The 102,500-nt window shown below is 40.6% G+C and overlaps 2 protein-coding genes across 5 annotated transcripts in view; one reads left to right on the top strand and one right to left on the bottom strand.

Annotated features, from left to right (window-relative positions):
* Nucleotides 1-23,177, top strand: part of LOC143274584 (uncharacterized) — a 23,952-nt gene extending 775 nt beyond the window's left edge. The window contains exons 2-15 of the mRNA XM_076578442.1: nt 1,338-1,495; nt 2,505-5,343; nt 6,414-6,469; nt 6,953-7,061; nt 7,812-7,890; nt 8,796-8,970; nt 10,073-10,135; nt 11,277-11,455; nt 12,404-12,447; nt 12,871-12,938; nt 13,602-13,694; nt 15,208-15,314; nt 19,660-19,768; nt 20,277-23,177. Coding sequence (XP_076434557.1) covers nt 1,355-1,495; nt 2,505-5,343; nt 6,414-6,469; nt 6,953-7,061; nt 7,812-7,890; nt 8,796-8,970; nt 10,073-10,135; nt 11,277-11,455; nt 12,404-12,447; nt 12,871-12,938; nt 13,602-13,694; nt 15,208-15,314; nt 19,660-19,768; nt 20,277-20,348 — 4,134 coding nt within the window. The 5' untranslated portion in view covers nt 1,338-1,354 and the 3' untranslated portion in view covers nt 20,349-23,177. The remainder of the gene's footprint in view (nt 1-1,337; nt 1,496-2,504; nt 5,344-6,413; nt 6,470-6,952; nt 7,062-7,811; nt 7,891-8,795; nt 8,971-10,072; nt 10,136-11,276; nt 11,456-12,403; nt 12,448-12,870; nt 12,939-13,601; nt 13,695-15,207; nt 15,315-19,659; nt 19,769-20,276) is intronic.
* An 11,081-nt stretch (nt 23,178-34,258) lies between these two features.
* On the bottom strand, nt 34,259-79,186 carry LOC143302358 (uncharacterized). Of its 4 annotated transcripts, none has more exons than XM_076617003.1 (17): nt 79,019-79,186; nt 65,632-65,914; nt 62,045-64,835; nt 60,716-60,973; nt 59,995-60,348; nt 58,818-59,493; nt 57,517-57,668; nt 57,138-57,275; nt 56,477-56,606; nt 55,642-55,785; nt 54,705-54,967; nt 54,114-54,261; nt 48,817-51,756; nt 47,618-47,730; nt 46,750-46,825; nt 38,398-38,507; nt 34,259-37,161 (listed from the first exon to the last, which is right to left on the bottom strand). In XM_076617003.1, exons 2-17 carry the CDS (start codon nt 65,859-65,861, stop codon nt 36,991-36,993), a joined length of 8,694 nt encoding a protein of 2,897 aa, XP_076473118.1. In that variant the 5' UTR covers nt 65,862-65,914; nt 79,019-79,186; the 3' UTR covers nt 34,259-36,990. The 4 variants fall into 4 exon arrangements, with proteins under 4 accessions (XP_076473118.1, XP_076473126.1, XP_076434536.1 ...); XM_076617011.1 differs by lacking the exon at nt 79,019-79,186 and adding an exon at nt 76,439-76,541; XM_076578421.1 differs by lacking the exon at nt 79,019-79,186 and adding an exon at nt 73,360-73,461.
* Nucleotides 79,187-102,500: the final 23,314 nt, after the last annotated feature.

Raw genomic sequence — 102,500 nt, 5'->3', positions numbered from 1 at the left:
TGAGGTAAGGACTCCATATGATAGAGCCATACTCGAGGGTTGGTCTGATGAGGGATAGATATGCATTCCTCTTGCATTGGAGGGGCCAGAAACACAGGTTTCTCCTTAGGAAGCCAAGGGTGTTGTGTGCTTTCTTGCAGGTGTAGGCAATGTGCTCCATTTCAGGTCATCGGAGAGTTGAATACCTAGTGTTTGTGTTGCATACTGATAGAGAGTAGATGTGGTTGGTTGACTGCTGCATACTGAAGATGTTTTTACAATGATGTGTTGGTGTGTATTCTTGACTAGTAGACATTTTGACATGACAGAGTTATGTTGAAGTTTGCAGTTCCTGTTTTTTTCTTCTTTCTCTCTCTTTTTTCTGTTCGATGTGTGGGATTGTTGACTCGTATGCGATAGGTGTGATACTGATACTGATAGGCTCACACAACAGATGAAGGAAGGAGGAGAAGGGATTTTGACTTTTGTTTTTTAATTAAAGCAAGTAGTTTGCATAATATGTACACCTTGGATAACAGTGCATTCTCAATTTGCCTTATTGCATATGAGTATGACAGTATGATTACTTAGTATTTACTATTAATATCAATTAATATTTTGTTATATTATTTATAGCAACAAAACTATTCAGTGCTTGTATGTGTGTATATATGTGTGTGAGAGAGAGGGAGAGAGAGAGAATTTCTATTATTTCTTGCTTATTACATACTCAGCAACTTAAAGCTTGTGCAGCATGAGACCACAATGGTGGAGGGGAGTGTGAGGAATGTGTATGAGACAGTCATAGACTGGTACTATAAAGACTGATAGACAGAAAGTGGGCAAAGAAACAGATGTTTGTCATTTTGTGTGTGGGAAGGTGACAGACCGATCAAGACAGAAAGAAAGGTCAGAGTTGGCTGAGTGCCATAGTATAAATCATACAGTTTTCAAACAGATAAGCTGATAGTCCCAAAGAAATGCAATGATAACTGATTTGTTGCAGGCAGTGTTACTTTATCATTGTTCATTCACACTAGAAATAGTAGAGTGAAATAATCAAATGGAGGGAGAAAAGTTACAGATGTGAAATTAGGGAAACCAGGTACTGTGGTAGTGGTGCTCTGATACTTGGAAGTTGATAGTGAGTTCTGTTTTATTCTTACCGAATCTTAGGGAAGAGCGAGGACATATATGGAGGAAAAAAAACCCAATCTACATAAAATTTGTGATTCTTCTGTGTTTGTGGGCTGCTCATATAGTTTGCTTTTACATGTGGACTCGGTAAAAAAAAAATTCAGCATTATTTTTTAAAATTTGTGTCACTCAGTTTTGCACAGTACCTCTGAATGTTTCAGGTTGGTGAAGGTCATATATGATGTCGACTGTTGGTGATGAGAACTCAGTGCCTGGCATGTCTCTTAAGGGAGCAGCCAGTGCGGAGGGTGGCCCATCGACTGCACTCAAGCAGTCCAACAAGGCCAATATCATGTCCCCACCACTGAGTCCCAGAAAGGTGACTTTCAAGTTTCATTTATATTGTCAGCTGGCTAACTCTCCCACTTGTTGAATTGTGTTCTGTGATACTTTGAATTTGATAGCTAAGATACTTTCAAATTTAAATCACTATTCACACTGTATGAAACTGCTTTAAAAACATAAGGAAAGGTGTGATACTTGATAGTGATCACCTCGCATCCATCCAGCATCTGTTTGTGGCTGAGTAAAACAATTGAATGCTCAAGTCAAATGCTGCACCAAAGATGTTAAAAAGTAAGCTTCAGCCGATGTCCAATGTGAAAAAAATTGATTGTTACTGTAGTTTTAAAGATATTAAGGAAGAGGTGCAGAATTTTGTTAGATTGTTGAGATGCATAAATTGAACTTTATTTTAATGAGGCACAACAGCACCATGGTTTATTTTCTTTGATTCGGTCACTATTTTCGCATGACATTTGAAAATCTTATTTTTCAACATAGTTTAATCAAACATTTGAAGTGAGTGACCACCACTGAAAACCAGCACTGAAGAATGACACAACTGGAACTTCATAAGAAACAATGAACAGATGCTCTAGATGAATATAAATGAATAAATATATGTGTGTGTGTGTGTGTATACACACACACACACACACACACACACACACACACATATATATATATATATATATATATATATATATATATATATATATATATATATATATATTCACATACATGTGCAGAACTGAAGCTGTAAACTAAGAAAGCCATTAACATTGTGTGTAAATGAGTTATTTGTTTGCACCATGGCTTGAGGGTTTGTTGTTGAAGTCAAAGCCAGGTTTTGGTAAAAAATATGTGCTGTTGTAGTTTTGAGATCACACACAAAAAAACAGCTTTTTTGCCATGGCAGTTTGATAATTTCTTTTGTATAGCTAGAATGTTTGAAATTTGCCTTTTTATTTGTTTCTCTTCTTTCTTTTTTAAGAATCATCTTCTTAAGGATAGATGCTCAAGCAGAAACTTGTAAATCTGTGCAGAAACTTGACAGAGGGGATGGTCTGGCTTCTACTGATGGCACACTGATAAAAGAGAATTTGGATCAGACTCTAGCTGTGGACTCTTCTGCCATTGATGATGATGACATCATCTCATTTAAGCCTCCACAGACCATGAAAGCTGACAATGAACTTGAAGCTGACCCATTCAAACCAGAAACACAACTGGCTAACTCTCCTGTCTTTAACAGCAGGCAGACTGTGACAGAACCAATGCCTTCTGCAAGCTCAACTCTGGAGTCTGGGGTATGTCTAAATGTACAGGACAGTCATGTTAAAGATAGTGGCCCCTCCTGCTCAGATAGTTACAAGGGCGAAACCCTGAACAATGTGAATGAATCTGGAATTTGTGCCTTGGACCCACTGGCAGCAAGCAATCCTTTGCAGCCTCAGTCTCAGATGATTAACTCACCAGTGAAGACTTCAGAAGGGATCACAATCAGTCATGGAAAAGGTGATATCTCCAAGAATGTGGATGACCTTACAAAGCCATCAGAAGACAAAGGAGAGTCTGTGCTGTCAAATGACAAACTTGACTCCAACTTTCAGGAGACAAAAACCTGTGGGAACACCCATGTTGAGTCTGACTCTAACCCATTGAAAGCATCCAGTCAGCTGCCCAAATCCCCAACCAAAGAGTCAGTTGATGTTGACCCTTTTAGACCCAGACAGGAGCTAGTCAGCTCTCCCACAGCAGACACTCTGGATCCCTTTAAGTCTGGCAAACAGCTTCCAAATTCACCTGGATACTATAAAATGGCTGCTGAACCCTCTCTCCATCCACAACCACCCACCAGCTGCATTCAGCAGGGTGAAGCAGACCATTTGGTTGCTGAAAGCAAGGAAAGCTCCACTGGTGAAACCAGCATACAAGCTTCAACTCAGCAGTCTGCTGGCTTGACTGATAAAACCACAGAAGTCCTGGATCTTCTTAAACCACAGCAGCAGCTTGATAACTCCCATAAGAAGCCATTCTCTGAGACAGATATTGACCTGGATCCCTTTAAACCCAAGACACAGTTGACCAACTCTCCAGCTGGAGCGGGGAGTAAGGAGGATGTGGATCCATTCTGTCCCAAAATACAGCTACCCAATTCACCCAGCAGAGCAGTTAGTTCTGATCCTCAGAACAGTTCATCTGTGCAGAGTGCCAGCGTTGTGCCTATTTCACAGCCTGGTGGTGATCCTGTTCACCTGGAACCAAATGCCTCAGAACAGATTGGTAGTTCTGAGGAAAACCAGGATGCATCAGAAGGGAAGCAATCATTATCAGAGAAGAAAGAGGATATCACTTCTGGAATGGATGCATTTAAACCAAGAATACAGCTGGTCAATTCCCCTTCAAAAACTGAAGAGATTGGTGAAGAGACTGATCCTTTCAAACCTAAAGCACAGCTAGCTGATTTTGCAAAAACTGAAGAGATTGATCCTTTCAAACCAAAAGCACAGCTAGCCAATTCTCCTGCAAAAACCGAAGATGTTGGTGGAGAGATTGATCCTTTCAAATCCAAAGCACAGCTGGCAAATTCTTCTGCAAAATCCAAAGAGATGGATCCTTTCAAACCCAAAGCACAGCTGGTAAATTCTCCAACAAAAACTGAAGAGACTGATCCTTTCAAACCCAAAGCACAGCTGGTAAATTCTCCAGCAAAAACTGAAGAGACTGATCCTTTCAAACCAAAAGCACAGCTGGCCAATTCTCCTGGAAAAACCGAAGAGGTTGGTGGAGAGACAGATCCTTTCAAACCCAAAGCACAGCTGGCCAATTCTCCTACAAAAACCGAAGAGATTGGTAGAAAGATTGATCCTTTCAAACCAAAAGCACAGTTGGCCAATTCTCCTGGAAAAACTGAAGAGATTGGTGGAGAGATTGATCCTTTCAAACCCAAAGCACAGCTGGCCAATTCTCCTGCAAAATCTGGAGAGACTGTTGGAGAGACAGATCCTTTCAAACCCAAAGCACAGCTGGCCAATTCTCCTGCAAAAAATGAGACCATTGAAACAAAAACTGACTCTTTTGTGCATAATGCAAAGAGTGTAAATTCAGAAACAGGGGATACTAATACAGATGCTGACCCTATCAAGCCCCAGACCCAGGGTATTCATGTAGAAATGGATCCTCTCAAATCAAAATCACAGCCTGAGAAATCTGTGCCCTGTGTTGATGAAGGTGATGACCCTTTCAAACCAACAGTGCAGCTGGTAGATTCTCCTGCAAAGAAAGAAAATGTTTGCACAGATGCTGATCCCTTCAGACCCAAAACACAACTGGCAAACTCCCCAACAAAAGCAGATGACATTTTTGCAGAAGTCAACCCTTTTCAACCAAAAGCACAGTTGGCAAATTCACCAATGAAAATGGATGAATCCGAACTTGATCCTTTCAAACCCAAAACATATCTTGCCAATTCTCCTGCAAAACCAGAGGGGATTGAGGCAGAAATGGACCCTTTCAAACCCAAAACACAACTGGGAAATTCTCCTGCAAAAGATGTTTGTGTTGAAGCTGACCCTTTCAAGCCTAAAACACAACTGGCAAACTCCCCTGAAAAACTTCACAACACTGCAGAACCTGACCCGTTCAAAGCCAAGACACAACTGGCAAATTCTCCTGACAAAAAGATTGCAGAGAAGGAGAAAACAGGAACATTGCAGGACAGCAGTCAATCTGGGGAGAAAGTGAAGAGCAGTGCAGTGGTGCTGGATGGTCTGGATGCCTTGGAAAGCATGATGCCTGGGGCGGTTGCCAGCAACCCAGTCCTGCTGGCCAGTGGACAGGACCTGGGCTTTGATGAAAACATGTTCATTTCTGGCACACAGGGTGAGTAAGGCCTATGTATGTCTACGTAGTTCAGTGTGTGACTAGTGTTTTTATCAGGGCTTCAACAACAGATTTCTGTTTCTACCCCCATGTTCCTAGTTTCAAAGGGTAAGCCTATCTCACTGCACACCCAGGTTTGTGCAATTGCAGAACTGGTTTTATAAACTGATAGAAATTATATAACTTTTTTCTTGCCAGTTGGTGTCTGTTACAGTGGTATATTGCTAGTAAAACACACTGATTGAATTTCATTCATCTTTCAGCATATCAGTATGAATTATATTGTTCAGATGGCTCAAATGTAGTGAAAATTTAGCTATTTGATAATCACTGTTGGTCTCCATGGGTTTAATAGCAAATTATATAATTTGTTTTCAAGCTAATCAAGTAAGTGTTACTGTCTCAGTGCCTGCTATGAATAACACTGTTCAGTTCTTCAGTTAACTTAATCAGAAGATTTATTCTTATTTATTTATTTCAGTAATATTTGTTCCACTTATGATATATACTTGCTTTTTTGTCATAAAACTTGACACATTTCACTTTCCTTTTCTAAGTGACTTGACTTGCTCAGTAACATAATTGATAATGCTCCACTTGCTCAGTCATATGATAGAGGATATTGTGGACTGGTCTTCTATGTTCATGGGCTGGAACTCACATGTGAGAATGAGAGGGCTTTTATGTGCATGACTGTTTTTACCCTGCTATCCAGGCAGCCATTCCCCTGTTTGGGGATGGGGGGTGGGGTGGTGGGGTATATTCTTGTTTACAAAACCACCAAACGCTGATAGTATGGATGAAGGGATCTTTAATGTGCGCATTTGATGTGCATGATTATAAACTTGAAAGGGGTTCAGACATTACCAGTTCTGTACATCACATATAACGTCAATCTTGAAGGTCAGAAGAATCTCCACCCTGCTGTGACAAGGATTCAAACCAAGGCTCTTGACATTGAAAGTCCAACGCTTTGACCACTCATTTATTGTGCATGTCTTGTGGACTTGTGAGATGAACTGTGTGTATGTGCGTGTGTTGTATTGTGTTGTGTGTGTATTTGTGTGCAGCTTTCAGTGACCCAGCAGCCTTGGACCTGCTAGAGCAGTTTGGAGGTACTGGAGAGGTGAGAACTGCATGTCTGCTGCCCTTCCTCTGCATGACATGGTTTTTCCATCATCCTTTATTTTATTTCTGAACTTCGTTGAGTGCCAGTTTTACCTCCTCTGATTCTTTCCCTCATCTTCACCTTATATTAGTTCAGAAATGATGCAGAATGTAGTGTCGCATTAAAAAAAACACCTCTGGCATGATGGTATTCTTCAGACACGAGTCTGAAATCAGATTTGAGAATATGAAGAACGTGAAAACTACTTTATGTTTTACTCTTATGGAAATGTGATAGTGAAGTAGTGAATTCAGACTGAAAAGGGTTACTCCAGTCTCTCCCCTGAAACAGTTTGACTGTTACCTGAATGACTATCTCACACTCTGTTGGTGACTGTTACCTGAATGACTATCTCACACTCTGTTGGTCTCTTTGTTTGTCTCTTTGCTCTTCCTCTTACTTTCTTTTCAACCTTTTAAAAAATGTTTCCATTGGTTTCAGACAAAAGAAACAGACCTGCGGAAGTGTTCATTATATGTGAAATTTGATCCTTTGGTCAAACCCACCTTGCCAAAGACACCGGAAAAAATGCCAGCCCCCATGCATGCAGGTAATATTCTTGGAAATGTAATATAAAAAGTTTGAAGTAGTTTGGGTGTTCCCAGCATTAGTTTAGTTAGAACTGCATTGTTTGCTGGCTGTTTAGTAATAGTATACATTAATGTGATTCATATGGTCCATTTAGTTTTGAGACAATGTGAGATAATGTACATCAATGTGTGTCTCGGCATCAACAAGGTCTTATAGATCCACCTATTGGGGTTGGTAGAGAGGGAGTTTGAGCTTTCTCGCTGTTTGGTTAATATTCTAGAACCTGATGGGTGTAAGTTGTGACCAGTCTTTGACAACTTTGTGGAGTAATATTCAACATAGGCTTTATTCATTCTTAAGTCTTTGCATCAGTTAGAATATTTACATGATATCGTTCTGTAATCTGGTTTGGTTCAGGACATCTTGGGTCATTGACTGGTTCACAACAAAATTAATATGTCATTTTCAAAATGAATGGGCCAGGACGACCCCCTCCCCCTTTTTTTTCCCACCCCTGGTGTCCTCATCATGTCATCTCTCACCCCAAAATTTTTAACTGAATTTGTTTTTTGTGGATCACACTTGTTGGTATTTTGATTCCATAGCATTACCAATTTTACAAAAAATGAATTAGTGAATGACTGGCTGCCACATCGATTGGTCCTTTCAAAATTTTATGCGTCAGTGACCGATGACCAACATGAAACCTAAACCCTGCCAAGTGTGATACAAAGATTAAGTGAGTCAGACACAAAATATTTGTCCACAGCACCACGACGTGCTGGAGCCAGGCAGCATGATCTGCTCAACTTTTCACAGCTGAATACCTCACAAGTGAACACATCTGTGTAAGTAACAATAAGCATCATTTTGACTAATGTTAATTCTCAGAGCCTTACTCTTTCTAATCATGTAATGCATAGGCTGAAAAGTTGACATAGAAATGTATGGTATAGACCAGTCTGATGAATGTACTTTGATTTTAGGTCGCCATGTTTTATTTGCTCATTGGACATAGCTTTGCTTGTTAGGTTTTTGAGAGCTAATCAAACAGGTCAGTGTTACTTTCCAACCAGTGCATCTGAAGTTGAAGACATAATTATGGTAATTAATCTATCAATAATCTGCTTCAGCTGAGTTGTTGTGCTGGCATTTGATAATGTAATTCATTCTGATTGTTCACATGTTCAAAAAGTGTCACATAGAGAGTGAGAGAGAGAGTGTGTGTGTGTGAGTGAGTGAGTGAGTTTCCTTATTCATTTGAGGTACAGAGTGAGATGGATAAATTCCTGATTGAGTTGATCAGTTTTTGAACAGAATGGAGAAGGGTAAACAAATGTATCATTGATTTTGTAAAGAAAATGGAGTCGCTGTGTATGTATCAAGGGCACTTTCAGACTAACATAGTAGATTCAGGGTTAACACATCAGTTTTGTATTGATGACATAGTGCTTGGAATAATTAATATGTATGGTACCTGGTAGTTTGTTGCATAGCACATTTGTTATCAATGCTCTTACCCTAAATATACCAACTCCTGTGAATATGATATTGCTTTCAGTGCTCCCACCTTTCCCCCCCAATATACAAAGTGTATGAGTACTGTCAGTTGTGGGTGGGTTACAATGTTCCGACTGGTTAATTTTGTGCTGTGAGCGCGAGTACCCTTTCTTGCATCAGCTTAAAGCACACTTGTTCACCGACCAAACAGTTAAGAGAGTCCCACCAAAATGACCAATGGTGTTATGAACAGAGGGGAGGAGAGCATCTGTCTGCTGGGCACCCCACCCAAAATCAATCGACGACGCTCAGTGCTGAGTCAGCGCCGCATGAACACATCCTCGGTTTCACAGACCATCACAGAGGAGGAGTCTGCCAAGCCTGTAGACTTGCTGTTCTCCCTGGATGGGGACACCTCTGAAGACAGGGTTAGTTGAAGGGGGATTTCCTGGAGGGTGTGGGGGTGGAAGACAGGGTCAGTCTTTAAAGCCCTTTCAGGCCCATGCAAAATGGCCATCGTGAGTGTGTCTGCGCTGGTAAACTGGCACCTTTTTGTTCAACAGTGTTCACCCTTGTCACATGATGTGCCTGCAATATATTTTCTTATCAAAAAGTCAGTGAAGCTGGAGTGATGTGTAGGTAAGATATTCAGGTGGATTGCTTTAGCAGTGGAACTTATTGCATTTTTGTGAATTTTGTGACCAAATATTTGCTCTTTGGGCACTGAAAGGATACGACTCATAAAGTCAGACAGCATTGTGCCAGCACTGAATTGAGTGCTGAATTGAAATGTTGTAAAATCAGAAATTCTGGAGACAAAAATTCTGAAATGTGCGAAGTCACTGGTGATGATGCTGAGATTGCATTGATTCTCTTAGAGCTGAAGACTGTCTTGTTTGATGTTGAACAACATTTTGATGGATAAAACTGGAGCAGTGAACTGAAGACAAGATCAGTTGTAAGTTTTAGACTTGTGACACTGGTGGCTCATTGCTTGGAAAACATTGGGCTCTTCATTGGGGAGAAATATTAGGCTAAGCCTTTTATCAGAAGATGGTGAAAGAGAGAGAGGTGCCCGGGGGAGGGGGGGGGGAGTATTTAGAGAGTAAAATTTTCTTACATTATTGGATATCTCTATTAATACTGCAAAGTCATATTCAAGTCAAAATGATTTTGAAGCCTACAATGCTTGAGACATATGTCTGTGTTACACATTGCTTGCAATAACAAATGTGTGATATCTTTTTTTTTTTCTATAGATGGCAAGAATGATTCTTCAGATCATACTTTTAATCTGAAATCAGAGTGAGGGAAGATTTAGAAAATGGGAAATTTACATTTTTGTGCCTGATTGAAGTGGTAATGCTGTGATTTCAGACTGAATCAGAAACCTGAGTCTTGTGAAGTTTTTTACTTAATTTATTTTATTTTTTAAGTGTACGCTGGTTTCTTGTGCATATAACTGTTCATGCATTGTTGTGAAGTTTGAGATTACTTGATTTTTTTGTTTGTTTTGTTTATCTGAAACAGTTTTTAAATGATCCATCAAAGAAATCAGAGACAACTTCATCCGCCCTCGTTGAAGTGGAAGAGGTAAGCTGGTCATGTTTCGTCTGAAATAAATAATTGTACTTCTGTCCTGTTTGTGTGTATAATGTGAGCTGGCACTTGGTTGTATACATATACATGCATGTTTGTGTCCTTGTGTGTGCATTCAAAATCATTGAATAATGAATGAGTGAAGAGATCATTAAAAACTGGACTATATCCTGTTTTTTTCTTCTTAGTGATTTATAGTGTTATATGCTATATATGGACATGTGAGAATAGAGTTGTGTGGGAACATTCAAATTTCCTTAAAATATCCATGACTTTTTGTATGTTTGCATACAGTGTGTCTAATTGAATGTCATGTGTGTAAATGTTTTCAGTCAAATACAAGAAAAAGCTGTATCAACAATGGAATATTGATTCATAATGAATGCTTTACACAATATAAGCTCATATGATACACAATACACTCAATTTGCAGTGACCTAGATGGTATAACTGTCACTTTACACACTATTTGCAGTGACCTAGGTGGTATACATGCCTATTAAAAGTGAAAGGAAAGAGAAGAAAAGAATAGAACTAAAAGAAAGTATTGCGGAGTAAACAAATTATATATGAAATAACAAAAATGTGATGTGTACTCACCAGTAAGATACTTGATTTCATAATTACATGTAGTCAAGACATGCACTGATATACAGTTATCAAGGTGTATGTTTATGTGTGCGCACACATGTGAGTATGTGTGTGTGTGGCTGCAGGGGGGAATATGTACGTGATTGTGTGTGTGAAAGTGGCAGAATGGTTAAGATGCTCAGCTGCCAATGCAGAAGGTCTGTGAGGGTACTGGTTTGAATCCTGCTCTCGTCCTTTCTCCAAAGTTTGACTGGAAAGTGAATCTCAGGGTCTAGTCTATCGGATGAGATGATAGCCCGAGGTCACTTGGCACACTGAAAAAGAACCCATGGCAACGAGAGTGTTGTCCTCTGGCAAAATTATGTAAAACGAAATCCACTCTGATAGGTACACAAATATATATGTACGCACTCAAGGCCTGACAAGCGCATTGGCCTATGCTGCTGTCAGGCATCTGCCTAGCAGATGTGGTGTAGCATATATGGATTTGTTGGAATGCAGTGACACCTTGAGAAACTGAAACTGAAACTCTGTGTGACTGCAGGGCGCCAGGTACACAGAGTCCCAGTGGCAGGAGCTTCAGCAGCAACTGGCCATGCAGTATGAGGGCCAGATGCTCGCCAGGGAGCGCAAGCTGACTGCCCAGCTGGACAAGCAGCAGCAGCAGCTGGACACAGTCACTGCTGAGAAGCTGAAGCTGAGTGAAAAGATCGGCGCCATGGCGTGAGTAGCTGACCACCTGGTTTCTACATCTTCAGTTTTCTGTGACTCGGCCTCCCCGTCTCTGACCCACGGTCTGCTTGTGTTTCTATAACCCTGCTTGCATGACTGTTCCAGTATGGGGATGAACATGAACTATTCTGATTTCTCTTTCCGTCTATCTTTTCTTTCTTTGCATGTGTGCACCTCACTCTGTCTCATTTGCTGTGCCTGTCTCTTTAAGTGCTGATCTGTTCCGTTTTTTTCTTCAGTGTTTTGTATTTTGCAAGGAAAGATGTACAGGGCTTCATTTTTCTGCCAGCAGATTTTGTGAGTGGAGAAATCTAGACTTATTATCAGCATTCTTGGAGAGATGCTCTCAAGCATCATTGTGCGCACATGAACTGGTTCTTAAGCCGTATCCTCTTCCACAAACATAAACACAAACACATGCACATCTCTGTACACATATCCTCACACACACATCTTCCCATTCACATTCTCACATACATGCATGTGAATGGGGTATCAATGCCTGGTACTTGTACATAAATGCTTTCATACACTGCCAGTGGTCCTATGGCAGTAACTTATACATACTTCATGGGTTCTAAATCAGTCATTGGAAGCATTTCATTTCCAACCAAGCTGATGAAATAGTTCTGTGTGAAATGGATGTAGATGGGTATGGTGGTCTCCTGGTTTTAGAATGCAAATGAAGAGAAAGTTGAACTGAGAAAAAAACAAAGAAACAAATCAGTCATTCCAGCCTTACCAGTCATATCAAATGGAGCATTAATACTGGGGTGTCCATCTAACGAACCGGAAGAGGAAATGGAGCATTAAACCTACACAAGCCATACAAAAACACACATATGTGCCATAAACATCCAGAGTGTGTTTTTAATTTTCTTGTTTTTTTGTTTATTTTGTACAACTTAAGTGTTTCAAATGCTTGTGTATGTGTTTCAGATCCTGCGTGGAGGAATATGAGAAAACACTGAACATGTTGATAAGTAAGTATTGTATTGTCATATATATGTGTGTTGACTGATATGTATTGCATCATCACAAAGGGCTGTTTGAATGAAATTATTACATTGTCACAAACATGTGTTTAAAACAAAATTATGTAATCACAAAGGGGACCTGTCCTTCATTTTCCCTGAATCTTCGGTACTTCTTAGTTCTTGACACAAGTTTTCAACAACACACTTGATGGATGAAATTGAAGATGACAGTGACTGTTATTTATTGAAAAGCTATGTGCTCAAATGTCGACAGGAATAAAGAAATTTTTTTTTTTCATATTAAAAATACATTTAGGTATTCATGGTCTTGGAAAAGACATGCATGTAGATGTGCATCTGTTCATGCAGGTGCATATAAACATGAACATTGAAAAGCTTTATTGCACTTTGATAATTGTGTTGTTTCAGTGACAAAAGAGAAGTCCTCAGTTGAATCCAAGTCTCAGGTGGAGGAGCTGAAAAAAGAGAGAGATCAGGTAAATATTGGTCTTCATTTGCTTTTGGACCAAAGTTAATCTGAGAGAAGAATGATAGTCAAAGACTTTGTTTGAAGACAGGCAGATAAAGGATAATGAAGATGCAGTGTTGAGAATTCTGTCAGAATGTTCTGCCATCAAGTAGCAGAGTCCAGCAGAGAAGCAATCATTCAAAACCAAGATAGTGAATAGGGGAGTACTGGAAATAATGTTTTCTGTGCTCTTCTGTGCAGTTTTTGCCACTGTACAGCATTAAAGAAAATAAAAACATTTAGTGTGTAGATATGCCCAAACAATTACATTTGTGCCTGTCTATCATGTCTATCATGATCTCTGGAATTCATTTCAGATGGAGATGTCTGCACATGTCTGTGTCCATACACACATAGCACACACACGTGTGTGTGTGTGTGCATCCGAGCCCATGTGTTTCAACTTGGTTAAGAGTTATGAAGATGGTGATAATATAATTTGAACTTCACTCCTCCCCTATATCACTCTTTCTCACTATTAGGTGTACATATCCATAAACTAAATGGTCTAGTCTTTGGTGATCCTGGTAGATACTGAGTGTATAAAACTGTTATGCAAACTTGTGATTATTGTGTTTTCATCCCTGTGGTTTCTCAGCAGTGACTGAATTGTGTGCTTCTTCGTTCTCAGGCCCTGGAAGATGTGCAGGCTTTGGAAAACTCCTTTTCTGAATTTCATCGGCGTTATGAGAAGTTGAAACAAACTCTGGATGGGTTTAGAAAAGTGAGTGAACCTGCAACATAATTCAATGTGCATCGCTAGATTTCTGATATTAGATGTGATATACACAGTTTTAAAGATTTTTTTCTCTCTCTATCTCTCTTTCTTTTTATTTCAATTTTATTAAAGCTGCCTATCTTCAGAGCAGTTTGCATGACCCTTATGTCCCTAGCCTGGAGTCTCTGATACACATCTACACTCAGGCTTGTTCTTTTGCAGTCTCAGAGACAACAGTTTTGTAATGCTATTGCTTTTGTTTCCACAGCCAAAAGAGAACCATATTTATTTGTTTGATGCATACAGAGAAAAAAACAAAGCAGTGTTAATAATATGCAATAAATCAATCAAGTTGTTGTGTATGTACTTTAAAAACAGTTCCGTATGCTGATTTACCTAGGTTTACATTTGTGGGAGTAATGAGTGTACAAAACAACAGAAACTACAAGATAAAACTGAATATAGTTTGAATGTAACTAAAATAACTATTACTTCTTATTTTGTTATTCAGTATGTGTGTGTCTCGTTTTTTGTTTTTGTAACTTGCGCAAAGAAGTAGTCCAAAGATACTTATGATAAAAAGATTATGTGCTTCTATAGCAGCATCCTAAATGTCGTTTCATTCATTGAAAATCCACATAGTTGTTGTACATGATGCTTTTGTAGTCTGAAATTAGTTAACCATTCGGTCAGATGAGTTCAACTCACCAACAGTCTGAGATGACATGCATGAAAATATTTGAACTATTGAAGGAATATTGAACTAATGGCAAACTAAATTCAAACCATTTCCTGTAGAACTAACGTCAAATTGGATTCATCATAGAAGTGGCCATATGGTTGTTGGATGCAAAATCTAAAGTCTTGCTGAGTGCAAGCAATAAAACATACACACAGTTGGACAATTCTCTGCCTGACAAATTATACTCTGGCTTCACCAACAGGCTGTCTGGAGTGGTAGGAACTGGCGCAGTGGCTATTTGTGGATGAAAAGCACTGGAATGGACTCTGGTTTAGAGATGCTGTTTACACATAGAGAATAGCAGTGTGCTGGCACCAAATTCAAACTAGACCAATACAATGGTATTTTCAGAAACTCACTGAACTGCTTGTCCTTATGGTGACTTTTTGTTCAGATGTAAGAGCAATAGAAAATATGTACCTGTGCAAAATGAAAATTGAAAGCTATGTTTGCAGTCTGTTGGCCTGCTAACTAATTTTCTGTGGTAAGGAATCCATGTGGAGCTGCCATTTTCCCTAAAAGAATATGAAAAGAAAATGCCCAAGGTGCACACATTTCTATGTAGGGCATTTAGCAGGATAATTGTGTCATAGATTAAAAAGCATCCAGGTGGTCATTTTTTTTTTAATAATGAAAAAAATTAATGTCCTAGCAGAAATACAGTGACCCTGTTATCTCTATTATGTTTGGTCAGTTCATACATAAATGATTGAGACTGAATAGTGCTACAGTGTTGCAGAATTGATGACATGCATTGTGTTTGTGTGCCTGTAACAGAATGAAACAACTCTGAAGGAAACAGTCAAGATGTGGCAGGAGAAAGTGAAGGCTTCAGAGGAGAACATGGCCAAAGTGAAAGCCAAAGCAGAGGAGAAGATTAAAGAGTGAGTATGAAAGTCAGGATGTTTCTGCTCAGAACTTGCTGTACAAAGTCAGTGACTGCCAGATATAGACTAATAGAGGGCATGATTAAAGAGCTAATAGGTTGGAGTGAGGTTGTTGTTTTTTTGTTTTTTTTGTTTTCCCTGTATGTTTTGAAAAAAGGTATCCATTCAAAACAGATTCACAGTTTCTGTCAGTGACATTCATCATTGGTGTGAGTGCCAGACAGTGAAAGTCAGTCAACAGGAATTGTACACTTTTTTAAATATATAAAGTAAAAACATTGTTAAAACAAATCTTTGAAAACAATGAGAACCAAAACTGAAGTAATGTGATCTGTTTTCTTGTCCATGGTAAGGTTTAATGTTGCATTTCCAAGTGACAGTTTTGAATCATGGGTGGATAGTGGGAATTTTTGTGTGTGGTTTGTGATGTGAAATAGTGGGTACTGCCATGTGAAAGGGGAGCTGGTAGTTGATATTGAGTATGAATCAGCAAGGGGGCTGATGAGGTACTGTCAGGTGAATGGGGTCTCATTGTTGATGTCAAAAGGGTACTCTTCCATGGATTTGGGGCCTGATAGTTGATGTTGAATTGGTAGTCATGTGGAATGGAGACTGATAGTTGATGTGCAACAGGTACTATGATGTGGAATGGGTGTTGATGAGCAGTGCACTGTCATGTGGAAAGATGGCTGATAGCTGATGTGCAATGGGGGCTGCCGTATGGAATGGCAGCTGATGGTTGATCAGAGATGCCAACTGCTCCAATTTGATAGGAGCAGCTCCTCCTCCTTTGTCTTCAGCATTCCCAGGCCATGTTCAGACGGTCAGTCCAGAGTAAATTACGATGTCTGCTATCCACTGGAGCTCAGTTGCCGTTCCCCACAACAGATCTGGAGCCTCAGCTCTTTGTGTAGAGGGCAGTCTTGCGGACATGGGCTGGAGTTTGAGGAGTGATGTCACACGGTCATTGGTCTGTGTTGGAAATTTTCAGTTTGTAGAGATGGGAGAGGAGCTGGCAGTGGCCTGTGCAGTCTGAGAATGATAACTTGCTGAGCTCGACCCAGTTGATGGATGCTATCCTCCTCTGGTCCCAGATGAAGCCGTTGTCGCCAACTGTTCCTGAAGTGGCTACGCAGAATGGTCTTTACCTCCCCAAAGCTAAGGGGATGGGCAGATTGGGTGAGCCTGCTTCCTGCTTTGGAGAGCTTGTCTTCCTCTTCATTTCTTGCAGTGCTGCAGTGAGAGGGGATCCACTTTAGGACTGATGTGGTTCTGGTACTGAGGGCTTGCATTTCTGACCGGATGTCTTGCAAGGTTTTGTCCCTTACTCTGGTCTGGAGGCTTTGTAGGTCAGCTCAGCAGTCAGTGAGGAAGTCAGTGTGGTCTGGCTGTCTCTCTGGTTGAGGAGTTGGGCTGCAGCTAGTAGTGCAGATGCTTCGGCTTTGAAGTTTGGAGCAACTCAGATTTGGACATTGCTCCGATGTCTGATTTTTTATCAAGATGCTCTGATATTCGATCTTCATTAAAAAATGAAAAAAACATCGCTGGGGGCCGATACGAAGTAGCATGGCTCGCCAGCCAAGATAACTAAGCGGAATACGTAGCAAAACAAAGGCCTGATGAGGATTGGATGATTTCAGACCTGCCTTGAACTATGATTTGTCCATAATTTGCTATGTTTCAAGCCCCCAGGCAATGGCATTGCTGCCTAGTTTAAACAGAAAGAAAACAAAGAGCTTGTTGACCACAAAACCAACCACACACGCAAGTGCACATACACGTACACACACACACACACATACACTGTCGTGCACACTGTGTGACATAGCAAAGGCCAAGAAACGCCGCACTTGTTCATCAATGAACATAAACTTTTCGTAGCATTTGACGTTGAGGTTTTTTTTTAATGTTGCTGAGTTTACATCAGTTGATAATGCAGCAATACACTTCATGGCTGCCATTAGTATATATTAATTAGATCAGGAATCTATGCTGAAGTACAAAAGATTCACCTGCTTTACATGCTTGTAGTAATATGTTTTGTTCAGATGCGTTTGGGGCCTTTGACTCTCATTTAGACATTGTACATTTCACTGTTGCTGTTGTTTTTGATCAGACACACACTGGCACGCAGGCATGCATGCACAAAAGCGCGTGTGTGCGCATGCAAACACACACACACCACCCAACCACATACATGTGCACACACACGCATGCACACACAGTTATATATATATATATATATATATATATATATATATATATATATATATATATATATATATATAGATATATATATATATATATATTTAGATCTGGGATCTAAAGATCATCTCCATTACATGCATGAAATACGTTTTGTTCAAATGCGCATGCAGTCTCTGCCTCTAATTCAGCTGTCGGTTTCACTTTCGCCGATGTCTTCATGAAGTTGAATTGAAAACAGATACACATGTGTGCACGCGCAGACACATAGAGACTCACTCTCTGTTTTACACACGCACGCACAGAGCTGTATTGAAAGCAATACATATGCATGCACATACATACATACATTCTTTCTTCCCACCATCCTGTCACCACACACACAGGGTTGAACTGAAAATACAGGCACTGACATACGCACTCGTGCGCACGCACACACACCGACATACACATACTTGCATTGAAAAAACCCCACACACATCCCCCTCTCTGTTTATGGATTAACATATATAACCAATGCAGTGATTCACCTTGCATACTGTTGAATACTTTTTAAGATGAAAATTTCTGTATTAGATTGCAAGAGAGCCTTCCAGATGTCTTTCAAACCATATTTTTGATTCGGTTTCAGGGAAGTATTCCCCCCCCCCCTCCCCCACCGCTCCTCTCCACACCCTTCCAGTGGTGCCCTACCCCTGTCCCTTGTCATTTAGGCATACTTTTGACTGCTGGTCTTTTTTAACTCGCTTAGTACTGCCAGTTTGCTCCCCTGATTTTTCCCAACAGACTGCCGATTTGTATGGGTTAGTAAAAACAATCAACAAAAAGCAACCACAAATGTTAGATGTTGTGAACTAAAACTATCCAGACTGATCAGTAACACATTGAGTTAGTTTGGGACAAAATGTACAGCTTCCTCAATTCTTATGCTGTCTTCCAGTGAGAACTGAGATGATGAAAATATCCATAATTTTTGTTTGAAATTTGCACACACTGATAAATTATAAATGAATCCTGGAAAGCATAGTGGATTTGAAACAGTTTGAATTCAGAATGCCATGAAGTCCCCTGATCAGGCTCCTTCGTCTGAAACCGTTATCAGCTTTGTGAATGGGAAGGAACTGGGTCAGATGCACTGTTGACACGCACTGTTCATGTGAACCAGTCACCTTGAAAACAACTCTCCTGCTCACAAGCACAGCATCAAACTCAGCATTTATTGGAGAGTGGAAAGGTCAGTTAAGATATTTTTAGCTTATAACATCATTATGCAAATTACTTGATTAGGTGCTACTCCAAATATTCAAAACGTTATAAAGCCCCGATCGGGCTCCTTCGTCTGAACATTTGTAAACAGTAGGGCCTCGATTGGGACCATTGTCTGGAGTGAGTTAAAAGTCTTCAGTTTATGAAGGCTTTGCTCTTACCTACATCAAGTAAATCTAATGCAGTCCCCAAGATCCGCCCTGCCTGTTTCTGTAAATTTCACAAGTTTAGAATCGCATCTCTGCTCACAGACAGACACAAAGACTGAAGAGTAAGAAAAAGCTATATCATGAATGAAACAGATAATATTATCAGTTCTGTGTTGGTGAGATTATCATGTGTAGGTGCTCCTCATTTTTGTCTTTGGAGGTTGGCATCTCTGGTTGATGTAGAATGGGCACTGCCATGTGGAATGGGGGCTGATGGTTGATGTGGAATGGGTACTGCCTTGTGGAATGGGGGCTGATGGTTGATGTGGAATGGGTACTGCCATGTGGAATGGGAGCTGATGGTTGATGTGGAATGGGTACTGCCATGTGGAATGGGAGCTGATGGTTGATGTGGAATGGGTACTGCCATGTGGAATGGGGGCTGATGGTTGATGTGGAATGGGTACTGCCATGTGGAATGGGAGCTGATGGTTGATGTGGAATGGGTACTGCCATGTGGAATGGGAGCTGATGGTTGATGTGGAATGGGTACTATCATATGCAATGGGGGCTGATAGTTGTGGAATGGATACTCAATGGAATGGGGGTTCATTGAAGTGGAATGGGTACTGTCATGTGTAATGGGGGCTGATAGTGTCATGTGGAAAGAGAGCTGATAGTTAAAGTGTGCCAGTTGAAGAGAAAGGGTTACTGCTGTTCAGAATGCTGAGCGCCAAGGAGAAGAAAGAGGCGGACATGGCCCGTGTGGAGGCGGAGCTGAAGAGAACCAAGCTGCAGGTGCAAAGTCTGGAGAGCACCCTGGAGCAGAAGGTTAGTGCTTTGTGGGCAGTGGTCATGCTACTCTGCACTGTGTCTGTCCACTGTGTGGGTTTTTTATATATATATATATATATATTTTTTATTTTTTTTATTTTTTTTATCAAGGTCAGGTATTCCAGGACCCAAGACAGGTCTATAGCTCATTTTATGAGGAAAGCAAGTTCAGAGAATGTGCCTTTTGACAGTCTGTATGATGTGAATTACTACTTCTAGTTTATCCTCTCACGAACCAGTTTAAAGCTGTATACTGAAAAGGCACTGAAAAAGACAGGAGCATTGTTTGTGTGATGTACCTGTCCCCTAACAGAGTGTATGTGCTGTGTGATGTACAGATCGTAACAGTGTGTGGTGTGTCATGTACCTGTCTTCAAATAATGATGTGTGATATACCTGTCTTCAAACAATATGTAGTTGTGTGTGATGTACCTGTCTTCAAGAAATATGAATGTGATGTACTTGTCCCCTAAACTTGGCTAAAGTGTGTGTGCAATGTGTGCAGAGGCAAGAGAACAAAGATCTGACAGAGCTATGCGACACACTCATCGCCCAGGTTGGGGGCAGTGGAAAATGAGCCATCACCAACACTACCACACCACCATGGCTGAATGAACTGTGACTCTTTCACCAGCAAACTCTTTTAGTTTTAATTTGTGTATTTGCTGTCAGCTATGCACTTGAGATTTCTCTTTCCAGCATTATGATTTTTTTTATCATCTGCCTGTCTCTCTCTTTTTAGATTCTACATTCACATGTACTCAGAGGTAACTACTGCAGCTTTACCACATTTCTTTTCACCTCAGTGCCATCTGTGAATAGCAAGGTACCTTTCCAATGTTATTTCTAGTTTGTATATAACTTTGTTTTTGAGCAGGAATACAGACTGGCCACACAGTCCAGTATGCATGAAATACAGCCTGGTACAGCAACATAATTTATGAAGAAATACTTCTAGAATTTAAAAAAACAAACAAACAAACAAAAAACCCCACTGAATTTGTATCTGATCAGGGTTTGCAGTGATGCCAAATTGATCCTGTTGTAACCTATCAGAAACATGCATACTGACACTACATCACTCTGTCTGGGTAGATGTGTGTGTGGGTGAGTAGATGTAGTTTGGCATGTGTGTGTGTGTGTGTATTTGTGTGTGTGGGTTCAAACTGTAAGGAATTGTTGAAACCAGATATGATATATTGCAGGATTCATGTCCATTTTCAAAAGAAACAAAGATATTTTGCTTGGTTGGGAGATGTTACAGTGATTTTTGTGTTTCAGTGTTTTGCTCACTCTTCATTTAATTTGTCTGTACTCATAATTGTTTTGTAAAGGGCACTGGCCACATGGGTGAATGAAGTTGACATCATATTGTCTGCAATATCTGTCTCAGTGCAAAACTACCCACCTGTGGTCTCTCTGGCAAGCTTGATTTGGAATAGGACATATTTCATTCAGTCATTATAATAAAACTAACTGGGGATTTAAGTTTCCAGTGAGCCCAAGATGCCAACAAATTATACACTTTACAGTGACAGAACACAAAAACAATACAGTGCATACATTTGCACACAAGTATATGCATGCAGACAAACATAGAAAACACACATTTAAAAACATACCTGCAATAAAAAGAAATGCATGCAGACAAATGCATGTGCATGCATGCACAGAGGAAGGAAGAATCATTTGTCTGAAGTGGACCATAAGAAACGTGGAAAAACATGAAGCTTGAAAGATTAATGACACTTCTGGCCTTCATGATGAGATGGGTTGCCGGTTATATTATTTCTCACTTATGCAATGTTTTGCATATATTATGTGACTCGGGGTGGGACTGATAGTGCTGTGCTCTAAGACAGGGTATGGAATGGTACTCTGTCACATCATCATGGCACATTCACATACATACCATGTGATGGTTTGTAATAGTTCATGCTCATTTCACACAGCTCCCTTCCTTCCCACCCTTTTGCTACACCCCAATTTTTTTTATCTGTCCTGTCATGTACATATTCAATGACACTGTTAGAGGTTCTGCCACAGTACACATGACCACTCCACAGTAATTGTTGGGCTCCTTTAGCTCAGCTGGTAGCCCAGTGGCAACCTGATCTTGAAAACTCTGTGAATGGCTGGTGAAATGTGTGACTTGAGTGTAGAGCCAACAAGCAGGCATAGAAGATATGTAAACAAGTTGCTTCCCCTGCCAACTCCCCCTGCCCCCCCCCCCCCCCCCAACAAAGTACAGATCTAATTCTACATTTATATGGCACTGTTCATGAGACTGCTTAAGAATCCAGATGATCAGTATTTTAGAATGCTATGTATACTGCAGGCTAGCGGCAAATTGTTAACAGAGCTGTAGTAATCTTATTTGTATTTTCTATGTCATATTCAGGCTCTGAGTGTGTGTGCAGTGCTGTATATTTGTTTGTCTTGTCTTCAGTGTTCGTCAATTCAAAAAGGTTTTTAATTTATTATATCTGAAACTGCATAGTATTGATTTTCTGTCTTTGGAAGTTGCACATAACATCACTCACTGTATAATTGTTGTGATTGTAACTTCAAACTGCACAAGAAAAGTGAAAGGATCTGAACTCTGAGACAACACAATACATGCTGCTTGGCACTGCCAGAGGAACATGAAGGTTTTTCCTTTATGTCTAGGGTCTGTTCATTTGTAAAAGACTTCAGATATGAGAAACTAAAAGTGGATGCAGAACTTCTAATGCAGACTTATTGAGTGAGAGTTTCAAGGAAATGCAGAACCTTTCAGTGTGCCCTGGTTTACCAAGATATTATAAATATATGCTGCTTGGCACTGCCAGAGGAACATAAAGGTTTCTCCTTTATGTCTAGGGTCTGTTCATTTGTGAAAGACTTCAGATACGAGAATCTAAAAGAGGATCTTCTAATGCAGACTTATTGAGTCAGAGTTGCAGAACTTCTAATGCAGACTTATTGAGTGAGAGTTTCAAGGAAATGCAGAACCTTTCAGTGTGCCCTGGTTTACCAAGATATAAATTAAGTGGAAAATGATTCTTAAAGATGTAATTTTTGACATGGTTTGCCAGGCATATATATTCTGTCTTGTCAATGCCTGATGTTTTGTGTCCCTCACTTTACACATGCGAGTATTGATCATTTCACCAAGTTTAGCAAGCTTAAGAAGTGAATGGGTTTCTGTCATTTCTTTAAGGAGTGTCGCAGTTCTTCACGTGTCCGGGATGATACTGGGATTCAGTTTGCATTTGTTGATGACTGTTTGTTGATATTCATGTTTTGAGTTTGTATCTTTCTTTTCTGCCTGTCTTTGTCCTCTTAATCTCTTTCCAGCTTTTACTACTGTTATGTTGAAAAGAAAGAAAAAAGTATCATGAATCCATTTGTAATTAAAAAAAACAAATCCAACAAAAGATGAAATCTTGGTGTTTCCTTTCCATTCTGTTGTCATGGTAAAATGTAGCATGAGTGAGAGTGTGTTCAAATCATTCTTGTTGAAGGTTTTGTCAGTGTAGCCAAGTGCTCAGGTGACTTCAGATACTGCTTCACACGCAAACTGTATAGCAGATGCCTTTTTCGCAACTAGCCTGCCAGTCTTCAACGGCTCACACAGAATGTGGCACCATTCGAACTGTAATTGCAAAGCCCCTTTTAAACAACTGCTCCTAGACATCTATTAAATTAAGTCTCTGTATCGTTCGCTTCAATATTATATTTGTTGTGCTTACACACATACTTTAATAGCATATTTGATTTCATCAGTTTAATCATTCATCAGTGTAAAGACTTCATTTTGTCTTCTTGTCACATATAATACTACAGTTTACAATTCTATATGTGACTGCTGTTGGAAACTAAAACCACACCATTATAGTGTTTGGATGAGAGTAGATCAGGCATTTAGAAGATACAAAGCCGATCTTCATTGTCAACACTTAACGACATTCACTGTACACCTAGCATTGCTTGATGGCTGTGACTGAGGTGAAAACTGTGTTTCTGACACACCGTATTTAATGAAATGTCTCTTTTGTCGGATCAGTAAACTACAAGTATTGTCTACTGGCAGAATCGTCGTAATTCCATCTTTAAATCTATACCATTTGTGTTTGCCTATATTAAACTGATTTAACGCAGTTTGTAATTTTCAGCAACAAGCTCGCTAAAACTGACCCTTTTCGGGTGACTTAGATTAAGATTATGAATTTATCTTAAATAATCAACACTTCATTTTATACTCATTAGAACCCCCGAAAGCGGAGTATGGCTGCCTACATGGTGGGGTAAAAACGGTCAGACTCATAAAAGCCAACTCGTGTACATACGAGTGAACGTGGGAGTTGCAGCCCACGATCGCAAAAGAAGAAGTAGAAGAAGATACTCATTAGAAAGTAGGTGTTGAGCTGTTTCTTGAGCAACCAATCCAACGTAAATCGGTCCAGGAATAATTTAGAAATCTATCACAGAACACAGATTATTCAAATATTTAGCGCCATTCGATTAAATTGCTTAAATAGCCACAGCAGGTAATGACTGGTCACTTTCCACCTGGCCAGTCACTGGCTAGAGCCTGCTCTCTCTCTCTTGCTGTGCCGGACACAGAGTGTGTGTTGCTGCAACAGCCAGCGTCATCACCATATTGCTGCATTCTCTTATCTCTTCTTCTTATCTTCTTGTAACTATTGTAAATATAACTATAGAAAAACCCTTTTGTGACTGGCCATCTGTATGTCCTTAGGCCATCTTTTCTATCCTTTAATTCAGTAAATCATCAGTAATTCTTTTGTACAGTCCCCTTTATATGATAAACCACTCGGGACCACGGCTACATCAGTATGTTGTGTGTCTTTTTGTGTGTGTGTTTTTTTTTTTTACTTGCATTTGTAAACCAAATCATTCCATGTGTTCACCAGTTTCAGTTGCCTGTGCGACATTCTGTGGTAAACTGTAACACTTGCATGTTCTCAGTTTTTCTCTAATAAGAATCAAAGATGGTTGTATGAGAGTTATGCGCAAGATGTTACATATCATCCCCTTTATGACAAGCTGAGAGGTAAAAGTTATGGACTTTAAAACACAAAATGCCTGTAGGTCCCAATATCCATGCCATTTTTGTGCATATTCTTTTTTTTCTTTTTCTTTTCTTTCTTTTTTTTTTACATGCATGCTCACACATGCATGTGCATACACATGCACACAAAGAGTATGCACATCTACAGCAAAGGAAAATACTTGAATAAGTCGATGCATTCTGTCGCTCAAAATGCTATGTATTGATTTAATAATGAATAATCACTTTGTGATTGAAAAGACTAGAAGGTTAACTCAGCAAGAATGTACCCAGGGTTGCCTGCAAAAATAGTAAACTGTTCACTGGCCAAATTTTCAATTTTTGATGCAAAGGAAAATACATGAATAAGAAGAGAGGCTAAGTATTCTGTCACTCAAGCATAATGTTTATAAATTTGATTATGGATTAATCATTTTGTGATTGAAAATTCCATAAAGGGTTACACGGGTAAGAATGTACCCAGGGTTGCTTGCAAAAACTGTCCATTGGCCAAATTTTCAATTTTTCATTTATGTAGTTTCTAGAAGTTATAAACTTTTAATACACTGATTACTTGTGAATTTGGTTGATTTTCAAAGATAAAACATTGATTTGTAATGGTCTATCAGATAATGTACTCAGTCCATTCCTACAAGATCCATTCAGTGCAGGATATTTACTGATTCACGATACCAAACCATTTCTTGTTTCCTTGTTCCACTAAAATTGCCAAGTAGGGAACAGTATGGTTTTGCATTCATAGCTTTGATGCTTGCTTGCTTTTGTGGAATGTTGTCAGGATGGTCAGGATTGACACTTCCATCTTCTAATCAGAGTGGTACTTTTTTGAAATTCCAGATCTGATCAGCTGACACTTGTGTAAAAACAAAAACAAAACAAGGGCAATTAGATGAAAAAGAAACAACTTAGAATATTTGAAATAGATATATTTGCTTAGCAGCTTTCATAACACTGAGCTAAATAGTCTGAATGTTAAAGTAAACAAAAATTCAGATGTGTTTTTCTCAAAACAAGCTGAGAACATAGAGCTGCAAAACGGACGAGGAAGAAAAATCAAGAAACTTGCAGAAATTGGAAGAAAATACTTGGAAAACAAGTAACACGTCCACTTCTCGGGTTCCCCACCTGAATCCTGTGTTGCTCCTGTTCACAAATGACATTTAATGATGTATGAGAAAAAGAGTCATATTTGAAAATAAAAATTCTGAAACGTCAAACTCAAAAGCAAAGGCCTTCATGAAAAAATGTTCACATGCCAGTGAAAGTAAGAAAAATATCTGCAGAATTATTGTTTTCCACATATCTTTGGTGCATCAGATAAGGAAAATTTACAACTGGGGGTGGGGAGGGGACTACAAGACTTGTTCGCGGGGGAGATCCTCAAAGTACATGGTTAGAACTTGAGCATTCGAAGATCTTGGAGTTGCCCTGTGGAGAAACGTTAAAATAAGAAAGCATAGCCTCTCATGAGAGGAAATTTGTGTTTGAACTCTGTGAGACAGATAACATTTTAAGGGTCTTGCCTAGAATTAGTAGAAAGAAATACACCATCACATGTTACAAAATAAAGAAACAAATACGGCTGCTGCAGGACACTGACCCATTTGTACAATAAGTTACCAGCAGAGACTGAACAATATCAACATCATAACTTTCTGAAGACAAAGCCTTTTCTGGGTGATTTACCCAAAACCATAATACAGAATGAAAAGTGTTTGTTTTTTTTGTAAAATGTGAAAATTCCTAAACTTCTCGCAGAAGCATTTGCACAATTAAAGCATACTTGAAGCAGCTTAGTAATATCCTTGTCAAAGAAGTTGTGTACTCCACTGAACAGAAACAGTGCATGTATGGAGAAAGGCATCTAAAGACTTCTTCTTCTTCTGCGTTCACTTGTATGCACACGAGTGGGCTTTTACGTGTATGACCATTTTTACCCCGCCATGTAGGCAGCCATACTCCGTTTTCGGGGGTGTGCATGCTGGGTATGTCCTTGTTTCCATAACCCACCGAACGCTGACATGGATTACAGGATCTTTAACGTGTGTATTTGATTTTCTGCTTGCATATACACACGAAGGGGTTCAGGCATTAGCAGGTCTGCACATATGTTGACCTGGGAGATCGTAAAAATCTCCACCCTTTACCCACCAGGCGCCGTCACCGCGATTCGAACCCGGGACCCTCAGATTGACAGTCCAATGCTTTAACCACTCGGCTATTGCGCCCGTCAACATCTAAAGACAAAATTCTGCCTGTGAAAATAATGGACCTACCATTTCTAGTGTTATGGAGCCAGTAGATGACAGTAAAAGTAAAGAGAACTAAAACAAATGTCAAAGAAATGGAAATGGTACTTGCTGTCAAACGGAAAAGATATGGAACTGCTGGTGTTGTGGACAAGCTGAATGATTTGCAGACAGGCACAACTACAACACTGGCAATCAATATGAATACGAAACAACCCTGTAGTCATTTGCTTCATAATGCAGGTTATTATGTCAGCAAGATGCACAGAGATTCGGTTTGTACATTCTGGGGCTTCTCATGTTCTACTGACAGTATACTGGATATGACACAGTTGGTGGGGACAAACCAACCATATTTTGTGGTTTGATTTCCCCAGTCATTCCCCAGCAGAAGTGTGGGCATTTCTCAGGCCTACACTAAATGAGATAAAGAACAATCGACAGTCCCACCACCACGCAATATAGACAGAAGGCAAATTTACCTCTTATCAACTGAAATATTTGAAAAGCGTTTCAGTACAGCTACTTTGAATTTCCATGAATCAGGTCCTGGGAAGACTGGTTTCTTTCTGACATCGCGTGCATGTTTGTATTACATATTTAACAATTATAAAAATTAAAGTGAACAACTGAAATTCATGATCTGCTGCCACAATCTGTCACTCTTTACGATAATGTTGTACGCCCATCTGGTAACAAAGCTACGTAGATCTGATTCTGAGTTATAGCTGTCTAAAAGAAATCGATAGCCTATGTTGTAATGGCTTTCACTGTGGTTCTGCCACCGCTTTGATGGTTCAAGCTCGTCATGAGTCGAACCCAGAGGCATTCGTGGGTTGAAATAGCGAACTAAGCGCTTTGTAGCTCACTTTAGATCTACTTGAGATCTTTTACCAAATTTTGTTCGTCAGAATGAAAAAAACATGTAAGCCCTGGATTGCATGTCAGTAGCACAGCCGCTGATATTCTTGTTGATGAAGGCGCAATGATCGTATTAACACCAAGATCTTTTGTCAGTTCATCACCCACGTGGTCTGCTTGGTGCTGTTAACCCGAGATGGTTTGACCGTGCTGTTTGTTGTTTACTGTGGGAAACTTTTTCTGTTCCTGGAAATAGTGAGGATGTGGAACTTTAATTGTTACTATTAAAATCAGATTTCCATGTTAGTTAATTCAGTTTATCGAGGTCTTGTAACTGCATGGAAGGAGTGGTGTGCACCATGTGTGTGCTTGGAAAGGGTAGTGGATGTCCTTGCTCCTGTCGTTGCCGTGTGCCAGGTAGAGATTTTTGACCCTGCACAAAGCCATGTAGTATCCTACAGATGACTTGTCCCAAACCGGTATGTCATAATCGTGTTACGTCCTGTTCATTTTTGGATAGTGTGAGTGTGATAAAGTCAATAATACGAAACATCAGACGCAAGTGCACCAACACGCGAGACACTCTTCGTTGACCAATCAGCTTTGCTCTTTTTGAAAATGTTTATGACGTCAGCTACATTTGTCCCCATGCCTGTCACGTCTGCAGCTAAGTGAACTGAACATTGGCCCATTGGCCTATTTTTCAAATGAAATATGTTGTGTTTTCAGTTAAAAAAAAAAAGTGCAATTTCTTCAGTCTGACGCATTTCGGACTCGGAAGATGTTCTCAGGCAAGACCTCTAGAGCGCATCCCCCAGTTGTGGATTGTTGCCCTGTATGGAGGATAATATTTATAGACAAGACGACACATGGGTTTTGACGCGGCTTCTGCTTGTAACCAATTACGGAAACTTCACAAAGATTACTGAAAATGGTGGAAAAGATCGGTAAGTCCAACAGAGTTAAGCTGGAAATGATATAAATTAATAACTGTAGATACAGTTCGAGAGTTTTCAGTGCGCCTGGCTGTTTTTATCAAGCCGGTCAGATACTGAGATAGTGTTAGATTTGTGCCCTGCCAACCCACATTAATGTGCACATGCATTGGCATCTTTAGTACTTGCAAATCGTCTTGTTGATATACCAATCATAATAAGTAATATCCTATTTTGTGTTGATTCTCAGTCTGTCTTAAAAGGTTTGCTCCTTTTTGAGAATAATCAAAGAGAAGATTTATTTTTTGAAATTAGGTATTTATTGCACTCCCTATTTGTGAAGGGTACAAATGTTGATTTTTGTTGGATACCATCCCACACTGGATTCCGTTATAACGACCAAGCAGATAGGGCAGCAAAAAGGGGAGCAAAAAATCATATAGATAGTATAAAAGTATATTGCCCATTGTCATACAAGGAAATAAGCAATATACTAGAAAGAGACTTTTATAGGTGCTTGAATTCAAGTCTAAAACCTCGTCAGTTGACTCTCTCAGACTTTGGTCCGATTCGCAGACCAATTCTGAGCTTAGCTCTCAGACTATTATCAAATTCATTACGGACCAAGTATTGTTCTAATGTCAAGTGTATATGCTTTAATAACCTGACAATTGAGCATATAATTTTTCACTGTAGCTTGATGAAGCCTTTTGTACACGAAAGTGTGTCTTCACAAGTGACTGAGAACGTTGATGTTTTTGACTTTTTGCATTCATTATCAGTTGTTTCGCTTGTCAGTTTAACGACTTCTCTTTTACGAAGTCCTTTAAGTAATTTCCTGTAACTGTATTTAGAGGGTTTTTTGTTTGTTTGTTTGTTTGTTTTGTTTTTCTTTCAAATTTCACCCACATTTTTACCCTCATTTGCCCAGTTTCCCCAAACCCTCCATTCATCCACATCTCCCACCCCTTCTAACCGATAATACTCAGATGTATTCATAAATACTTTTACAAAATGCCTTCAATCACCGATATGTGTGACGGGACATTAAACAAAAAATTCCTTCCTTCCTTCCTAGTACTTGCTGGCATTTGGCGTTTTGTTTCAATCGTTCGTCGTCTTCCGTTTTAGATCTAGGTCTTCAAAAATGTCTTAGATCTAGGCCTGCTATGCAACTCGACTAAACGTTCTCCATTGCCCCTCTTCCCCTTTCCCCTCCCCTTGCCGAGTGATTAAAGTGCTAGACTTTCGATTTGAGGATCTCGGGTTCGAATCCCGGTCACGGTGCATGGTGGTTAAAGGGTGGAAATTTTTCCGATCTCCCACGGTCCGAGGTCCCAGATGTGCGGACTTGCCAGTGCCTGAACCCATTTCGTGTGTATAGGCATACAGAAGATCAAATACACAAGTTAACTTAAAGATGGCATAATCCATGTCAGCATTCCCTGGGTTATGGAAACAAGAACATACCCGGCATGTACACCCCAAATAATGGAAAATGAGTCATGAGTGCCTACAGTACACAGCAGGGATAGAAACCGCCTTACATGTAAAAGCCTACTCATGTATACAAGTGATCAAAGAAGGATGATTTAGGATGGTCATAAAGATATTGTGAGGATGCTTAAGTTTAAACGATATCTGAAACAGTAAACCAATGGATGCAATTCATCTGGACCTACAGAAAGCCTTCAATAAAGTTCCTCGTAATAGGTTAATTGTTAAATTGCAAGGGTATGGTATTTGTGGTAAACTGATGGAATGGATAAAAGACTTCTTGTATGAAAGAACACAGTATGTGACAGTACAAAGATCTATGAGGAAGTAGATTCTGATGTTGGTAGATTGAAGTTACAAGTTATTGATAAGTTAATTATACTGGACTGATAAATGGCAAATATATTTAATAGCAATAAATGTAAAGTTTTACATGTTGGAAAGAATAATCCACATTTCAAGTGTTATATGGAAGGTAATGAGCTGCAGGAGACTTCATTGAGAATGAGATCTTGGGGTCATTCTTGACTCTGAGTCTGATCTCTCTTTTGATGTTCATATTAATGAAACCATAAAAAGGCCAATAGATTGACTGGAATCTCAGTTGGGAATATACAGTGTTAAAGTAAGAACATTATGATGCCATTATTTAAGTCATTAGTCAGGCCGGTCTTGGAATATGGAAATGTTGTTTGGAATATGGGTTTAGTGAAACATATAGACAGTATTGAAAATATTCAGTGAAGATTTACTACAAGAATTATTGGCTTTGCTGATATGGACTCAGAAAATAGATTGCAAACACTTCGGTTACCTAGTTTAGAGTATAGAAGATTGCATGGTGATTTAATAGAGATGTATAAAATGACTCGTGGATTATATGACAGTAGAACTATACATTCTTTGTTTGCATTGAATATGAACACTGTTACAGGAGGCCATTCCTACAACTGTTAAAAGTTTCAGTTAAAACTGTCAGATTTACACATTAAAAAAACAACTGAGTAACAAATGTTTGGAATAATTTGCCACAAGGTGTTGTTTCCGCACGAACAGTGAATACTTTTGAAAATTATCTTGACAGTCACTTCCAGAATTTTAAATACAAAACTCAAGGTATTTTGTGATTTATGAACTGACAAGCTATGGCGCACTCACTGTTAGAAAATGATTATATGTGGGGATTCTCCTTTTCTTCCCTACTTCAAGCGGGCAAAAGGCAGTATCAGGCCAACACCCCTTGATATTGATATGATAAGGGTTTCAGTGTTTTTTTGTTTTTTTTGAGGAGTGATGGGGTCGTAATTCCATAAGAGCACAAAAAATGAAAAATAGAGAAACAATGCTTTTATCATAATCAAGTATTTTTCACAGCATTTGAATGTTTAATATGGTTTTATTTATCATTGGTGTATGTGGTTTGTGATATTTTGACATGTAATAAATCATAAGGTCTTTAATGATTATGTCTTTAATGTTGTTTTCTTACTATTATATCAGTATACAGTGTTGATTCTTTAATGATAATGTCTTTAATGATTATGCGTTTAATGTTGTCTTCTTACTATTCATAGCAGTATCCAGTGTTGACTAATTTGTACCTTTGCACACATTTTTGTTTTGAAAAAAAAACCCACATTGTTTTGGCCGTGACATTGCTTTTTCCTGTTTAAAAAAGAAAATGAATGGATTTGATTATTTTCAGCTCTTCTAGAAATGCAGTTTTAATAGTCAAAAGCCAATAGATCAGTTCTTATTTGACCAGGCCAGTGGATATATCTTCACATCTGATTTATCGTGACAGTGGTAACAGTGCTGATTGATGCTATATACTGACATTGTTGACCAAACTGCTTACATTGGCCACTTATGCATTTGCATGCAGGCATGCACACATACAGGCACACATGCATGCACTCATACACATGCATACACACAATCACTGAATCAGACACACACACACACGTACATGTGCACAGAACACATGATTGAAAAATCCTGAATGGTCTCTCCTTTATACTAGTCTACATCTGAAAACGGAGTATATGGTTGCCCACATGGTGGGGTAAAAACGGCCATACATGTAAAAGCCCACTCGTGTACATACGAATGAACATGGGAGTTGCTGCCCACGAACAAAGTAGAAGAAGAATACTAGTCAAACATTGAACATTCTTAAATTTGATATATTGAATACTTGTAAAAGTATAAGTTGTTGCATGCTTGCTGAATTTTTTGATTTATCATGTGTACACTTTGGGCATTTCCAGGTTACAAGACCTTGAAGACGTGCAGAAGACACATAAGGATATACAACCTAAGTGAGATCATCATGGTTTGTGAAGAAATGCTTTCCTGTAAAAGAATTATTGAAGTTCAGATACTTTGGTAGATAGGTGTGCCTTCTCCAATGACACATTTACAGTCATTAATGTGCTATTGAATAAATGAAATCCTCTCATGCGTCTTGCTCAGTTATCCTGTAAAGTTCTAGGCAGACAACTGCTTTTCAAAGTGCTTTAGCTACAGATAGAAGTGCAGACATACCCAGTATTGAGGTTTGCAAGTGCATGCAGTGTAGGGATTTGGTGAAACTTGGAAAAGCTGGTAAACTGGATGAGCAGAGTTTGAAGGTGCAAGTGAAGAAGAAAGTGATGATGACCCAATCACCAGTTTCACTTTTGAGTCTCTTGAACAAGTCTATGGATACTGATATACCCAGTTCTCTTATGCCATGTGTGGATTTGCCTGAGGATAACTCTTTCAGGTAGGACTGCAATTTTTTCCATTCTATACATTAAGATTTAAACATAGTTCTATTTTATCTTGCTCAGAAAATTAACCAGATTTGAAAGACAGATATGTGTGTTTTTAATTGTATTATTTGTTGTCAAAACAGATGTCTGTGTCATGTGTGAAATATTCTGTTTTTTCCACGGAAAGCATAACTGGCTAATGTGGATTCAGGTTGATGTGTGACAGATAAGGTACAGGTTTATATTTTGATGTTGGTGGTCTGTAGGGAATGATTGAGGAGGTGTGAGATGGTTGATATGGAATTAAGATGGTGAGTGATATTTGATATGGAATAGGGGAGATGTGTGATAGTTGATGTGGAATGGGCATGGAGTATGATAGCTGATATGGAAAAGGTGGTGTTTCAAATTGAATCTTATTTTAATACCTTTTCTGTTAACAATCAGTGTGCTTTTGTGTACATCTATTTTCAATCCTGGGTATCAGCAGACGCATGGAAACTCGTCTTCCCAACATATCAGAAAGCCCTTTTTGACTCACTTGTGTAAACAAAGTGAGTCTATGTTTTAACCCGGTGTTTGGTTGTCTTTGTGTGTGTGTGTGTGTGTGTGTGTCTGTGTGTCCGTGGTAAACTTTAACATTGACATTTTCTCTGCAACTACTTTGTCAGTTGACACCAAATTTGGCATAAAAATAGGAAAAATTCAGTTCTTTCCAGTCATCTTGTTTAAAACAATATTGCGCCTCTGGGATGGGCATAAAAAAATAAAGAATGAAGCCTAATTATATGCAAACTGCATTTACTGTTATATTTTTATTTTTTGTATTCTCTAAACTTGGCACTTTGATCTGATATTCTGACCCAACAGCTAGAGCAGTCATTATTATCATTTTTTGTTCAAACAGGAACTTCTTTTGCTAAGCATGGAAGTTTTATTTATTTGCAAACGTTTTGGTGCAGGTAGTAAAGAAGGGAAATTACTCTGTAATGCTAGGGGAGTTAATTTGCTTTAAACTGATCTTTCTCATCTTAAACATTACATTTTGAAATGATACTTAATACATAAAAAGCTTGGATTTTTTTTAAAGTGTATCACAAGTGAGTCTTGAAGGCCTTGCCTCTCTTGTTTTTTAATAATCTGAGACTTTATTCATTCCAGAGAAAAACAGAATATAGGTTTTCGTTCCACATTAAATTGGCGATGAATGCAAATAGAATCTGAAAGAAAGCTGTAACTGACAAACCAATCCAAACAGCAAAAGACAAAATGGCAAACAGAACTTAACCAATACATATAACAACTGAGCAATGATCAAAAGAATTTAGTTCATTGCTCTGAAATGTGAAGCAAAATGATTACTCCCACTGTCTGAGTCCATTGTTACCACTGTTCGTTTACATTCATTGTTCTCTGGTCAAGATACATCATACAAGAATACTTTATCAAGAGCCATGATCCCAACTTCCAGATAGAAACAGCACATGTGTCCTCTTAGTCTAAGCAGTTTCCTCCAGAACATACAGTGACTGTCCTGTAGCTCCTTCCCACACTGCTAGTCAACGAAAACTGAAATCTTGAATCTGACAGACAGGAAGCAACACCAGCCAGTCTCTGTGAGACACTTGTTAGAACTCTTTTTTTTCTCTTTGAAGCGAACTGATACCAGCTGTGATCAATTCTTTCGAACACCATCACACAGCCCTGTCCAAACGTAAGTTATTCATGTGATGTTTTGTCACCTAAAGGATCAAAAAGTGAAAAAAAAGAAAAAAAAGTATGCACACTACATACCACCACCAAAAACATGTGACAAAATGAGGTGTAAGCACCCCATTAACCATGAAAAGGTATAGACTCTGTATACATGTACCACCACCACCAAAAAAAATCACTATAATAATACCAGTTTCAAGTAAATTGTAGTTAATCATGATTATAAATCATACTACTAAAAATACAGGTAAATTAAGAAAAACAAAACAATAGAAAAACAAAAAACAAAAAAACAAGCAAAAACCAACCAACAGCTCAGCAACATCAAGCTGCAAATGGAACAGAGACTGCAATCTCTTAAAAACTTAAAATGAATATATATGATTATCATTTATACAAGAATTATCAGGAGATGAACAGTAAATCAATTCTAATATGGACTTGTTTAAAAGAACTATACATCATTAGTATAAATATTTATGCCGAAACAGTAAATCAATTCTAATATGGACTTGTTTAAAAGAACTATACATCATTAGTATAAATATTTATGCCGAAAGACATACCATGAAAATAGATTCTTGATTATGAATATGTCATGTTATCTGAAGCAACAAGAAGAACAGACGATGACAGTTACCAACATGATGTCTATTAAAACAATCAAATAACTGATTAACACAATCTTATCATTCAATCGGAAATATGCTCTGTATATACTTTAGATTTCTGTACACGTTCAACACAGAAGTACACCCTTGGAGATATACTCCAATAGATGATGCAGTAAACATGCTGATATTCAGAAGTACACACTTTAGACATGTACTCCTATCCATATAGTAAATGTGCTGACATTCAACTACACATTTCAGATATGTACTCCTATCTATGTTGTAAACCTGCTGATATTTGGAAGTACACACTTACTATCCATGTACATGATACAGTAAACTTGCTGACATTTGGAAGTACACACTTAAGACATGTACTCCTACATATACTTATAAATCCATATCGTAAACATGCTGCCATCCAGAAGTACACAAACAGGCATGTACTCCACATATAAGGCATGTAATATTATATATATAGTAAACTGACATTTAGAAGTACACATTTAAATGTACTCCAATGTTTACCACATAAATATGTTGACATTTGCTCTATACATATTTAATAGTATATTTTTCTGTTGACACCCTAAAGAAGTATAGATTTAGTATCCTCCAGTATCCAAATCCTAAACACAATGACATTCCATTATTAAAAAATACACATAGGAAAGTTTTCCAATATTCAGCAGTTAAGCAAGCTGACATTCTAAAGAAGTACACACTTAATCAGTTGATGTTAATTTGTTGATATTCAAAGGTAACACAGTAATACATTCACCTTGAAATATACTCTGATTTAATTGCTAAGCATATTGATGTTCTAAGTATACATCAGATATATGCCAATAACCAAAAATATAAAATTGTTGATATTAAAAGAAGTACACCCTGAAGATGTGCTTCAGCTTTCAACTGACAAACATGCTGACAATTCAAAGATGTACTTGATGTATTTTGATATCAGAAATGTAAAACTGATATTCAAAAGGAAGTACATACTTCAAGCTGAACTCCATACTCAACCAGAAAACATGCTGTAATTAAAAAGAAATACTTACTTGAAGACAAGACACATCCAAAGACAAGACACATCTCTTGAAAAACACATTCATCTAATCAGCAACAAAATTTTCCAAACACAGAAAATCAATTAATGGATTCATAACCAGCATTGTGAAGTACACATGTAAGCATACTCCAAATGCATCGAAAATATAAACTCATATAATTCAGGTAAAAAAAACACCAAAAAAACACACACTCATGTTCATCAGTTTGCAAAACACTGTACTTATGAAAGTATATCTTTAAAAGCAAAAATTGTTCTCTCTGAATATGCACCAAACATTGCGAATCAAAATGACCAAGTCACTGACAACAGAATTGTCTCTTTAAAAAACAACAAAAAACAACCAACCAACCAAACAACAACAACAACAAAAATCCCACAAAAGAATGGTGGGTCTGAAATGACTCCTTTCTGAAGATAGAGAAAATGATGATGAATAATGTTAATACACCAGATGGTAGTCGCACCAACAAATGCTGAAAATGTCGTCCTGGTCATCTGGCACCTCAGTAACCTTGACCCGTGTGATGGCCGAGCTGTAAGGATCGAAGTATTTGACAGGCATTCCATCCTGCTGGACCAGCATGAAATGATTGTACCCTGCCTTTCGGATCTGTAACAAACCACCATATAGTAAATGGTAATGCTCACCATAATAAAACATCTTCCTACTTTCTTTATATTGTTGTTGTTGAAATTATTTTAAAACTGAAAGAAAAAAATTCAAAACATACTGGGTCCATAACATTAAAAAGCTTTAGAAGTACTAAAATGAGAGAAATGATGTTTATTGAATCCTAACACTAGTCCTGAAAGATATGCAATAACTTCCCCTCTACTAGGAGCTTCAGGCCAACATGCCCACTGCTGATTTCAACAAGAACAGCAACAACAAAATGCAAAACAAACAATAAAAACAATTAACAAAAGAGTGAAGGAAAGTAAAGAGCCTTCTTGTATAATGGAGAAAAAAGTGTCAGGTACTCTGGCAAACAAAACTTAAAAACCCAAATCATACCATTGCTAAACGAGACAAATGAAATAAGCAACACAAGAACTTGTTCACGTAACACATGGTACACTTACCCACCTTGTGTCTGATATTCCATGCCACAATGAAAAGTGATATCTCAGTATGGCTCTGTGTATGCACATCTACTTGCATATTGTCTCTCCATTTCACAACACATATAGACACAGACACAGACACTGTATTACATTAAAATGCATTCCCAAACTTAACAAAAATTAAATATGCAAAAAGAACTGTGCAGAAGAAACACTTGGAGACACAAAGCAATTCAAAACAAGCACACAAACATCATGGAAAATTGAGCTGTTCACCCCTCCTGGGATATAGGTCGTAAACAAGAGATTTTGACTGTCACCCAATTTTATGTCTTCATCTCTATCTGATTCCAGGTAAGACTCATCTTCGTGGTGTCTGCCTGGAGGTCTCTTCAACAGGAGTTTTTTGGTTGGCCTTTTGCTTCCACTGGGGGTTGCATGTCAGGGCCTGTCTGGTGATGTTTGACTGCTGTGCCTGAACCATTCCCAAGTGCTCCAAATTTCACCTTTAGCTGGCAGTGGATGCATCTTCTGCTATAGACTGATGATGCTGATCTTGTCTGGCCAGTGCATGTGGAGGATTCTTCACAGACAGCTGCTGCTGATGAAAATCTGCACTTTGTTGAAGGTAGTCTTTGTCGTCCTCCATATCTCAGCTCAATACAGAGGTACACTTTACTTTGGAATTCAAAAGCTGGATTTTGGTTGAAAAAAACCCCCACAAAAACAAAACAAAACAACACGTCACCAAAAGCTAGATGTGGGACACTGGTTCACTTACCCCGATGCGAAATGTAATGGCGAGCTCCTTCCATGTCCTGTTCTTGTTCCTCACACGCATGTCGAACAGGAACTGTCCCTCTGCGTTTTCAAACACCAGCCGTTGGCCACCTGCACACATGAGAATGGTTTTGTCATTTCCAAAACTGCAAAGATTTTATTTTATTTTTTTATTTGTGTTGATCATAACCTAGCTCACTGCAGAGGGCTGAAAAATACCATCAAAATCTATGCTGTAGAACCTGTAAAGACATAAATCTGCAACTTAACACATGCCTTAGTTGTTGATTATTCCATCTTTTTTTCCCCAGAGAATTAAAACAAACAAAATTAATTTGAACACAAACTGATACAACACACATATATCACACAAAACTATACTTTAAAAAGGGCACAAAAAACAAAAAAAAGTGCAAGTGGGCAATAAAGACGTCCAAGCAAAGAAAAAAAAAATCCCAATAAATGAATAATTAAGTATTAAAAAAAAAAAGCCAAAAAATATTCAAGACTTTCTGGAGAATATACAGGTGAATGGACCAGCAAGGCAGAAAAAAATAAGAAGGAAGAGAAGACAGAAAGGAAAACGCTAAACAGAAAGAGAATGATACTTTTAACAGGAATCTGAGTCTGCACTTGTGGGTCACGGTTAAGTATGTGTGATTAATGATACTTTTAAATAACATTATTTCTAGCACAAAATTTCCAGATAGGAATACAGTTTATAAATGAAAGAGCTGCTCTGGTTCAGCAAACATTTTATGCCATATAAAATGCATGTATATACAGATGCACACTCGGCCACACCCACATAGACTATATTGTTCTCTTCAGTAGATGATTCTTCAAAAAATAATGTTTAAATGCATGTCAATCATGACAGTTCCATTTACAAAATAAGTGATTAGGGGCAAGCAAGTGAAGGAACTCTAGCTGCCCTTCACCTTCTGCCCCTATAAGCATCTCCCAACACTTGCTCCTCCTAAAAAGGCACACAAAAAGGTTTTGCAACTTAACAATATAATGGAAAAAATATCAGTTTATTTAGAAACAAGAGATGCAAACTCCAAAATCCATCATTGGTCTTCTTTACAATGAGTCATTATATGCCAAAATGCAGTTAACCTGTTGAGTGCCAGGGAATTTTGTAAAAAGAAAAAAAAAGGAGAAGGAAAAAAAATAATAAAAAGAAAAAAGAAAAGTGCTCTCCCCTTACCAGGGAATTTAAAAGATTCAAGGGTAATTGATAACTCTCCTTCATTCATGGGCTGCAACTCCCACGTTCACTCGTATGTACATGAGCGGGCTTTTGAACACAAACTGGCCATTTTTCCCCCCTGTCAGAAAGGCAGCCATACTCCGTTTTCAGGGGTGTGCATGCTGGGTATGTTCTTTTTCCCATAAACCACAACACTGACATGGATTACAGGATCTTTAATGTGTGTATTTGATCTTCTGCTTGTGTATACACACGAAGGGGGTTCAGGCACAAGCAGGTCTGCACATATGTTGACATGGAAGATTGGAAAAATCTCCACCCTTTACCCTCCAGGCGCCGTTACCGAGATTTGAATCCAGGATCCTAAGATTGAAAGTCCAACGCTTTAACCACTCGGCTATTGCACTTGTCAGGTAATGGATTGGATTAAAAAAAAACAAAAAAACACACCAAAAAACAAGAAAGCAACAACAACTTGATTTGTAAATAGTATTACAAAAACTGAAGGAGATACAAAAAAAAAAACAACAAAAAAAAACACACACTTTTTTGAAGGAAAATAAATATGGAATCTGGATCTAGTTGTTTTTTTTTTCACAATAATTTGGAATGCAGATAACCATTCATAAATTTCAAAGTAATGATAATTTTTGTGCATCAAAAGAGTGTTTCCACCTCAGAATGACATCCAAAAAGAAAACAAACAACATGCTGCTGGAAACAGCATGCTATTTTCAGATGATAACTGTCGAAGAAAATAAAACAGGGTTATAACTTATACCTTTATGATAACAATCACATATAGAAAACTAAACAGGGTTATACCTTTATGATAAAAATCACAACTCTCGTTCACATGTAAATGAATAACTCCCAACAATGACAATTGTGGGTTCTGTCAAGATAAAAAGTCCGTCATGTTCTCAGAAACTGAGCAGTCATGCTTTAAAAAATTTTTTTTTTTAACCACCTAAGCGTATCCCCTCGTTTAGTGGGGGAAGCTCTTTGATGATACTCAGTCCCTCCTGGTTGCTATAGATATTGTGTCTGCTATGACTCAAGTTTGTCTCCTCTACAAAGAAGTCGGCCATCTGATTGGTGACAAAAAGCATGAAGAAATAAAATCATGTGATTCTTAAACATTGTCTGTCAACCCTGGATACAATGGGAATCGTGGAGTATTGGCTGTTGCCCATTTCCGCCAACAGAACACTGAAAAGACAGTTCACTGATGTTCATGGCCATGCCCACTTCCACGCTCTCTGTCTGGTCTTTGACCTGTCATCCAGCACCACTCCTCTCCCTCTCTCTTCACCCTCTTCTCAGACTAAGCGAACATACTGCGTGCTCACTGTTAGTCATTGCCAACAGCTAAATAATAATCTCTGGATAGATGGACTGAACAAAGTGTAGAATATTGTTGTCAGTTTCCTCACTGTCATTGTCATCACTTTCGAGTTCAATTGAATCAATAGAGAAGATAGATCCATTTCTCATCGTTACACATAATCATCTGCACAGCCAGCAAAGTTGTGTATATCCACTGACTGGAACCACTGTCTTTGCTGGACAGTTTTCGACGCCTCTTTTGCAAATGAGGCAAACCCGTTTTTTACGCATGCTCAACGTAGTTAAGAGAGCAAAATATTATCAAGAAGAAAAGTTCTGCACCTGGAGTATAATCATTTAAATAGTAAATTTTCTATCTAAAATTATGTTTGAATAACATACTTACCGTGACCCAACTAGTGCAGACTCAGGCAGGGGTCTGACATCTGACATTCCTGTCCTGTGCAAACTACTATCCGTCTATGCGGAGAAAACGAAAGCAACTACGGCCGATAACCTCCCGGAGGTAGGTAACCTCCCCTTTGCCCCGCTGGCTAGAGCCCTCTTTTGACAGCAATATGCCATCACCAGCGCAGCGAGCAGGTAGAACAGGAAGTGGGGAGGACGGGAGGGTCTTAAATTTGGGTCACGGTAAGTATGTTATTCAAACATAATTTTAGAAAATTTCCTTTTAATTACACATACTTAACTGTGACCCAACTAGTGCAGAATAGTGCGACAAGGTGGAGGGCTCGCCTGTTCTACTGTCTGTGTGCTGCGATGGCCGACTCAAAGGTGATTTTTGGCAAGAAATTCAGGGAGAAATCTAAGTGAGATAGATCCGTCCGGCTCAAAGGCTATATCTTGTGTGATGCCACTGAGGGCATGAACCTCACTACACCGCCTGCCTGAGGCAAGTGAGACGAGAAAGAGTGTCTTCATGGAGAGTAGCTTGAAAGGAGCTGTAGCAAGGGGTTCGAAGGGGGCCTTGTGGAGGTATTGTAGGACCACAAACAGGTCCCAAGAAGGGGTCCGAGGGATTTACGTGACCGAGGGAAGCCCCTTGAACCAGTGCCCTGAGCAGGTGGTCATCTGAGAAAGAGGGCCCGCCCAGTTGCCGAAGAGTGGAGCTGATTGCAGTGCGATGGACGTGAAATGCAGAGGCAGAGAGGCCTTTGGAGGAGGAGAGGAAGGCAAGAAAGTTGGCAAGATCCATACTGGATGGGTGTGTGGGATTGACTGAGTGGGTTGAGCACCAGGAGAGCCAGTGGTTCCAGTGTGTAGAGTAAACACCTTGAGTGCCTTTGTGATGTGACCTGCACACAAGGTCAGCTGTGTCATCGGAGGCGCCTAGTGCTGACAGAGATTCCCGCTCAGTAGCCAGGCGTGTAGGTTGAGAACCTCTGGGTTTCCGTGGGGAATGCCCGAGCGGGGCTGGACTGGGGAGTGTCTGCCGATGTGAAGGCGGAGTGGGGGAACGTGAGTGAGGTGGAGAAGGTCGGGGAACCACGGCTGTGCTGGCCAGTGTGGTGCGATGAGAATCAAGGTGGCACTCTCCAGCCTTGCCTTTCTGAGGACTTTTCCCATGATGGGAAGTGGGGGGAAGGCGTACCCCGAAAGGTTGGACCAGCTGATCGATAGGGCGTCTATGGCCCAGGCCTGCGGGTCTGGGACTGGGGAGACGTATGTTGGAATGCGAAGAGATCCACCTGTGGTTTGTGCCAATGGTCCCAGATCGGCTGAAGAGTTGAGTATGACAGGGTCCACTCCGTTTGGAGCATGGTGTGGGATCTGCTGAGGTAATCTACTAGAGTGTTGAGCTTGCCTGGGACATGTTGTGCTGTCAGGTGGATGCTGTGCTCTTGACACCAGAGGAGGACTGTCTCCGCATGCAGGGACAGCTGGTGTGAGTGAGCTCCCCCCGGTTTGTTCAGATAACATGCTACCGTCGTGTTGTCCTGGCATTACATGATCGACCTGTGCGAAACTTGGGGGAGGAAATGCTGGAGGGCGAGGAAGACAGCCTCCAGCTCCAGTTTGTTGATGTGCCACAACTGCTGTTGTGGGTTCCAAGTCCCCGACGCTGTGTGGTTGTCCATGTGGGCACCCCAGCCCATGCTGGAGGCATCTGTGCACAATTCTGCATCCGGTGTTGGGTTCGAGATTGGAACCCTGGCCTTGAGCCATTGCATGTCCATCCAGCGTTGGGTCGACTGTGAGAACCATGTGCCCAGAGGTATACGGGTGTCCCATGCCTGTGAAGACTGGGATCACCTGTCTTGGAAGTGACGCTGAAATGGGCGTTTGTGTAGTCTCCCTAGTGGAACTAGTGCAGCGAGGGACTCCATGAAGCCTAGCAGAGGCAAGTTCCCTGGCAAACGCGGAGGTTGCCTGTGATAGCTGAGACAGGAGACTTTGTAGCCTGTGGAGGCGAGGCATGGCCGGACATATGGTCACTGATACTGAATCGATCGCTATACCCAGGAATTCGAACTGCTGAGAGGGCTCCAGTTCCAATTATTCTGCATTCATGAGAAAGCCCAGCGACTGGCACTGGTTCCTGACAAGGTTCAGGTAGTGCTGGCAGAGGGCCCTGCTCTCCGCAAGTATCAACCAGTCGTCTAGATAGACCCTCAGCCGTATGCCCTTGCTCCTGAGGGCTAGGCATAGTTCCCTGACCACCCTGGTGAAGACCCAGGGGGCTGGCGCAAGGCCAAATGGAAGGGCTCTGAACTGGAAGGACTTGCTGTCCCATGAGAAGCGGAGCCACTTGCGGTCCCTGGAGTGAATCAGGATATGGAAGTATGCGTCTGTGAGGTCTATGGAGACTGCCCAGTCGCCTTGCCTGATGGAGTCCCTGATTGACGCGGGTGTTTCCATGCTGAATGGTTTGTACTGGAGGTACTTGTTCAGAGGGGAAAGGTCTAGGACTGGCCGCCATCCGCCGGAGGCTTTGGAGACGATGAAGATGCGGCCGAAGAAGCCTGGTGACAGAGGAGGAGCTTCCTCTATGGCCTCTTTGTGGAGAAGAGAAAGGATTTCATCCCGCAGGGCTGAGCGGGCTGCGTCGCCCTGTGGGGGTGGGGGGGTGGAAGGGAGGAGGAGGGAGGGTGAGAGGTGCTTTGGAGGAGAGCCAAGGTAGGCGAAACCCCGACCCTATCACCCTATCATCTGGAGGACCCACTCACATGCTGGAAGGGACAGCCACGCTGGCATGTGCCTGGATAGGCTGCCTGTCGGCTGCTGGTGTGAAAGCGGCGGGTGAAAGACTGGGGTGAGTCATTGGGGGTGGGCCGGTCTGGAGTTGGCTGCTGGCCTGTGTGGAGGCTGAACTGCATACTGCTGATGCCTGTACGCCCTGGTTGCCCCCTGGGTTGCACTTTAGCGTTAGAGGGGGAAGGCTGATGTGAACGTGGCCTGAAGGTGGCAACATTGCTGCGCCTGAAGGAATATGGCTGATGCCGCGGAGCGTGCCGCAAGTGTGCTGAAGTGCGGAGAGGGCCGGCGCCAAGAGCAAGGTCCCTACGCAAGTCTACGTGCTGTTTTATGGCCGCCGTGGGAAAGCCCTGACCGAAGAGGGAACCGTCAGTGGGGGTAAGTGCTCTGAGGGAAGCGTGTTCTGGCGGAGAGCGCACGCATGTGGACTGGTCAAGCACAGCATCCCTCCTGGCCAAAATTATATTCATATAGGCCTGTGCTTGTATGCCTGCAGAACACACGAGAAGCTGGCTGATCTGCTGGACGAAAGGTGAGAAAACTGTTAACGTCAAGGCTTGCTGGTTGTTCAGTGGGGGCTTCCATGAGGGCCCCGGCAAGACCCGCAAAGAAGCTTTCCATGGCAGCAGTCGATTCTAAAGAAGATCTGAGAGCTTCCTCCAGATCCATGAAGAATTTGTCATGTACTGTTACTCTGCGATTGTCACGCAAGTTTTGTGGGAGGAGTAGGAGGTCCTCATGAGAAAGAGGAAGTGGTTTTTGAGGAATAGGGCCTGGAGCTAAAAGTGGAGGTTTTGAAGTGGATCGGGGCAGAGATTTCAGGAATTTCCTTGGCCCATTGCAGCTGGAAAATTTGGAACAGAGTCAGAGGGGACACTGCTGATGGGTTGGCCCCTGATGCGTGCCAATGTGTTCTGCAGGGCCTCGACTACCATGGTCAATTGAGTAAGAGCATAGTGAGGAGCATGGGAGGATCTCTGGATGCCCATAATCTCCATACCACCACATGTTAGAGGCGAGCCCGTTGCGTGAATGGTCTGCACTCTATCTAGGAAGCTAGGAGGGCTAGTGCTTCTTGAAAGGAAACCAGCTGATGATCTTCCCCAGGTGGTTCCTCTGTATCAGTGTCCCCCTCAGAAAATGTCTCTCCTATGGCATAGGATGATGGGTCAGGCTGTGTGCTGGACACGTGACCAGACTGCTGGGAGGTGGTCGTGGAGGGTGGAAGCGGATTTGCTGCAGCAGAAGAATGAGCAGTGGTAGAAGGTGTGGCACCAGGAAGCAGAGTGGTGCATAATTGATGCAGTAAGTTGACAATGAGTTGCTGGTTGTTTAGTTGAGCAGCTTGCTGATCAGCCTTTAGTGAGTGGGAAACAGGAGCAACTGGCTGTATGGCAGATGGTGTAATCACTGCATAGCTTGTAGGGGCCGAGCACACACCCGCACTGAAGGCGAAGGGCGATGTCGGTGCAAGGAAAGTAACTGCGGCGGTGACCTGAATGGGCGCCGAAGCAGGAGTTGCCTCCCTTGGATCGGCTGCTCGAGACGAGGGGGAGGACGCACGTGTATGGGCGAGCATGTCCCCTAGTGGTGCACCTTCCTCCCTACACATGGGGAGGGCATCCCTAAGCGCCTCGGTCGCTATAGGATGGCACATTCCATTGTTGATATTGTGGGAGTTGGCAAAGAGATAGAGGAGATTGACTCGGGCACTGCCGACTGGCAGGACCGAGAAAACAGAGCGCGTCGAGTCCGTTCGCGGATGAAAAAGAATATTGTCAATGGCACCACTGACCTGAGTATGGGGTAACAAACCCCTAGAAGTCGGCGGAGGAGACGTCGGAGGCAGTGGGGGCCTGGAGTCCACCGGAGGAAGTGGAGGTGGCGGGTTGGTGTTGTTTAGAGAGCCCAAAGTAGAGGGCCCAGAGTGCCCGCGAATCGATTGCGATCGTGCCTTAATTTTAGCCCGATCGCCCAAACGAGCCACATAATTATGCGACCTGGTTGAAGACATAATTAGACAAACGACAAGGACGCCAAAGAATCGATAGACAGACAGAAAATACGAAAAAACTTAGCTGTATGCAGTGCACAGGAACAGGTGTCGAGATGGCTGCTGGAAAAAGAGGGCGCTAGCCAGCGGGACAAAGGGGAGGTTACCTACTTCTGGGAGGTTATCGGCCGTAGTTGCTTTTGTTTTCTCCGCATAGGCGGATAGTAGTTTGCACAGGACAAGAATGTCAGATGTCAGACTCCTGCCGGAGTCTGCACTAGTTGGGTCATGGTTAAGTATGTGTAATTAAAAGTATGTTTATAATCCAGACACCTTGAACCCCTTCAGAATCTGTTTATGTTCACTGAACCAGACTCCAGTGAAGGAAAAAATAGAACAGATGCAGGATGTCAGTGGGCATCTCATAGGCATTATGGCAACACTTTGTGTATGACATCAACTGGCCTCTTCTAGGCACTGGACAAGTTAAGTAAAATCATTTGAAATTTTCACTGCTGTTTTTCATTCATTTCACTTCATCCTACAGTGTGTCGTACTGGTTGATACCTGTGAAGAAATGACAGGTGAGATAAACTCACCCAAATCGTCGATCTCTTCCTGCAGGAAGGACAGCATGTCATTCTCTTCTTGGTCTGACTTGTTGCCATCCCCTGGCTGCAACACATAGACACATAAAGCAACTTTTATAAAATTGCACAACACAGAAAAAGAATAGTCCAGAAATGGGTTAATAAAATAGATGGAATAATGCTTTGTTGTCAATGACTTTTTAGAGAAGCAGATTTCATGTCCTTCATTCAAATGATGAAGAACTATAATTAGTGTCTGCCTGTGGCTCATGCATTTTTGCTTTTAGGAGCTTGTTCAAACTTGCACACTGAAAGTCATGCAAATAAATTTTCAACATATCAACTGCACATCCCCTGGTCTGATTTTAAAGACAGGTTCAGGTTTTGCAAGTTTCTTCCATTAACCAAACTGTACCACACACTCACACTTCTGTGATTTCAAAGCTTGAACACAGCCATGTGTCAATTTAAAGAAAAATGTGAAGTTCAGTGAGTGGTGGATGTAGGCAGGATAAAGGCTTGAAAAGCCACTTTGCTGTCTGCATTAAATCCTGTACAGAAGCAGGCTGTGAAGGAAAATTGTAGCGCTCATTAAGATTTCAAGTAACTGACATAGTGGAGTAATAAAGATAGATTCCAAGGACACATTTTCAGATTGAATGATAGTTATTGATTATTGTCCAGTTTTCTTTGCAGACAAAAAGTAAAGACTCCAAACCTTACTATATGCTTTCAGGTTTCTAAATTACAAAGTTTCTCAAATGTCAAACATTGTATGTAAAAAGTCTGTCAGAGTTTTTTTTTTTCTCTGAAAATACAGCAGTCTCCAATAATTGTGACAGCTGAATCAACAAACCTGACAAAAATGGTCACTCACAGATTCGTAGAGCAGTGACAGGTGGTGGTTTGATGACAGTTCAGAACCAGAATTGATCATGGGGTCCTCCAGGAGAGCATCCTCAAGGCCTGGTGTCTGCTGCTGCAGCGTGTCTGGTACATGCAACAGAAACACAATAGATTCTTATTGTACAAGTTTATAAAATAATTTTCTCACAAACTGGATGATTCTGTCACATATACGCATTCTTGTTAGTAATACTCTGCAATTTTTTTTTGCATTTGAGTGACTGGTGGCTGCTCATGCAGACTGAATATCTGAAGTAATGAAGTATATTGGTGCTTTCTTCTTCAAATTTGTGTACTCTCACTGATATGTAGGTGTCCTGCATTGACCCAACAGGTGCCGCATTGATATGCAACAACTGCACTGACTTGTTCACTGACCTACGCATGCATGCTGACATTTGAGTCAAGTCATGTTAGTAGGACAAGCTCATCCACTGGTATACATACAACTTTTTTCTGTTACAAGGCTTGAATAATTCTAGAGAAGAGGGTTTGTATCAGAAGAGTGTGTGAGTTCCATTTTAACATCTGTTCACAAAATGTGATATAAACAACAACCAAACTATACATCATTCACTGACTGACCAGTGGAACTAATGGCTCAAATCTGAAAACATTATTAATAGTAAGCATCTTTGGGATTTTTCATTATCAAAAAAAAAAAAAGAAAAAAAAAAAGGCTTCCACTGGATTTATTTATTTATTTATTTTTTTTAGTAAAGACATTAATTTGCATATACATTAACAAATTGGTTGATTGTGACACCACTGGATTTGATAGTATAACAGAATGTGGCATTTCAGCATGTGTCAGGTTAAAATGTCAACTGTAATGTGATTGCTGCATATCCATGTAACATTTCCACCATATTATGATATTGTTTTTAAAACAGTTAAAAATCTATTTGTACTGAATAAACAGAGTCTGATTTGTACAGAAAACTTTTTTTTCAATAATGGAGTAATAAATGGTTTTTTTTGTGTGATAAAAAAAAATTGTATGCATAATCTGAACAAGCATTTTAACTTTTTCTTTTCCATGTGTGTTTTATGTTTGTGTGAGAGGAAGATTTTCAAACTCAGAACAGAGATTACACTGGTATGTAATCCTACACTCATCAAGTCAGTATGGCTCCATTTTCATACCAAGAAAAGCACAGAAACACTCACTCCACTCCTGCTCCTGTCGGTCATAAGTGCTGCTTTTCGGTGTGGATGCCGATGACCCTGACTCATTGCGTGACCTTGGTCTGACATCGTGGTGTCTGGGAGTGGAGGAGGAGGGGGTGTTGGAGAAGGAAGGGGAGGCTGTCAAGGGAGAGACCCCAGGATGAAGTAGAAAGGCATCATCACCATGGTGACTAGCACTGGAGCTGGGCTCTGTCATCCCAGGGGTCTGGGATGTGCTTGAAACATCTTGACTTTGAGCGTTACCCGGTACTCTGGGCATGAAAGAAGCAGGCTTGGTCATGTTGAGACGCAGATGGGGGCGCTGTTTCTTTGACATACTCTTAGACATGGTGGCTGCTGAAGGTATCAGCTGAGCTGGGGGTTGCTTGCTCACAGACATCCCTTCGGGATACATATGGTTCTGTCTGTATTGGTAAGCTTCTTGGAAGGCACAGTTTCCATGGGGCCCTGGGCCGAATATGTCTCCGCTGGTGATTGGTTCTTCATCAGAGTAACCTGTTACTGTGGGTGACAGAACATTTTCCTTCTTTTCTTGACCACCTGCCTGTATGCTGTCAGACATGTTCTGGCACCCGGTCTTAGTATAAGCATTGTCTGGTTCATCTCGTGGATCAGATGCACTGATAATGGTCTGCTGTGAACTGCTAATCTCTGCAGACCTCTGACCTTGGGACAATGACTGTGACAGCCCTGAGAGCTCTTCTGATGAAGTGGTGATCCTGGTGGACCTGAGGGTACTGGAGTCTGATAAAGAAGACTGCAACAGCTCAAACCTGGGTAGCATCATCAGAGGCTGCTGCCTACGGGCCTCCTCTCTCACATCTTCCTCTGTGGCCAAGGATGAAGGGGTGTACAGCTCCAGTCTGGGGCGGTTCTCTGACTGCTGATGGAGTGAGTGGAGGAGCTGGTCATTAGTGTCTGCAGGCATGGTAATCTGGTCCTGGATGTAGTTCCACATGGTGCCTTCACTTGAATCTCCAGAACTGCCCCCTTGAGCAGAGGGTGAAATGGACTCCTGTTCCACTGCTTCTGGAATCATGGACAGTGCACTGGTTAGGTATGTGATACCACGGCAACCTCTCAGCACCTGGAAATCTTCAGGCGACAAGATTGGTAACACCGGATACTGATCAGGGATATCTGAATCATGAGCTGCCTTTCCTAAGGTTCCTTGCTGGTTGTCTGATGCTGCCTGAAGAACAGATGGTGCAGCATTCACCTGGCTTGAGGTTAAGGACATGCCCAGGGCTGTGGTGGTTACAGCCATACTACTGCCACAGGCATGCAGATTGTTTGGCAAAGCTTGCTGACTTTCCTGGTGGGGAATGGTGTTCAGATGCAGAAGGGTCCCTGCATTCTTGTTTGGACTCACCCTGGTCATTTGGGCAGACTGGATGTCAGACTGCTGCAATGCAACCCTTGATCCCTGACTTCCTACAAGATCACCTGCAGCTGTGGCAGGGGCAGGGAGTCCTGATGGCTGACTGGTGGTACCCAGCTCTAGACTTTCCAAAGCTGTGCCATAAGAAGACAGCTGGGTCTGTTCTGTCCGCAGTTCTACATCTCTGGCAGCAGGAAGGTTGCTGCCTTCAGACTGGTTGCCATGCATAGGACCAGGCACGCTCAGCATGGACCTCACATTGACTGGTGCCGCTTCTGGTGTCCTTGGGAAGAAGACTGAAGCCCTTAAGCCCACTTGGTGACCATGGTCATGTGTGGGGAAAGTCATGGGGGCTGAGGTCATGGGTAGGCTGGGTGGAGAGGTATGGGAAGGCAGGTGGAAGATGGGAGAGGGCAGGTCTGGCCATGGAGTGGGCTGAAAAGGCAGCCAGTTCTCTCTAGCATCATGAACTGTACCTCTGCCTTGCATCTTCTGCTGTGGCAACTGTACCTCACAGCTGTCATGGTGGCTTCCTGTCCCTTTCTCCAGTGTCAGTCCTGTGGTCTGCTGACATGTCTGTTGAAACATCTCCTGGGTTGTTTCCTGACCTCTGCCGACTTTTCCCACCCTATGAGCTTCCTCCACTGCTACTGTTGACCTGTCCAGTACCACCTGACCCATTTTTCTTTGAGGACCAAAAGCAGGCCCAGGATTTCTACCATCCTGTCCAGTGATCTCCTCCGTAGAGAATGGAGCAGAAGCGTCAGGCAGGTGACCCTTGGGGTGGCACTGGGGTTGGTTTGGATCCTGCGAGAGCCTGGATTTTGCAGACAGAGAGACTGGCAAAGACTGAGGACCACAGTGGTCCCCATTCTGACACTGAGCTGAAAGACTGGGAGCAGCCAGTCGAGGGATTTCCACCACATGCACCACTGAAGGCTGTGGGGTAACTGGAGATACCCTAGCAATAGGGTTGGGCTTTGATGGCCTGGTGGAATGTTGACTTTGGGTGCCATGGATTCCCATGTCTGAACCTGCTTCTCCCTGCAGATTAAGATCGGATGCTCTTCCCTGATGATACACTTCTTGTTCTGATCTGTCAGACTGATGGAAAGCTTGATCTGGCTGATAAGGCGCCTGTCCGAACAGGTCTAATGAGTTCTGACCATGTGCCAAAGTGGCCTGTGGAGCATCTTGTGACTGCTCGGATGCCTGAGGTGATCCTGGCACAACCCTCTTGGTCAGAGAATCTGCCTGCACTGTCTGTGGGACCACCTGCAAGGATGTGGGTGCCTGGGGTGCAATCTGAAGGCATGAAGGGGCTTCTTGCACAGACTGCAGGGCTGCTGGAAAAGGCTGGGATGGTGCCTGAACAGGCTGGGATGCCTGAACAGGCTGGGATGGTGCCTGAACAGGCTGGGATGGTGCCTGGGGTGGTGCCTGAAGGGCCTGGCTGACAGAGGATGCTGCAAGTTGGGGGGCAGTGCTGGTGGCGACAGTGGCATGCTGAGCGATGGAGAAGAGGGAACTGGCCTGATCTGAAAATACCAACACACAGTCTGCATTCTGGCCACAACATACTTCTAGTTCTAAATAAAAAAAAACAAACAAAAAAACCCAAAAAAAACCCAACTCTGTGTTTGAATATTTTGGAATCGTTGGTGATGATATTGTTTTGATTTCTATTATCATTTATTGTTTATTACTGTTAAAAAAAAAAAAAAAATCCAGCTGCTGTGGGAAAGTTGTTACATTACAGATTGATGGTAGGGAGATCATGGGAGACTGATGATTGGGAGATCATGGGCCCCCATCAGAGGCATATGCCTGTGGGCTTCAGCCTGTGGCCAGCCCTCACTTAGAGTTGAGTGTGCTATAGACTCAAATGGAAGACCGGAGCCTGAAGATGTGCAGCCCCCCCCCCCCCCCCAAAAAAAAAAACAAAGACAAAAAACAACAATGAAAAAAACAACACAAAAACAAATTGTTTATAAGCTTTGGAATATATTGAAACTTTCAGCAGTTTACTTTTCACACAAACAAGGACAAACTACAGTTGTGTGGATTATAAGCGTGAAATACTTTCATAGGAAACTTATTTAATCCTTGTTACAGCTGAGAGCCCGCAAAAAATCAACATTCTCTTACAGCTGAGTGCCTCCACTAAACATATGCTTGCCATTGTTGTTTACATAAATGAGATTCCACATGTTAGGTTGGGCTTTTTTATTTTAAAAAATTAGAATCTCCCCACCATCAAGGAAAAATACAGCATCCTTCAAAATGAAAAGAACATAAAAATCAGCATTTTCATTGTGGCCACTCAAGTTGAGGAAGAAAAAGAAAAAGATGTGTTAGAAGACACTGCAGACCAGAAAAAAAACTTATTTTGAAACACCTTACTGTAATCTTTAAAAAATTTTTGAAGTTGACCCAAATTTCATTATTTTATTTTTGTGTGTGTGTGTGGTTACAAAGCAACACGAGCCAGAGACAAACGTCCTTTTGCAACTTTGTTACATGTAGAATGCAGGAAAAATGACTCAATTTCACAAAAGACAATAATTGTATTTTTGATCAATCAATTTTTATAATTACCTGCAATTGAAAATTGGAAGAGTAAGTTTCTCAGCTGGAAGGAAACTTGTTTAAAACTCACTTGGTACAGCAAGTTTTCTCCCATTCTTTCCCCACAGATGCCCCATTTGTAAGGGTTAGGGAAAAAACACAAAAAATACAAAATACAGAGTTAGAAAATGAAACTTTAAGAACTGGTTACAAAAACGTTGGGCTATTACATAAAAAAAATCTCACCTTATATTTACAGTTTTGCCATGATCATGATGTAGAAAATAGTGCTTATTTTCACCGCAAATTGCCATACCCTCACACTGTTTGACCATGTCCATGGGAACAAAGTTATTGGAACAAATGTCTGCAGATGCACAACATAGCTTCTGATAAGTATTTATACACTTTGGAAAGCTAAAATGTTGCCATTGCTGTTTGTTTGTTCCACAATATTTCGAGACAAACTTGCCTCAGACACCATTTTGCTCACACACTAGCTCACGAAGCAGATGACAGGTCAGTCACTTTGTCAACGTGTGCATGAAACGGACTACACATGGCAGGCTGGCCAGGCATGCCATTCGGCTGCGGTGTGGCTGACAATAGCACTGGACCATGACAAATGGCGCGCTGCTGTGCAGAAAGGTGCCAAGTTGTGCGAGGCCGACAGGACTGCTGCAGCTGTTCAGAAGAGGCAGGCCAGAAAGTCATGGGCAAACAAGCTCCCTGACAATGATATGCCTGTTTTTGTCTGCCCCAACTGTCAGCGAACATTTTGTATGCAGATTGGACTATTCAGCCATCTGCGCATTCACAGATAGACTCATGAGCATCCCCCCCCACCCAACTGCCCCCCCCCCTCCCCTCACCACCACCCTCCCCCCATCCCCCAGCTGGATGACAATGATGGTCATCATTGATCTTGATGGACACATACCACCACCGAGAATAGCATACTCTGCTTGAATAATCACCAAATCAAATGAACAGCATGTGATGGATTTTTAATTTTGGAAAATGCTATTCCTTTCTGTCATCCGAATCTGAGAATGTGTCATGTGGGAATGCTCATCCATTTCAACGTTCGCAAAGAATTTGTGGAGACAGACTCTGTGAACCTGCTTCTCTTCAAGGTTCACACAGAAACAGCAGTTGTACAGAAAACCACAGTATCAGCTCTCTTTTTTTAACAATAGCAGAAAGACAAATGAGATAGGAAGAACAACCTTTTTGTACCCTTTACCCTCTCCCTCATTTTCTCTTTCACACAAAGTGGAACATACGGAATGAGGGAGAGGGATAAACATAACGGCTAAATGCTCACCAAGCAGCTTGAAGCCAGGGTGTGAGAGGATTATTTCTGCCTTGGGTCGGATGGCTTTGTCCTTCACCAGGCAACAAGAGAGGAGGTCACGCACAACTTCTTTCGCATCAGCTGGCAAGTCGTCCAAAGGAGGTGGTTTAGACCAGATCTGAAAGGAGATATATGAAATGGAAAACTACATACAGAGCTACAAAGCATTTTCAGTGATACAGGAGGGAACAAAATAATTTGTCATGGGCATGCTCCAAGGGTCAATCATTGAAGGTTTGATGCAGATGTTTAGTGAAAGCATCATGTTTTAGTTACAGAGTACAACTGGCCACACATAAAATGTCTGGCATTTGGAGTGAGAGAAAATATAATGGAGTATAAGAAAATCATGATCTGAACTGAATGAGAACTCTCTTCAACAGGGCTATTCAGATGTAGAAAAAAAAAGCCCCATGCCCACGTGCATCAGGACACACTTCCGCACACACAGACACACACGTCACAAAGTGTAACATCTTAGACAACATGCACACACTGCATGCACACACAAACATCACTACAATTGAAGCCTACTTGCACAAACAAAACATACAGACTCACAATATAATTCAGAATAGCAGCATCAGGATATCGAGAGATCCAAGGTGGACTCCCACTCAGCATATGAATCAGCACGCAGGCAGATGCCCACAAATCTGAACTGAAGCCATGACCCTCACTGGCTGCTTTCTCTGGGCTCCAATGAGCTGGGGAGCCAGTGGGGAAGCGGTGAGGGGGGGTATGGTCATGTGGAATCTGCTGGGCTGCCCCAAAATCAGCCAACACGATTTCAGTGGTGCTGTCCCTCAGGAGGAGATTGTCCGCTGGAATCAAATAGTTAATATTAATGGGCAGAATTTTTTAGATGTTTTTAAAATTCATTATTCTTGCACATTATGCTAATAAGCAAGAAAGGATAAGAAAGATTGTGTAAGTCTGTACTTGCACTTCTATTAACTATTCAATTCAATTCATGTTGTTTAGAGCCCAGCCTGAATTGAATTGAATAGTTAATAGAAGTGCAAGTACAGACTTACACAATCTTTCTATGGTGGAGCAATAGCTTTCTGGTAGAGTGCAGGTGTGTATGTGTTCAAATATATATTTGGGATGAATAGCAGATATTATGTGATTTACAGGTCACTGATGAATACATGTGTCCATATTTGTGCGTATCACTATTAGTGAACAAAATGCATTTTTCAAGTTTGGTTGCTCTCAGCTTGAAGACTTCTTTTCACAAAACATAATCAGATAATGGTAATATTCCACTGATCATGCTGAAATGAAACTACTGGGGCTCTTTTGGGGTTAAAACAGTTATCAAAAAAGGTAAGTTTTGTGGTTGTTTTTTTGTTTTTTGTAAGGGTAGCAGAAACTTTCAGTCATCATCAGTCTACAGGGCATCAGAAACCTGCATCTGTGAGCATTACATTATATTTATCTGGAACAAGAGTGTATGGGCTGACAATAAGGACAAATGCATTTTCTCTCTTACCTTTTATGTCTTCATGCAGCACACCCATAGACTGAAGGTAGGTTAACACTTGCAACAGCTGACGGAAGTAGTTGAGCGATGTCCAGTGACTAAGTCGCCTTCCCACTAGCCATTGGTCTTTGATCATTGCCGCCAGACTGCCACCTGTTAAAACGAAGCAGTGACACCAGTGGCATTTCTTGTGGTTATTGGTTAAAACATTTCTTTGTGTGTGTCTTAGATGGTTTAAACAGTTTTTTGCTGGTTTTGTTCAATTCTTTGTGTGCTGTTTGGTTTTGTTCAGTTCTCCTTCCCCTTCATTTGTTTTCTTTTTTTGCATTGTCTGCTTTTTGGTTTGATTTTCTTTTTGCTCATGCTTTTTATTTTGACAGAATTATAGTATAAATCTTAACACAAACTGCATAAAACACATAATTTTATATCAATGAAGTTTAGTGCTGCAAAAGATTTTTGGACAAAGTTGTCTCTCTGGAACAATCAAAACTGAACAAGTTTTAAGTAAATTATGTCCAGGACAATATAATATATTAAAAATTTTGCTTTTAAAATGTTGAATTCTCACAATAAACTCTTTGCATTGTTTAGTGTGAGAAAGGCAGACCTTGACTGTGACATTCTAATGAGTAAAAAAAAAAAAAAAAAAAAAAAAAAGGAACAAATACAGTCAGTTAAACTTTCAAAGACCAAAACCAACCAAACAAACAAAATCCAGTCAACAAGCAGCTTCACTGGTCAATCTAAAATAATGGATGGAAAACTGCAACAGTATACATTCAAGTACTTGCCACACACACAGACGCCACAATACAAAAACAGCAGAATGACCCCAGCTCACCATCAATGAATTCGGCAAACATGTAGATTTTCTCTCCATGGCGGATAGCACCATAGAAGCGGACAATGTTGGGGTGTTCCAGTTCACTCCAAATGTCCAGCTCCTGATCCTCATAGTGCAGAATGTGCACCTGACAACACAGCACATGTCAGCTGTCACTACACAACACTGCTGATAATGTATGTATATAAAACTTTTTCTCTTTTGTGAAGTTAGAGAGGGTCACTGCAAGCCAACATGCTTTTGCCAAAAATCTTACTACCATAAACAAATGTGGGGAAAAACAACAAGTGATATGTCTGCCAGATTTGCATACTCAAATGTCAGGCTTCAGCCAGATAGCATTGTGTGTACTCAGGAAACGTTGTGTTCCAGAAAATAAGAGGAAATGCAAATACCAAGAAGAATTTTTCTGTTACATGTGAATGCAAGAATGATTTTTGTTTTGTTTCCATAACACAGCCTTCTGGTTTCTGCTCTTTATGCTCCTAAAAAAAAAAAAAAAAAAAAAAAGTATCCCATTCCTTACATGTGAGTAAATGAAATGTTATCACAAGCAAATAGACAAGAAAATTAATGAATAATCAAATATCGTCAATAAAAATGTTAATCAAAAGTAACTAAACAGAAAGCAAACGGGCAAAAATGTGCAAAAAGCCACCTTCTTGCAGCAGAACTTGAAGTTGGAAGTGCGGTCAATACACAGGTGGCATTTGCCTGTCACACCATTGCCAAGGTGAACCAAGCGTTCCCACTGCTGGTGCTTCTGGTAGCGTGTGTGCAGGATCTTGAGCTGTTTCTGCAAGCCCAGGAAGAAAGATGACACTTATTAACTGGTGAATATTTTACATCTGTTGTGCCATAGACTATTAAAAACTCAAGTCAATGATGTTCACCTGTCTTAAAACAGCAACAAATTAAGTCTCTATAACTCCTAGTCTTGGGCATGGTTTACATCACCCTCAAAGTTGCAACAGAGGCTGAAGGCTCTTGATCAGCAAGCCAGAACAATGGCAGAAAATCTGGCACCATGTACTGACCTTGAAAGCATGAAGAATGACACCCTCCTCTCGATGCTGGTACTGGCATATGCCTTTCGCTTTGCACTCATCCCGTTCTTGGCGCCAATTTCGGGCCACTAGCCGCAGCTGATGACGTGTGCCGTACACCACTTCCCCTATGCCTGGCGTTCCTGCAGTAACACATTTACTTGTTTTTAAGTCTACTTGTCTATTTCAATATTTCATCTATTTATAATTTAATATGTATAAACTGTGTTTGTCTTTTATTCTTTCTTTTACTGTTCTAAGAACTTTTTAAAATTTTAACATGAGTGACTGCTTTTTAATTCAAAAGTGAATAGTAAATTGTCAAAAGTACTGATGTATTCCAAAGCTTAATAATTAAAAAAAAATTGCAACTGGATTAATCTTTACAGTGAAATGCCCCTTATTATCATCATTATCTAGCACAACAGGCTCTTTTCTCTCATTTGTCAGAAAAGCTGACTTTTGGCAAGGCTACTTCTGCATTCTTGGCATTGCAAATGTGTAGGATGATGTCCACAGTTCACCTTTGTTAGTCTGCCAAACCCCACAGTTCAATTTGAGATCACAGATATATGGCTGTGAGTATAACAGTATAAGTAATTTAAAAAAAAAAAAAAAAAAAAGAAACAAAAAGGGATAGATTTCCTTTGAGATCCACATATCTGGGCCATGTTTGGTGCCTCATGATATTGAAGGTGGTATAAGACAGCAGAACATTCTGCACCACTTCTTGTGACCACACTCTACTGATCCATTGTCAACACACACATAAAACAAAAAAACAAAACATGCCCTGCTCTAGGTGTAACCATTAGGAACAGATGATATAAAAATCAGGTGGAAACTGAAAATATTCAAGAATTTTCAGGAACTCACTTAGGAGATGCTTTTATGCTCTTATTGTAATTCATTGTGTTCTTTCCTTAAGGTATGACAGCAGATCTTTTGTTATTTAAACAAGGCCAGGTTTGCTCTCCATCTGCGTCATCAGTCTCACACTTGTGACAGCTTCCCATCTTCCCACAGTGCATGCTTTCTTTTAACTTTGGCTCTTCTGTTACCAGTAAGGAATTTTTGTGCAAGCCCACATTGTTTGAGAAGCAACTTCTGATCCACTGTATGGTTTGTCAACCCATGAAAAAGGTCATCAGTTTTTTATGTGTTTCCATTCTTATAACAAATATGGCTATAACATATAAGTAATAGATTACAAATTGGTGGGCATGTTTGACACTCTCAACACAAACATACACAAATGGAAGTAGAGCCCATTTCCTACTCCCTCTCCTTACCAACTGGATGCATCTCCACAGAGAGATTCTGCTCTCTTCTGATGAGGCAGTCCCGAGTTTCTGGCATGCTGATGGTGCCTCCCATGCCATATGTTTTCTGTGTAGCATAGGGATCATCGTTGATGCCTCTGGAAGCTGGCCCCTGTTGCTGACTTTGCTGTCGGGCAAAGCTATGAATGTAAGTCATGATATCATCTTCATCTTCTGGCGTCTCTGCCCGTCTGGGGAACACGCTTGGCAAAGTGACAGCTGCAGCAGCTTGCTCTTGCCCCTCGCCCTGGGCAGGTGAAGCAGGAGGAGTTGGGGAAGGGTAGGGGGAGGTAGGTTCTTCAGGAATGGTTTTCTGGGGCACCACCTTGTGGCTGGGACGGCGACACAGCTTGCTGCTGGCAGGGGCCTTGGCCATCTTTGCTGCATGACCTACAGCGTGCTCAGCTGAAGTCTGGTGGTCTGGTATCTGTGGTGGCACATCTGGGGAACCTGCAACCTCTCTGGCATAGGGTATCCTGCCTGTGTCAAGGTCACCACTTGGTGGATCCTCTCCAGGGGTTAAGGCGTGTGGCACTTCTTGGGTGTTGTCACCGATGCTCATGGTGGCCTCACTTTCAATCCCCATATCCAGCAGCAGAACTGGGCCCAGGACACCACTCAGGTACTTCCTCACTTTCATCCACATCTGAAAAAGTCATCAGCTGTGTCAGTGGGAAAGCTCACAGACATATCAGCTGAGAAGATGACAATGAACTAAGAATTATACATTCAATTTCACTTAAACTAACATACACATAGAATCCTACTGGACATAATATATATGCACACACTTGCATGTGCAACCCCTCCCCACCAAGTCTTTACACTTTTTCATGTCTGCTTACATGCATACAAAACAACCACATACAACAATCTAATCTTGAATCCTCTCCACCCTAATCTTCTACTCATACACACCTTGGACCTTGTTTCTTCTTCCTAGATTTTTTCTTTCAATTATCTGTAGCAGAAAGAAGTAAAACTGAAGATGAATGAACAAATGTACACAATCAGTATGCACAAGCATACGACATTCACCAAGCAAGCAAATTTATTAACATCCAAAAACATTTCAGGACACACATACACATATGCGCACAACATCCTTTTTCTCCTGATGAATTCCCACCCAACTCCTGTCACTCACCTTCCCCACAGTGGCTGATGCTGCGCTGATGGCAAACACACGTGCCTGCCGCATTTTGCGGCACACATTGCGAGAGGACTCTTCCCTATCATCATCATCGTTGGCCCAGCCACCTTGGCAGTCCAGGATGTGGAAATGCACCAGGTTGAAAAGCTGCAGGCAGACAGAGCAGGCCTCACCGTGAGCTGCTGTGGAAAAATGGGAGAGGAGGGAGTGGAGGATGGCGCAAGTGCAGCAGGCCAGGTCATCAGCTGTTGGGGAGGTCACACTCTGTGTGTCGTGCAGACACAGCCTCATGCACCGATTCAGTTCCCCAGCTCCACTGGACTGCCGCAAGACATCGATGCCTTTCCCCTGTGAAGAACATTCAGTCCATGGAGTTTTAGTCCTCTGCTGTTTATGGCATTATTTTCTGCCATTCAACATGTCAAGAAGCAGGAAAAATAATTGCATATCCTCAAAACATAAATGCATGTACCCTTCGTTTTCAGTAACATACAATTTTGACTGTGACAACTGCACCTGCCTCTTCAGACATTCCTAAAGTAGAAATATTCCTTCTATTGTTGTAACATTCACCAAAGCATTCAGGCCAAACTCATGAAACAGCACTTTCTATTCTTTGTTCTGACCAGCACTCTAAAAAGAAGACAACAGACTTATGCACTTTAAAACAATAAAAATCTACTGATATCATCAAAAGCTTATCCCAGAGCCTCACCGCTTGCCCCAGGCAGTGACACAGCTGTTCATTGGAGATGTTTCCATGCTGTTTCTTGCGATGACGCTTGTAGTTTCGCTGTGGTACCACCTTCTGCCCATTGGGGTCAGTTGTGAAGGGCAGAGAATCTGGGACATTTCTCTTGGGAGGTCTTTTGTCATCTCCGTCTCCATCACTCCCACCACCACCACCTCTGTTGCCATTCCTGTTGGTCTTGGGTCGTGCTCCCCCCCACCCCTGTGTCCCACTACCTCCTCCCTGGAAAGCATCAAGCATCAATGATAGTTCCTAAATCAACTTGTGCCACTTTGTGGTCAAGAAAGAAAGCATGAATAAAAAAAACAAACAAACAAAAAAACAAACAAACCAACAACAAAAAACCCCAACAAAACAGCAACAACATGTCAATATGTACTGTAAACAAGCAAGTATAAAAACATGCAGTTTAGAAATAATGAAGTAGACTTTTAAAAAAGAAAAAAAAGATTTAACACGTGACTGGACAGATATAATGAAATATTTCTTAAGTATGGCTGTGATTACTTTGGGAATAATTTCAACTCAGATTTTCTTCATCTTGAGTAGATGTGAAGAGTATGTGTACTTGCATCTGAAAAAAAGGAAATGTCATTACAAAAACTGCTGACATAGAGTAAATCCTTCACAAAGACATCTGTTGTTAGTTTCCCAGGTATTATCTTTTTCATCTGTGCTGTTATCTCATTCTACCCCTACAAAAACAACAACAAAAGAAAAAAAAAAAGAAAGAAAAATAACAAAAAAACTTGTTCTACCACACAGCTACATGCCTGCTACAAGTCCCCTTGACAAGCATGACAAGCAGTAAAAAAAACAACAACCCAGGGTGGTTCACTAAAACCACAAAATCAATGGAGAATTGTTGATTTATTTGGACAAACAAACCTGCTTTTCATGCTTCTGGAATCTGTTAATGGTTCAGCTTAAAACACAAACTGTACCAACGAAAAACAATGACATTAGAAAAGTGTGCTAGTATGAGAATACTCGTACCTGGTCCACAGGGGAAGTAATCATGGTACGAGTTAACTCTACCTGTACCAGAATGAGTTAAAATGGACTGTAGTATTTAGTGGAGTAACAGACAAGTGAATTATTAGACAAACAAACGGACAAGGGAATAAACATTATCAATGGATAAATGAATATCAAATGAAAATAAGTCATTGTTAAAAAGCTTGAAAGCACCAAACAACTGTTTCATTATCTAAGTAAGTAGTCATACAAATAAATGAATAATATAACCTCATCAGTTAGCGAATGAAATAGGTTATCCAGAACATCACTTACAGAACCAGCGGAATTTGTGGAGCCACCACTGCCTTGTCCCTGAGAGGTTCCCTGAGGGCTGTCACCTGCACTCAACACCCTGAACACCTCTCCATGTACGTCCACCCATTCCCATTCTGTGGGCAGCTGGTGGTCCATGGCCTTCTGAAAAGGTTGAGGCCTGATGGTTTTGCTTGGATCAGATCGATGGTCCTTGGCCTTCCCTAAAGGTTGAGGCCTGATTGTTTTGTGTGGATCAGATCGATGCTGCATGGTCTTCCCTAAAGGTTGAGATTTTAGTGCTTTGCTTGCATGTGATTGATTGTCCAGGTCTTTCCCAAAAGGCTGAGGCCTGAGGGCATCAGATTGATGATCCATGGCTTTCCCTAAAGTTTGAGACCTGAGAGCTTTAGCTGGGTCACATTGATGGTCCATGGCTTTCCCTATAGGTTGAGGCCTGAGTGCCTTGCATGGGTCAGATTGATGGTCCATGGCTTCCCCTAAAGGCTGAGGCCTGAAGGCTTTGTATGGGTCAAATGGATGTGATTTTCTCCCAGCTTTCGGTGGACATGCTGTCATGGTGGAGCGGATGTTTATGGACTTGTTGTCAACATTCTTTAATATGCAACATTCTGCTTTTGTGCGTGTTCCATGTTGGAGAATGTGTTGTGTGAATGGCATGATTCCATGTATGTCAGACTTGATGGTTGACTGGACCCTCTTCTTTCCTTTTGCGTGTGTCTGTCGTTTGTTCTTGTTCTTTTCTGTTGCTTTTTGGCCTTTCCTCTTCTTGGGAGCCAGACTTCCTCTCCCCTTCTGTTGATTTTTACCCCTCATCTGCTGCTGTGATTGACCCTTTGTCTTCTTTGTCTTTGTTCTGTTTTCTGTCTTAAGTGTTGGCCGTTTAGTTCTCTCAGGTTTTGAACTCCCAGTTACAGGCTTCAGTGGCGAGGGAGATGTTCTAGTGTTCTGGTTACAGCTGGTAGACTTGTCCAGTTTGGGTGACACTACTGGATCTGTAGCTGGAGACGGCTTTTCAAGTGTGGATTGTTTTTTCTGAACTTTCTCCAGCTCCTCATAATCAGACTTCTCTTTGAGCTCAAAGTCAGCATCAGTAGCTGTGGCCCATGATGTTTTTGACACTTCCTCATCCTTAGCTGTGGCTTTTTTGTGGACTTCAGCATCTGTGGTCATGTCTGTGTCTTTATCCTCATCTGTCTCAAAGTCAACCTCTTTCTGCTTTTCTTTCTGGGCATCTATGTCTTTCTCTTCTTCCATCTGGTGTTCAGTGTCTTTCTGTTTCTCTGTCTCTGAGATGATCACCTGCTCCTTTCTCAGGGAATCTAGGGAGTCATATCTTGCCTGGCTGACAAGTTTCTGGATGAGGGACAGAAAGATCTTCAGGCCTCTTTCTCGTCCACATACATGACTGAGGTCTCTTGTTAGGGACAGTTCACAGGGATGATCCAAGGTTGAGAAGTAAAAGGAGTTTTCCTCTGGGGACCTGCACTGCTCCAAATCCCCTGTCAGCTCACCCAAATAACATGGACTGTCAACCTCACTTTCCAAGGCAATACCTTTGCCGTAGCTTCCTTCTTTCAGACTGTCCCAGACCAGACTGTCATGCTCCTTTGTCCTCTGGTTCAAGTTCAGCAGACTTTTAAACTCTTTGGAGCAAGTAATGTTTTCCTGAAGATTCACTGGCTGTTGTTCTCGAAAGCAGCTGTAGATCTGTGTCAAAGTCGTGTTGGTCAGTTTGTTTTGCTGGCTCAGAATGTGGACCATCTCCAAAGCATTCCCTTTGTCCATTGGCTGTTCTGTTCCACAGAGCCTCTCCTTCATACTCTTGTTCTCCTCCATAGTCTCCTTCTCTTCTACCCATCCATCTCTTCTGCAGCTCTCTGTCTCCTCCATTCTGACAGCTGATAGTTTGTTAAGAAGATTGGTGATATCTTTAATTTTGTCTTGGATATCTGGATGAGCTAATTCTGCTGCCTGAGACATAATCTTGTTTGTGTTGTTCCAGAACTTGACAAAATTTTCCAGCAGTATGTTGTCCCTGTCAGCCACTGCAGAATTCTTGATCTGAGTCTTGAGCTGTTCTGATATTGGCAAAGTGTCTAACTCTTCTATTAGTTTATTGTCCAGGTCACATTTGTGTCTGCTTTTGTCTGTGTCCTGCTGGCTGGCTGAGAAAATTGTGTCTTTGCCCACGATTGTGCCACATTCATTTGTCCCTGGTAGATCCATGTTCTCCATCATACTGATCTTTGTTCTGTCTGGGCCTTCAAATTCTCTAGCATTGAGCTTCTTTTCCTGTGAAGTTTCAGTCTTTGTGAGCTGATCAAAATCTGAAATTTTGCAAACTACTGTATCTACAGCAGTTTCTCCTTGATTTGCTACAACTGGTGGCCAGGACTTCTCTTCTTCAGTAGCATTCTGTTCTTCCTCACAGCCCTTTGAAGATATACATGCTTGGTAAATATTGTCCAACTTTTCATTGGATGTGCCGTCAGTGAGTGGAACAAAAAGGGAAAGCATGCATTTTCTCTCAATCATGTTTTCTGGGCAAGGTGCCTCTCTCTCATTCCCATTGTCAGGCCCAGCCACCTCTTTGTCAGTCAAACTGTCAACACATGCAATCTCTCTGTCAACCATGTTTTCAGGGCAAGATCTCTGTCTGTCTGTCCTGTTTCCAGAGAAAGGTATCTCCTCTGCTGCATTTTCAGGGTAAGACTTGAGGGCATCTGTCTTTTCTTGGTAGGGGGCTCCAACCACAAGTTTTCGGGAAGTCTGGTTGCGATTTTCATGCCTGCAACATTAAAAATTTTTTTTTTTTACAATCTGTGTGTGTGTGTGTGTCTCTCTCTCTCTCTCTATATATATATATACATACATGTACATAAAATCAATTCATGAACTTGTTTCTATCACCCTAATTTAAGCAAACAAGAGGAAAAAAACAAAGAACCATTCTACAAAGAAAAAACAATCTGAGCACATGTGCCAGAATTTATATTTCCACACCTATAAAAACAATCTAAAGCACAGAGAAGAGTTTTGTTACGATAAAAATGAATTTCCTATATCTAATCATATCAGGTATGCAGCCCTGAAATGGCTCCTTTGTGGTCGCCTGGGCTAGAATAAATAACAAATGATACGGTCTTATTATTTCTATAGAATTGAAAAAGAATTGTTTCATAAAATTTGAATTGGTCACATGATAAAAGAGTACACTGTATAAGACTGGTTTCACAAGAGATTATAAACTGACCAATAATACACATGTGCACGGTCACTGTTGGGGGGAAATTAGACAATGTGTTTATAGCAAATACTTCTTAAAGAACAAAATTTCTCATTTCATTTTTATTCCAAAATATGTCATCCAGTGATCTGAAATAGAGCAAAAAAGACTGATTACACATTGCCAAGCATAGTAAATAAGCAATAACTGTTTAACATGAAGGAAAATATTCAGGGAAAAAAGTTTATTTTTTCCCTGATTTGGGCTTATCTTTCTTTGGTGAGTTATACACCAACATTCACAATTGCTTTTCTAAAGCTCACAATCTGAAAGAGTGGTATGGTTGAAGCTAACTCACATCAAACAGAAGTCACTGTTGTGAGACTCCCATCGGTTGTCAGATAATCCATCTGGGTTCTGTAGCATGCTGGGAACAGTCAGAGAGGAGAACGTTCTCTCGAAGTCTCCTGCAAAAGACCTGCTGTAACCAGGGGAGGCATTTTCGGGTAATGGCTGGGATGGTGGCCAATTTCGGAACTGTCTCCAAGGCAGAATGCTACCTCTTTCCCTCTCTTTTATCTTCTCCATACTCAGTGAGTTCACAGTGCTGTCCTCTCAATATCTGTCATACTTGGCTCCTCCTGAAACAGCAGCACAGAAAGCAGAAATTGAGGATGTATCTTGTGATACTCTGTGACTATGTTGGCATCTTTAATTGCTTAGGTCCACAATCAACTCCATCCATTAGTGGCTAGTGAAAACTGCTATAACTGATTACCTGCTTCACTTCAAGTTCAAAAGGCATTCATGAAGAAAAAAGAAAAGAAAAAAAGGGAGAAATCGCTGTATGTTAAATTCACTTATCTACTGAGAGCAGAATTGTTCAAGAAAATTAATACCAATATTTTGTTTCAAGAACAAATGACACAGCAAAAAAAAAAGTGGATGGATAGGCATAGTTTCCTGAAAAAAACATACTAGTGAAAAAAGTGGATGGTGGGAAAAGAGGAGAAAAAAAAAGGAAAGCGATAAGCCAATAGAAACAAGCTAATCTACAGTAAAGAAGGGGGTGGGGGTGGGTGGGTGGCTGGGAGGATCCCAGCTGGCAGATAAAATGATAACAAATTCTTTAAAACAAATAAATGTTGAACAATAAAACAGCAGTATATATAAAAAAAGAAAGATGAGAAGTACACCAAGAGAGAGAGAGAGAGAAAGAGAGAGAAAAGTCATCCAGCTGATGGATCAGACCTTCAGAGACAGTCACTAATGACTGAAGAAATGTTTACAGGAAGTTCAAGCAGATAATTATGGCCTCTGTCCTATCTTCAGTGATAATTGGCCCAATGTGTCACACGTAGTAAAATGCTTAAGTGCTGTAACACAGTATTGCCATAAAATTTGCCTTATTTTTACATTGATTACTAATAAATGAATATGATGCAAGGTAACATGAAAAGTGTTTAATAAACTAGTAATTAAACAAATAAGTCAACATTGTAAATCAGCTGGCTGGTCATGCACTGCATTATTTTTTGCTATAATGCTGCAGGAAATGTGCCAGGAAATACCAGATCACGGGTCAGATCAACATGCTTTCTGATCTGTGTGATGCCTTTCTCAGAGCCCTTGTGCCTGTCTTTGCTGGAACAACCGTGTGACAGGCATCCCCTTCAGTATGACATGGTGGAAGGAGGGAACTGGAAAGGTTAACTAAGTGAGGCTTCATCTTCTTATTTAGATTCCAACTCCAGCATGGACTCCAGACTTGGTGGTGTTAATCTGTTGGGCTTTTGACCAATTCAGCTGGTAACCGGTTCAAGGAACAGACAACCATTGACCTTCAGGACAGGTCGATCTGGACTTCATTCATTTACAGTGGCCAAAGAACTGATGAGACGTCAGAACTCCAAAGTTTGTAAGAAGCTATTTTTGTCCACTTTGGTCTCAAGGATTTCTTTCCTTCTGTTATGGGAAGTGGGAAAGAAGATACCGTCCGTCCTCTTCAAGTTGCATACCAATCCCTCCTGATGAATTCATACCTTCTGAAAAGTGAAGAAGCTCCGCAGTATGTGCCTTGCAAAGACCCACTCAGTATCTTAATGAGTAAGCATTGGATTTGAATAAGTCCGTTTAATCATATTTTAACTGAACTATACACATTGGTTGCTCTTGGATTTGGTTTTGATTTTATATGTCTTTTTTTCAGCCCTGAAATGAACTCTTGCAGTTGGCTGGGCTATAAGCAAAATGATCAGATTATTTTACTTTTTTGTTGTTCATTTTAAATAAACACCTAAACAAAGTCCACAGTATCAACATCAACATAGGTAAATAAATCACCATCAGTAACAAATAAAGTCAAGAATGAAATGACATCAAATGATCAAATTCATAGATACCTAAACAGATAAAGATAAATAAGTAATAAATGAAATTAATAAATTTGTAAAAGAATAATAACAATCACAAACATAAACAATGAATTTATAGAAACAGAAAAAAAAAAAAAAAAATACATGCATATAAAATCAAAATAAACTGTTCCATATAAACATAAAGGCATTCCTGTCTGCATTGTTCTGTAATATCAGTTGTGTTCTATGTGATCAGTGCCCTACTTAGTCAAAAGTGATTCAGAAATGTTGTTCAGTTAAATCCCACACCATGACTCTGAAATGAAAACAGAACAAGACACACTTGCTCAAAAGCACCCATGGACAGCCAATTGAAAAACCCAGCAGCACTGTAAAAAAACCCACCAGAATCAGTGAATGAGCAAGTGGAGTGACAGGGCAGTTCTCAGAAATCACAGCAAACTTGCACAAACACAACAGTGTTGAAGTGTTGAGTGCCCCTACTTCTATCTGTCTTGCCAACACCATGCGTCACTGTCACTGCTGTATCCTGTTATCGCAGGAACTCACACACACACACACACACACACATGCACACACACACACACCACAACTCTGTCCCATTTTATTTTCCGAATGCATGGTGCTCACACTTTTTAAAAAGGGGAACAGGTTTCAATGCAAAATATGTTAATGTACTTAACATTTATTAATTTAAGCAACATGTCACATCTGCTGTTGTAAACTTGTTGTGTTTTACTTTGCTTTTGCTAATAACCACGTTCTCCTTCCACATTTTTTTCAGTTCTTATGTTGGTCTAAATCATCATGCTGTGAAAAATCTGTTACAAAAAAAAAAAAAAAAAAGAAAAAGAAAAAAAAAGTGAATAGACAGTCTACAAATTAGAACAGACACCCTGTCCATAAAAAAAACCTCGCAGCTGCACATCAGTCAATCATTTACTTAACAAAAATTCATTAATTTATCCAGTAACTACTTTTCAACAGCTATTCAATGTATCTATAATGTGTGTGTGTGTGTGTGTGTGTGTGTGTGTGTGTGTGTGTGTGTGTTTTCCATTTCTGCCCCAAGACTAAAACACAGGAAACACTATCCAGAGGGGAAACAAGGTGCCACATGGCCCAAGCAAATAATGTAAAATTTTAACCCAGGCAGTTTCCTCAACTTGCCACAATACACATCATGGTGTGGGTCTGTGCTGTGCTGATTACCTGTACGGAAGCAACACACCACAAGTACAACACATACAGGCATAGAGACCCCTCTGTTTTCTTTTCTTGTTTTTGACCTAAGTGATGTGGTTTCTTGTTTCCTTTTATATTGGAAAGTTTGATATTTGTATACACCAATGTATATGACCATTTTGTTGTCACTTAAATATCTGTTGTTGTCAGCTTTTATTATGTTGTAAGCTACATGCTCAACCATGAGCATTGTCTACATGCATGTTTTGGAGTGAGATCATGATTGAATTTTTGTTTAAATCAATAAATGAAATAAGATTTTCAAAATCAGATTTTTTTCTTGATGATCTATACAAAATTAACTGACCATTCTAAGATATACCTAAAATGCATTAAGAATCTCATTATGCTGTTTGTCAACTTAAATGCATGCATTCCTTGTCAGTCAGTTAACTGGGACATTTGCCAGTGTGAGTGTTGTCTATGAACATGTATACAATATACAATACATTTTATGTTTTGAGGTAAACCAGACATTTGGAATATGTATTAACTCATTTAGTGTCCTGTGCCATACAACTGTAAGACAGTGAACAGGTCTCTCAAGTTTACTTGCCTTCTCAAGAAACATGTCCTGTCATGCTAAGAACCAGGAAGTAATTTGTGTCACAACTCTCCTTAGATAGGCAGAAGCTGATGCAGGAAACATGAACACACACACACACAGACACATGCACACTTTAGAAGTGGAGAGACAGACTGAATAAGGGGGGAAGGGAGAGTAAGGACAGGATAAGGAAAGATGATGGCTGCAGCTGGAGAAAGAATGACTCAGGGATATGTGACTAAGGAAAAATGTCAACTAGGATGGCTTCCCATCCTCATCTATGCACACACACACACACACACACACACACACACATGGAGTGTTGGCTTAGAGGTAGCGCGTCTGACTTGGAAGCGAGAGATTTTGAGCGCACTGGTTTGAATCACATGGGCAAATCACGCGGGCAGTCGTCAGTATTTTCTCCCCTAGTGGTGGTCTAGTCATTTGGATGAGACGATAAACTGAGGTCCCTTGTGCGGCATGCATTTAGCGCATGTAAAAGAACCCATGGCAACAAAAGGGTTGTCCCTGGCTAAATTCTGTAGAAAAATCCACTTTCATAGGAAAACAAAGAAAACAGAAGGCAGAAAAAAAGGGTGGTGCTCTCAATGCAGTGACGTGTTCTCTCTGGGGAGAGCAGCTCAAATTTCACACAGCGAAATCTGTTGTGACAAAAAGAGTAATACAAATACAATATACAAATAATAATATATTTATTCTAATATGCATGGACACACATTTATAAACACATGCCCATATACATGTGTGTAAACACACGCACACACAAACACACACACACAGGGTTAATACATGGTATGATAATATACAATTATACATTTGGGTATCACTGTCAGTATGCATAGAAAAAGAAGACACTGGAAAACACAGCCTTCTTCACAGCACACATACACATGCATTGATGCACACATCAATACACAGAAGATTAATGCAAAAATGGGGTTGGTGGGTTGGGAAGGGGGTTATGGAGGACAGACAGTGGCAGGCACAAAGTGAGAAATCAAGTGACAAATCTGCTCTGTACTGTATTAGCTTTAATAAACTGATTTCTCTCTCTTCTTTTATCAGCTCCACTTCAGATCTCCAGTTCCCTCTCAGTGAATCACTGAGCCACCAAATATGCTAAAGTTCTCGTGCATTGCAAGACACTGGGTTGTACACTTAATGTACAACAGTGCACAGTATTCAACAGTGATCTTCTCTTATAACGGCTGTTGTTCTGTTGGACCCAAGCACTAAAACCCAGTCTGGGCCCTGGATTGATTGAATGCTGTGACTGGGCTTTCATTGTTTTGTTAGAACTTTCCTTTCCCTTTTCTTTGTTAAAACACACACACACACACACACACACACACAAAACAACAACAACAACACACACACACACACACAAAACCCAACCCTTTCTGTTGCGTCTGTGTGTCATTTCTCAGTTTTTTACAGAGCCACCACAATTCACCTTCCGCCAACAGTAATATGCGAAGGTCAAGGTGAAACTGAATGCATGGAATAACATTTCATGGTAACTGACTTATTTTTATGTTACTGACTCATGTCTAAACAGAATAAGTCTTTTTTTTCATGAATTACGCAGAAATTTTCTATAATTACTGCATTTGATATCACATAGGTGTTGAAAGCCTTGTCTTTCTTGTTTTCTCTTTTTTTCTTAGTAGATGGGGGAGCAGGTTATTTTAAGATAAGGAAGTACTTACACAAGTTACAGTTGAAAACTACAACTTAAGTACTGTCTCTACCTCTCTCCCTCTTTTGTATGGCAATGACACATAATTTTATAGCAGGCGAGAAAGAGCAATGACATAAGTTTTTACACTTGAACACCACACATAAAAAACAACAACACAATAGTGGCTTTCCTGACCACAAGGTGGGGGCAGGGCTGGGGTTTCTAATCACACTGAATACTGTAACACAAACTTTAAATTCTTAATAATAATTATCAACCCCCCCCCCCCCCCCCCCACACACACACTTCCCTTTACAAATAAAGGGTTTACAGCACATGAAAATGGGAGATGAAGGGGTGGAGGAGTGGAAGGTAATGGAGTGGCGAAGAAGGTGGGTGACATTTTGAGAGAGCAGCAGTCTCAGACAGGAAGAATGTTAGATACATAGTATGTGTTAAAAATGATAACTGGAGAAACCAAAAGAATAACAGTCTCTTGTGAAATGAAAAGGGATGAATAGGTAAATTTTTCAAATAAATGTAACAATTTCTATTGTTGCTTTGAAAGGAATGATCTGGGAGAGGAACTGGATAGTGTTGTGTCAGTTGTCACAGTTGCAGAAAGTCAAAAGTAGTTCTAAACGCAGGCCAGGACTTTGAGATCAATGCAAAAGTTGTTAAATCTTTATTTAAAAAACTGAATGACAAGAAGGCAATAGGCCCAGACAATAACTGCAGAGGATTACTGAAAACATGTGTCTCTGAAGTGTGTGACATGTAAAATTTTCAACTGGTCTCTCAAGGACTGCTCTGTCCCCAACATCTGGGAAAAATCTACTGTCTGTCCTATCCCCAAAGAAAAGAACCCAACTGCACTAAAAGATTACTACCCTGTTGCCCTGACTTCAGAAGTAATGAAATGCTTTGAAAAAATCGTTCTGAGCCATATATTTTCTTTCACTGAACATCACCTTGACCTTCTTCAGTTTGCTTACAAACCACACTTAAGTACTGATGATGCTATTTTACCTCTCCTTCACAATGCTTTCCTTCATTTAAATAACACAGGATCTTTTGTTCATATTCTTTTTGTTGACTTCTCTTCCACTTTTAACACAATACACAACCTCATCTCCTTGCCCTGAAACTGCTGAGCTTGAATGTTGATTCTTTGGATAGTTAACTTCCTTCTCAGTAGAACTCAGTCTGTCTGTTTTCATTCTGTCCACTCTTCTCTAAACTCTACTTTAACTGGTGCACCCCAAGGCTCAGTGCTGTCCGCTGTCCTATTTACACTATACATGAATGACTGCAGATAGCAACTGACGACACTGAATATGATTATATTAAGTTAATGAGTATTTGGTCTTCTGCATATTTTGAATAGAAATCATTGAATGATATTTTGTCCAGCTTTTTCTCAATGTGGTGCTGGGTGCAATTAAAAATGTGTGTGTGTGTGTGTGTGTGTGTGTGTGTTAGCACGTGCATGCGCGCATGCATACAAGTTTACACTACGTATGTTCTTGAGTACTGTACACTGTGTGTGTGTGTGTGTGTGTGTGTGTGTGCGTGCGTGCGCGCACGTGCGCATTACACATGTATACACACACACACACACACACACACACACACACACATATATATATATATATATATATATATATATATATATGCCAAATTGAATAATTATTAGAATGTGTATATGATTTTATTTCTATGTTTGTATAGTTTTTTGTGTACTGTCCTCCAAATACTTCCTGTGACCCAGGTAAGCTTGCTAATCAAGGCATGCTGTTTTCCAAGGGAAAACACATTTCCAGATAAATATATATGGACAACAGGAAGCAAATAATACCGGGAAAAGACAAGTAATCACACAATGACCAAGTTAAATGACATGAAACTGATGAAAGAGAAAAAGAAAGAAAGAAAGAAACAAATAACATTTTGAATAGTACAGACACAGAACGCAGTACAGAGGCGGACACTGAGCCGGAGGTGACGAAAATCTGCATTTAAAAAATGTTTTTAATGGAAAATATCTATTACAATTCCAAATTTTATAGAAAACAATAAAGGAAACAGTAATTACTAGAAAGAAAGAACACCCAATAAATAAATTTCTCAAAAAACAAACAAAACAACAGCAACAACAACAAAACTACCATCAATTGTCCATAGTCACACAACTGGAAAACGCTTCAGTCTAACCTCTAGCTGGGCTGTCAGTCCCCACCACTGTGCCTGTGTTTGAAAACTGAATGGTGATCTAGCTTCCGCATTTCCCTGAAACTAAGAGCCCTGACAAGAATTACTGCGCACCTCTCCAAATGTAGATCAAGTGGCTGACATCTTGATCACGCAGCTTGTTCGTACCCTCATGTACAACACTGACAAAGCTTGGATTAAGTTCTGAAATGAAACTGAAAAATGGTTTGGTGCTTCACAGTGGGAATTGACAAGAAATACACACACTGCTTGTACTACTGCACAACACAGATGTGCAGCAGCTCTATCCATGATGTAATTACATATGCCTATGCATAACTCTCTGTCTCTGTGTGTGTGTGTGTGTGTGTGTGTGTGTGTGTGTGTGTTTATGAGGTGCATTCTTTTGGTGCTTGTTATTGGCAGATAGTTAAGTACTGGAGCTAATAAACACTGCCTGACAATAATCTAGTGCATAAACTTTTAGTCAAATGCTAAATAAAGGAGTATTGATGTTTTCAATCTGGAACAATTTCTTGTACTTGTTAGTTTCTACATAAAACCAAAAAACCAACAACCTGCTAAGGCACACATTAATCTGTCAATTCAAAACCCAAATGAGCGGCAGCTCTATCTATTGTGTATTATGGAATTACATTAATATATATGCTTTTGCATAACTACACACACACACACACACACATATATATATATATATATATATTGTGTGTGTGTGTGTGTGTGTGTGTGTGTGTGTGTGCATTTATCAAGTGCATTATTTTGGAGTTTGTTTTGGCAGATAGTTTCGTGCATATCATCAGCAGAACAAGACAGGCAAGGCCTTCAAGACTCACTTGTGATAAATAAAGTCCCGTAGCATTAATTACAGAGTAATTCCCCTTTTATACTACCTGCACCAAAACGTTTGCAAAATAAATAAAAATTCCATGATTAGCAAAAGAAGTTCCTGTTTGAACAAAAAATGATAATAATGACTCCTCTTGTTGTGTCAGAATAAGAGGTCAAAGTGCCAAGTTTAGATAATACAAAAAAATATAAATATAACAGTAAATGCAGTTTGCATATAATTAGGCTTCTTTTTTTTTTGTGCCCATCCCAGAGGTGCAATATTGTTTTAAACAAGATGACTGGAAAGAACTGAATTTTTCCTATTTTTATGCCAAATTTGGTGTCAACTGACAAAGTATTTGCAGAGAAAATGTCAATGTTAAAGTTTACCACGGACACACAGACACACGGACACACACACACACACACACACAGACAACCGAACACCGGGTTAAAACAGACTCACTTTGTTTACACAAGTGAGTCAAAAATGTAACATGTACTGGAGCTAATGAACACTGCCTGACAATAATCTAATGCATAAATTCTTAGTCAAATACTAAAGAAAGGTGTATTGATGATCAGTTTCTTGTAGTTGTTAGTTTCTACAAAAAACAACAACAAAACAAAACAAAAAAACAAAACCTGTCCATCTGTTAATCTGTCCATTCAAAAGAGTGGTTTGTTTCTGTTGGTTATATATATTGTAGAAGGAATGCTTACAACTTAGTCAAAATATGACAAAAGCTATAATATATACATATATAGATATATGTATTGTATTGTATTTCTGTTTTTGTCACAACAGATTTCTCTTTGTGAAATTCAGGCTGCTCTCCTCAGGGAGAGTGTCACTACTCTGAGAGTGCCACCCATTTTTTTGTATTTTTTCCTGCGTGCAGTTTTATTTTTTTTCCTATCGAAGTGGATTTTTCTACAGAATTTTGCCAGGAACAACCCTTTCGTTGCCGTGGGTTCTTTTGCGTGCGTTAAGTGCATGCTGCACACAGGACCTCGGTTTATTGTCTCATCCGAATGACTAGTGTCCAGACCACCACTCAAGATCTAGTGGAGGGAGAGAAAATATCGGCAGCTGAGCCGTGATTTGAACCAGCGTGCTCAGATTCTCTTGCTTCCTAGGCGGATGCGTCACCTCTAGACCATCACTCCACATTATTATAATGTGTATATGATTCTATTTCTATGTTTGAATATTTTTTTGTGTACTGTCCTCCAAAATACTTCCTGTGACCCACGTAAGCTTGCTTATCAAGACATGCTGTTTTCCAAGGGAAAAACACATTTCCAGATAAATATATGTGGACAACAGGAAGAAAAACAAAACTGGGAAAAGACAAGTAAACATACAATGACCAAGTCAAATGACATGATATGTGTGTGTGTGTGTGTGTGTGTGTGTGTGTGTGTTTGTACACATATTTATACATAAATGATGATGTGTGCATGTTTATATATATATGTGAATATTCATGTATTCATATCATATATTTAACACCGACGAGTGCTGTAAGTCAGCTGCGTATTTTGGTTTCTTTCTTGTACGTGAACATTTTTTTGTGTGAAAGGACCTTCCTTGCAAGCTTTTTCTTTTTCAAAGAAAAAATGATTTGTTTGATCATAAGTGCATTTTATTGTTCAACTGCAACAGTTTAAGGCTTAGAAGTTAGCACACATAATAATAAACAAATAAAAGGTGGCTTGGTTTTACTTCTGTTCCTAAGGCTTTTTGAGTTATTGAACATTTCCCGCCAAATCCACATACATTATTTTGAGCAAACTCACTCCTGGAAACTAAGCAGCCAATGAAGTATGGTGAAAAGAATGTAAAAGTAAAATCTAAGGCCATGTTAAAAGACTATTAATTTAATGAGAAACCGAGGAAACTAGTTCACGAAGAACAACAAAAATATAAGTAAATAATTAAAGATACTTCAGTATCCAGTCACTAACCAGCTCTAAAATAACACATTTACGGAACCAATCACAGATTCAGTGGTATAGATCATACACACAACATGCAAAAATGGATTGAAGCAAAGAAATTATTAATATACATACAGACAGTTATGCATGAACCCGTACACAAAACAACACTTTCATAGAATTCTACATATAACAGTCATCAAAATGAGAAGTGAATTTAAGCAGATAAATTTCAATATACACAGATTATGAGTTTTGCAAAAACCCATTCACACAGTGCTGAACTTACCAATCTTATCAAAGCAACTTAATGCTAGTAGTGTATCAAAAAAGAACTTTGCTTCCACAGAATGGTAGGAAAGCTTAGAAGTGCAAGCTCCAGCCTGTTGGTTCATGGAAAAAAAACATCTATATACCCAACAGATCCACTGATGGTGGTATGACCTGGACCCTAAAATAGCACTGGGAATTCAGCTCTTACATGTAAGAAAACTACTGGTTCCACTGGTTTACAGTGAACCGTGTGTTAATTTGTAAACAGTGTCATTAGTTGACAGTGAACTGTGTGTTAATTTGTTAACAGTGTGTGTGTGTGTGTGTGTGTGTGTGTGTGTGTGTGCATGTGCGTGTGTGTGTGTGTGTGTGTGTGTGTGATACCATATCATGTATGTGTCAGTGTGTGAGTGATAGGTGTCAGTACTGTGTGTGTGTGTGTGTGTGTGTGTGTGCGTGTGCACTTTTTTGTGTGAATACACATGCATATCATAAATTCTATAAGAGAAAAGTTAACACTTTGCTGAATTTTGAAACCAAGAAATCAACTTTTTAAAAACAAAAGAGAATCATATATACATATGTTTGTGCAAATGCAAAGCTACTGCAAAATGCATACATGGATCCCCACATACAAATGTGAGACACATACACAGATGTGCAAATGCACAGTTACTGCAAAATAAACATATGCCCACACACAAACTCAGACACACACAGAGACATACATGTATATATACGAGCGCACTTAGGGGAATATGTACATTTCTTCATTGATATCAATTATCATTCATCTGTTTTCATGACATCTTCCTTAAGTGTTTTTTCTCTCTAATTGTTCATGTCTTAATTTCATTTTAATAATACACAAAATTATATATATTATACATACACCCCCCCTCCTTGCTCAATAATCAGAACCTTCACTCCGAGTGCCAAGTAATAAATAGTTTAAATTAAACAGACACTGACAATTGTTTCAAGTTCAATAAAAACAACAACAACAACCCAAAACATTTGGCCCCAGTTTGTGCATGGACTGGAAGACAACAACAGCAAAAAAAACAACAACCCCCCCCCAAAAAAAAACAAAAAACACCTACTAAAAGCCAACATTACACAGAATGAAAAGTCATCACAGCTTCACACACAACTATCATTATCAAGATTATCAAGACAGATTTGTGAAAAACAACTGCAGAGCAGCAACAATGAAGCATTCAACATTACCAGTCACAAAATGAATAAATTTAGCTAAATGTAGATGAAGCATTAAATTGCCAGCAGACAGCTTGCTGCACAGATTGATTTAAACTGACAACGGATACTTCAGTAAGAACAAAACAAGATGATAAGATTTAGGGAGTGTGCAGTGAATACAAAATTTTCTGTTGTGTTTAAAAGCTGCAATCAAAAACCCCTTCTCCCTGACTTCCTGCCACACCCCTTTCTTCTCCCTCCCCCAACCATCCTGTGAACCCCCTCTATCCCCATCTTTGATCCTTCTGGGCTCTTGTCTTCAAGTACAGCAGAACCATCAGAATATTGAAGTTGTCAGAATAATGGAAGAACAAAAAGTATCCTTGCTCCACTCATCTTGAAAATGACTTTGCAAAGGTGGTTGGGGGAAAAAAAGAAAGAAAAAAAAAGGGTGGGTGGTGGCAGAGGGAAGCATTGACTAACTTTAGACAGATTCAGTTTCAGAACTGTCCTTTTCTCTCTCTCTCTCTCTTTTTTTTTTTTTTTTTTTTTTTTTTGAAGGTCCTCTGTAATGCCCAGGATGAACCATATTATTTTAATCTGGAGGACATCAGAATGCACTCACAATGACATGTCATGTTTGGGGCTCCTGAAAGATGAAGGGAAATTCAAAATGTTTGCACAGCAAAAACTTTAAACTCTTATCATAACCCAAGCCTTATCTGGCGAATAACTCACTGCAAAAACTTCTTCAACTTGACATAACTTGAACAGCAACATCTCCTGAGCAAAGATGCAAGGAAGATCAAGATATGTACACTGCGTGGTTATATTGAGCTTCAATGTTATACACAGCATTGTCTGGCAGCTACAAACTAACAAAAGCCAAATGTTCGCGTTGACAAATTCAAGGTTCCTCGTCCTCAGTGTGGCAGATCTGTGACAGTCTTCTTTTACACCCACTATGAGAAAAGGGCCCTTCCAAAAAGCAAACAACAGAACGAAAACTGCAAACATGAAAAGTAATTATTTCTTTAATTTAGTTTAAAATGAATCTATTTTATAATTAAAAAAAAACAAACCCACAAAACAAAACAAAAACAACAACAAAAAAACAAAACAAAACGGTTACGAGGTGGAGAATGGTAGATGACATAAACAGATGTGCAGGCGCATGTAATCATGTAACTGTTATCAGTGCGATTCAAATGCAGAGCGACTTGTAAAATCGCTGGTCTGGTCAAAGCATGTCAACGATGTCCTTCACACCAGCAACCTTATAACACGATGACGCACACGATCAGACATTCCAACCCCAGGCTGAACCTGGCTGTTGTTTTGAGCTGATCATACGAAACACTACCACACGATACCAGCAAAAAGGATCCAGACTTACTTCCCAAACACTTGCGACACACTCTTGTGTGTCGGTCGATGGCATCAGTGTCGATTCAAACGCATTGTGTGATGATCCAATTGTCTGATCACCAATATAAATGAGTGTTCTGCACTGCAACCTGTTGGCTTAAAACATAACATGCAGGCTGTTCCTTGCGCAGGACAGTCTGACTCATGTGGGTCAAGCGGAAATATATGCCTTCACAGCCAGTCTACTCGATGGTAGTTTCGTATCTGTACAACGTACAAACGAAACTAGACAAACATTAATTTTTACGAAGGCTGGACCAAATGTATACCAGTTGGTTTTTTTTTTCATGAGTGACAAAACCCAGTTGGTTTCATTTTTTGGAGAATCAAGTCTCACAGACTGAAGAAAAGAAAAACGACAACAACCCAACTTCCCTCGATCTATCAGTTAGTGCCTGTCTAGTCTTTCGGATGAGACGATAAACCGAGGTCCCGTGTGCAGCACGCACTTGGCGCACTGAAAAAGAACCCATGGCAACGAGAGTGTTGTCCTCTAGCGAAATTACGTAAAATGAAATCCACTTTCATAGGTACACAAATATGTAAGCATGCACTCAAGGCCTGACTAAGCGCGTTGGGTTATGCTGCTGGTCAGGCATCTATCTGCTCGACAGATGTGGTGTAGCGTGTATGGATTTGTCCGAACGCAGTGACGCCTCCTTGAGAAAGTGAAACTGAAACTGAAACTAGCTGCCAGTCCAGCCGGCTTTACATGTTGATCTCACTGAGTGTCTCTCTGTGTCTACCCGCGTATATTTTTGACTAGCCATCTGCCTGCTCATCTGTCCGTCTGGTAAAAGATAGAACGCAGTGAATGAAAGATACAAATTTAAAGCCGTGGTCTTTGTAGATCTGGTAACATCGTCTCTGAATTTTCTGGCCTTACTGGGAATCCGACAGGCCGGACAGAAAGCTCGTTTCAGAAAACCCCGTGGCTCCACATAGACCCAGTGAATGCCACAATATATCAAGCCGAAAGGACACTTTTAAAAATATTATTTGTATATTTATTCTAACACGAACTGACAACTGAGTTTTAAGTTTAATTGAAGATTGCCCCGCCGGCTGGACCGGACTGAAGTCAGTGCGCCGTGGAAAGCCGCGACCGTCGGTGACACTACGGAACGACGGACTTAGTTCGGCTGTATCGTATTTCACATGTATGTAATTTAATGCCAAATATGTCATTGTTAAGCATTTTGTTACATTGGTTTGGCGTGTAGGTTGGAAATGTCATGGCGATAATGTTCAAGAGAAAATATCAGTCACCTTCTGTCAGCGGTGTAAGGGAGTGAGGTGGGCCGGTCGCGGCCGGGCCCGGCCGGGCGGGGCACTGACATACTCAGTACAGTAATACTGGACAAGAAAGCCCCCCAAAACAACTTGACAAAAAACAAAAAAACAAAAACAAAACAAACTGGCAATACAAAAAACAAAAAAACTTGCGTTTGGCTAGCGGGTAGGCCAATGTATGGCACTGGTGCTCAGTAGTGTCAGGAGGATCGTCAGTCACAGTGGGTGTTGAATTGTGTGCAGTGGAATTGGCCCGGGGATTCAATAGTATAGTGTGAGAGGTGTAAATGAGTATAGAAGTTGGAACACAAAAAGAAGTCGGCGAAAATTAACAAGCTAACTCGATCGTATCTCGAACATGTTTCACGATGATTGCACACCAGGCTCTGAGCACTTGATGTTCGGTACCCATCCGGCCGCGCCCAACCCGGGCGGAGAGTATGAATCGGGAATGAAAGAATGAATGAAAAACTATCGAATACAATGATGAAGTAAAAGTAGAGTGTAATGAAGAGGAATGTGAATACGTTGGTCACGTTGTGCCTGATCTCCGGCAGTGACTCAGTGGAGTGCCACTTCCTGTCCGGGCGGAACCCATCAGATGGCGCGGTAATGACACCATCCGAGTGTCTCGCTAAGACCGGAGTGAACTGAATATAACACCACTTCACTGTTCACAATGGTGCGCATGACATACTGCATACCCCCAGCACTATCCCGTTCAGTTCACTCACACACACACACACTGACGCACACACTCTCTCCCCCTCCCCTCCTGCACCCCCCACCCCCTCCCAACGAACTGACAGAGTTATGAAACTTACATATAGTCATATGTTTTTTGTAAATATAGAGCTGTAGACTTCATAAAAGCCACGGGTCTTATCAACTTAATACTCAAATTACTATTTGTCATCATCGCTGATTAGTATTACTGATCTTCTTGCTCCTCGACTATTTTAACAGAACTTTAGTTTTGTATCTTGACTGGAAAATAATCTTCAGTGTATATTGCGAATGAAGAAAAACGACTTGTTAATGTGCATACCTATTTGTTTGCTCGTGTGGGCTCTTTTGGCTGGGTAACTTTTTGGCAGAACTCTTTTTGTTTAATCGGTGGGTGTAAAAGTTGTACAATGTTTTAACTCCCTTAGAGGGAACATGAAATAAACTTCTTACCGGCAGGGCCTTAACTGCCTTGCCTTGCCTTGAATTACTTATTGCTTCCTTCGCTACTATCCCCGTTCCCACTCCTCTTTTCCCTGAGTACACAAGGACACTGTCAATGAGAACTGGGGCAATGCGGCAGTATTATTTTAAGCTGGCCTGTTCTCTGACCCCCCCCCCACCCCCGCCCCACTCCCCCCGCTCTCTCTTAAAACACTCCATAATATTGTTGTTTATTTCAGCCGGTTTTGGTCTGTGTTACATTGAGTTAATGCCCTAGCTGTTACTATATTTTGTGAGCTTTCTTCGATTCACCCTGACTAAGGTGAGGCGGGGACGCATAGTGTCAGCACTGGTCAATTTTCTGAAGAGACTATTGCCCTGTTAGAGCATTATTTAACGCATGCAGTTTGCCAATCGCCCTAAGAATACTTAACGTATGACTACATAGGTTGAAAAAGGCCAACAACGTGTTTTTGAGTGACCATGCCGTTTCAAACCCTTGTCAGTGTTTTCGTGCTACCTGTGGCCTCGGTGTTCTTTGGCACGTACAGTTTGTGACCAAACGCGTGCAGCTCACTGTGAGGATGCGCCCTGGCGAACTGTTCGGCCGGGACAAACTTGACGTGCTTTTCTGGACTTGTGACAAACCGCAGTACCTGCTTCCCATATTCCACCCTCACCCCCCAACCCCTCAACAAATTGAATCATGGCACAGACAAAAACACTGCTTCAGAGAACAACAGTGCGACAGTAAACAGCAAGACTGGAAGTGACAAGGGAAAGATCTTCGCATCGAACAAATTTTTAATCTGACTTCAGTGAAAAAGGATACTGGCTCGAACTAAACTGGTATTGGGCGCGTGCAGACCAAAATATGATGCGATAGGAATACAGAGTGACAGACTGGAAGAAGAAAGGGAGCCCCTGACAACATCAGTAAAATGTTCTGGGAACACTTCGGTGGTTGCAGACGCAGTGTAGTGGTAGCAACTGCGTTTTCCGACGTGGAGAGACTGAAACCAGAAACCTGATACATCCCTGATATAACACTGTGACAAACAGTGTAAGTTTCTCATGTGGGGACAATCTTCGGTTTGTTCCAGACCGAACAAGTTGAAAACCACGACACTGAATGCTATACTAAGAAGGGTGAAAGTGTCGTCAACACACGTGACATTGCTCAGTCTCACCAAGCGGATCAGAGCAGTGAGGGCCAACCAAAGCCGATGCTGAGTTGGTGAAAGGACACAAGCCAGGCCGGAGGAAAAAGATGAGGGTGGCCAACGACTTGACAGCAGAGCAGCATTATGACAGAGGCGAGAAAGTATGGGAAGGTGTCCTTCGAGAGAGAGGGAAGCTCACTGTGGGACTTGTATCAACTAGACCAGACCCTAGGAACATAGACACAGTGCCATGAACTATTAATTTTGAAGTGGCGGCAGCAGCAGACGAGGTCACTGGTGCCAGAGCACCCATCGTCTCATCCCGCAGAATTACGACCGACAACGGAAAGCGGGGGTCACTGCAGCACGGGTCACCGTGAGGTCCAGCGGCGCAATTGCACACGTCACGAACCGGGTCAAGGCCGAGGAGGTCCTCTCGTCAGTCGCTTCTTATACCAGTCAAGAATGGTCATCACCGTGGCATCGGAGGCAGTGGCGGTCGAGGCGGACAGACCGGACAGGATACAGTGACCATTTCTCTTCTGCTATAAAGAGTCCTGGCAACATTCCCTCCTGGCCCTGTCGCTTTGTTCGGCGGACCACCACCACACGGTAGGACATAATATTATCAACATCACCAGTCAAATCATACAAGTCAAGTAATGTTGTTTGCGTGGTCGGGACCTTCCTATTAAAAAAAAAAAGTATATATTTTTTAGATATATCATTTATTCATTCATTTTTTATGTGCGGAAAACATTTCTTCTAAGCTTCACGGCTTACGTTTCTGAAGTCCGTTTTGTTTCAAGTTTTGTTTCAAGTGTTTCACCGAAACTTGGCTGGACGTGGTTCATTGGTTTCAGCGGTATTTTTTGTTGTGTAGATTTTAAACAATTGGTTAAAGCTATACTTCGAAAATGATCTGACTGATTGATGTCTTCTTTCTTGTGTATCGGCTCTACATAGACTTCGACCATTCTGAAACAGTTTGTTAAAATGTGCACCAAGACAATCGATTATTGAATTATCCACTTGTTTAAGCTGTTCGTAGACAAATTTTTAAAGGACCTGAACTTTTCCCAGTTTTGAGGGTACCTTTTATGACATGAACCACTTGCATGGAAATAGAGACATCGAACGAAACATTGGATACATGAATTTCTATTGTTTTACGTTCTTCAGATTGTAATGTTGAGTCTGGTTCGTGATCTCTCTCTCTCTCTCTCTCTCTCTGTGTGGATCATAGTGACCTATGTTTCGTCCTGCGTGATTGGTCTATCGAAGAAGTCTCTCTGGCTTTCTTGGCACGCGGCCCAAAAAAGCTTGGGAGCACATGACCCGTTCCTGTTCAGCGGTTAGGGAAAGGTGTTAGCAACTCCGCATATGCAAATGGTCGGATGATTTTTTCCACAGACTCCACACTGATCTTGGCATCTTGGGCAAGTTGGCAAACGGTAATGTGGTAATACTCCAAAATGGCGGCCTTCAAGTTCACTTGCAGGATGGTGTTTTTATCAATGGCGGACTGTGGTCGCCCGGGAATGGGAGCCGTTTTCAACGAGGTCCGACCACACTGGAACTGACGATGCCCATGCTTGACTACGTCATATGATGGGGCATCTTCCCCACAAGTCTTTTTATTTTTATTTTATTTTATTTTTTATCTCATCGAACGTCTGTCTCTCAAGTACAGAAACTTGATGACCACCCTGCATTCATCTCAGTGGCTTCATTATCACACCTTACTCCACCATAGCACCTCTAAAAGAAAAAAAAAGAAAGAAAAAAAAACAACCCCAAAACAAACTGTCATGAGTTCAGAGATGCAAATTACCACGTAAACTATGAGATATGTTTTGATATACATATGCAAGTTCAGTTCAGCCTCCGACAACAACCGGAAGTCAAGGGAAATCTATATTGAACATCCCTCGTACATCAAACATACATAATTTTTACATACACACGTGCCTGTTTTCATACATACCAAAAGAGTATATTTTGGAGGCCTACATTTGGTGGTAAAGCAAAATGTCATGCTCATGTAGAGATCACATTCATGTATTCATCCACCCATTCCATCGATCCGTCGTAGACAGACTGTAGAGAGAGGGAGACGACTTTCGCAGTTTTTCTTTGATGTGCTAAGCATTTGAAACCAACAAAAAGAAAAAGAAAGATGTGACATTGGTTATTAGTCCAAAGGCTGATTATAAATTAGGTGGTGATCGCAGTATTTATGTCAACATTTATTTTCCACTTGTACCTTATGGAAATGTTAACATGAACTGAAAACGCATCACAAGAAGAGGTGACGAAAGGAAAACCTCAGTTTTTGGACAGGTGAGTGGCATTTTCCAAGTTGCTTATTTTTTGCTTAGTCATCCTTGTCAAAGGTGTTTGTTTGTATTGAAGCTACGTGTTGTGTTTTTGAAAACTGCAGAAGCTGTAGAGAAGGGCAAGAGGGATGAAGGGGAGAAGGGGTAAAGACAAAGTATGCCAGTATATAGGAGGTGGCGGAGGAAGATTCGTCGCAGTAGGCACTGAGAAGACAGTCTTCGTCTACACATGCAAGTAAGTTAATTTTCTTAGATATATAATTTGTTTGGTTTTTATTCAATTCTCTCTCTTCCTGTCACTTGGTCTCTGTCCTTGTCTTTCCCCCCTCCCCCCGTCTCTTTGAGTCTTTGTCAGCCTTTATGAGTCTATCTCCCCGTTCTCCCTCCATTCTTCTGTCTCTGTTTTTGTCTCTGTCCGTCTGTTTGTCTGTCTGTCTCTCACTCTCTCTTCGTTCTGTTTTCTTTCTGTTTCTCTGTATTTTGCTTTCTTCGGTGTCTATCTCTTCTGTCTCTTTTTCTCTTCAGATAAAAATGAAACACACTTTAGTCTTAAATACACTCGGAGGTTCACGAATGCTTTGTGGCATACGTCTAACACGATGGCCACACAAATTGACATCGGAAAGTATTTTTGTGTTTGACCTGTGTCAGATTCTGTGAAAGTTTGAATGAGCTTGAGCAAGATCTGCCGCGGGTCAGTCTTTTGTGATCGGACGTTTCACAACTGACCTGAGGGGACGCAATCCCAGAACGTCGCACAGCGAACATAGCAATGGTTCTGTCCCTTGCTCTTTCTCTGCGCAATAATTATTCATCTCCCAACTTTCTCCTGCTAATCCATGCCTCCCAGACTTCATAGTGCACACATGCTGCACGACACCGTTTCACCGTGTGGTAGCTGGTACTGGATGAATATGGCACTGCACGGTGGCTTTAAGGATCTGTTGCATGTGACCATTTCAGTCTTGGAAGTCACCGGTGGATGTTCTATCATCTAAATCGGCCGGCCCTAAACAAAAGTGACCCACATTTTCTTCCTGCTCATTGTCAAAAGTCAACGTCCAATCGCCACACACACACACACACACACACACACACACACACACACACACAGAGTGAGGTGAAATATTACTTCGTAGACTCAGTCTACGATTGACAATCAAGGACATACTGAAGTCTCGTGGGAAGTGGATACATTAATTCTGCTCTCTCTCTCTCGCCACTATCTGTCTGTCTCTGTCTCTGTCTATCTGTTTCACACACACACACACACACACACACACACACACACACACACACACACACACACACTCACTCACTCACTCATGATTTCTCTCTCTTCTTCCCCTCCTTTTTGTGAAGTGGAAAGGGCGGACTTCTATTATATATATATATATATATAAACATAAAAAAACCGTTTATAATGAGAGAGGGAAAGGAGACGGGGTCTTGGATCAAGACAGAGGAGAGTTGTGCGGATGCGCGTGTGTATCGTGTCATACTGTGTGTGTGTGTGTGTGTGTGTGTGTGTGTGTGTGTGTGTGTGTGTGTGTGTGTGTGTGTGTGTGTTCTCGCATCATCATCACATGACACTTTAGTCTGAGCAATATCATTGCTTCACCCCCACCCGCTCCACCAAACTCCATCCCAGCTATACCCATCCATTTTATGATCTGCCCCAACCCCCTCTTCGTCTCCCCTCCACCAACCCATACAACCGCCCACTCCTCCATTTCCACCTTGATTTATTCACATCGCGGTATCCCACTCACGAACAACGTTGCAAATTAATCCACTTCAACGGGGGGCTTGGACTGTTTCAAACACGGCAGAATGGGCACTCGATGTCATCATTAAACTCATCGTTGAAAAAACTACAACACAAACAGCTTGGATGCGGAATGTCAGAGAAAGATGATGTCATCGGAGACAGGCGGCCGGCAGATGGCACCATCACCTGCAGTAATCAGAACAAATAACGATGACATGAATGTTTTCTTATTTATTAATTAATTAATTAATTTATTTATTTATTATTTTTTTTAGCAGATTGTTCAGAGCAAATTAAACACCAGGAAAAAGAAATCGAAATAAGCGAACAAACAAACAAATAAGCAAGCAAGCAAGCAAACGAGAGAACATGACCTGGATGACAAGAATGATAGCCTGTCAGCTAAGATGCACATAATTCAATATTTCTGTACAATGAACAGATAAACGACTTAATGAACACACACACACACACACACACACACACACACACACACACACACACAGAAGACAAAATTATTTAGTTGTGAGGATAACAGAGAAGCACTGGTGTACTTTGTTTCATCCAGTCCAGGCCCTAAATCAGAATACTATTTGATTAGTGCAATGATCAATAATGAAAAATACAAACAAACAAACAACAACAAATTAACGACAAAAACAACAACAACACCAGTACATAAGAATGATATTGGGTTGGGAAGGAACAAGAGAAGGAAAGTGGGGATAGCAAAGTGTTAAGGGGAGGGAGAGAGAGAAAGAGAGTGGGAGGAGGGCATGGATATTAAATGAGTTATCAACATGCATACATATACATTGTATTAAACGGATATATGGTAGGTCTATAAAACAGTATAGTACTGCAAATACAGATTCACCAATATAATAATCATAATGATAAAATGCAGGCTTATATAGCGCGGTTACAATAAAATATACAAATTCAAGACTAAGTGACGTTAAATATATACAAAGTCAACACAGTCACCACACCACATTGGCTAACATGTAAGACTCAGTGAGATTAAAAATATGTAAACCAACACAGGCACCATCACAGTCTCAAATCAAACAGGCGCAAATCACAGCAAAACAAAGCACGTCACATTCACCATTGTCAAAAATAAACACAAAGGAACCAGGCATCCCGAAAAACACACCAAATTCATCACAAACGCTTACAATTCAGCACATACAGCAAAGAAATCACAGCAAACGTATGCAGATGGAAAAGTTTCAGTGAGAAAAGTACAGTTTGAAAAGATGTTTTGGGTGCTGTCTTGAAAGCGGGTGTTGGAGTGTAACGGAGGTGTGAGGGTACTGATACCATGCTGTTCGAAATACACATATCAAAATTAGGGAAGCTTGGTTACATAGATATAATGTTGTCGCCAGTAGGCCATTGAAAGAGAGAGAGAGAGAGAGAGAGAGAGAGAGAGAGAGAGAGAGAGAGAGAGTACTTTTTATTTTATTAGTGTAATGAGATGAACAAGTATACAATCTTTTTCTCCACTCAGCCTTGCGGAATAAAAACAACAAAAACAGCAATCAGCGAGTAAACAACAATCAACAACATCAAAACAATTAAAAAGCCAAACCAAAACAACACACACACACACACACACACACACAGCGAAGACAACAACAACACACACACACACTAGCGCGCGCTCTCTCTCACACACACACATAGAATGATATATATATATTATATATATATATATATATATATATATATATATATATATATATATATATATATGTGTGTGTGTGTGTGTGTGTGTGTGTGTGTATGTATATATGTATATATATATGTGTGTGTGTGTGTGTATGGAGAGAGAGAGAGAGAGAGAGAGCAAATAACATACCAAAGCAAGAAAAACAAAAACACAACACTGACATCAAAAATTCAATAAAAAGGAACAAACGCTCGCAGAAACACACACATACACACATGTGCGCAAAGGGATGGAAGGGGGTAGGGTGGGGTGGGAGGGGGACTGAGGGGCAAAGACACACACAGTAGACAGAGACAGAGTAGATAGAAGCAGGGAAACAGTGACAAAACAAAAGAGGACCAGATGGAGATGAACATGATCCATCTCCGATCCAGCCAGACCCCGGCAGGTGAAACTGCAAGATGCCGACACGACAGCCAGTGATGTACAGTGAAATGAGGAACAAGGAACTGGCCGATAACTGAGGCGTCTGTACACGACTGAACCAGAGGACTGGCCACAGGAGGGAACTTTAAATAAAAAAAATAAAAATAAAAAAAAAAAAGGAGAAGAAGAAGAAGAAGAAGAAAAAAAAAGACCCATTCGTAGAAATACAACTTAGCAGTCTTGTCTATTTCTGTGTCAGTGCCCACGCTAAACGTGCACCTTCACCCTCCTCCCCCTATCCCTAACCCCCACCCCCTTGAGATCCCTCCATTGCCCCTCCCCCCTCGCCTCTTTTCAGATCTCTGTCTCCATCATTCTTGGAAAACGAGCGCTTTATTGTTTGTTTTATTTCATTGTAATATATTTCGTTTTTATTTTGTTTTTAGCATTCTACACGTCCGTGTTTTCAAATGCCACTCTTCCTCCGAAGTAAAAGGCGGTATTTTTGGTTAGGCTGCTGTTACTCAGCTCTGGGTGAAGGCTAATGAAATCGTGGACATTTTTGTTCATCACCACCACCATCCACCACCACCACTACCAGGACCACCGCCGCCGCCACCACCACTACCACCACCACCACCATCGTCGTCGTCATCATCGTCATCATCATCATCATGATGTATCTTGTATTACTGTTGATGGTCTTCCTTCGTTACCAAGCAGCTGGCCCATTTTTACCGAGATCGTCCAAATGTTTCGTTAATCTCAGGAAAACAAGGTGGTGGCATGTTTTCTTTTTGTATTAGTTTTTTTTCTCTTTCTCTTCTTTCTTTTTACTTATCAGTCTGCCAGTCTGTTTGCCTGTCTTAGTTTCTGTTGGCCCTGTCTCTGTCAAACACTCCCTTTGTTGTCGGGTTTGTCTGTCTGTCCGGTTTCTTTTCCTGTCTCTCTGCTCCCATCTCTCTCTCTCTCTCTCTCTGGGGGCATCTTGAGCGTGCAAGAAAGTAGGACATATGTGTTACAACGTCCGATAAGAACGGCTATTTTCAGTGGTTTAATAGTGAGTACAAAAGTGGAAACTGGTAACGTGGCTCATAAGACATCATGCCTTCGGCACAGTTGGATTTCAGGGGATCTTGTGGTCCTTTTTTGCCAGTATATGTACATTTTATGTGGAGAAGGACAGTGTTGAAAATGGCAATGCGAATCTCCACCTTGACAGTTCGCTCGCGGCAAGGCGGTGTCATCCTTGGATTGGCCGTTGTATTTTTGTTCTGGGGGGACAATCTGTACCTCCGTCGTGGGACTGGGGAATTTCTCCTTCGTTGTGGTGATGTCGAGGCGAACCCTGGACCTAACCCGAACCCTGACCAAGGTGTATCGACGTCCTCCAGCAGCTTGCGGCAGACCCGGCTCTCCAGCTCACACTCCACTCGCTTGACTAAGGAACCTTCTCTGGCTGACGTGATGGCAACCGTGAGTGAAATGAACAGTATTGTAAACAGTAAACTGAATGAAATGAACAGTGAATGAAATGAACAGTTCCATGAACAGTAAACTGGACGACGTCAAACAGGAAGTGTGCAACCTACGTCAAGAGTACGGTGCTTTGCATGAGCTAGTGAGTGGCCTTAAAGACGAAGTAAGTGACTTTTATCGTAAAAATGATGCACTTGAAAAACAAAACAATGACTTGAATGCAAAAATAGATGAACTAGAAAAGAAATATGATGACCTTGAAGGTCGTTCAAAAAGAAACAATTTGATTTTTCATGGCATACCGAAAAGGGAGGAGAAGATTGTGAGGGGGTTATAAAGGACCTTCTTACGGATACGTTGGATTTGACGGATATGTTTGAGTTTGACAGAGTGCACCGATTAAACCCCAAGCCAGACTCCCCTATAACTGCACGGTGTTCTTTCTATAAACAAAAGATTGACATTCTGAAAGCAAAACAAAAGCTGAAGGGGACTAAGATATTCGTTGGGGAGGACTTCACGTTCAGAATCTGTGAGATCAGACGGAAGCTGGGTCCCCATCTAAAGAAAGCGAGGGATGAGGGCAAACAGGCCCGTATGGTCTATGACCATCTCTTTATTGATGGGCGAAAGTTTGTCCTCGACACTCACGGTTCTCTCAGAGAAGTAAGTTAGGTATCTGGCCCGCCCCTTGTTTCTCTTGATATTGCCCAGGTAGAGTTTGAGAAGGGAAGAAATGCTAGTTCTACACCGGACCATTCCCCTGTTCGCTCAGCCTGTTCGCCGGTAATCTCACGTGAGGCACGCGGAGATTTGGAGCAAAAATATGCATGTTCGGTTGAGCATGCATATGATCGTGAATTAAACCGGGTTTCTCGTGATGTAATTTCTCGCGCCTCGGCAATTGATGGAAGGGGAGCATGCGGAAACCTTCCTTTTGATATTGTTAAACAGAATGTCAGAACACCTGTAAATAGTATTTCCAAATTTGTTGTGAAACCGTTTCCTGTTGATAATTCAAGACCTTTTTCCTTTTTGTCGTGGAATGTTAATGGTTTGCGTTCGAAGTTTATGTTTCATGACATTTTGACTTATACGAGTATTTCGTCCTTTGATTTTATATGCCTCACTGAAACCTTTGAAGATAACTGCGAAGATGATATGTTTACTGACTACACGACACACTACAAACCTGCTGTTAAATTTACAAAGCAAGGAAGAATATCAGGGGGGATAATCTGTTTATTCAGGAACGAATCTGATCCATATAAACGTAAATGAAGTGTTAAGTTTGAGAATATATGCGCTTTCCTTATTGATAAGCGATTATTTGGCTGTATTAGAAATATTTTATATGCATGTGTTTATGTACCGCCAGAAGGTTCCCCTTTCTATGTGCATTTTGATTATGACCAAGGGATTGCAATGCTTGAAGAGTGTCTGACTGATTTGTTATTAGAATTGGAAGATGTTTATATGATTATATGTGGTGATTTCAATAGTCGAATTGCTAGTCTTTCTCCATCTCAACCAGTGAACGAAAACGTTGAGTCTCAATTCAAAAGTTGCTCTGTAATTTCTAACCGTTGCTCTCAAGATACATATATTAATGCATTTGGTAAATCCTTGTTGAACATGTGCACTGCTTTAAATTTGGTTATTTTAAATGGGGTATGTAATGGTGACCAGGAAGGTCGCTATACATTCTCAAGTGAAAATGGAAGCAGTGTCAGTGATTACTTTATTTTATGTAATGATTTTTTATGATTTTGTTTGTGACCTGTGTGAACTCCACGTTGCCGATCGATATGAATCTGATCATTTTCCTATTGAATATCGTATTACACTGTCAACTGATTATCAATTTAAAAGCAGAGAAAGTAATGATGTGCAGATTATAGAAAAAATGGTATGGAGTGATGAAAAAAGTCAAGAATTTTACAGAAAATTATGTGAAGGAGAATGTCATGATAAATTGCATATAGCTCTTGAACTGATTGATTTTAATGTTAATGAAGCCTTGGACTTGTTTAATGATTGTATCCGTGAGTGTGCGGTATGCATGAAGAAAAGTATTAAGGTAGATAACAGTAAGCATTATGAAGGTTGGTTCGATGAGGAATGTAGGTATACCAGACAAAATGTACGTAGATTATTGAGAAAATACCGTAGAACGTTAGATAAAGATGATAATAATGAGTATGTGAAAGCTAGGAGAGAATACAAACATATTTTAGATAGGAAGAAAAAACAGTTCAATAAAAATATGACAACTGACCATATGTTTACTCTTTTTGCCCTAACATAGAAAACAATTTTCATGTAATCGTAAACTTTATGTAGCGTTCATTGATTTTGAAAAGGCATTTGACGCAATCGAAATTTGTTATGGCCCATTCTTATAAAAAATGGAGTTAGTGGAAAACTATTCAATTGTATTAACAGTATGTATAGTGTTGTTGAAACAAGAATTAGATGTGGTAACAAGCTTACTAATTATATATATTGTACAAGAGGTGTCAAACAGGGAGATGTATATAGTCCTATTTTGTTTTCATTATCTATAAACGAATTAGCAGTAGAGATAATAGATAAGGGTAGGCATGGTGCTAGATTCACAACTGATCCAGTGGAATTGTTTATTTTACTACTCGCCGATGATATAGTTTTGCTCTCTGAGACAGTTGTTGGTTTCCAGACACAATTGAATAATTTGAAAATTTCAGCTTATCAGTTACAGTTACGGGTTAATATGGATAAGAGTAATATTGTTGTTTTCAGAAAAGGGGGTTATTTGGCAGCGAGGAAAAGGTGGGTTTATGATGGTATTGTAATGCCAGTGGTTAATGTGTATAAATATCTCGGAATATTTTTCTCTGCGCGTTTGAGTTTTGTAGCTGCATGTACGGATTTAGCTAGCAGAGCAAAGAATGCATTATTGCATATTATAAAGAAACTATGTTTGCTGATTAATAACTCTCTTGACCTCTTTTTGAAAATATTTGATATCCAGATACAACCTATTGTATTATATGGTTCAGAAATATGGGGATTAGATAGAAAAGCTGGTATGAATTGTGAAGCTGTTCATTTATTTGGCCTTAAAAAGTTTCTAGGGGTTGAAATGAGAACACCTAATGACTTAGTGTATGGAGAGACTGATAGGTACCCAATTTATATAAACTCTGCCATTAGATGCATTTGTTATTGGTTGAAATTATTAAAAATGAGTAATAATCGACTGCCTAGGAAATCTTATATTATGCTAAATGATTTAGATTCAAGAGGGAAAAGAAATTGGCTATCGAAAATTCGACTGTGTTTATGTGAAATTGGGGTTGGGTATGCTTGGGAATTTCAAGGGGTTGGTGTTGAAACTAGATTTGTACAAATTGTTCGACAACGATTGATAGACTGTAGGTGGCAGGAGTGGGAAAGCCATATCCAATCAAGCGACAGGTTTGTCATGTGTCGAGTTTATGTTTCAGATCACATAGTGAAGTGATACCTTTTGATTGATTTGAACAGACACCTACGACTTATTCTTACTAGATTCAGATTTGGTATCTCTGAATTAAACATACATAGATATCGTTATAAATCCATTTATCATTCTGATTTAATGTGTCCTTTGTGCGGGGAATCCAGAGAGGATGAAGTCCATTTTGTTTTGAAATGTCCTGTCCTTAATGACCTACGAATCCAGCTCATTCCTAAAAAAATATTATGTATATCCGTGTACGTTTCGACTGTGTTTACTGATGTCATCGGTGGATGAAAACACTATACGTAGTTTTGCTTTGTATCTCTCTAAAACATTTCATTTAAGAGAGACACTTATATCCTAGTTTTATTGGAGCTTGTTATGGAATATGCTGCACTGTTTGCATTAACAATTACAATGACACATACAAAACAAAATTTTGTTGTTGCCCCCTGTTCATATGGGGCTATGGCCTTGACTGAATAAACCATCTCTCTCTCTCTCCCAGTGTATTTATACCCCCTTCCCCACTCACCCCTACTCTATCTCTAATGTGATCAATGACACGTAATGTTTTGATGGGGTGACATTATGTGTTTTACACCGATACTGCGCAACATCGACTGCTATGCACTGGCTTTGAATGTGCGTGCGTGCGTGCGTGCGTGCGTGCGTGCGTGTGTGTGTGTGTGTGTGTGTGTGTGTGTGAGAGAGAGAGAGAGAGAGAGAGAGAGAGAGAGAGAGAGAGAGGACTGACTGACAGACAGACAGAGAGACATATTGAGACAGGCACAGAGACAGAATGTATGTGAAGGAACAATGTCTCTGGTATCTGCTGGCTGTTTTGTTTTGTGTGTGGTGTAGTGTGATGTGGTGTGTGTGTGTGTGTGTGTGTGTGTGTGTGTGTGTGTGTGTGTGTGTGTGTGTGTGTGTGTGTGTGTGTGCGCGCGCGCGCGTGTGTGTGTTACTGAGGATGAAATTACTTCAGCCATCAAAAGACTGAAGAAAGGCAAAAGTGCCAGTGAAGACATGATTCGTAATGAATATATCATTAACAGCGTCCTTTGCTGACAGAAACATATTGTAAATTATTTAAGAAGATACTGGACGAAGGTGATGTACCAGAAAAATGGGCATCCGGCCTGATGTTGCCATTGTATAAAGGCAAAGGTAATACACTTGACTGTGATAATTATAGGGGAATAACTTTGCTCAGCTGTGTTGGAAAACTATTCACTACAGTGTTAAATGCTAGACTGGCTGATTATATCAATGTAAACAATATACTTTCAGGGGCCCAAGCAGGATTTAGACAGTTCCATTCCACATTAAATCAAATGTTTGTTTTGAAATCACTAATTGATATTTTCTCCATGAAAAAGAAGAAACTTTACTGTGCTTTTCTTGATTTAAAAAAAGCCTTTGATTCAGTTTGGAGAAGTGGGTTATGGCAAAAACTTGTTCAAGAAGGCGTGAATGGTACGATTTTGCGTGTCATAATGAACATGTATGATAGAATTAAGTCATGTGTGTTTTTAAATGGTGAAAAATCTTATTTCTTTAGCATTTGTAAGGGTGTACGACAAGGAGAAACTCTCTCGATTTAGAGTCGTATTTGACTGAGCATAAGAGTCCATCTGTTGATCTTTTATTGAATGTTAACATTTCAGACTTGGATAGTTACATGCGATTACTTGTACTGTTGTATGCAGATGACACAATTTTACTTTTGGAGACGAAAGAAGGATTACAACAGTCCCTCAATGTTTTTCACAAATATTGTTTAAAATGGAAACTAGTAGTCAATGTAAAGAAAACTAAAGTGATGATATTTAATTCTACAAACAAGCTAAAGCCTGTTTTTAAGTTTGGTGATGCATGTTTGGATGTTGTCGATTCTTTTAAATATCTTGTTATCGAATTTAGTAGAAACGGAACTTTAAAAAAAAGAGAAAAAAAAGAAAGATTATGAACAGGCCCAAAAGGCTATGTTTTCGTTACTTCAGTCAGCCAGAAATCAAGATTTACCTTTACATGTCATTCTGTACATGTACCAGTCCATGATTGTTCCTATTTTGTTGTATGATGCAGAAATATGGGGTTATGAAAATGTAGATATTCTTGAAAAATTAGAATTGAAATTTTTGAAACGCTTGTTCAGACTGAACAGGAATACTATGACCCAAATTGCTTATGGAGAAACTGGTATTTATCCAATTAGTGTGTTTGTGAAAATGAGATTAGTTCGATTTTGGACCAGCCTAGTGATATCAAACACAGAAAAATATTGGGGGAAATATTTGATATTACTTGACTTATATCGAAATGGTATTTATTCTTCAAAATGGATGAGTTGTATCACACAAATTTTAATAGAAGCAGGGTATGACTGTGTTTGGGATGCTCAATTCTTCTTAGAGAGGGAATCTTTCTGAAAGAATGTCAACATTGCTTTGAGAGATAGTTTTCCAAATTTATGGAGACATGCTCTAGAGGAGAGTAGTAAATGTTTGTTTTGTCGAAATTTCAAAAGTGGATTTGGTAGAGAAAAAAAAAGAAGTCAAATGCCTGATAATTACGTTATCAGCTTCTTCAGATTTCGAAGTAGTAATCATAAGCTGGAAATAGAAACAGGGAGACACAAAGGCATACCACGAGAGTTACGGCTTTGTAAGGTTTGCAACATGTCTGTGATTGGGGATGAGTTTCATTTTATAATGGAATGTCCCAATTATGATCAGTTGCGAAACTTTTATGTGACATTGTTGTGTATTTGGAAATGTTTGTTCTGGGCATGAAAAGATTATTTTGCAGTAATCCTCCATACTCCAACAGGAGTGAAAGGGTAATTAAAACTGGAAACTTGAAACTTGTGTGGCGCGAATTGCGAGAGAGAGAGAGAGAGAGAGAGAGAGAGAGAGAAGGAACACACACACACACACACACACACACACACACACACTTTCAAAGCTAGCACTTAGCAGTCGATGTTGGACAGTATCGGTGTAACACACATAATGTCACCCCATCAAAACATTACGTGTCATCGATCACCTTAGAGAGAGAGGGTGGATGAGTGGGGAGGGGGGATATATATATATATATATATATATATCTAAAGAGAGAGAGAGAGAGAGAGAGAGAGAGAGAGAGAGAGAGAATGCGATTACGAGATCATCACCAAAGCCCACAGAAATGGACCTCCGGTACTGGCCAAAAAAAAGGGAAGACGAAAGACCCATCGTTTGGCGAAGTTTACGACTGACGATCACGAACTTTTCTATCGTTTATGTCTTTATCACAATCTGACTACGGCATTAACACAAGCCCTTCATATCGGAGGGTAGGCTGGAAAATCTCGGATGATCTCTAAGAGGAGGAGGTATTGTTTCTTCGGTGATGATCTAAAAACGTCCAACAATGACCAGCCTATTGTTTGCACGATTTTCCGTCCTCCACATCCAAAGAAGTGAAACAATATAAACAAAAAAAGCAACAAGAAGGGGGATAAAGGGACGAGTAAGAAGCAGTACGAATAAATTGTTAAGATTTTTTTTTTTTTTTAATCGATTTGTGAACGCTCCGGTTTTACAACTTGAAGACTTTGGAAATCGTTACTGAACACCTTGAGAAGTTTAGTCACTTTTGCAGTCTAGAGACATATTTATTTCTCCTTGCTTTTCTGGTGCAGATGATTCAAGTAGCCGACATTAGAACATCACGAAAAGAAAAAACAAGAAAATAACAACAAAAAACAAAGAAACAATAACAAAAATCCCCAACAACAAGAACAACAGATAAGAGATAAAGATAAAAAAAGACAGAAAGAAAAACAAATATCCAAGAAGAAAGAAAGGAACAAATAGATGGAAATGCAGAGAAAATTAAAGAGATAAAAAAAGAGAAAAAAGAAAGGGATGAAGGAAGGAGGGGTAAAAAGGAGGAGGAAAGTGAATGGAAAAGAAGAAATAAAGACAATAGAAAGAACAAAAGACGGACAGACAGACAGAAAGAAATGTAAACGAGACAGACAGGTAGACAGACGAGCACACAGAAAGACATGAACAAGGAAGCAGAAACTTGCACAAGAGCAGAAAAACCAACATGGGTGACTTAATGAAGCGAGCTGAAGAAGTCCAATGCCTGTTCTTCTTTCTCATTCATCAGCCAATGGGCGTCAGGCCTCTGGCAATTGACAGGTCTTTTCAACCGGAAATCGGCCAATGCGCATGTGTACACAGGCCCTTCCGGCTTGTTAACTTTCCCGCACTCCGTCTCTTTCTTTCTTACTTTCTTTCTCTCTCTCTGGTATCTCTTTCTCTCTGAGCCTTACCATCCCTGTTTCAATCCGTCTGTATAACAATATACATACACACACACACACACACACACACACACACACACACACACATATATATATATATATATATATATATATATATATATATATATATATATATAGATATATATATATCTCAGTCTGTAACCCGGTGTCTTAAACGAAACCACACACACACACACACACACACACACACACACACACACACACACACACACACACACTCATATACACACACACACATACGCACACACACACGCGCGCGCGAGCACGCACCTGTTAATCTTCAGAATGAGTTTATTCTTTTTGCACTTCAGATTCTTTCTCCTTAGCTCCATTTGATTTGCTGTGTGGTGTGTGTGTGTGTGTGTGTGTGTGTGTGTGTGTGTGTGTGTGTGTGTGTGAGGTGGTAATTTTCAAATGGGTTTATTTATTTTCAAGTTGGTTCAGATTCTTTCCCTTCAGTTCCTGTCAGGGAAGAATGATGCAGGGGGTTCTTGTTGATTTTCTTTGATCCTCTCTCCATTTTTGTCAAAATTGGTTCAACATAGTTTGGTTTAGTACAACCTGTGTCGTTTGGCTGTTGGATAAAACATGTTTTGTGACTTGTCCTGGTTGATTATACACATATTAAAGAAGTATGGTCAAGTGTCTAAATATTGTGAATACTGTTTGGAAAAAAGGCAAAGAGAGAAGAATAATTTCTGGATGTTTCTCTCCAGAAGAATCAACCAGATTAGGGTTTCTGTTGCAAATTAATCAGATTAGGGTTGTTGTCTTCAAGTGGACTGGTGATTCGCAAAAATAAAGAAATTGATTTTGTGAAGGACACTGGACTACACTTACTTTGAAATCGCTGAAGAGGAGCGAACAGTGTATGCCATAGCCCGACTGTCTAACAACCTTTAATTACTGTGAAAAGACACTAATAATTTGAAACGGAAAATTATTACCCTCCCCCTCCCCCCATTGCTACCGCCTTTTCTCCATACCCCACTTTTGAAAGAAAATTTTATACGTCCTGCTTACTTTCGTGCATGATATGCAAATTCTAGTGTTCCGTTGCTGACATACAACAATTTAAAACCAACCAGTTAGGATTAAAAACACACGACCAGAGATCCGTATTGTTGTTGTGATTACGCCCCCTCCACGTGGAACAATTTACCTGAAATAAGGCACCAGTCCTTCAGATCTGGTTTGGAATCATATCATTTTCGATCAACTCTGACTGCTCAACAGTATGTATCGCCAACAGTTCTAAGATGTTTTGTTGTTGTTGTTGTTTCAAATGAGTTGAATGTGTACCATTAAATGGGAAAGTGGGACGGGGATTAGGACGGAGAGAGAGAGAAAGAGAAGTGGTAGGGTGCAAAACCTGATCTGTTCTGCGTTTTAACCGTATTTTCTGAATGGATGCGATGTGCTAATGTCCGTTATTATTTGATACTGTTCCATGCAAGTAACAGATTTATTCGAAGAGAGGGAACTCTTGGTGTTAACGTTCCCGTTTCCCTCCCTGACGTGAGCGTGCCACAGTTCTGTCAGATGATGCACTCATCAAGAAACGGCGCATCTCCATTCCTGATTGGTGGCGTTCCAAGACATTGTCTACTCTTGCTCGATTTACGCAAAACATTATTCGAGAGTATTTTGACGTTTCTTCTTTTAATCTTATATAAGTTATAGAAAAACGTTGATTGGAGATTCATGTCCACTAACATAAGGAATATGAGGAACATATCAAGGGCTCTTGCAGATGACATAAAGAAATAAAGTGATGACAAAGTTTTCTCTGTTTTGGAGTCTGGATTACCTGTAGGACACGAAATAATGATGTTGTTGATGTAAAGAACAACCAGTTTTAATTTAAATTACTCTATAAACCAACATACCCACACACCCCCACCCACACACGCACGCACGTACATACACCCCCACCCACCTAATATGTCTATGTCTCTGTTTGTCTTTGTGTCTGTTTCTGTCTCTCTCACGATAGCTCGACTCTCTCCTCCTGTCTTTTTTCTGTCTATCGCTGTATCGCTCTCTGTCTTTCTTCCAGTCTGTCTCTGTCTCTCTCTTTCTCCCTGCCTCCGTTCTCTTTCCCTGGCAGTACCTCTCCATTTCTTTCCGCACCCATCAATTTTCCCCCCTCAGACCGTCTCTCCCAGACTTGTGTGCCAGTACCAGGCGTTCAAACAAAAGCTGCTCGGTGATTGGCTATCAAGCGTGTTTCAAACTGACAAAGACGAGTTTGGAAAACCAGTGACTGCCCCATTCCATCATCTTTCATTAACTGCTACGGCCTCTCCTCCCCCCTTCGCCCCCCCACACCCCCTCTCTCTCATAACGTGAAGGACACACCATGGATGCATTGTATTGACGGAGTCTTGGAAAGTTTACAATTCATAACAAGCAAAGTGATTGGTCATTAGCATAAAGTGGTGCATAATGGGAGCAAGTTTTTCATGTTATTTTTTGACGGACCTGCTTGTCAGCAGGACGTCCTCTTGGGTTGGGAAGGTCGAGCCGGGGATGGGTGGGTTTGAAAGAGAGAGAAGTGGAGGAGGGGGCGGGGTGGGTGGGGGGAGAGAGGGGCCGGGGCGTGGGTGTGGGGCGTAGGGGGCAGGGATATGGCGAGGAAGGTAGGGAGGAAGTAACCAGTTAGAAATGCAAAATGAACAGATTGGCAGACAGGTTGGCTGATACATTTGATACACACACACACACACACACACACACACACACACACACACATACATACATACATAGCCAGATCGGACAGGCGGGAGTAGAGCTAGTTGAGCGAGAGAGAGAGGGAGAGACGGGGGGGGGGGGGGGGGGGGGGGGACGTCGAAACGAAACAACATTCTGTTTCAAGAGGGAAAAGGAATAACTCCGCCCTCTGGACAAACTGGGCAAAAATGGAGAGAGAGAGAGAGAGAGAGAGAGAGAGAGAGATTTTTTAATATACAAGATAAAATTAAACTGTGAACAAACCTGTCACAAGTGCTGACATCCCCAAATTGGAAAACAATCTTCAGCAGATTTCTCCCAGCCTGGGAAGCGACATCTGCGCAAGAATCTAAGAAAAGGATACATTAATGAATTGGAGAGAGTATGGGGGTGAGAGAGGGTTGGAGGGTGTTGGTTTTGAACTGATTTGTGATTTTTTTCACAGACCCCCCTACCCGCTCCACCCCCACCCCACCCCCACACCTCCGCCGGTCCCTCCCACCCCCTCTCCCTCTTGGATGTCTGTGTGCCTCAGATGGAGAATTCGGAGCTTGCAGTTCAAATGAGTTATGAGCTCGAATCACAGAGATCCAGCATAAAGACTGACATAGTCGCTGCCCGTGTTGTACGTCAGTGTCATCATTTTGGTGGTGTTGGTTGGGTGTAGTGTCTGTCGGGTGTACAGTTCCCCTCCCAGCCAGTTCCCACTTTCTTGGGGATAGTTATTCCCGTCAGCAATGTCCCCTGACGTGGGTGTTCACGTTAAACCCGATTTTCGCTCTCTCTGTCTTTCTGTCTGCCTGTCTGTCCGTCTCTCCGTCTCTGTCTCCCTCTATCTCTCCATCCCCCCTCTCTCCCTGTCTCTATGTCTCTCTCTTTCGCACACCCACCCACTCAACCATTCACACACACACACACACACACACACACACACACACACACAAATTTCCGGAAAACAAACAAACAAACAAACAAAAACAACGACAAAAAACAACACAGCCAAAAAACGAAAGCAAAACAAGGGGGACGGAAGGGGGGAATTGGGAGTGTGGAGTCTTTGATAAGAGAGAGCTCCAACTCCAAACGTTTCAGGCCATGGCCCATTCTGAAGGGGAGTACTTAGAACAGTACATACGATTTTGCAGACCTGCTCATTTAAACAGCACTATACTTACAGAAAAAACAAAACAAACAAAACAAAATGATGGTACATTATGAGCACTGATGTAGTTAATTCAGTTGAGCACAAAAGTGCGCCGCTTAGAGATTTTGTATACGTACATTTACACCTTTCCTACCACTTGGGCGTCAAACATGTGCTAAAACACTATTGATGAAATACTATTCAAATTGTGCATTATTTTTTTGTTTGTTCGTTACATACAAAGCAAGAGAACTCCAACCAAAGAAGCCGCTCCGTTGCATGTGGAGCAGTCGGAACACCGCTGCTTCGGGCCCGTCTAACTTGTACGCTAAGAAATGTTCACATTCACTCACTTGACGTTGTTTAAAGAGGAGCCGACCGCAGAGGCCATCTCTTGAAAACATGTCTGAAAAAAAAAATGATTG

The sequence above is a fragment of the Babylonia areolata genome, chromosome 2 (assembly GCF_041734735.1).
Source record: "Babylonia areolata isolate BAREFJ2019XMU chromosome 2, ASM4173473v1, whole genome shotgun sequence".
Lineage (NCBI taxonomy): Eukaryota > Metazoa > Mollusca > Gastropoda > Neogastropoda > Buccinidae > Babylonia > Babylonia areolata.
This window is presented reverse-complemented; position numbering and strand designations above follow the sequence as displayed.

Coding starts and splice junctions, on each gene's coding strand:
- LOC143302358 (XM_076617003.1), bottom strand. CDS start 65,861: ATGGAGAAGATAAAAGAGAGGGAAAGAGGTAGCATTCTGCCTTGGAGA. Junction 54,968..55,641: donor GCTGCATGAAGACATAAAAG/GTAAGAGAGAAA, acceptor ATTTGATTCCAG/CGGACAATCTCCTCCTGAGG. Junction 38,508..46,749: donor GGAAGAGATCGACGATTTGG/GTGAGTTTATCT, acceptor TCATGTGTGCAG/GTGGCCAACGGCTGGTGTTT.